Source organism: Haematobia irritans, chromosome 2, assembly GCF_050003625.1.
Source record: "Haematobia irritans isolate KBUSLIRL chromosome 2, ASM5000362v1, whole genome shotgun sequence".
Lineage (NCBI taxonomy): Eukaryota > Metazoa > Arthropoda > Insecta > Diptera > Muscidae > Haematobia > Haematobia irritans.
In genome coordinates, this window is record NC_134398.1 from 172,910,242 (window position 1) to 173,033,714 (window position 123,473).

Consider the following 123,473-nt stretch of genomic DNA (forward strand, 5'->3'; position numbering starts at 1 on the left):
AATATTTAGACTTAAGCATATCAAATTTTTAGCCTTATCATAAAACAGTTTTCCGAAACAACATACAAGCGGTTTCACAGAAATTGTTCTTTTTTCATTCTCTCGCTTTGTTGTGTTGATATCTTTCGTCAACCCTCCCGGTTTCCATCTCTATTTCTTTCTCTATACTCTCTTTTTGTCGCTCTCTGAATAAAATATCACAACATATATATGTTTACTCGAAATTTGTTAATTTATATATGTTTACATTCACACATATTATTTTTATGAAACATTCATGCCCCAAACATAATATATTCTAACATATTAACATAGATGTCCTAAACATTTAGTGTTAGTTTAGGAACATTACATGTTCGCACTTAAATATATTGTGGTTTAAAATCGTGCCCGAAACACATTTTGTTTATATCGGAACATATGAAAAACATATTTTTCTAACAGTGCAGTAGAAATTATGCTACGTTTCAAGTAAAAAACGCCTTTAAAATAAAGTGTTGAAAAACGTGTCCCATATTTGAACGATTTCTTGCTTTGTAGTCAAGATGCCAAACGACAACAAATTTAATGACAATTTCATTAAATTTAAAGATTTTTTGCTAAATTATTAAATTCAATTTTTTGTTGTTTTTTTATGTTATGATACGCCCAGAAAAAAGGGGCTCTAATGCCAACTGAACTTTATTTTAGTTCATGAAGATTACTTGATTTTAGTTAAATTTTGCACAATATGAGTAAATGTTTCTTATTTGAATAATTGTTTGCTAACTTTAATGAAGTGAACTAAAAATAACAAAAAAAAGTTGTATACAAATATAGTGCACAATTTTACTAAGAAATAAAATAGTTTATATTTTCCTAAAATGGCAGAAGTTTGTTTAAACTGAGTTCATAGGTCTCTCAAATGAGTAAGTTTTACTAGAATTGTACCTGTCTCGAACTTCGTACAGCGCTAAAGACATTTTAACAATTTTTAAATCCAGATTTTTCTTTCAACATATGAAATTTTCTTAAACAACAGAAAAAAATTAATTATTTTTAAAAAATTTTCTTCAATTTGACAAAAAGTATTAAGTTATTTGTAACATGTTGCAATTAGAAAACTATTTTAGTTAAAATTTTCTAAAATAAACCTACATTTTCTTCCACGGTGGGTTCACTTTTTTTTGGGTGTACCCATTTTTAAGTCAATCACTTAATTATAAGGACAATATAACTTCATTGAAAAGTTTATCGACTTTTGGACAAGGAAAAAACACTTTATATTAGAGAAATGCGTCATCTATGCTAAGCAAAATTTGCATTCGTATTTTAAAGACATGAAATCTTTGACCTCAGGACAATATTTTTTCAGTGTACAATTATGAACTTGATATGGACCAATTTTTTGTGTGATTGGGGATCGATTTATCTGAGGGCTATATATAACTATAGACCGATATGGACTTAGTTAGGCATGGTTGTTAACGGCCACATACTAGCACAATGTACCAAATTTCAACTGACTCGGATGAAATGTGTTCCTCCAAGAAGCTCCAAAACTAAATCTCTGGATCGGTTTATATGGGGCTATATATGATTATGGACTGATATGGACCACTTTAGGCATGGCTGTTAAATATCATATACTACCATCACGTACCAAATTTCAACCAGATCGGATGAATTTTGCTTCTCCAAAAGGCACCGGAGGTCAAATCTGGGGATCGGTTTATATGGGGGCTATATATAATTATGGACTGATATGAACCAATTCCTGCATGGTTGTTGGATACCATATACTAACATCACGTACCAAATTTCAACCGAATCGGATGAATTTTGCTCTTCCAAGGGGCTCCGGAGGTCAAATCAGGGGATCGGTTTATATGGGGGCTATATATAATTATGGACCAATTTCGACCAATTTTTGCTTGGGTGTTTGAGGCCATATATTAACACCACGTACCAATTTTCAACTGAATCAGATTAATTTTGGTCTTCCAAGATGCTCCGGAGGTCAAATCTGGTGATCGGTTTATATGGGGGCTATATATAATTATGGGCCGATTTCGACCAATTTCTGCATGGGTGTTTGAGGCCATATATTAACACCATGTACCAAATTTCAACTGAATCAGATGAATTTTGGTCTTCCAAGAGGCTCCGGTGGTCAAATCTGGTGATCGGTTTATATGGGGGCTATATATAATTATGGGCCGATTTCGACCAATTTCTGCATGGGTGTTTGAGGCCATATATTAACACCATGTACCAAATTTCAACTGAATCAGATGAATTTTGGTCTTCCAAGAGGCTCCGGTGGTCAAATCTGGTGATCGGTTTATATGGGGGCTATATATAATTATAGACCGCTGTGGACAATTTTTTGCATGTTCATTAGAGACCACATACTAACACCATGTACCAATATTCAGCCGGGTCGGATGAAATTTGCTTCTCTTAGATGCCCCGCAAGCCAAATCGGGGGATCGGTTTATATGGGGGCTATATATAATTATAGACCGATTTGGACCAATTTTTGTATGGTCGTTAGAGATCATATGCTGACACCATGTACCAAATTTCAGCTAGATCGGATGAAATTTGCTTCCCTTAGACGCTCTGCAAGCCAAATTTGGGGGTCCGTTTATATGTACCGTCCGACCTACATCAATAACAACTACTTGTGCCAAGGTTCAAGTCGATAGCTTGTTTCGTTCGGATGTTAGCTTGATTTCAACAGACGGACGGACGGAAGGACATGCTCGGATCGACTCAGAATTTTACCACGACCCAGAATATATATACTTTATGGGGTCTTCGAGCAATATTTCGATGTGTTACAAACGGAATGACAAAGTTAATATACCCCCATCCTATGGTGGAGGGTATAAAAATAACGGGACAGGGACCATGATAAACTCCCTGAAATAAATTGGAAAAAAATTGATTGAGAGAAAAATTTACATAGTATGAAAGATTATGTAACCTAAATTTTAGGACACTAAATTTACATAATATTAAATTCACTTTTTTTAAAACGTTTTTCATTAAATTTAGGACACGAATTTTAGAAATTTGATTCCCTCCATTAAAGTCGTATGTCTTCGAAGTAAGGCAAAGTTTTATTAAAGTAAACAAAACATAAAGTAAATAATCTTTAAATTAACTGAAATATCGAATCGTTGGATTAAGGATAAAAAAGCTGAAAACATAGACTAATACTTCGTTTGAGAATTTTGAAATTAAGAAAACGTTCCAATTTTAAGATAACTCCTACGAATTGGATTAATTTTCAAATGAACAGTTTTTTTTAATATATGTATCACAAAAAGAGAATGAAAATTCGAAGAATAAGATCTGAATCATAATTTTAATTCTACACAAAAAAAAACAGTGACCCCACTGGGAAGGAAATTTTAGTTAATTTTAGAAAAATTAGATTAATTTAGAAAATTATAACTAAACGCAAATGTCACCCCGATTTCACCAAAATAAATAAATATTTTTCGAGAAATTCAAGAAAATTTATGAGACATATTTTTTTTTCACTTGTAAAAGAAAATTTCGTATTCGTACCGAAAATATCGGGGTCCAAAATGATCACTAACAGGACATCGAAACAGCTGTTGAGCATAATATGAAACACCTCGCTTAACACAATATTCTCTACACAAATATCAATGAAAATTCTACATTTACAATTAAATGTTAGCTGTTCCAATGTATCAATATATTTCTTAATTGATTCAATTATTTTTTAACTGAAACCGATTGGGTGTGAACAGTGGAAAACAGGGCTGGTAAATATAGATTTTTGGATACAAAGGTCCTGAATTTCAAGAGACAAACTTAAGTCTCTCGAAATTAGCAAGATACTTGGGTGTTCTCTTGGACTCTAAACTGAACTGAATGGAAAATACCGCATGTGAGCCTGCCCTCTCGATTGGACAGTGAAACAAAAGACGAAACATGCGTCAGCTGTTTAAACAAGTGTTGCGAAAACGATAGGAGCTAAACAATCACACTTTACGCAGAGTGCAGAATAAAGTTTCTGTGGAATCATCTATGTCCTTGCCACATTTCAGATTTATATTTGAATTAAAATATCCATCGTAAACTGTTTTATTAGTCTTCTTCGTATATTTAGCAATTTTTCAATAACTGGAGCCAAACTGATTACACACAAAAACAAAAATTCTCTGATTCAATCACGAAATTAATTTATACAATTAATTTTTTAATTCAAATATCTTTAATCACAAAAATAATAGTATCAATTAAAAACTTAATTGAGAGTCAAACGATGAGTTGATCCTATCCATTTTTGTTTCTTTTAAAAAGTTTGTTGATTCAATTAAATTTCTAATTGAATATTTTTTAAAGCTCAATTAAGACTTTAAATTGAAAAATGTTCGTGAAATGTTTTTCTGTGTGAGTGTAAGAGAATTTCTCTTTCTATAATTCTCTTAAAAGCTTATTCGCATGGCTCGAATATAAAAATCACACTCAAACAAAGTTTACTTGGATCCAAAGATTTTGACCTTCCCTTAAGGATTTTGGTACACGAAACAAAACGTGAACGCACCATGAAAGATAATGCAGGTTTTTTTAAAGAAAATTTTAACTAAAATATTTTCTAATTGCAACATGTTAAAAATAAGTTAATACTTTTAGTCAAATTGAAGAAAATTTATAAAAATAACCCTACGGGAAATTGGTGCAAATTGCCACTGACGGACCTATCACAGAACTGATACTTGTGCTCCACTTAGTTGCAATTTTTAAATAGTCGTAATTTATTTATTTCCGTATTCGCTTGATATTAAAATCTTAGATCCATTATGGTTTTAATATCAAGCATTTTGACATTTACGAATTCGACATATTTCAAAATTTTTTTTCATTTCGGGTTCGATTGGGATGCCCAAATTGAAATGGATTTCGAAGAGTTCGTCCGAGACTGGTTCCTGCGTACCTGTCTATAGGGTGCTCCTGCTAAATTGTCCCACGATGTGTCCTTTGGGATGAGTCCAAGACGCGTCCTAAAATTTAAATTTACCCCGTCAATGACAAAACCATGTTAAAGTGACCGGCCCCTTCCATACGTTTTGACCAGAACTGGGACTGGTCCATACACACCCGGAACTAGTCCTGTACCGGTTAGGTTATTTGGCAGCCCGATGTATCAGGCTCACTTAGACTATTCGGTCCATTGTGATACCACAGTGGTGAACTTCTCTCTTATCACTGAGTGCTGTCCGATTCCATGTTAAGCTCAATGACAAGGGACCTCCTTTTTATAGCCGAGTCCGAACGGCGTTGAAAAACCGCTGAAAAACTTTTTGGTATTCGGTCGTAGCAGGAATCGAACCCACGACCTTGTGTATGCAAGGCGGGCATGCTAACCATTGCACCACGGTGGCTCCCCCTGTACCGGTTCTGTGGTTGATCCATTTCCCGTAGGGAATATTCAATGTCTTTGTTGATGAAGTTTCTTAATCTCCTTTGTCCATAAAAGCTCGAATTTTAGTAAAATTTACCCATTTGAGCGACTTATGAACTCTATTTAAACAAATTTCTCCCATCTTATGAAAATATGAACTATTTTATTATACCCTCCACCATAGGATGGGGGTATATTAACTTTGTCATTCCGTTTGTAACACATCGAAATATTGCTCTCAGACCCCATAAAGTATATATATTCTGGGTCGCGGTGAAATTCTGAGTCGATCTGAGCATGTTCGTCCGTCTGTTGAAATCACGCTAACTTCCGAACGAATCAAGCTATCGACTTGAAACTTGGCACAAGTAGTTGTTATTGATGTAGGTCGGATGGTATTGCAAATGGGCCATATCGGTCCACTTTTACGTATAGCCCCCATATAAACGGACCCCCAAATTTGGCTTGCGATTGCTCTAAGAGAAGCAAATTTCTTCCGATTCGGCTGAAATTTAGTACATGGTGTTAGTATATGGTCTCAACAACCATGCAAAAATTGGTCCACATCGGTCCATAATTATATATAGCCCCCATATAAACCGATACCCCGATTTGGTTTGCGGAGCCTCTAAGAGAAGCAAATTTCATCCGATTCCGCTGAAATTTGTCACATGGTGTTAGTATATGGTGTCCAACAATCGTGCAAAAATTGGTCCACACCAGTCGTTAATTACATATAGCCCCCATATAAACCGATCCCCAGATTTGGCTTACGGAACCTCTAAGAGAAGCAAATTTCATCCGATCCGGCTGAAATTTGGTACATGGTGTTAGTATATGGTCTCTAACAACCATGCCAAAAATTGGTCCATATCGGTCCATAATTATATGTAGCCCCCATATAAACCGATCGCCAGATTTGACCTCCGGAGCCCTTGGAAGAGCAAAATTCACCCGATCCTGATGAAATTTGGTACGCGGTGTTTGTATATTGTCTCTAACAACCATGCAGGAATTGGTCCATATCGGTCCATATTTATATGTAGCCCCCATATAAACCGATCCCCAGATTTGACCTCCGGAGCCCCTTGGTAGAGCAAAATTCACCCGACTCGGTTGAAATTTGGTACGTGGTGTTAGTATATGGTATCTAACAACCATGTAAAAATTGGTCCATACCGGTCTTAATTATATATAACCCCCATTTAAATCGATCCCCAGATTAGACCTCCGGAGCCCCTTGGAAGAGCAAAATTCATCCGATCCGTACGTGGTGAAATTTGGTACAGTGCGCTACTATATGGCCGCTAACAACCATGCCAAAAATTGGTCCATATCGGTCTATAGTTTTATGTAGCCGATCCCTAAAAATAATCTACCAAAATTTTATTTCTATAAAAAAATTTTGTCAATTTTTTTTCTATAGAACATTTTGTCAACATTTTTTTTCTATAGAAAATTTTGTCAAAATTTTTTTTCTATACAAAATTTTGTCAAAATTTTATTTCTATAGAAAATCTTATCAAAATTTTAGAAAATTTTGTCAAACTGAATTATATACGTATTTAATCGGGCTTTTTTATACCCACCACCATGGCAACACGGTGGCAATGGAATATTTTGAAAATCTACCAAAACACCAATCTAGAATTCATCACACATTTTTCGGCAACGATTTTATTTCCTCTCCATCCAAAAATAATATTTTGCTCCTTGGCCAGTTATTATACCTACCACCATAGAATGGTGACGGGGGTATAATAAGTTTGTCATTCCGTTTGTAACACATCGAAATATCGATTTCCGACTATATAAAGTATATATATTCTTGATCAGGGAGAAATTCTAAGACGATATAACGATGTCCGTCTGTCTGGCTGTCTGTCTGTCTGTTGTAATCACGCTACAGTCTTCAATAATGAAGCAATCGTGCTGAAATTTTGCACAAACTCGTCTTTTGTCTGCAGGCAGATCTAGTTCGAAGATGGGCTATATCGGTCCAGGTTTTGGTATAGTCCCCATATAAACCGACCTCTCGATTTGGGGTCTTGGGCTTATAGAAATCGTAGTTTTTATCTAATTTGCGTGAAATTTGAAATCTAGAGGTATTTTATGACCATAAAGAGGTGTGCCAAAAATGGTGAGTATCGGACCCTATTTTGGTATAGCCCCCATTTAGACCGATCTCCCGATTTTACTTCTTGGGCTTATGGAAACCGCAGTTTTTATTCAATTTACCTGAAATTGGAAATCTAGAGGTATTGTAGGACCACAAATATGTGTGCCAAAAATTGTGAGTATCGGTTCATATTTTGGTGTAGCCCCCATATAGACTGATCTCCCGATTTTACTTCTTGCGCTTATAGAAACCGCAGTTTTTATTGTAGGACCACAAATACGTGTGCCAAAAATTGTGGGTATCGGTCCAGGTTTTGGTATAGTCCCCATATAAACCGACCTCCCGATTTGGGGTCTTGGGCTTATAGAAAACGTAGTTTTTATCCAATTTGTCTGAAATTGGAAATCTAGAGGTATTTTAGGACCATAAAGAGGTGTGCCGAAAATGGTGAGTAACGTTCCATATTTTGGTGTAGCCCCCATATAGACCGATTTCCCGATTTTACTTCTTGGCCTTCTAGAATCCGAAGTTTTTATCCTATTTGCCTGAAATTGGAAATCTAGAGGTATTTTCGGGTCATAAAAAGGTGTGCCGAAAACGGTGAGTATCGGTCCATATTTTAGTATAGCCCCCATAAGAACGATCTCCCGATTTAACTCCTTGGGTTTCTAGAAACCGTAGTTTTTATCTGATTTGCCTGAAATTGTAAATATTCTGGTATTTTAGGCTCACAAAAACGTGTATAGGATTAAGTTTTTATCGGTCCATTTGGTAATGCCTCCATATAGACCGACTTCACTTCTTGAGGGTGTGATCAAAGTCTAGGTCGCAATTTAAGTCCAATCGCCTTCAAATTTGGCACATGTTCCTAATTTGGGTCAGAATAGAACACTATTGATTTTGGAATAAATCGGTTCAGATTTAGATATAGTTCCCATATATATCTTTCGCCCGATATGCACTAATATGGACCCAGCAGCCAGAGTTTTGTACCGCTTTGCTTGAAATTTTGTACAAACATAACACTTAGTCGTATAGTCAAGTGTGCAAAATTTGATTGAAATCGGTTCAGATTTAGATATAGGTCTCATATATATCTTTCGCCCGATATGGACTTATATGGCCCCAGAAGCCAGATTTTTGGCCGAATTTGGTTGAAATTTTGCACTAGGAGTACAATTAGTAGTATAGTCAAGTGTGCAAAATTTGATTGAAATCGGTTCTGATTTAGATATAGCTCCCATATATATCTTTCGCCCGATATGGACTAATATGGTCCTAAAAGCCAGAATTTTGGCCCAATTTGGTTGAAATTTTGCACAGGGAGTAGATTTAGCATTGTAGCTATGCGTGCCAAATTTGGACCCAGAAGCCAGAGTTTTATCCCGATTAGCTTGAAATTTTGCACAAGAAGTACAATTGGTAGTATAATCATGTGTGCCTAATTTGATTGAAATCGGTTCAGATTTAGATATAGCTTCCATATATATTTTTCGCCCGATATGGACTTATATGGCCCCAGAAGCCAGAGTTTGGGCCCAATTTGGTTGAAATTTTGCACTAGTAGTAATATAGTCATGTATGCCACATTTGATTGAAATCGGTTCAGATTTAGATATAGCTCCCATATATATGTTTTTCTGATTTCGACAAAAATGGTCAAAAAACAACATTTCCTTGTTAAATCGCCACTGCTTAGTCGAAAAGTTGTAAAAATGACTCTAATTTTCCTAAACTTTAATACATATATATCGAGCGATAAATCATAAATAAACTTTTGCGAAGTTTCCTTAAAATTGCTACAGATTTAAATGTTTCCCATATTTTTTTTTTTAATAAAATTGTGTTCCACCCTAGTGCATTAGCCAACTTAAATTTTGAGTCTATAGATTTTGTAAAAGTCTATCAAATTCTGTCCAAATCGAGTGATATTTCAAAGTATGTATTTGGGACAAACCTTTATATATAGCACCCAACACATTTGACGGATGTGATATGGTATCGGGTATAATATAGTCTGCCCCGCCCGACTTTAGACTTTCTTGTTGTTTCTTGTTTACTTATTTTTTTCTAATATTGTGTTCCACCCCAGGGGATTAGCCGACTGAAAATTTTAAGTCTACATTTTTTTTAGAAGTCCAGATGGAGTATGTATAGGAGAACAAAAACCTTTATATATACACGCAAAAAAATAATTCTTTCCTCCCAAACGAAATTTTATACAAACAAAGTTTGTTTCTCATTTGTTTTTCGTTGAAATGAAGTGTATTTGGAAGAAAAGTATATACTTCTTGTGATAAACGTTTATTCCTTTCCAGGATGTAATCACAATTTCATAAAGACTAACTCAAAAAAAATTTCTTCTGGCTAATTGCATTTTCCCTCACATCTTTCTCACTTACACGAAGTTTTTTATTTCTTACCACCTTTTTCTGTAATACAAACAATGTAGAAGAAATTATACGATTTTATAAATTTTTAATTTTTTTTTACCTTTCGCCTGGACGGAGAATTGAACCGCGGACCATGCAATTTGTAAGCCAACACACTATCCACTGAGCTATGTAGCCGTTATTGTCATCAATAGACAATTACCCATATAAGTTATATTTATATAGCATAGCTTGCGGCGCCCACGAGCCGATTAAACAAAGTTTATTTAACAGAAAAATACATTTAGTTGGGCACCGTGGAGCAGTGGTTGCTACGGCCGACTTGCAAATTTTTTTTTTTTTTACATATATTCCAGATATGGTCGGAAGATTCCGAAAAAATTTTCAACATTACATTCTACTATATTAAATTTTTACTATGAACTTTAAAATGTGTCTTATTAAAGACCTAAAGTCAGAAAAGAACAGTGTTTGAGATAAACGAAATGTACTGTGTTTTTGGTTCAAAAATAACTTTTTTTATTGAAAAAATAAAAATTTTGTACCAAACGAATTTTTTTGGTGATAAAAGTGTATATTTTTCGAAGCAATTCAAAAAACCCTAACAAAAGAAAAACGTTTTCGGTACACGTTTTCCAAACGTTTTTTTTTTCTTTGCGTGTAGCACCCAACACATTTGACGGATTTGATATGGTATCGAAAATGTGCATCTACAAAGTGGTGCAGGGTATAATATAGTCGGCCCCGCCTGACTTTAGACTTTCCTTACTTGTTTTTGTTTAACATTACATTGTGCCAAATTTGAGTAAGAACGTTTATTAAATAAAGTTTTTTTTGGCAACAATTAAGAAAATCGGGCGATACATATATATGGAAGCTATATCTGAGTCGATTTGGATGATTTTTTTACAGGTTAATAAATTAGGGTATTTTAGACAATTTGGGAAAATCGGACGATAAATACATATGTGAGCTATATCGAACCCAGAACCGAGTTCGATGAAATTTCGCATATTTGAAGGCTCTAAAAATGACTTTGTGTTGACATTGAAGATGATTGATTGGTAAATAAGGGAAGATGATTGGTTGGTAAATAAGCGCAATACGGCCCTATTTGTTTAAATCGTTAGGGCATAATAAATTGGCTTTGTTATATTCTTTATTGTTAAAAGTTTATATCGGGAAAATTGTATATTTATTATATAATAAGAATCCTGTACTAAAATTATGGGACATTGACTTGTGCTGCAAGTGTAAATTTAAAATAAATCCAACATTAAATTAAAGTTGAAAATTTTTATTAATAAATATTTATGAATTAAATTTGTTAGCTCAATTTAAACGACAATTTTCGCTAATTTTACGAAACCATTGGATTTATAAGATTCAATCAATTTCAATACAAAATATGCAATCATGCAGACCGAATATATGAACTCACACACACAGAGGTAGTCCACAATACACTTGCATTCATAAGTAATCTCCAAAGTGAATGATGGTCAAAAAAAGAAAAAGAAAACCCCGGAACTAACATATAGTTACGATAACATGGGTCTGTATGTGTAATATTTTTCTACAAGAATGAATATCCAAATCGAAAAAATCTTTACTTTCGGAATATTCTATTTCCGATCCTCAATATTTACTCATTAACTTCATTTCATGGACAATGATTATTTGAAATGCATACATGTATTTAAAAAAAGCAAACTTTCGCCTTTACATTTGCCATGAAGTTTATCGAGCAAATCATGTTACACCAACACATTGTCATAAAAGAGGAATTTGATGGCCGTACTCTATACATACGATAAACAAAAACAAATGATGTGGCTGAATGCGAAATACATTCTCATATGCATCACCACCACCATCAAATGGAATAAAGGAATGGCTAGCTGTTGCTACCACTGCTTCGGTGTTATTTGTGTTTATCATTCTCATCGAAAAAAATACTCTCGCATGCATGTAATAAATATTCAATACAAACAAACATGCTATCATGTCAGCGTCTCCACTATGGTTGTCGCACAGTGGTTAAAGATTGGATTGGCGAATACTGTAAAATTTTTATATCAAGATCAAATCTCTTTAAAATAATTAAAATTTCATCTAAAATAAAGTTTATAATCTTTGCTTCTAAAATAATTTGTATTAAATTTAGGACAAACATTTTGGAAATTTGCATCCCTCCGTTAAAGTCTTGTGTCTCTGAACTATCCAATTTTTTTCTTAAAGTAAAGAAACACATTTTTGATCTAATGAAATCGTCCTTAAATTAAATGAAATATTGAATTTTTAGATTTAAGATAAAATGCTTATGGATTTAGCATCTTTGGTTTAAAGTTTTGTTTGTTTGAAATTAACAAAACATTTTGTACACAGAAAAAAATATCACCAAGCTTCAACGCAATGTGAAACGCCGTTCGTACTCGGCAGCGATGGTCTGTATCAAACTTTTTTAGGTTTGGGACTGTCGCAAAGTTGTAAACGTAAAGTAACAAAAGTCGCAAACTCAAAATACTTTAGTCGCGTCAGCTAGGCAGCAAATTCGATGATATCCAAGACGATGGTATGTGCGAAGAGAAGGTTTTAGTCCCCACATTTTCCCTATTGCCTTTTGCATGAGTACAGGGTAACCGTGGATTTTCTCGTCCTTTCTTAGCTTTAAGTTCAGTCTCCTGTCCAATATAACCCCAAGGTATTTTGCACACTCACTAACGGGAATTTCGATAGCACCTAAGAAAATAGGCTTGACCGATGAAAAACTTTCCCAAATTTCTGCAGAAACTCACAGCGAATGCTGTCAAGCTAAATTAAAAAATGGTCAGGATTTCTTCTATTCAAAATTAGGTTTTCTACAGTAGGTTTACGACTTTTGCGACATACGTATTATACCGTCGCAAATGTATGTCGCAAAAGTCACAGTTTGTGATAGGCCAACCCTGGTACTCGGATCGCTTTATATTCAGTTAAACATGAAATCGGGTGGTATTCTGTGATGAAAGACAAGTTCACTACTGTAGTATGATAATAGCCCGAATAATCTAAGTTAGACTGAAATAATGGATTCCGATATACCTAACCAAACTTATAGTCTCCGTTTCAGTTTTATGCCCTCCATCATAGGATGGGGGGTGGTATATTGACTCTGTCATTTCCTTTGTAACACATCGAAATATTGGTCTTAGACACCATATATAGTAATATTATGGGTCGTGGTTAAATTTTGAGTCAATCTAGCTATGTCCGTCCATCCGTCTGTTGAAATGACGTAACTACTAAGAATTTATGGACCTGAAACTTGACACAAGTAGTTGTAATTGATGTAGGTTTGATAGTATTGCACATGGGCCATATCGGAGCCACTAGATATGGCGTACAGAGGCTCTTGGATGAAAAAATTTCATTAGATGCGGTTAAATTTGGTATGTGGCATTAGTCTATGGCAACCATGCAAAAATCGGTCGATTGTTATATGTACATAGCTCCCATATAAACTGAAGATTGGGCTTGCGGATCGTCTTGGAGGAGCAAATTTCATCCGATCCAAATTTGATACGTGGTGTTAGTATATGGCCTCTAACAATCATGCAAAAATTGGTCATTGGTTCATAATTATATATACCCTTCATATAATCTAGATTTAATTTCCGGAGCATCCTGGAGGTGCAACATTCATCCAATCCGGCTGAAATTTGGTACGTGGTGTTAGTATATGGTCTCTAACAAAGTGCAAAAACTGGTCCATAAATATATATGGCCGCCATATAAACCGATACCCAGATTTGTTTTCCTGCAGTTACAAATTTCATCTGATCCGGTTGAAATATGGCCCTTTAATTATTCTTTTCGGACAAGCGAAACAAAAATTTGTCTAATGAACGTTACCAAAGCAACCTACTCTGTTTTGTGTTCTAATTAAACTTACAGTGTTACATATCTTTACATGTCTTTCGTTATCTATGACCGTCGCCATCTTTATTTTTTTCCTCTATTCTCTCACGCTCCCCCACTCTCTGACGTGTCGCAACATATCTCTCCAGAGACATTACATTGAAGAAAATGTAATGTCACCAACATACTATGTTCTAACATATGTGTCTCAAACATGTTATACCAGTTTATGAACATTATATGTTTGCATTTAAAAAAATATGTGCTAATAATTTGAGTTCCAAACATATAATTTTTAAACCGAAACGTATGAAAACACAGTCGTTTTCGTACGTGTATATATTTGCAACAACGTCATGCAGTTCAAAATTCTTATACCACGAGCGGATAGTAGGGTATACAAAGGAATGATATTTTTACCACTTTTTGAAAACAAGGAGACACATAATAAGGACGCTTATGTATAATAAGGATGGATAGAAGGAAATTCTTTCTTATTGAAAAATATTTTAATATTTTAATATTTAATTTTATTAAAAGTAGTGCCCGATATCCTTACTTCGTTTTGCATTCTATTGTAGTCGTTGGAAAAGAACAATTAGTAGTGGCACATTTTCTTTTATGAATTATAATTTTAATAGGAATTTTATCTGGCGTGGTTGTCAAATTTTTTTACTAGCGTTTTTCTTATATTTCTCTATTAAAAATACCAAAAAGGAACGTTGTTTCGCTGAAATTTTTTATATGTGTTCTGTTTCGTATATGAGATGTGCTTATATCCGTTACTTACTCCATATGTAGTTTTGCCAAAATAATGGTGATGCCCATAAGTGACGTGAAATCTTTAAAATAGTAACAATGACTACTACCAATTTAAAAGAATGCTCCCCCTATTACGCTTCTAAAACTTGCTCCTGTAGATTTCTCTTATTTTTTTACCACTGTGCACTAACACTAAACGGAGAGTCGAGTCTGCCCAGCAAATACCCATACCAGAGAACCCCCTCGTCTCTATAGCTGACAAAACATTTGCACGAACACCGCACACACATTCTCCCATGCATTCTGATACGATGACAACAAATATTCATACATTCAGCAGTTGCATTGGTGTTAGTAAACAAACCATTGCTACGACATGGGCTACACTCGCCTGCTTTGCTAACACACGCCAACAGTTTTAATTTGATCTCTCAGCGTAAGGCAAGTGTGTGTTTCCCGTAGTGTGTTGACAGAAAGTGAAAAATATTTGTAGAAATAAAGCACAAACAAAGTCAAGAAACTACAAAGCAAAAAAGAATTCACCCAAAGTAATAACGTGGTAAATTTCAGTAGTGAGAAAGTGCCAAAACAAATTCAGTGCATTAAAGAAATTGTTAAATAAAGTGTGCGAAATTCTTGATTGCTTATGTTGTCAGTTTCTCACAAAATGTGCTTTAGTACAAGTCAATGTATTTAGGATGGCCAATGCCATCTGGCGGTGTTACCAAACATAACCTCGATCTTATAATGATTGTAATCCCGTATTATTTTTTATATTTTGTGGGATCAAATGAAATTAGTATGTGTTCTAAAGCAAGTTGATAGACCCCCACCCTCCCAAAAAAATGGAAAAATTATTCTAAAGGAACAACAACTACAACAATACATTAATACAGAGACAAAAAACGAAAAGAATTTATGACATAAAAAATAAGTCCATTAAACAGACGACGACGGCTACGTACCTTCACTTTTACATACGGACATTCATAATATTCACGCACACACACATCCATATACATACGCCCAAACAAATCTCCATACTTTTGAGCTGAAACGTCGCTATCCCCACAAATATAACTGGCAAGCCTAACAAATACGTTTCCATACCCACTCACAACGTTAAGAAGAAAATTTTCATTTCATTACAAAAAAACAAACAAGACGGGACGGGACGAAAAAATAAACCCTCATCGTGCTAGCAAAACACATGCATAGTAGCCTATCTTCTCATACATACAATACAAAATGTAAGACATCAAACACACATTCATACGTGTATGAACAACTACGAAGTCACTCAACATCGAAATCGACAACGGCACGGCATGGCAAGTAAAAAAAAGCCTATGCAAAAATTATAAACGAAAAAGGCAACTACACAACTCTAAAGGCAAACGCGCGACAAACAAAAACAAAAAACACTTCGACCATACACATGTGATGTGGGGATATATCCATTCAACAACAACAACTAACACAACATAATAATAAATAAATAAGTGAACAGTGAGAATTCTCAATAAGAATAACAAAATGAAAAGCAAATGAAGACAAAAAAAACGAAAAGAATAAAAACAAATCACACGCACACAACACTACACATTGTGTCCGTGTCAGTGTCTTCCAGTTGCCGTTGTTTGTAGTAGATTTTTTTGCTTTCTTTTATTGGCGTTATTCTCTCAATTAAATTTGTTGGTAGTAGAATGAAAGTAGAATAAGTAAAAAATTGTTAAAAAGAGAAATCAACTAACTCATGTGATAGTTTGTAGAAATTGAAAAACAAAACCACAACATGAAAATGATCTTATACTCTCCAACTCATGCCGTTATAAAATAGAGGCTGATCAATTTCTAGAGTTGCCACCTCTTGGACAGTATTAGAGTTAAGCTAATACAAGTTATAATTCATAATGGTATTTATGGAGCACAAAGCAAGGTGGCAATAATAAGGTGGTTTTATCGGAATGTTGACAGCAGAATTTTTCTTATTTGAAGAACAAAATTTAAGATAAACTGAGTTTTAACTCTAAAAAATATTCTTTAGGAACGAAATAAAAATATCGCAGTACCGTTTGTTACAAAAGTTTATTGTATTTGCTCTCAAAAAACAAAAACAAAAAAAAAAAATAATTTATGAGAAAATGTGATTTCGTTTGTCTAAAATGTCATTCCGGAGAAAAGTAATTTTTATCGTGCCACTAAAACACATCTAGGTTTAAGCTGAAATACCTTTTAAGAAATATAAGGAACAAATAATAACCCTTTTTGTATTTTCTGGAAGGTTTATCCAAATCGGAACAAATTTTCTCAATTAGAATTTTTTGTGGGACCCAAATATGACATTAGTAAAACATCATTACGATGGAGCTATAGATGCTACTGCGTACTTTTATTGCAAGAAAACACAAAATTTCCAACTTAATCATGAAATTAACTGACCCAAATTAATTTTTGTATTCAAATTTCTTCAATCACAAAAATTATTGTATCCATCACGGAATTAATTAGAAATAAAATATTTACTGACTAAAAATTTATTTTTTTCCGGCACTTTTAAACAATTTTTGATTTTTTTCGGCACTTTCAATTGATTTTTTAATTGAAAATTTTCAATTACAGAAATGATAGTATCCATCATAGAATTAATTAGAAAAAAGTATATAATTGACAAAACATTAATTAATTTTTTTCGGCAAAATATTTTTTTGTTTGTTCAAGTAAAAATTACTTTTGGTCGAAAAAAATCAATTAATTTTTAGATTGTGGATATCAATTATTTTATATACCTTTCATTATTTATTTATAATTATTTTTCCATTAGATGAAATAATTTTCTTGTATGTGTACATCTCTTGTATATACTTTCTTATGAATTTTCCGCTAAAAGTTGTTAGATTTTGTCAATCTGACAACGATAAAATGATACCAAGCGTTGTCAAAAAACAACCATCGTTCATGATCTGAAAATGTAATGGATGTAATTAAGAATTTATAAAATAAAAAATCCGCTACCGTGACTCGAACTTGGCTGCACCATAAGGTAAGTACTATGTTCGCTTTTCGAGTTGAAATTTTCGCGGTTACTTTAATAAAACAGTTCAATATGAAGCAGATAAATTAATTCAAGTGATGCGCAGTTTCTTGTTCCCCTATATTTCGGCAAGACTTTACAGGAATATTTTGGTTTTAATTTATAATTTTGATTATTTCAGGAAAAGTAATCGCGAAAATAAAGTGATTTTCAACTCGAAAACCGAACATAGTACCCACCTATACGCGGTAACATTCGCCTTAGCGCATTGTAGCGTCTACAGAGTTGCCATAACAACACCTAACGAATATTTTAACACTTTTCATTGCAAAGAAAAACGAAAACCATTTATGAAATCATGAACGCCCGTGGACGAAACCGTGAACATTCCATTTTGATGTTTCGTGAATGATTCCGTTTCATTTTGTTACCGTCCGTTCACGTAATTTTTTCTATTTGTGTAGATATTTCCAATTAAAAAAAATAAGTTTACTCAAATTAATTTAGTAAATGACTGGACATTTGTTAATTAAAATATTATTTAATATTTAAACAAAAAATGTTTCCAATAAAAATCATAATTAACAATTTGTTCGAAAGCAGTTAATTTGTATATGTGATAAATGCTATTACTAGGATAATTAAATTAAAATTTTTTAACTAAAGAAAAATTCAATATGACTATCATCGGAAAATACAAAAGAAAGTGCTAAATCGTATGGATTGCAAGAAAATTAATTCATCGTGGTGAAATAATTATAAACAAACAAAAGGGTAATACAAAAAATAATTGAATGACATTATTTAAAATTTAAACAAAAAATATTTTCAATAAAAAATACATATAAGAATTTTGTTCGAAAGTAGTTAGTGTGTATATATGTATGATGAATACTATTAATTAATTTAATTTAAATTTTCTATAAACGGGAAATACATAAGAAAGTGCTAAATCATATGAATTCTTATAAAATTACAAGAAAATTATTTCATCAAGGCGAAATAATTATAAACAAATAAATAATAATACAAAACAAAAAATGATTGCCATATTTAAAAAATTATTAAGAAAAAAGTATTACCTACGGCCGGTTTCATGTAGCTCCGTTAGGCTTTAACTGCCAGTTAACAGAAAGTAAATTGCAAATATTTTCTCTCCGGTTAATTTTAACTGAAAAATTTTCGTCAGTTAAGTTCCTAACTGGCCTATTGAATATAAATCCAAGATGACAGCTTCGTCTATAATACGGTTTAAAAGTTGGTTAGTTAACGGAACACTAACGGAGCTTTATGAAAATGGGGGCTAGACAATTATATCTTATGTCCCAAAAAGATTTCGTTTTCATAGATTCAAATAACTAAGAAATCTTTGCTGCAACATCTCAAAATTTATTTATAAATTTACTTTGGAATCCCTATATATTATAAAAGATTGCGTTGTTATGAGGCTATTGAAAATTCACTCACTAATATAGATGATATCTCTCTTTTTCCCATAGGAATTTGTTAAACAGGTGGCAACAATACAACTTACAAACTTGCAATATTCCTCCCAGTGCATCAGTGATAAGCAATTGTAAAAAAAAGAGTGTTGACTAAGTGGGAGTCGATGAGAACTAAAAGAGTATATATGTGTTAGTGAGAGTGCCCTTGTTCAAAAATGATAAATGGTAAAATCAACGAATCTATGAAACAAAGTGAAAATGAAAAAATAAGCAACACATCAATGTCATAAAGAGCGAGCGAGCTATACAAAAATAAACTACACACACTACCAGCGTAAACCAACAAATACATCCATCTTTTGCTGAATGAAGGCAACAAACCTATTAGAATGATGAAATAAACAGACAACAAAGTAGAAATGAGGAGGAAAGTAGAAATACAAAATTACTAACAGCTGAGAGCTGAACACAACGGTTAATATGTTTAGTGTAGAAAAAATCCATGTAAATAAACATCTCTCGCTTTAAAGATGAATAATAACAATATGAATGAAATTCAAAAAAAATATAACTCACTTGGAAATGCAACGTAGTTATTGAATATTGTTTCAAACAGTAAATCATTTGTACAAAAGCAAAATTGTGTGAAGAACAAACGAAAAAAGTGAATAAATAAAAATTAAATTTTTAGAAACTCACCGGCATATCGTCTTTACAACAAGTTCTTCGATTCCATCATTATGGATGTTCAATCAAATTTAGAATTTTTATGCCGGGTTTGCGCGGCCAATACCAAAGGCAAAAACTCAGTGGCTGAATGTGTTTACATTTTAAAAACTCCCGGTCTGCGAGATAAATTGGATAAATTTCTCTATTTAAAGGTGAGTTAAGTGCAATGTTTTTAATGCATTTCGTTTTACATTTACTTCTCTTATGATTGATAATGGTAGGAAGAGAGGTAAGAATTTGAAAGGCAAATATATTTACGTAACTATGTAATGCATACACATTGACATGAGTCAATTCGCAACCATCTTTGTTTTTGTGTCGATGAAATGAATTGACAAACATATACATGTACCCATTTATTCGCATGAAATCAATGCAAGTTGTTTTGGCTTTGTGTTTTCGCCCGCCGTTGGTATGAAACATTTTGCGCTTTTTTTTGTTTTGTTCGCTGTTCATGTACACTCACTACCACGTACGGAACGCATAAATTGCTTAGGGTTGCCATCAGACTGCATTGTTCAATCCAAGTATAGTATATTAAATGCAGCTTACACAGGCAGAAAAGGTATAAAATTGTCGTTGATCAAATTTTTTATTGACACTTCGAGTATAACGAACAAATAAAGGAACAATTTCACTTCAGCATTCGAGATTAATCATGGAAAGTCATCCTTTCGAGGCGCTTTAAATTGCATCATAAACAAAAATGAGAACCAACATTTAGTCAAATTTTTTATTCAGTTAATTTTCAATTAGTGTTCAACAAAAATTCATAAAATCTTTGAATAAAAATAACTTAAATTTGTCATTTACAAAACGACCAAAATGCCGTTTAGATCGAAAATAAAATTTAGCGTCGTCATTTTGACAAAGGACGACTGTCCAGGGTTAATCCCGTCCTGGGTGACAGCCCTAATGTTTACTTAAAATCTAGTTTCTCATACCGCGTTGTTTCAATTTCTTTGGAGGAGTATATCGCTATTCGTTTATAATTCATTGTGTTCACATACAGATGTCACTGAAACCAATATTCATATACCGGTATATATTCCCTCACACTATTATGTTTCTGTACGGATTAGAATTTCCGGACCTTGCGAGTTTGTTTTAACCGAGTTCAATGGTATTACCATCATAATAAAAACATGGGATTTTGACATGCTAACTAAAGCAAGCGTTTCGTCGGCTAAACTCTAGTTAAGCTATACCTCTCAAATTTCTTCTAAAACTTCATAGATGGTAGAACTCTAAGAGTAGATTACAACAACATTTTTTTTCCTGGCGGCTGTAACCGCGTAACCGGTTATTCGGTTCTAAAGTCTAAGTAAATAATCGTTAATAAAACCGGTTCTGATAAACCGATTACTGAAATATACATATCTAGCAAGCTAATGATAACCCCTTTTAAATTATGCATAAATCGACCTATTCGATATATCCGTTCCGGATATACAGATGAAAACGTGTTTTTTTGGAACCGGTTTTTATTACAAAACATCTCAAAACTCAAAAACTACTCGGTATAAAGGTGCTAATTAATTGATTCCATTTTGTAGCTAACATTTGTATCTATCCGTCATAGTTAAATTAAGGCGGATGTCACCACTAAAACCGTCGATATTAACCGGTTTATATTCATATCCGGTTTATAAAGAAAATTGAAAATTTTTTGTTTTCAAAAAAAATCGCGAGAAAAAAATTTTCGCCTGGGGCGCTGTGTACATCCAAATTGCAGTTAAAACCGGAAATATTTATTCATTTGCATCAATAGCCAGGTTAAAAAGATACATTCCGTCTGAGGCGCTTTTTACATATACATTCTTCTTACAACCGAATATATAAACTAGTTTATATCCATATCCGTTAACAAACAAGTTCGCCCGCGGCTCTTTTTATATCGAATTTTTTTTTTTTAGAACCGGAAATATGAACGGATTTATATCCGGTTTAAAAAGATTTTTTTTTTTTCAAAATTCGCGTGTTTTTGTTTTTGCAAAATGTGACTTTCCAAACAAACGATTCACTACAACCATTTTGCCATAACCGGTTTAAACCCCCTTCTGTTTTATTCTACACGAAAAACAAATTTACCAAATTTACATAAAAAAATTTCATGAAAATTTTTCCAATTAAAATTTTAATTGAGTTTTAAAAAATATTCAATTAAAAATTTAATTGATTCAAAAAATTTTTTAATTGAAACAAAAATCAATCACAAAAATAATAGTATCAATTAATTTTTTAATTGGATCAATTAACTTTTTAATTGACCTTCAATTAATTTTTTAATTGATACTATCATTTCTGTGATTGAAGACATTTCAATTAAAAATTAATTGGATCAGCTAATTTCGTGATTGAATCAGAAAAAAATTTTTTGTGTGTACTTACTATGCACGGATACAATTAAATTCAGTGGCGCATAACTCCGGTTCTGGCAGAGATATCTGCCTAAATGTGACTTTAGCGGATAGGTGGAAGTGTTGGCTAAATTTCAACCGGCTGCTTAGTACCTTTAAATCGAACACTTTTTGATTTATAACCAGTTTTGTAAAAAAAAACCGGTTCGAAAATTCACATTTATTAACGTAGAACCTAGACTGATAGCCGGAAAAATGGGGTCATACCTCATTTGATAGGTGATACCTTTACCCTTTTAGTGATGTACATATAAAAGTAATCGGTTCAGTGGAACCGGTTTTATTGACGATTATTTACATATATTTTAGGCTCGAATAACCGGTTATCCGGTTACGACCGCAAACCGGTTACTTGCTATTTCGACATAAAATTTAATTCTCTATCGACCCAAAAAAAAAAAACAAAAAAAAAAATTTGAGTGGTATAGCTAAATTAGAGTTGCTCCGTTTCGTCTTCCTAAATTAAATAACCGCAAAACAGTCTAGTTTTCGGCTCGGAAATTGTACATAGTAAACACCTCATGCAAGTCGATTTTGATAAAAATTTAGGTGGTAGGTAATTTTTGCTGAATATTTTTTTTTTCGATGTTGACCTTCCTAACTTGAAGAAAGTTGAAATGTCAAAATCAGGTTTTTTTTTTAAGAATCTCATAGTTTAGTATAATGCGTCCAATATATGGGATATGTTCGACACGAGCATTGTCGTCCGGATAAACTTATAGTCTTTACGGCACATAACAAGCTAATTATTTCTATAACAATTGCATTTTAATATGGCAACCCTACTATATTAACCTTGTTATTTTCTTACCATGTTCATATGCAGCCGTGTGCGAGAGGTTTAGTATTTGTTGTTTTGATTTGTATTTTTTTGTCTCATTTCTTTCTTCTTCTTGCCAATTACATTAGTGTGGTTATATGCGATTTTGTTGTTTGGTGTACATGTATTTGCCTCTTCGTATTGTTTAGTATTTTATTTTGCTCTAACAACAACTATGCTGTCATGTTGTGTTACATTGTTGTACAGAGTGGTGGCAATACAGCTTCCTTGATGTTTTTTTTTGTTATTTGTTGGAGGTGCAATTATTGTTGCAAAAAATGTTAGCATTTGGCATTTCTCGCTCTTCACATCTCTCAGTCTGAATGATTGTAAATAACCATGTCAAAGCCATACTATACGTTTTCTTATACACTCCACGGAAAACAAGTTTTATTCGTTACTCTCCATTGTTTTGTTTTTTGTTGCTTATACCTTTTTAATAGTTTACTATGTAAAATCTAAGCTTGCTGCTTTTGTAGTATTTAAGACAGAGAAAGAAAATCAATCTCAAATATTTATCTATAATGTTTAGTGTCTGATCACATCCATAGCGAATGTCGGTTGGTGACATTATATAGATTTCTTAAGATATCTGAACGACATCTGTTAACAAGCACAGAAGGTGGCGATGAAGTCACAATATAGTATGCATCCAATTGCTTGGTGTATAAAAATAAGTGTGTAAATATAACCATAGCGATAGGCGAACCTTTTTTACGTGTATTTCTTATGGGAAACCCAAAATCCGCGACGGAATACCGTGACGGCTAGCGGCGTGTAGCCAAATTAAAATCTATTCTAATTCCTTGATGGAAAATGGCACAGTGTTGACATCGCTTATCAATGTTTTGAACTCACCACTAGGCATTGTTGCCTGGCCACGTGGAGAATATTTTTTCGTGAAATAACTCAACAAATAAAAAGCCATTGCATATTTCTATGCAACTTCAATGTATAATATTGGAAAAGCCTGCTGTATTCAATTCTAAAAAAATCAATTCTAATTCCTTGGCGGAAAATGGTATAGTGTTGCTATCACTTATCAAATTTTTGAACTTGCCACTAGGCGTTTTTGTTATCTGGCCACGTGGACGTTCTTTTAAATTCAAATAACTTAACAAATAGAAATATATGTATTTCATGCTTTTATTCAACTTTAATATTAAATATTGAAATATCATGCTGTGTTGACATAAACAAACTCGGAAATAGAGAAAAAGGAAATTTCTGTCGACAATTGTCGTCGCGGAAAAAATGTTTCGCTTACTGATAGTTATATTCTGTTATATATAATCTTGGTTGTGGTGAAATTCTGAGTCGAGCTATATCTATTTCTATTGGGATATTAGCCTTGTATAGTAGGTTATGCAACGTTTACAATAGGGTTATCATTTGGGATCGATTTGTATAAATCCCGGGGATTTCAAAATACAGTGCACTCGCGGTAACGTGAACACCGCTTAACGTGAACACGCTGCTTCATACACGAACTACTCTGTAACGCTGATAAACATGAAATTTGACGTTAAAGGCAGATTCACAATGCCAAGTACAATTTCAAATACACATACGGAATTTTTTAGTGATCTAGTTGAGTTTTTTTTTTCGTGAATTTTAAGTATTAATTTAAATTGCTTTATAATTCCATACCCACTGATATTTTTCCGATCTCTTTTTTTATTTTTTAATAAAATTAAATTAAGTTTTTAATATTACTAATAACAACAATAATTTACTATCACGCTAGAACGTGTAAACCTCCCGAATATGGCTATGAATCCTAGGATCCCAGGATTTTTTCCAGGATCCCGAAATTTTCGGGATTCTTTAAATATTTTAAATTATAACCATACACACACGCAAATAATAATTCTTTCCTCCCAACCGAAATTTTAGACAAACAAAGTTCGTTTCTCATTTGCTTTTCGCTGTAAGGAAGTGTTTTTTGAAGAAAAGTATATACTTTTTGTGATAAACGTTTATTCTTTTCCAGGATGTAAAAACAATTTCATAAAGACAAACTAAAAAAAAATAGTTTTCTTGCTAATTGCATTTTCCCTCACATTTTTCTCACATCCACGAGGTTTTTTTAGTTCTTAACACCTTTTCCTGTAATACCAACAATGTAGCAGAAATTATACGATTTTATAAATTTTTAAAATTTTATTTGGACGGAGAATCGAACCGCGGACAATGCACTTTGTAAGCCAACACACTAACCACTGAGCTATGTACCTGTTATGGTCATCAATAGATAAATATTCATATAAGTTATATTTATATAGCATAGCTTGCGGCGCCCACGAACCGAATAAACAAAGTTTATTTAACAGAAACAAACAGTTTGGCACCGTGGAGCAATGGTTGCTACGTCCGACTTGCATGCCAAGGGTCGTGGGTTCGATCCCTGCTTCGACCAAAGTTTTTTTACATATATTCCAGATATATTCGGAAGATTCCGAAAAAATGTTCAACATTACATTGTAGTATGTTAAATTTTGAACTGTAAAATGTGTCTTATTAAAGACCTAAAGTCAGAAAAGAACAGTGTTTGATATAAACGTTTCAAAAATAACTTTTTATTGAAAAAATGAAAATTTTGTAACAATCGAATCTTTTGGTGATAAAAGTTTAAAAATTTCGAAGCATTTCAAAAAACTCTAACAAAAGAAACACGTTTTTTTTGTGCGTGCAGTATCAAAAATTGCTACCTAACAAAAAAAAAATGAACACAAAAGTAAATTAAAAACTATTTTATAGTGCTTTCATACTCAATAAAAGATTTTATGGATATTCTTTTATACTTTTATACACAGTTGACACTGATCTAAGGGTCGGGTATACTGAATGAAGACACCAATTTATTAATGAAAAATCATAATAATTTGGATTATTTTTCCGGGATCCCGAGATTTCTGGAAGCGATTCGGGATATAAAGTACAAACCAATGATCGATTTTTCGACTTTTCGATTCCGTTTAATCAAAAATCGATTTTCGATTATTTTTACCAATCAAAATTCGAATATTCGATTTTTCATAATGGAATTTCATAGAAATAATGATTCTACAAAATATTCGATTTTATGAAATCTATTTGTCTTTTTGTGAGTGTTATCAACAATAGTTGGTGAGAAATGCCAAAATTAGTGTTCCAGTCAAACATGTTAATTTTTTTAAATTTGTTTAATATATTTTTAAAATGTTCAAGGATATTAAAAACACAAATTATTCATTTCCACCAATTTGATATTTTATTGAATCAAAGCAGAATTTTTATTTTTAGTGGTAATAGAATTCTATAAATAAAAATTAAGAAATACGTGCTCGTTTCCTTACATCTAGGTACATTTCAAATGAACTCAATGAATAAAACATTAAGATCGATTTTTGATAGTCAAAATTAAAAATTAGTTAAAAATCTAAAATCCATTTTGCGATTAGTTTTAGGTTAATAATCGATTTCAACTTTTTTTGATTTTCATGCCAAAATTCGAATAATCGATTTATAGATCCCTAGAAGGGAATCCTGAATGATAGCCCAAGTTCACTCTCAGTTGACTCTTACGATAATGGCCTTGTCCATCTTTTCGAGACATATCCTGATGTTGGATACACCATAATATATGATCGACGACATAATCGATACTACAGGTTATTAATGTGATCGATATTATATATTTCGTTTTTTTACTTATCTTATGTAGGACAACCAACTACAATACACTTAGGAAGATGGGAAATTGTTGCATTTACCGTCGTAGGTCAATATATGTTTGTAATATTTTTATTTGTTTTTCGTTTTTATTTTTTAAATGAAAAACTTAATTTTCTTAATGAAACAATGTTAAATTTTAGGCGACAACAAAAAAAATATATTTTCTCGTTTATAGAAATTTATTTCCTGCACTTAATTCTTTTTAGTTGCCTTATGTTATAAAGCAAATCACTTATGTTATAAAGCAATTTATTTAAACCCAAAAAAACAATCCTTATTAAGCGTTGCAAAGCTTGACTCTAATATCTTCTATTTAATTTTGCTCAGCAAAGTAAACTCTACTCCTATTTGGACGGCTTCATTTCCTTGCTAAAATTCTCATACATTCTATTTGGCTCTGAACGCAACATAAACATTCATGCTTGAAATTAGTTTTTTGAATTAATTGTAAACCGTTATTTGACATTCTATTCAAGCAATACTAACACGCACATTTTCCATATTGACATTTCCACACATTTTCCATACATACAAGGAGAAAAGATCTGATCAACGTACATTGCGGGTAAATCATCAGCATAAAAATTGCTATTTATTACGACTATAATGCTCTCTAAAAATACTTATTCAGCAAATACAAAAACATTCAAGCTACTCACAATTGTATTCGTGAGAATGATGTGAATGTGTTCGTGTGTGTGAATTGTGGAGCACCCATGTGTAGTTTCATGGTGATAAAAGCAAAATGGAGTGGTCGATTTCAACGAAGAAACATATTCTTTTGCTTGAGTTTGTTGGGGGGTTGGGGTTATGGTGAGAGAAATCGTGGAGATGTACTTACTCATTTTTTTACTCTCTCGCCAGGTTTGAAAAACAATACACGGATTGTTATGTTTGTGTTGGAAAACTTAAGGAAGATGAGTACAAGCAAATTTCGTATATGATGCACAGTGACCAAAAGAATTGTAAAAAATTTAATTAAAGGACATAAACTGATCGACAATTTTGTTTTAATAATTTTCTTTCACGTAAGAATTATGTCTTTAAATTCCGATTTATAACTCTTCGTAGTAACACAAGTAAATGTGGAGATGAAAATGTGTTTTGCAACCTACGTTCTAGGAAAGTAAAACAACACAAAGCAATAGGTTCGGTTAGGTTAGGTATAGTGGCAGCCTGATATTTCAGGCTCATTTAGACTAATCAATCCATTGTGATACCACATTGGTTAACTTCTCTCTTATCACTGAGTGCTGCCCGATTCCATGTTAAGCTCAATGATAAGGGACCTCCTTTTTATAGCCGAGTACGAACGGCGTTCCACATTGCAGTGAAACCACTTAGAGAAGCTTTGAAACCCTCTGAAATGTCACCAGCATTACTGAGGTGGGATAATCCACCGCTGAAAAACTTTTTGGTGTTCGGTCGAAGCAGGAATCGAACCCACGACCTTATGTATGCAAGGCGGGCATGCTAACCATTGCACCACGGTGGCTCCCAACACAAAGCAATAACTACACGCTCACAAAAAATCGCTTCTGTAACATATACTCCCAAACATATTTTGCTTCAAGCATATACATTTTTGGGTATTGCCCAAACATTTATATGTTTGATCTCTTCCAATATATAATATGTTTGAAAGCATATTGGTCTAAACAATATATGTTTGGGTAGTCAATTTCCAAACATTTTGTATTTTTGCATCCAAATTCAATAATGTTGTCTTCCAAAAAACAATATGTTATTATGTGAACATATAATATGTTTGGAAGCATTTTGCACCCAAAAATATTATATGCTTAAAAAAATTCTCCCAAACAATATTGTGCTCAAAATTTTATTTATTTATTTATATATTTACAATCATAATGAATTATGAAAATAAACAGGTGCTATATATATAACAACATAGGTTTTCGACCTGAATGCTCAAAATTTTGTTTCTGCCTAATTGTATATTCCCCCACATCTTTCTCACTTCCACGAGATTTTTTAGTTCTTAGCACCTTTTTCTGTAATACAAACATTGTAGAAGAAATTATTCAATTTTATGATTTTTTTATTTTAATTTTACCTTTTGCCGGACGGGGATTCGAACAGCGGACCACACAGTTTGTAAGGATCAAAGAAGTAGCTGATCAATTGCCCAAGGAAAAATAAAATGTTAATTTTGTAATAACAAGCGACAACCACCAACTTAATTCAATATCGCTCTCTGTTAAATAGCGCTCCAAGCTACTAAACACATATATGTTTATAGGCTATTTCTAAATTAATATATGTTTGCATCCAAGCATATTATATTTACAAACATTTTATGTCCCAAACATAATATGTTCTAACATATTAACATATATGTCCCAAACATGTTATGCTAGTTTATGAACATTATATGCTTGCACTCAAAAATATTGTGTTTAAAAATTTGTGTTCCAAACATATAATGTTTATAGCCAAACATATGAAAAACAGTCTTTTTCATCCGTGTACATATTTACAACACGGACCACATTCCATATAATAAAGAAATCTTAATTAACAGAAGTTTCTGAAATTTGCATCCGTGAAGTAATGGAAAATTTCCTTAGTGTAATTTGGATTACTCTGAAAATAATAAACATAATCTTATGGACATTTTTTTTTTAATAATCAAATTTTGATTAACAGAAATATTATACTCTTTACTTAAACAAATTATACCCTTCATCATAGGATGGGAGGGCATATTAACTTTGTCATTCCTTTTGTAACACATCGCAATACTGGTCTAAGACCCCAGAAAGTTTATTTATTATATTCACGAGAGTTGCATCAGAATTTGTTCACGACTCACGTTATTCACGCGTGAATCGCCCGTGTCACGCGCACACCTCTAATTTCTATAGAAAATTTCGTCAAAATTTTATTTCTATGGAAATTTTTTTTATTTCTATAGAACATTTTGTCAAAATTTTATTTCTATAACAATTTTTGTCAAAATTTTATTTCTATAAAAAATTTTGTCAAAATTTTATTTCTATCGAAAATTTTGTGAAAATTTTATTTCTATAGAAAATTTTGTCAACATTTCATTTCTATAGAAAATTTTGTCAAAATTTTATTTCTATAGAAAATTTTATTTCTATAGAAAATTTTGTCAAAATTTTATTTCTATAGAAAATTTTGTAAAAATTTTATTTCTATAGAAAATTTTTAAAAATTTTATTTCTATAGAAATTTTTGTTAACATTTTATTTCTATAGACTATTTTGTCAAAGTTTTATTTCTATAGAAAATTTTGTCAAAATTTTTATTGCTATAGAAAATTTTGTCAACATTTTATTTATATAGAAAATTTTGTCAATATTTTATTTCTATAGAAAATTTTGTCAAAATTTTAGTTCTTAAAAATTTTAAATCTACCATTTTTGGTAGAATTCTACCAACTGTGGCAACGGTTGCAAATGGGCCATATCGTATCACTTTTACGTATATCGCTCCATATAAACCATTCCCCAAATTTTTTTTGCAGATCGTTTTGGAGGATGTGCAAATTTCATCCAATCCGGTTGAAATTTGGTACGTGGTCTAATAAAGTGCGCGTCCAGCAAAATAGGTAAGAAAAGTGACTGTTTCACTCAGGGCTTTGGAGTCGGAGTCTGAAGATTTTGCTGGAGTCGGAGCTGACTCCGGCGAAACAAACATTGAAAAAATCTTCCTATCTTTGTAATTAAAGAAATATTTCGACAAATTAGATTCCATTAGGGGTTTTAATCGAACAACGGAAAACGAAGTAATGGATTTCAGGCCATTCAAAGTATATTTATATGAGTGAAATTTCACGGTGATATAAAAAGTAGGTTTTACTAGAATATGGGCTGAATTGATCAATTGTATTGTCCATTTTTAACGTATTAAAATACCGATTTTTGACCTAATAACAGGTTGGCTGATAAGTCCTGATAATTCTAACAAAGAAAAATACATTTTTTTTTGTCAAAATTCGTTTTTATTATTCAACATAGTTCCCTTCAAGAGCGATACAACGATTATAACGACCTTCCAATTTTTTTATACCATTTTGGTAGTACTCCTTCGGTTTTGACTCAAAATAGGCCTCGATTTCGGCGATCACCTCTTCATTGCAGCCAAATGTTTTCCCTGCGAGCATCCTTTTGAGGTCTGAGAACAAGAAAAAGTCGCTGGGGGTCAGATCTGGAGAATACGGTGGGTGGGGAAGCAATTCGAAGCCCAATTCATGAATTTTTGCCATCGTTCTCAAGGACTTGTGGCATGGTGCGTTGTCTTGGTGGAACAACACTTGTTTCTTCTTCATATGGGGCCGTTTTGCCGCAATTTCGACCTTTAAACGCTCCAATAACGCCATATAATAGTCACTGTTGATGGTTTTTCCCTTCTCAAGATAATCGATAAAAATTATTCCATGCGCATCCCAAAAAACAGAGGCCATTACTTTGCCAGCGGGTTTTTGAGTCTTTCCACGCTTCGGAGACTGTTCACCGGTCGCTGTCCACTCAGCCGACTGTCGATTGGACTCAGGAGTGTAGTGATGGAGCCATGTTTCATCCATTGTGACATATCGACGGAAAATCTCGGGTGTATTACGAGTTAACAGCTGCAAACACCGCTCAGAATCATCAATACGTTGTTGTTTTTGGTCAAATGTGAGCTCGCGCGGCGCCCATTTTGCACAGAGCTTCCGCATATCCAAATATTGATGAATGATATGACCAACATGTTCCTTTGATATTTTTAAGGTCACTGCGTTCACCGTCCTCCGTGCTCATTTCACCACGCTTGAATTTTGCATACCAATCAATTATTGTTGATTTCCCTGGGGCAGAGTCCGGAAACTCATTATCAAGCTAAATTTTTGCTTCCACCGTATTTTTTCCCTTCAGAAAACAGTATTTTTTCAAAACACGAAATTCCTTTTTTCCATTTCTTCACAATAACAAAAGTTGCTTCACAAAAGACGCTCACAAACTAATTGACTTACAGACGTCAAAATTTGACACGAATCATTTGAAGGTTGGTACTATATAAAAATAATATGCATTTAATAAAGGGTGATTTGTTAAGAGCTTGATAACTTTTTTTTAAAAAAAAAACGCATAAAATTTGCAAAATCTCATCGGTTCTTTATTTGAAACGTTAGATTGGTCCATGACATTTACTTTTTGAAGATAATTTCATTTAAATGTTGACCGCGGCTGCGTCTTAGGTGGTCCATTCGGAAAGTCCAATTTTGGGCAACTTTTTCGAGCATTTCGGCCGGAATAGCCCGAATTTCTTCGGAAATGTTGTCTTCCAAAGCTGGAATAGTTGCTGGCTTATTTCTGTAGACTTTAGACTTGACGTAGCCCCACAAAAAATAGTCTAAAGGCGTCAAATCGCATGATCTTGGTGGCCAACTTACCGGTCCATTTCTTGAGATGAATTGTTCTCCGAAGTTTTCCCTCAAAATGGCCATAGAATCGCGAGCTGTGTGGCATGTAGCGCCATCTTGTTGAAACCACATGTCAACCAAGTTCAGTTCTTCCATTTTTGGCAACAAAAAGTTTGTTAGCATCGAACGATAGTGATCGCCATTCACCGTAACGTTGCGTCCAACAGCATCTTTGAAAAAATACGGTCCAATGATTCCACCAGCGTACAAACCACACCAAACAGTGCATTTTTCGGGATGCATGGGCAGTTCTTGAACGGCTTCTGGTTGCTCTTCACTCCAAATGCGGCAATTTTGCTTATTTACGTAGCCATTCAACCAGAAATGAGCCTCATCGCTGAACAAAATTTGTCGATAAAAAAGCGGATTTTCTGCCACTGATTTTGGTAATAAAATTCAATGATTTGCAAGCGTTGCTCGTTAGTAAGTCTATTCATGATGAAATGTCAAAGCATACTGAGCATCTTTCTCTTTGACACCATGTCTGAAATCCCACGTGATCTGTCAAATACTAATGCATGAAAATCCTAACCTCAAAAGAATCACCCTTTACTAGAGACGCCATGTATGTGTCATACCGAGGACTTATCAGACAACCTGATAATGCGAGTTCAAACAAGTGAATTTTTGACAACTCAAAACATCGATTTGATGGTTCATCCGCCGTATAGTCCTGATGCCCAATCAGAGTGGCAAAGTCCTTTGACAATTGGCAAAAACGTATGCAAAAATGTATATATCTTAGGTTGGTAGGTTGAAGAGAGGAGTCGACTTGTTGCGCGCTCTTGTTTATAACTACAAACCCATTCATATTTCAAGAATTCTGTGCTTCCGACGAATTCTTTAATTTGTTTCCTTTTTACTCCCTTCAATCGGTTTATATATGGAATGTTTTCGCCTCCCAAAATTTAGGACATAGATCTTGTAAATGCCAGGCAGTGACACAGATAATGTCCAAGTGTCTTTTCGTCCTCTCCACATGCCCTGCATAAACTATCACTGAGGTCCAAGTGTGCCTTGATGATTTCAATAGCCCTACTGATCGTACTCCTACTCTCCTTGTTTTATCTTCATCGGGATCTCCCCATATGATCTTCGTGGTCCTTCCGACGATGTCACTGTTCCACAGCTCTGCATGTGCTCGCTTTGCTTTTGATTCGGACCGGGTGGCCCCAAAGGGCTTTGGGTTATCCAAGTTTGCTTTCTGATCTACCCTGGATTTTATCGCTAGGTCATTGACATGCTCGTTCCCTCAAAGTGAGCCACACGATTCGAATGGTGCCATATTCTGAGTAGGAATTTATTATATTTTTGCATTCCTGATCGATATTGAAGGTCGTTTTGGTATTTATGACAAATAGGCGGTACGGAAAAGGCCTGCCGCTTAAAATAAAAAAACGAACATTCGTATTTTTATTGCGGGCTTATTGATGTTTGACAGATAGTGATTTTTCCTATCCTATGAAAATTGTTAACGTGGAAAATATTTGTGGGCTCAAGCGGTAATCTGTGTTTCTTATTATTAGTATTGGGGATCATTGTCTATTGGAAACTGAAAATTATAAATACCCAAACGCTTGAATACATAACGTTTAAATGAAAGGGAAAATACACATACCATACCAGGTAGCAATGATATTCAATAAGGGATGGAAGGAAGGGATAAAACCATATGGAACAAGGACATTCATTAGACATGTGTTAACTAATTTAGGGCAGGCTTGCAATTCCATATATATCCTTGTGAAAGGGAAACAAAGATCACTTATGAGTCTTCTACCTGCTTTTTTTGGAGTATACAGATTTATATTTCCATAGTAGTTTCATTTTGGGTATATAAGAAAAGATTCGATATCGAAATAAATTAGTTTGTTAAAATTATTCGCCTTGGAAGGTATTGCTCTCGTTAATACTTTATCTCTTAAAAATAGCAAAAAATTGAAAATGGTTTAAAAATGTGAAATATTGGTTACCAGAAATAAAAAGATTAACGTACTTAAATATGTAAAAAAAAAACAACAAAAGTTATTAAAAATTTGAAATATATAATTGTATATATTTGTATGTGCTTAATTCAATTACACTAAAACATGTTTCAGTTGAACTGATACAAAAAAAAAAAAAACAAAGAAAAATACCAAACTAGGAACTATGCTTGTGTTTCACTCAGAATTTTCTGTCCTGCGTTGTTCTAGTGGTATATGTCCAATTTTTCCGAAAAAAGACTATCATTTGCTTGGGCATGCTCCGTGCGCGAGTAATGCGCTTTACAGAGTTATTCCGGACGGAATGTCGGTGTTTGTAAAGAATCTTACAGTGTGTCGGATCGATACGACTTGTCGGCGATGACTAAATAATCGGTAAATATGTTATCGATCCCATAAACCTGCAGCAGTATCGATTATGCCTTCGGACTTAACTGATAATGTGCACAATATATGGGATATGTTCGACACGACCACTGTCGTCCGGAATAACTGATAGTCTGTAAAGGGCATAACTTTTGTTGGGTTGGGCTCATCTTGATACAGCCATACAGTTTACTGCTGTTTCCTTTCGGGCTCCTATGCGTAAATCGCGATTCCTCATCTGTCACAATGTCAATTCTTGGGGCAATTCTTTCGACCAATCGGCACGAGCCCTTTTTTGAGCGATTGAAAAATTTAGTGAGGTTCAATGCGAACAAATTTTTTATGGTCAAATGTTTATGTAATATTAAATATATGCTGGTCCCACTAATGTCTAAGGTTGTCTCAATCTCTCGAGAGGTCCCATGACGATCTTGCAATATCAAGGTGACGCCCAACATCAAGGGTTTTCGGAACAACAACTGATTTTGGATTACGTTCATGAAAATCGTCTTGGAGTGAACTACGACCTCAGTTGAATTCACCATACCATCGATAAACATGGGTCTTTCACGAAACTTCTTCGCTAAAAACTGTTGTTACGAAAATTTTAACGATTTTATTCCATTTTTTTGGGCAAGATAAATCTTTGAAGTCAATGTAAACAACAATAATATCGCTCTTATTTCAAAACGTTCTAACTACGTATAACCTAAAAATGTCAAGATTTACCATGGAGCTGTGAATTGGCATATTGCAATACTACGGTTGCCCAATCCCGCAATATAAAAGACAGCACTCGTATAATTTTTTTTTAGTTCTGGATAATACTAACATTAGAAAACCTAAAAAGTTTCCAAATTTTCAGCCTGTTTCTGTATGTCGATCGTGCTCTATCGATCGACTGAAATGGAAACAAACAGCTGAATTTACAACCAAAAATCAGCTGTTTCAGTCGATCGTTATAGCTCGACAGGCTGTGTATTTATTTCACTAGACCATGAATTGCAAAAATATAACAGATTTTTTCCCATGGCTAAAGATCCTAAATTTCTGTGAAATTTCGGTTGAAGTTGTGCACAAAATTATATTCACTTTTAGCCACTGTATTACATTAAATCTGTAAAATTCCAATTAAACCCTCTTTCTTTATTTCAGATATTTGAAAATGATGCCCTACCAAAAGTTCTATGCAAATCCTGCTTTCGTCAGGTGGAGGCTACCGCTTCTCTATCGAAAATTGCTAAACATACACAACAAGTATTTCGAGATTTCCTCTTCAGCAGTTTGGTAAGTTTACGAAAATTCAAGAAAATCATAGTAAAAATTCATAAATTCCTTTATATATATATTTTTTGTAGCCTAAAAATACAACCACAACAATCAACGCAGATACAAGCAATAATCCCGAATATACATCCTCCGATTTCCTTAGTAGAAAAGAAACTGAGAAATCTCAAAAATCCAGTGAGCAAACAATGGCGGCAGGAATTGCTGCCGCTTCTTCAATATCGCAAATGGTCTCACCACCACCCCCACCTCCGCCAACTTCAGCCATACAAGCAATGATAACTGCGGCCAATACAACACCACGCAAAGATGATGTTATTGTAAATGTATCCGTATCGGATCCGTTGACCAGAGAAAATCAACAAAAAGTTATATCACATTCGCAAAGACGTCACAGTATAATGATTGAAGCCTCCTCAGCTGCAGCATTTGCCAATTTAGCTCAGATGCAACAAAAGCCTACGGGATCAAACAACAGTGGACGTAAATCCTCCAGTCCCAGTCGTGTTATGAAATCGTTTTGTGCAATAGCTCCAAAGCCTTTGGCAAAACAAACGACATCACAACAACCCACCCAGGTAACAACGTTTACCAGTGGTGGCTATGTCATTGGACCAGTGAAACCACCCACGACCTCCACTACCACAACCATCACATCAGAACCAGATGTCGTTATAGCTCTTGACCAAGAGTTAGGTAATAAAACAACATCAATGCCTTTGGCTCCTGGCACAGCTATAACAGTCAAAGATAATACAATACTCCAACAGAAACGTAAAAATTTGGTTAAGGCTTTGAATAACATCAAAGCCAATAGTTCGGGCCAGGTTTCCTTATTGAAAAATGCCCAACCTAAACAGCAATCTCTATTGATAACCAATCAGTTACCAGTGCCACCAGCCAACACCACAATGCTTATGATGGATCAGAGTAAGCATGTTGTGACAGATGAATTACCCGATCGTATTATTATAGCTGCTCCCAAAAATAAACCGTCGGCTACAGCGGGTAATAAACTAAAGAAATCTGATGGAGATATAATGGCTCCTTCCACAAATCCGCCAGTTGTAATACCGGCAGCATCACTTAGTAAAGATACCACACCACAAACATCCAGCCAAGCTCAACCTGCAAAGCCTAGCTTCCCCGAGGACATTCTATTGGGTCGTGTCATACGAGATGTGGACTTGTTGAAATTGATTCTAAAGGCTTTGAAGTGGCCCGTCAATAAACAAAATATGGAATTGCAATTGCAACGTTTGAAGAATACCCGTTTTACCGATATAATGTCGGATCCAAATCTTCTACAAGATACAGATTTAACCCAACTTTTGGGCCCGTATTTAGCCCCTGTACTTATGGCGGCTCAAGCCTTACAGCAACAACATAACATAGCCATAGGGAAAAAGTCTCAACCAACAATAGCGAATAATACAAATGCCGCAACTCTAGGAGGCTCTACTATACCCCTAGCCGGTTCCTTCACTAATACCAAGACTGCAATTGTAATAGATCCCACTACTGAGGAAATCAATAAGGCCATACCATACAAATTACCCCCTGAAACATCGGTACAATTAGTACCTGCTCTACCAGAAGAATGTCCGGCCAAAGAAACAATTCCTCTGGCTGCCAGTACATCACTGAAAAGATCTCAATCTAAAGAGTCTGGAAACACTTCGAAAACTTCTTCGTCCTCGTTGTTAGCTAAGCGTTCCCGCAAATCCAATAGTCAAAAACATCGGGACTCTATTGTTATTTCCGATGAAGACGAAGATGAAACAATTGCCGAGTTATCACAAAAATTAGCTTCTAGGTCACGAAAACCTGTTAATAACTACGAAATTGATCTATCGAATCCCAGTTTTCTAGCTCAATTGAGCCTTTTAAATGGGGCTTCTAGTGAATTGGCCAATGAAGCTTTAATGTCTTTGCTACAGAAACAGAGGGTGACCATGTCTAGGCAACAGAAACCCCAGAAAAGGCGCCATAATAGTTTAACGGCGACATCGAATAATGCCAATGAATTTGATGCCTTAATCGACATTGACGATGATATCGTTCTAATGGAGCCGGTGACTACAACTACGACTACGGCCAATGGTACAAAACCGGCAAACAGTATTTCTTCAGTGGTGGGAGCAAATGAAATGGCCAAATCGCAAAATATAACTTTGCCCATTGATCTCAATACTTTTGTGATGCCTAGCCAATTGCAAAATACCCCGCCTGTTATAACACGTCCAATTATAAAGCATCGAAAAACCGTAATACAATCATCACGCAAGGAGCAAGCTTCAAGTGACACCAGCGGTAAAGACTTAGCGAATTGTGGTAAAATTGATGGCCTTGGTGGGGATAAAGATTTGCCCACAAATGCTAAGAACAATGCCAACGAATTGCTTTCAGGTACAAGTAGTACAGAAACTTCACCCTCCAAACAAGGCTCACGCAAGCAATTGAATAAGGCCGCTTTGGGTCAACAACTTCTGGAAGCTATAGGGCTACAGAAAAATCCAAATTCCCAGGATGAAATTGCGAATTCCTTATCCTTACATTACGTACCTACAACATCGACGACCAGTGCAACAAATTCCTCCAATGTAGTACAATCTCTAGCAGCAACAGCAGCTACTTCGAAACAATCTGTCCAGCAGATACGTTCAGCCTTGAAAAGGTCTCTAAAACAAGCTCAAGAGAAACAGGAAATGCGTAACAAAGAGATTTCATCTAGTGTCTCTACCACAGTAATACAGGATGCTGATTCTACAACCAAGCCAGCTATTAAGGAAATCGTTATCGAGCATAGAAGCAATAAAATGTCCACTAGTAATTCCTCCAACATTGATATAGAGGAACAAATCGATAAAATCACCTTGGTTAAGAGCCAAAATACTGGTAGTACTACCAATTTGGCCAGTGGAGGGACAATACAGCAAGCATTGATGCCAGAAAAACCTGAAATGAAGAAGGAACAACAGTCGGCCAAGAAAAAGACTACAACTCCAGCTCGTATAACAGAAAGACGTTGTACCCTACCATCTTCTGTTGGTAGGGTACGCTTCAGTGGAATCACTAAGGACGAGAAGGAAAAAGTGGTTAAAGAATCGGCTGAAACGAGTGTAACGAGCGAGAAGAAACAGCAGCAACATCAGGTGTCTGCAAAAGAGAAAACGTAAGTAAATAAAGAGGATTAGATCAACATAAAGGTAAATACTTAGGGGTCGTTTGAATTAACAATTTTTGAATTATTAGTGTTAAATTTATATGGGGAAGGGGTTTAGGAAGACACAATGGTCCAATGTGTAGCATGCCATCCTACTTTAGAGCGAAAACCAACAATTTTCATTGTCCTTTGTGAGTGTATTAAAGCTTCTATAAATGGTTTTACCACAATGTGAAACAGTATATAAGAAGGAAGTCAATGAGCTTAACATAGAACCGGGCAGCACTCGTTGATAAGCGAGAAGATCATCACCTGTGGTATCACATTGGACTGAATAGTCTAAGTGAGCGTGAGATATTGGGCTGCCACTTTGCGCGAAGCAAATTGGGTTGGGAAGCTCTGTTCTATAGAAATAAATTTTTGACAAGATCTTCAATAGAAATAAAATTTTGAAAAAAAATTCTATAGAAACAAAATTTTGAGGACATTTTCTATAGAAATAAAATTTTGACAAAAATTTCTAAAGAAATAAAATTTTTTACAAAACTTGCCATAGAAATAAAATTTTGACAAAATTTTCTATAGAAATAAAATGGCTTGCTATAGAAATAAAATTTTGAAAAAAATTTCTATAGAAATAAAATTTTTACAAAACTTGCCATAGAAATAAAATTTTGACAAAATTTTCAATAGAAATAAAATTTTGACAAAATTTTCTATAGAAATAAAATTTTGACAAAATTTTCTATAGAAATAAAATTTTGACAAAATTTTCTAGAGAAATAAAATTTTGATCAAATTTTCCATACAAATAAAATTTTGACAAAATTTTTTAAAGAAATAAAATTTTGACAAAATTTTCTATAGAAATAAAATCTCGACAAAATTTTCTAAAGAAATAAAATTTTGACACAATTTTCTATAGAAATAACATATTGACAAAATTTTCTATAGAAATAAAATTTTGACAAAATTTTTTATAGAAATAAAATTTTGAGAATATTTTCTATAGAAATAAAATTTTGACAAAATTTTCTATACAAATAAAATTTTGAAAAAATTTTCTATAGAAATAAAATTTTGACAAAATTTTCTATAGAAATAAAATTTTGACAAAATTTTCTATAGAAATAAAATTTTTACAAAATTTTCTATAGAAATAAAATTTTTACAAAATTTTAAATAGAAATAAAATTTTTACAAAATTTTCTATAGAAATAAAATTTTGACAAGATTTTCTATAGAAATAAAATTTTGACAAGATCTTCAATAGAAATAAAATTTTGAAAAAAAATTCTATAGAAACAAAATTTTGAGGACATTTTCTATAGAAATAACATATTGACAAAATTTTCTATAGAAATAAAATTTTGACAAAATTTTTTATAGAAATAAAATTTTGAGAATATTTTCTATAGAAATAAAATTTTGACAAAATTTTCTATACAAATAAAATTTTGAAAAAATTTTCTATAGAAATAAAATTTTGACAAAATTTTCTATAGAAATAAAATTTTGACAAAATTTTCTATAGAAATAAAATTTTGACAAAATTTTCTATAGAAATAAAATTTTGGCAAAATTTTCTATAGAAATAAAATTTTGACAAAATTTTCTATAGAAATAAAATTTTGACAAAATTTTCTATAGAAATAAAATTTTGACAAAATTTTCTATAGAAATAAAATTTTTACAAAATTTTCTATAGAAATAAAATTTTTACAAAATTTTCTATAGAAATAAAATTTTTACAAAATTTTAAATAGAAATAAAATTTTTACAAAATTTTCTATAGAAATAAAATTTTGACAAGATTTTCTATAGAAACGTTCACAAAAACTCAAAACGGAATGTTCACGATTTCGTCCACGGGCGTTCAGGATTTCATGAACGGCATTCGTTTTTCTTTGGCCATAAAAAGTTAAAATTATCGAGACGTTGTTATGGCAACTACGCCGGTTGTGAAATGTGATAAAGCGACTGTTAACGCGAATGGTGCAGATAACACAGGTTCGAGTCACGGCAGCGGAAATCTTTTTTTAATATTTCAATAGAAATAAAATTTTGAAAAAATTTTCTATAGAAACAAAATTTTGAGGACATTTTATATAGAAATAAAATGTTGACAAAATTTTCTATAGAAATAAAATGTTTACAAAACTTGCTTTTCTTTTCTAAAGAAATAAAATTTTGACAAAATTTTCTATAGAAATAACATCTTGACAAAATTTTCTATAGAAATAAAATTTTGACAAAATTTTCTATAGATATAAAATTTTGACAAAATTTACTATAGAAATAAAATCTCGACAAAATTGTCTATAGAAATAAAATTTTGACAAAATTTTCTATATAAATAACATCTTGACAATATTTTCTATAGAAATAAAATTTTGACAAAATTTTCTATAGAAATAAAATGTTTACAATACTTGCTATAGAAATAAAATTTTCCATAGAAATAAAATTTTGAAAAAATTCTCTATAGAAATCAAATGTCGACAAAATTTTCTATAGAAATAAAATGTCGACAAGATTTTCTATAGAAATAAAATTTTGACAAAATTTTCTATAGAAATAAAAATTTGATAAAATTTTCTATAGAAATAAAAATTTGATAAAATTTTCTATAGAAATAAAATTTCGACAAAATTTTCTATAAAAATAAAATTTTGACAAAATTTTCTATACAAATAAAATTTTGAGGACATTTTATATAGAAATAAAACTTTGACCAAATTTTCTATAGAAATAAAATTTTGAGGGCATTTTATATATAAATAAAATGTTGATTTTTTTCTATAGAAGTAAAATTTTGACAAAATTTTCTATAGAAATAAATTTTGAAAAAAATTCTATAGAAATAAAATTTTGACAAAATTTTATATAGAAATAAAATTTCGACATTTTCTAAAAATAAAATTTGCCCAAATTTTATATAGAAATCAAATTTTGAGGAAAGTTTCTTTAGAAATTCACTAATTCGCAACCTAAATAGTACCTCTAAAATAGAATCAGGTTGCCGTTCTTTTATTTGGTAGAAATTCATCATATGTGGTTATTTACTACATCAACCACTCTAACCATAGCCAATAACATTTCATGTTTGCCTGATACCGAAACAGGCAATTGACGTCCAAATGCATTATATCTAATTATACAAGTATAATTAGATATAGCCAATAACTATTAACTAACTATAACTATTTTCTTATTCTATAATTTTCTTTATGTTCTCTTATAAACAATTGTGTTTTTTAACCTTTTAATAGAAAATCTGAAAAACTTGAAGAAGACGCTGTCAATGTTAGTTCTTCGAATATAACATCAACGGAAGGCGGTAATGTTAAAGAAGAAGCCAATACTATACCTCGCCGTAGAGGTCGTAAGCGGGCCACAGAAGTTAATGATAACATTGAAACCGCAGAAACTGGTGAAAAGGATAAAGACAAAGAAAAAGAGAGTCCAAAACAGAAAGATAAAGAAAAGGATTCGAAAGAAAAAGATTCCAAGGAGAAAGACAAAGAAAATCACAAAGAAAAGGATAAAGACAACGATAAGGATAGCAAAACATCAACGGAGAAATCGAAGCAATTCGAAAAAATTAAAGAAGAATCAGATGAGACTTCTAGGTAAATCCACACTGTAAAAACATCATTAAATCTTTGTTTATTTCTATAAATATTTTTATATTTTCAGTAATTCGGGTCGTCCAACTAGACAAAGTAAAACACAATCAAAATATTACAAAGGTCCTGAAAAGGCCCCAACCGGTAGCAGAAGATCATTACCCGCAAGATCAACTAGAAATAGGTAATTTTAGTTTTTTATCATTATTGGCAACTTAATCCATATGCTTGGTTTTTTGTTTTAAGTATATTTTGTTCAAAAGTTTCTTTTAAGAGATTGGAAAGATTGCTGGTAGCTTCCAAAAAAATGTTTGAAAATTCCATTTGTTTGTGGATAAAATTATTCAAATTATATTATTGTTTGGAATTGGCTTAAACACGTTTTTTCAAACCCGACAGTATAGTAGGAAATCGTATTGGACCATTTACTGAAATTTACGATAGTCCCCTAAAATGTAGTTGCTTTTTAACCAAACTGGAAAACCAATTTAACTTTTATACAGGCTCAAAATGCAAATATAGTCATTACCATGGAATATTTTTATGAGAATCCTGATGTTGATACCCTATCCCTACGTATATGATCCCCTTTGGACCATTTATGATCCCCTTTGGACTATTTACGATACGATAGTCCCCTAAAATTTAAGAAATAAATAACAAACTTTTCTCTAGGTTCGCGCTCCATTTCTATTCATAGGGGTCAACATTCTAGAGATAGAAATATGTTTGAAAATTTATCACATTTCACTTTTGCCCTAAATCACTGATTTATATACGTAGGGATGATGCCTACTTTTTTTATGAAAATACAATGTCTTCGTGTAATTAATGTTAATGTTTATTGATATTGAATTCAGTTTATTTAATAAAACAATTCGTATGATCTTAACGATTTCATAAATGCCGAACGACACTGCATACGTCTATGCTCGATTTGTTCTAATATTTCTTATATTCCGTAAAGCTATACGGCGTATATGCTAGTTATATCGAATTCCAATTTTGGATATTTTAGTATTCGCAAATAAATTAAATACATCTAGGAGCACAACGTAATTTCCCCACTATTATAAAAAACAAAAATCTTTCACCGTCGTCTTAACCCTAGACAGTCATCCTTCGTCAAAATGACGACGCATAATTTCACTTTCAATATAAAATGAATTTTAGTAGATTAGGAAATTATTAATTTAAGTTATACTTATTCAACCATTTTATGAAATTTTTTATATTAATTAAAAACAAATTGAATAAGAAAATAAACTCAATTTTGGTTCTCATTTTTGCTCACGATGCATTATATCGTCTTCAAAAAAGCCGTAGTCAAAATGACGAAGGATGACGTTAGTGTACAAAAAATAAAGATGACTTTCCAGGGTTAATATAAAAAAGAATATGCGCATGAGTTTAAATTTTACGTCAAGTATAAAAAGAAATAAAAAAACTCACGGGGGCACGGCAATTCCGAAACCCCGGTTTTGAGAATGTTACCACAAGTCGATGTATAAACACGATTTGACAGTTTCTGTCTTTTTCCGGCTTAAACTAAATCCCCAGCAAAAACATTTGGAAATTCTTCCAAAGGCACAACTTTAAAAGCACTTCCAGAAGATGCACACCCAATGTTGTTCTTTACTTTAACTTTCCAGGAAGTACTTTTAATTCAATTTTTATTAACATATTTTTTTCATACTTTTTATGGGTAATTTTAACTTTTTTTGTTTCAAATAGATTGCAAACAGAGTAAGAATTCATAAAATGGTACAAATCATTTAAATTTTGTCGAAATAAATGCTAAATCCAATCTGAAAAAAATGTGAATTTTTAAAAATATTTGAAGTCAAACGTTTCCGACAAGCGTTAGAATCCATTAAAAATTATAAAAAATTATAAAAATTATTTATTTGACAAAATATCACAGAATTTTTTAATTTACATCCAAGACATTGACTTCAGATCACACCTAAAGAAGTGATGCAAATTCAGTGCAATGACTGTTGGAGGACTTCCGTCCTATGACAAGCCTATGTTAAATTCATCGCTTCTGCGTCAATTTTTCACCATTTCTGGATCCAAAAAGAAAATTTTCATCACTTTTTTGGCGACGCTTTTTTTACTGGGTCAGTACACATTGCGAAAAGGTTTTGAAGATATTTTACAATATCTTACACTAATAGAAAAAATCGCTTTCTTCAATCGTGAACGAACGGTGACAACATGAAACGGAAACGTTCACAACAACTCAAAACGGAATGTCCACGGGCGTTCACGATTTCATGAACGGCATTCGTTTTTCTTTGGTCATAAAAAGTCTAAAAATAATCGAGACGTTATTATGGCAACTCCGCCGGTGGTGAAATGTGCTAAAGCGACTGTTAACGCGTATGGTGCAGACAACACAGGTTCGAGTCACGGCATCGGAACTCTTTTTTTTTTAATTTTGTTTATAAATTCGTAACCATTGCGTTGTCAGATCATGAACGCTGGTTGTTGGTTTGACAACACATGTGTGTTGATTCACTTTCATGAACGGATCGTTTTGAAAAGACCACGCTGTTCATGATTTTTTCTACGGGTGTATTTTCTAATCCATAAGCAAATACAAATTATTATAGATCTTTTCTAAGTGATTTCATCTTTGACTTTGTCATCAAACTTAGATGTTTATGCCTCTCTGAGACGTCCATACATTATACTCTGGATAACACTAAATATAGCAACTATAAGCAACGAATACAATAAATAACCAAATTCAATAACTTCGCTATGATCACAATTGATTATATTTACTTAGTGTTAAGTATTCAATAGAGTGGGATACTCTCTTTATTTAGTAATTTAATATTTTAATGATGAAACGAACAATTCAGTATAAAATGAATTTCACAATGAATGAATAATATATAGAGTTGCCGTGTATGTTCATTTTCCTCCCAGAGTTGCCATTATCCATATATAACACTCTTCCCCTTACGGAGAGAACAAGACCCTAGGTCTCCGTACTCTTGTGGATCGCCTGACATCCTCAATTGGCACCGCTACCTCAAAGTTAGATCTCTGAAACGGCGATTCTGTCTCACTCTGCCTCGTTGATACCGCTGGGGTAAAACCTCTGAAGTTTTACCACCCCCAAATGCGAACCGTGCAGTTCATCCAAAATTTGCTGTCGATACTTGGGAGGGATGACAATACGGTGCTCAAAAGTTAAACATCCCGATGAACATTTGTAGTTTGACTCTGGAGCCTTATAGCCATAATTTGCCAAAAACTTCTAGCAATTGTAGTATCTTGCCCAGATGTTCGTCTCTTTTCGTCTCAATGGCCACATTCTTCGCCGTCAGTACTAGTTGGTTGATTTGCCTGATAACAAACTCGTCGAACGCATCCATCTCATCGTTTTCTTGCTTCTGAATGTTGTCATTTCCTGTTGAAACTTGGTTCTTTACGGCTGCTCGCGATAGAAAATCTGCATTTGCGTTTTCCTTTGAAGATCTGTATTTCACCTCATAATCGAAATTAGCTAGGAAATCTGCGTAGTTCGCCATACGTGAAATGCAAAGCACTGGAAGTGATTTATCAGGTTGAAGGATTTGCACTAACGGCTTGTGATCGGTGATAAGGGTCCAATGGCGAGCGTATAAGTACTTGAAAAATCGTTGAACGGCCCAGACTATGGCCAACGCCTCCTTATCTATCTGGGGGTACCTCTGTTCAGTAACGGTCATAGTGCGGCTCGCATATGCTATTGGCCTTTCTTGCTTATCGGGCATTCGGTGGGACAATACTGCTCCCAACCCCGTATTGCTTGCGTATGTTGCCAAAATCAGTGGCAGACTTGGGTCGTAAGGAATCAACACTTGTGGTGATATTAACATATCTCTTATTTTCTGGTAGGAAACCTCTGCCTCTTTTGACCAGCTAAATTTTCCTGCTTTCAGTATATCACGCAGTGGTCTTTCCAACGTTGACAATTCCGGGATGAAATTCGAATAAAAGGAGGCTTTTCCCAAGAATAACTGAATATCTTCAACCGATTGTGGTTTAGGTGCATATCGTATCGCATCGACGTGCTTACTAGCCTTGTGTATGCCATTCGCATCAATCTTGTGTCCAAGAAATTCTATCGATGATGCCACAAAAACGCATTTGGATTTGTTTAACTTAAATCCAAGCTCCTTAATTCTTTCCAATGTCGTCTCTAGTATTCGAAGCAGGTCATCAACGTTTTCTGCGTAAATGAGAATGTCATCATAAAAATTCAAAATATTGGTAATACCGTTCAAAGCCGTCTCCATTGTGTGTTGCTATATGGCGGGTATGTTGGCCGCTCCATATACTGCTCTTGTCGGCCGTATCAACCCATGAGTCGGCGTATTCAATGTTAACACATGAGCGAACTCCTCGTCCACTAACAAATGGCTATACGCATCTGTGACATCTAAATGCGCGAAAATTCTGGCGCCTTTCATTTTATTAAATATATCTTCCGCCTTCGGAATCGGATGTTCATCAATCACTATGTGCGGGTTGACCGTCGGCTTGTAATTTCCTGTGATACGAATGCCCCCATTCTTTTTTGTGATCACATGTGTCGTTGACGCCCATTCGGAAAAGTCAACCTTTTTGTACAGCCCCGAAGCAATTTTAGCGTCGATCTCCTTCGCGTAGGCATCTTTTAATGCAAACGGGATTTCCCTCGGCCGTGCAAAGATGGGTTTTGAACCTGGCTTTAGATGCACCTTAATAGCTGGCCCCTTAAAAGTTCCCGCTACTTTGTCGAACACGTGTTCATACCTGGATATCAATTGCTGCAATTTCATATTTTTTTCGACTGTCACTTCTGGTGCGTGTATTGAGATGGCACGCACCATCTCAATTGCATTGCATCTGTATTATCACACTCGCTTCTATTTATGCATCCATCGAACAAACTGGCGAAATCTATTTCCTTGTCAAAATGAGCTATCCATTCACGCCCACATAAAGTTTCTATAGCATCATTCACAATGTACAAATTCAATCTACGACTAGTGGTCCCAAATCTCACGTCGACTATTACTCTTCCCACACAATTCAACTTCTGCCCATTGCAACTGGAAAATTGTCTGGTTGTTCTCTTGAGTGGCAACTTCTTGCAGAGATCTATGAACCGTGTTCTGCTTACAACACTACAGGGGGCCCCGGTGTCCAATTCCATGTCGAGGTTCTTACCATTCACATTCACCGTAATTATCTTCTTAGCGGCTCCCCTGCAGTTCTTACAACACCCATCTGGTTTATTTGCTCAATCGACCCGTTGTCACTTACCGCTGTAGATTCTTTTATTTGGTTCGTAGATTATTTGCACATTCTTCCTATGTGGCCAGTCTTACCACATGAAAAACATCTCGCATTTTTAAACTTGCAATCTCTTCTGAAATGTTGACCACCACATCCGTAACACTCGACTCTATTTTGCTTCGAATCAGCTCTTGCCTTTGATTCGTTCCTCTTTTTCACCGGCATATACCCCAATTTACACGTTGGTTGGTCGATACGTTGTCATTTGCATTAACAACATCAGCTGATCGTTGAATCAATTCCTTTGCATAGGCTATCTCATAAGCCTCTGCAAAACTCTTCGGCTTACTGGCAATCACATCATCACATATTGACTTCGCCTCCAACCCCACCAACATTTGTTCGATTAACATTCGGTCTAAAGAAGATCCATAGTCGCAAAAGGCAGCAGCTTGTTTCAGTCGCAAAGCAAATAAGGACAATGATTCGCCACCCTCTTGGCGGACCTGGCGAAATATAAAACTCTCCGCGTACATATTTCTTTTGCCGTGGAAGTGGTCTGATAACACCCTCTTGATCTCCTCATAAGTCAGGTCCTCAGGCTGCCTCGGGCTGACTAAAATTCTCAATGCGGAATTCAATTCACCACTCATGTGCACACGGGCATATATATGCTGTTCGGTACTTGCTATTCTACTCAGTTGCAGTGCCCAATCGAATCCGACACCGATGTGCCATCCGAAACCTTGTATTCACCCATCGAAAACGGAGGCGGTCTCATCCCCTGTGTTTGGGATCCTCCCGGTTGTGCCGCAGCATTCTGTGCAGCTTGTGCCACTGCAGAGCGAATGGCCTCTGCCAAAGATCCAACAATTGAATTCAATTGTCCCTCTTCCATAGTGTTGGATCCCACTTCTGACACTGTTATGTATTCAATAGAGTGGGATGCTCTCTTTATTTAGTAATTTAATATTTTAATGATGAAACGAACAATTCAGTATAAAATGAATTTCACAATGAATGAATAATATATAGAGTTGCCATGTATGTTCATTTTCCTTCCAGAGTTGCCATTATCCATATATAACACTTAGGACAAGTTATGTTTGAATAATTCAAACAGTTTGAATGAATTGAATGACTACAAATACACATGTACTCGGTGCGTAGGTTCTTGGATGTAGTACTTCTATTTCAAGTGGGAAAAGGGAGAATCCTAAGATCCCTACCTACCCGGCGTTGGCCGGCGCCTAAGAGCGCCACCAGGACAGAAATTTATTGCAGGTACTATTCAGTACCACAGCAGCACTATTCATTGCCACAGCAGCACAGTTTATTTAAAGACTGGATCAAGTCTGTTTATTTCAGCCTCAAGGTCTCGCTTCTATAAAATTTTTAGTTTGCAGATTGAATGCAGCCTTGTTTGTAGCTATCTAACTGTATAATTTTATTTGAGTTATTCCACTTAATTTGTACATATGTGCTAACTCTTTCATGTAAATGGTGTTTTCATTGCCATGGCAATATTGGAAATTCATCACTTCGAAATTGCTTCATGTAAACAGTTCGTAAAGTATTTCTCCAGCACCGTTATTTGTTCCTACATTTGTAATAAAATAAAAGCAAATAACGAGAAAGTTCCTTTCAATAGCTGTGTACCCAACTTTTATGAGTTGATGACAGTTATACCACTTACGAAAATATAAATTAATTAATTCTTTTAAAAAGGGGGATCGCAGCCTTCACGTAGCCTTAGTTCTTCTTTCTGACAGATTCTTTGATTATAAAACGCACACCTTACATATTTACCACCGAAATAGTTTAAACCTATAAATCTATAACTATTATTCCACTAAATATTTCTATAGCACGCATTGACCGATCTGTTTGAGTAAATTGAACGACTACAAATATACATTTGTGTTTTATTTTAGATACGCACGCTTAGAAAGTTATACTGAGACTGATATTGTTTTATGTACTTGAATATTGTGTAATGTCTGCCGTGTGGAAGGCAGGCGTTTCAAACAAAATAAAAAAAATGTGTAGATTTAAGGTCCTAAATCCTTGCAAAACCCGAAAGATTATTATTTCTTTGCCTCAGACCGGTTAGTTCATTGAGTACCACATTGGCATTTCTTGACGGTTTATATGCCCTTTTTATCGAATTTATTAATTCATCAATTTTGGTAGGTATGGATTCCTGTCTAATTCTGTTCTGGACTTTTAAGTCCAATCGAGAATTAAGAATGAATTGGAAGAAAAATGCTTTCTTCTCATCTGGAATGGTCTGAGCCACAATTTCCAGATTAGCGACGAAATTGTGTACTTCCTCTTTCTTGCCACTGAAAATTGGCACCAATTTAGAAATTACGGATAATTCTGAGATATCCATGGCTGCAATTTCAGGTGAACTAATAGACTGATTTGACTGGTCAGAATTTGTAGAGTGGCCGCCTTTGGAATGAATTCCCAAAAGTTCCACCGCCTCGTTTCTCAATTTTTTGTATTTAGTTAACAAATCGCCTAACTCTGGGAGATCTTTTTGATCCACTAATTGCTTAAACTCTTCTTGGAGCAATTGCAATTCCCTAAATTTTGCGTCTATAATTTCCCTTGTATATGGCCTATTTATGGATTTCTTTGCGTTAGTAATAATGTTCTCTAATGTACCAAAAATACCATCCATGCTCCGTTTTAAATTTTTTTTTTTTTTTTGTTTTTACATCAACAAATCAACACAATGATTTTTGTGTTGATTTTATTTCTACAAATTATCCAAGTATATTTGTTCTTATTTGCCTTCTAATTTGTGTTTTTACATATTTTTTTAAATAACGAACAATTAATGCTATTATTACTGTAGTTATAATGATAATTATGATTTCAAAACTAATACATACTGCTTTAGGAGCGTTAGTATTAGCCTGAATTACTTCTGTAACTTTCGTTTGGGCGTTTCCCATAGTAATATTTTGTTTAGGTTTATGTGTTTATACTATAAGTATTAATAAGATATTATGAATATATTTTTGTTTGTTTTTATTTTATTGTGAGCAAAATGTTAAGGTGTTAAATAATTATTATTTTTACTATATTAAGGTAATTTGGCTAAGAGCAACAATGCCTTCTAGCCGCTAGGTTGCAAATTAAATGCAGCCTTGTGAAACTATTAGAGATTTTTTATTTTTTTTTTATTTTTTTTTTATTATTACGCGTTAGACGTTTTTCTTTTTGTTTTGCACATACTGTCGCAACAAGAAATCTATGTCGTCTATACGACACCAGTACTTTGTTGCTAAATCCCAAGGTGGTGGGGGATCCGTCTTCAAAATCCTTAGCAAAAGCGCCTTTTCTTTACGCAGTTTCCACGTGTAACCACCACGTGTTCTAGGCTTTTTTGTCTCGGGAATTTTCGGACTCTGTTCCCGTTGTCGTCCAGCGTTTCTTCTTCTGTACTCCTCGATGGTCAATGGTTTCGGCCCAGTAAGTGGTGCTTCCACAACCCTCGGAGTGGGTTGGACTGCTCGGACAGTTACAGCAGTATCTTCCATCCAAATTTGTTTTTCTATTTTTTTTTTAATGCCGATGTTGAAGCATTAATTAAATCCTATGCGGCTGTGTACGCATGAATAATTTTTATATATATTTTTCTTTTATTAAATGCGAATAGAGCGCATTAGTTTGGCAGGATCGCCATGTAAAGTTAAAATTTGATTGAGAATTTAAAAACACATTATTTGGTGTCTAAATTAATTCTGTTTATTGTGGGCTCAAGGTCCCTCTTTTATACTAATTTCTTCTTAAAACTATTTTACAATTCTTCAATCTTAAATTTACCAATACATATTTACATTATTGATTTGACCAATGATAAGTCATGGATTACACACATTCTTACACACATGTGTTTTACTTTTACTTTTACGTTACAATTGCATTTATGCTGACTGCGTAGCATTGCTCTGCTTTGAACCCATTTGCCCATATTCTTGCTTAGTTCAATGTTCTATATAAGAGTAACAAGAACGGCAATAATATAGGTCAGTTGGTTATATGTTGATGCAGTCATCGAATACCAAAGTATGTCGATGAACCAACATAGTAAGCAAAATAATGTTACGTGCAGTTGCAGCGTATGTTAAAAACATGTTATGAATGTTAACATGCAATCCTATATGCACAACAACAAAAATGAATGAGATGTGTGAATGATCACACTACAGTGTGTTAAACATTTTTCTTCTTGTTTTGAAGATATTGTCGCAACAAGAAGTCTATGTCGTCTACGTGACACCAGTATTTTGTTGCTAGATCCCAAGGAGGTGGAGGATCCGTCTTTAAGGTCCTTAGCAATACCGCCTTTTCTTTTCGTAGTTTCCACGTGTAACCACCACGCGTTCTAGGCTTTTTTTACATCGGGAATTTTCGGACTCTGGTCCCGTTGTCGTCCAGCCGTTCTTCTTTTGTATTCTTCAATGGTTAATGGTTTCGGCCCAGCCTGTGATACTTCCACAACCCTCGGATTGGGTTGGACTGCCCGGACAGTTACGGCAGTATCTTCCATCCAAATATTATTTATTTTTATATATATATTTTTTTCTTTGCGGCTTTTAACGCAATGTTCAAATGCGGATATGACGCATTAATTTGGCAGGATCGCCATGTAATGTTGGGGTGTGAGAAATAAAACACTTAGTTGTTCAGTGTCTATGTCAATTCTGTTTATTGTGGGCTCAAGGTCCCTCTTTTATACCATTTTCTTCTTAACTATTTTACAATTTTCCAATCTTAAATTTACTAATACATATTTACATTAATTGTATTGACCAATGATAAGTCATGGATTACACACATTCTTACACACATGTGTTTCTCATTCTTAATTTCACTTTTTACGTTGCAATTGCATTTATGCTGACTGCGCAGCATTGCTCTGCTTTAAACCTATTTGTCCATATTCTTGCTTAGTTCAATGTTCTATTTAAGAGTAACAAGAACGGCAATAATATAGGTCAGTTGGTTAATGCAGTCATCGAATACCAAAGTATGTCGATGAGCCAACATAGTAAGCAAAATAATGTTAGGTGCAGTTGCAGCGTATGTTAACAATATGTTATGAATGTTAACATGCAATCTTATATGCATAACAACAAAATGAATGAGATGTGTGAATGATCACATTACAGCATTGAGTTGAGTCACAACTAACAAATACATTTTACCAAGCCTGAATCTTCATCTATGGGATTCACTAATACGCCAAAAAAACGCATTGATTTGACAGGATCGCGATGTAATGAACAATGATTTATATTAAAACATTTTCTTTGTTCTGAGTCAAGATCAAAACATCTGCTTTATTGTGGGATCAGGGTTCCTCTTATACAAATTTTAGTATGCAACTATTGCACAATTATCTATTATGAAGTTTATAACAATTATTCCACTTACGAACATGTATTGTAATGGAATTGAACTAACTTCATAAATTAAACACAAGTGAATTACTTTGTGTCTAAGTCAATTCTGTTTTATTCTGGAATCAAGGTCCCTCTTTTATACAAATTTCAGCTTAAAACTATTTTACAATTCGTTAATCTTAATTTACTAATACATATTTACATTCATAATTTGACCCATGACAAATCATGGGTTTAGAGATCGCTCACACATTCTTACACACATGTGTTTCCCATTCTTATTTTTACTTTCTTTTACTATTGCATTTATGCTGACAGCGCTGCATTGATTTACTTTGAACCCATTGGCTCATATTCTTGCTTAGTTCAATGTTCTATTTAAGAGTAACAAGAACGGCAATAATATATAGGTCAGTTAGGTATATGCATGAGTTGGTGCAGTCACCGAATACCAAAGTACGTCGATGAACCAACATAGTAAACAAAACAATGTTAAGTACAGAGGCAGCATATGTTAATTGAATGTATAGAATGGTAACATACAATGCACACTACACTCTGCTTTGAACCCATTTTAATCTTAATCTATGGGGTTCTCTAATGCAGCTAAAACGCATTGATTTGGCATTGAGTTGAGTCACAATTAACAAATACATTTGACCAAACCTGAATCTTCATCTATGGGATTCACTAATACGCCAAAAAAACGCATTGATTTGACAGGATCGCTTTGTTCTGAGTCAAGATCAAATCTGCTTTATTGTAGGATCAGGGTTCCTCTTTTATACAAATTTTAGTGTACAACTATTGCACAATTCTTTATTATGAAGTTTATAACAATTATTCCACTTACGAAAATGTATATTTATTTCTAAACTCGTTATCTCCGGCTTCTCTAACTCTACTTGTGCTTCCTCCGCACTTATATCGCTCGCACTTATCTTTTCGCTGTTACTACTTACCCGAGGTTGACTGGCGCTTAAGAGCGCTACTAGACCACAAAATTTATTGCAGGTGTACTGAGATTCGATTTAATTGAAACTGTGGTAGAATTGAGTTGTTAATTAAAAACACAAGTTGGTTCTTTTGTGTCTAAGTCTTTCAAAAATCTACTCTTTTTAGAACAAAATTTGAGTTTTACAATTATTTGTGATGGAGTCACAACTAACAAATACATTTTACCAAGTCTAAATCTTCATCTATGGGATTTACTAATACTCCAAAAAACGCATTGATTTGACAGGATCGCGATGTAATGAGCAATGATTTATATTAAAACATTTTCTTTGTTCTGAGTCAAGATCAAAAAATCTGCTTTATTGTGGGATCAGGGTTCCTCTTTTATCCAAATTGTAGTATGCAACTATTGCACAATTATCTATTATGAAGTTTAAAACAATTATTCCACTTACGAAAATGTATATTTATTTTTAAACTCTTTATCTCCGGCTTCTCTAACTCTACTTGAGCTTCCTCCGCACTCATATCGCTCGCACTTATCTTTTCTCTGTCACTTGTAATGTATACTTGATATAAGTAATTAACGTAGCAGGATCACAACGTAAAGTATTCCTTTACTTGGGTACTTGTTGACAACTGTGTTCAAATTTAGAGTCCTGCCTACCCGATATTTGGGCGGCGCTTAAGAGCGCCACTAGACCAGCTAAGTTTTTGTCGCAGGCACTATACAGTGCCACCTCAACAGAGAGAGAAATGAAAGCCGCTTGTTTTTGGCTCTGTGTAAGATTTTTCTCTGACTTTATTTTCAAAAATACATTCTTTTTATACAAATTTTTGGATTTAGAATCATTGAATATTGAGTGGAAATACATACATTTCAATTGGAGTTTAATTATCTGCCTCCTAATTTGTTTTTTTACATATTTTTTTAAATAACGTATAATTAAGGTTATTATTATTGCAGTTATAATGACAATGATAATTTCAAAACTAATACATACTGCTTTAGGAGCGTTAGTATTTGCCTGAATTACTTCGGTGACTTTTGTTTGGGCGTTTCCCATGATACAAATATTTAGCAGTATTATAAATTATATATATATATATATATATATATATATATATATATATATATATATATATATATATATATATATATATATATATATATATATATATATATATATATATATATAAATATATATATATATAAATATATATATATATATATATATATATATATATATATATATATATATATATATATATATATATATATATATATATATATATATATATATATATATATATATATATATATATATATATATATATATATATATATATATATATATATATATATATATATATATATATATATATATATATATATATATATATATATATATATATATATATATATATATATATATATATATATATATATATATATATATATATATATATATATATATATATATATATATATATATATATATATATATATATATATATATATATATATATATATATATATATATATTTTTTTTTTTTTTTTTTTTTTTAAATTTCAGTTTCTATATTTGTTCCGCTTAACAAAGTAAATTCTGCTTGGTTTTAATTGTCATGCATATTATTATTTGTATACTGGATATTATTTTAAGCTAATTTGGCTAAGAGCAGCAATGCTTTCTAGCCTCTTGGTTGCAAATTGAATGCAGCCTTATTTGAATCTAATGTAATGATTGATGGGTTTGTGTTTGAGAATATTAAAACACTTTGATGATTTGGTGTCTAAATTGATTCTATCCTTAGTAATAGTGCCTTTTCTTTGCGTAATTTCCACGTATATCCGCCACGCGTTCTTGCCTTCTTTACTTCGGGAATTTTTAGATTCTGGTCTTGTTGTCGTCCAGCTGTTCTTCTCTTATATTCTTCAATAGTTAGCGGTCTAGGCCCAGCCTGTAATAATTCCACAACCCTCGGATTGGGTTGGACTGCCCGGACAGTTACGGCAGTATCTTCCATCAATATGATATACTATTATTTATTATTTTTTTTTTTGTTCTTTCTTTGCGGCTGTTTTACGCAAGAATTTGTTCATAGATATATTGCTTTTATTTAATGCGAATAGAACGCAATGTTGAAATGCGGATAAGACGCATTAATTTGGCAGGATCGCCATGTAATGATTTGATGGGTTTGTGTTTGAGAATATTAAAACACTTTGATGATTTGGTGTCTAAATTGATTCTCCTTATTGTGGGCTCAAGGTCCCTCTTTTATACTCATTTCTTCTTAAAACTATTTTACATTTTTCAGTCTTAAATTTACCAATACATATTTACATTTATGGATTGACCAATGATAAGTCATGGATTACACACATTCTTACACACATGTGTTTCTCATTCTTACTTTCACTTTTTACGTTACAATTGCATTTATGCTGACTGCGCAGCATTGCTCTGCTTTGAACCCATTTGCCCATATTCTTGCTTAGTTCAATGTTCTATTTAAGAGTAACAAGAACGGCAATAATATATAGGTCAGTTGGATATATGCATATGTTGATGCAGTCATCGAATATCAACAAAACAATGTTAAGTGCAGATGCAGCGTATGTTAAAAATGTTTAGAATGTTAACATGCAATTTTATGTACAACAACAAAATGAATGAGATGTGTGAATGATCACACTACAGTAATGAGCAATGATTTATATTAAAACATTTTCTTTGTTCTGAGTCAAGATCAAAAAATCTGCTTTATTGTGGGATCAGGGTTCCTCTTTTATACAAATTTTAGTATGCAACTATTGCACAATTAGCTATTATGAAGTTTATAACAATTATTCCACTTACGAAAATGTATATTTATTTTTAAACTCGTTATCTCCGGCTTCTCTAACTTGTAAAGTTAAAATTAGATTGAGAATTTAAAAACACTATTTTATTTGGTGTCTAAATTAATTCTGTTTATTGTGGGCTCAAGGTCCCTCTTTTATACCATTTTCTTCTTAAAACTATTTTACAATTTTCCAATCTTAAATTTACTAATACATATTTACATTAATTGTATTGACCAATGATAAGTCATGGATTACACACATTCTTACACACATGTGTTTCTCATTCTTAATTTCACTTTTTTACTTTGCAATTGCATTTATGCTGACTGCGCAGCATTGCTCTGCTTTAAACCCATTTGTCCATATTCTTGCTTAGTTCAATGTTCTATTTAAGAGTAACAAGAACGGCAATAATATAGGTCAGTTGGTTAATGCAGTCATCGAATACCAAAGTATGTCGATGAACCAACATAGTAAGCAAAATAATGTTAGGTGCAGTTGCAGCGTATGTTAACAATATGTTATGAATGTTAACATGCAATCTTATATGCATAACAACAAAATGAATGAGATGTGTGAATGATCACATTACACCCTCACCCTAAAGAGAATTGTTCACAATTTGTGTGGTCTATACGAAACAAATTGGGTACAAGAATGTGTCACATGATCTTTTCATATCGGTCTCTTTTATGTTGTTCATATTTATTTACAATATTTTTGGTTGAAATTTAATAGGTACAATTGTTTAAGTGGTATGTTTAGTGTTTTGGTATTTCAAGTGGTATAATTACAAGTTCCTTAGTATAATTGTTCTTATAGTAATTTGATACAATATATGTTTTGACTTATGAGATATTATTTTTGATATTTCTTTAATAAATTTTTGTGTAATATCTTTTCTTTGTTCTCTATTTTTATTTTTACATTAGGTTCTTTGATTTCAGTTATTTCATATGGACCATGGTACGGTGCTTGGTTTTTCTTTCTATTTTCTTTCCTTACCAAAACTAAGTCACCTATTTTTAAATCTATTCTATTTGTATTCAATAATGATCTTTGACTTCTTTTGATTTTTGTTTGTTCTATTAACTTTCTAGCATTTTCTAATGATATTTTTAATCTTAATTTTAATTCATTAGCATAATTGTCAATGCCGTAGATTTTTGTGTCATTCATCACACTCTCCCCTGGCAAGGTTGGTAGCTTGCCAAATATTAATTCAAAAGGTGAATACCCAGTATCAACATGTGGCGTTATGTTGTATGCGAATGCATAGTAAGGTATCCAATTACTCCAATTATCGTCATTTACGAAAGACAAAAAGTATTCATTTAAAACTCTATGGTTTCTTTCAATTGTGCCCAAAGTCTCGTGATGATATGGTGTGGAAAGCCTTTGTTCAATCTTTAATAGTTTGCACATTTCGTCCATTAATTCATTAACGAATTCAGTGCGTCTATCAGATTTCAAGGTCTTAAATATGCCATATCGCAAAATTAAATTTTCATTTAAAGTTTTTGCTATAGACTTGGCTTCTTTAGTCTCCATAGGTGCAGCTATTACGTACTTTGTCAATTCGCATTGCATAGTCAGAATGTAACGATAATTTTCTGATGGACGTAAGGGGCCTACGGTGTCAATGACAACTGTGCTAAAACTATCTATAGGTGAAAGGTTCCTTAGTATGTTTTGTTTGTTTATTTCTTTGACATAAATCGCATGTAGTAACATATTTTTTTATCATTTGAGACATGTTTTTCCATATGTATTTTTGTCTTAGTTTTGTTAATGTCTTTTTAACTCCAAAATGACCTCCGCATGGTGTATCGTGATATAATTTTATAAGTTTATATTGTTCTTCTTTGTTTGTTATATTTCGAGGATTTTCATATAGTAATATTTTGACGTCTTTATTTTTCAAATATATATTCATTTCTTTTTTAAATTTCCCATGGGTTATTATATTAAATATTTCGTCACCTTTTTCTAGTGCGAAAGTCTTAATACTCATTCTGCTTAACTCAGATGATAGCTTCTCCCAAAGATTACCTGAGTAATAGGGATTATCGCTACACCTTATGGCCAATTCGTTCACAGAAGGGTTATTAAGAATCATAAATTCATTAGTCGACTTACATAATTCAAATTTTATTTTTCTCGCGAGTTTAATATCTTTTATTGATGTACATTCCCAAACTTTGAGTTGATCAGGCTCACATTGAGAAGACATTCTATTTTTATTAGCATGCATATATTCATCATTTTTATAGTTTTCTTTTATGCGCATTTTATTTTTCATTCCTCGTGTTATCACCAGCGATTTTTTTATTCTTTCATCTATATTTTGAGGTATCATTGTTTTTAGAGTGTCGGAGTTTAATTGTATACGTGATAGTGCGTCAGCGTTAGTATTATTTATCCCTTTTTTGTAAATAATTTCAAAGTCATAATCAGATAATTCTAACCTTATTCGAGTTAATTTGGAACTTGGATTTTTGTGTGAAAATAATGCTATTAGTGGTCTATGGTCAGTTACTACTATAAATTTTCGACCGTACAAATAGGGGTGGAAAAATTGAATTCCCCAGTGTATAGCTAATAATTCTTTTTCGATTACAGGTTTATTTTTCTCGTGTTTGTTCAAAGATCTACTAGCGTAAGATATCGGCATATCGTTTCCTATCTCTCCTTGCGATAATACAGCACCGAGTGCAAAATCGGAAGCATCTGTTGTTAATATAAAAGGTTTATTGAAATCGGGATATTGTAGAATCGGTGGTGTTATTAATCTGTTCTTGAGAGTTTCAAAAGCTTTTTGGCATTCATCAGTCCAGACAAATTTAATATTCTTCTTCAATAAGGAGTTCAAACAACTTGTGATTTCGGCAAAATTTTTAATAAAGCGTCTGTAATAATTGCAAAAGGCTACAAATCTTCTTACATCGTCTGCATTTTTGGGTATTGGATAACTGGTAATAGCTTCAAATTTGGTAGGATCTGGTTTTATGCCATTAGGTGCTATTAAGTGTCCTAAGTAAACTACCTCTGGTTTTAGAAAACAACATTTATCTGGGTTAAGTTTTAAGTTATATTTGCTAAGTCTATCCAATACTTTTCTAAGATTAGCATTGTGATGTCTGAAGCTACATCCGAAAACAATAATATCGTCTACGTATAGAAAAGCTTCGGAATCTAAACCAGATAGTGCTATCGTCAGCATGCGTTGGAAACTATTGGAAGATATTTTAAGACCAAATGGTAATCTGGTGTATTGATAGTGTCCATTGGGGGTGGAAAAAGCAGTCAACGGTCTTGATTTATTGTCTAGTTCGATTTGATGAAAAGAACTAGTCATATCCAAGGTTGAAAAATATTTGGCTCTTCCTAATCTATCCAAAATATCGTCCAAACGTGTCAACGGAAATTTATCGTTTACGATTTTGTCGTTCAGTTTTCTAAAATCAACTACCAATCTCCATTTCTTTAGATCGGATTGTCCCTTTTTAGGAACAAGCAATAATGGTGCGTTATAAGGACTAATTGAAGGTTCTATTATTTTGTTATCCAGAAGTTTTTGAACTTGATTTTCTATTTCCTCTTTGTGGGTTTGTGGTAATCTGTAATTTTTTATGTATACAGGTGTTTTGTCATGTAAATTGATAGTCTGTTTGTAAAAATTGTTAGTGGTTAACTCCTCATTGTCAAGATGGAATATTGACTGATATTCTCTCAAGATAGACATAATTTCTTTTTGTTCTTCATCATTTAAATCTGTTAAATTAAATTTTTGTATTAATTTCTCAAAACGTTCTTCTCCCGTGCTTTTAAAATTCTGATGTACTGTTATTATCTCATAATTATTTAAAGGAATAGTTTCAATTGTTAGGTTTTCTATTAATTTATCTTTATCTGTGGCATTTAATAATTTAATATGCTGATTACCGTTTGCGGGGATGATAGAACTTGCTATGAATATGCCTTGTCTTATTTCGCGGTTTAGAACAACTGCATCATGATTTATATTTATTCTGATGGGAATTATTATTTCACTTCGACTAGGGATAGTTATCTGATTAATTTTTAAAGAATTGTCATGTATAGGGATAGTAATAGTCTCATTATTAATGTCAAAGGTCAAAACATACTTATCATAATCTATATTACACCTATGTTTTAATAAAAAATCTCTTCATAATATACCGTCTGTACTAATGGGTATGTCATTCGTAACTAATTGTATGTTATGTTCCAGAATGACGCCATTAATGTTTATGCTAATAGTGGTTGAACCAAATGATTTAATTACTTCTCTTGTTATTCCTGTTAAATTACAATAATCCTCTGTGTTCGCTTGATAATTTTGTAAAAATTGCTCTTTGCATAGGGAGATGTCAGCTCCTGTATCTATTAGAAAAGTAAGTGGTTTGTCTGTATTAGCGATATGTAATCTTACGTAGTTTCGTAAGTTAGAGGATAAGCAATATATTTGTTTTTCATTTATTGGAATATCCCCGAAGATGCAGGTGGATTCATCTCCGGTGTATGGAAGTTTCCCTGTTCCTGTACATAATTGACATTTTGGTTCCTTCTACTAAAACTTCTATTATTGTAGTTATTATTACTATTACTATTTCTATTGTTATTATTACTATATCTGTTGTTACTCCTATTGTTATGGTTATTATACGTATTATTATTGCCTCTATTTCTATTGCTATTATTGTTGCCATTAAATCTATAATTATTATTGTTGTTATTATTACTGTAATTATTAAAATTGTTATGTTTTCTAAATGTATTGTTATTCTTATTTATGTGGGTATGATGAGCTTTCTGATGAAAAATCATATTCTGCCTCACACGAGATATAGATTTTTCCGCTAATTGTAGGGCTTCGTAAAAAGTTGATACCTGACTTGCCTCAATCGTCTGAATCAGAGCTGGATCTTGTAATCCATTCAAGAAGGTGTTGAAAGCTATGGCATTATTGGAGACAATAATACCTGCTCTCCTATCCTCGCCCTGCTGTGAAATTTGAATTTCATTGAGTTCCGAGACGAGGTTCTCGATTTTCGTAGCAAAACCCGAAAGATTATTATTCCTTTGCCTCAGACCGGTTAGTTCATTGAGTACCACATTGGCATTTCTTGACGGTTTATATGCCCTTCTTACCGAGTTGATTAATTCATCAATTGTGGTAGGTACGGACTCCTGTCTTATTCTGTTTTGGACTTTTAGGTCCAATCGAGAATTAAAGATGAATTGGAAGAAAAATGCTTTCTTCTCGTCTGGAATGGTCTGAGCCACAATTTCCAGATTAGCGACGAAATTGTGTAATTCCTCTTTCTTGCCACTGAAAATTGGCACCAATTTAGAAATTGCGGATAACTCTGAGATATCCATGGCTGTAATTTCAAGTGAACTAGCAGACTGATTTGACCGGTCAGAAATTGTTGATTGACCTGAGACTGTTGAGTGGGCGCCTTTGGAATGAATTCCCAAAAGTTCTACCGCCTCGTTTCTTAATTTTTTATATCTAATCAACGAATCGCCTAACTCAGTGAGATCTTTTCGATCCACTAATTGCCTAAACTCTTCTTGGAGTAATTGCAAATCCCTAAATTTTGCGTCTATAGTTTCCCTTGTATATGGCCTATTTATAGATTTCTTTGCATTTGTAATAATGTTCTCTAATGCGCTAAAAATACCATCCATGCTCCGTATATGTATATAAAGAAGAAATTTTACATTAATGTTTTAATTTTGATTTTAAAATGCAATTTAATTGTATACAGAGATTTTTTTTTTTTTTTTTGATTTTATTGTTACAAGTTATCCAAGTACATTTGTTCGTATTTGTCTTCTAATTTGTGCTTTTACATACTTTTTTAAATAACGTACAATTAATGTTATTATTATTGCAGTTATAATTACAATTATGATTTCAAAACTAATACACACTGCTTTAGGAGCGTTAGTATTAGCCTGAATTACCTCTGTTACTTTTGTTTGGGCGTTTCCCATAGTAATATTTACGTATTTAAACTATAAGTATTGTTATATATATATATATATATATATATATATATATATATATATATATATATATATATATATATATATATATATATATATATATATATATATATATATATATATATATATATATATATATATATATATATATATATATATATATATATATATATATATATATTTTTTTTTTTTTTTTTTTTAATAGATTTTTTTTTGTTTTTGTTCTCCAGATATTGACGTAATAAAAAGTCGATATCGTCAATGCGACACCAATGCTTTGTTGCCACGTCCCACGGTGGTGGGGGGTCTGCGTTTAATACTCTTACTAATAGCGCCTTTTCCTTGCGCAATTTCCAAGTATATCCGCCACGAGTCTTCTTTTTTGGTACCGCTGGAATTTCTGGTTCTTCGGGCTTTGGAGTCTGCCTTGTTGTCCTCCTCTTATACTCTTCGATGGTTAGAGCTTTCGGTCCAATCTTTGATTCAACAACCCTCGGCTTGGGTTGGACTGCCCGGACTGTTATGGCAGTGTCTTCCATCAATTATAGTTATTATTATTTGTTATATATTTTTTTTTTTTTTTGTAGATGCGGATTACAACGCAAAAATAAATAATTATATTTTTTTTCTTTTTATTTACTTATATTATTTTAACAGAACGCATATATATATTTTTAAATGCGGATGAACGCATTAATTTGGCAGGATCGCCATGTGGTGTTATTCGTAACTGAGAAAGAAAATAGACTTTATTGTTTTGTGTCTAAATTGAATCTGTTTTATTGTGGGCTCAAGGTCCCTCTTTTATATTAATTTCTTCTTAAAATTATTTTACAATTTTTCATTCTTAAATTTACTAATACATATTTACATTAGTGCATTGACCAATCATGGAATTACACATTCTTACACACATGTGTTTTACTTTTACTTTCGCGTTACAATTGCATTTATGCTGACTGCGCAGCATTGCTCTGCTTTGAACCCATTTGTCCATATTCTTGCTTAGTTCAATGTTCTATTTAAGAGTAACAAGAATGGCAATAATATAGGTCAGTTGGTTAATGCAGTCATCGAATTCCAAAGTATGTCGATGAACCAACATAGTAAGCAAAATAATGTTAGGTGCAGTTGCAGCGTATGTTAACAATATGTTATGAATGTTAACATGCAATCTTATATGCATAACAACAAAATGAATGAGATGTGTGAATGATCACATTACACTGTTACTACTTAACCGAGGTTGACCGGCGCTTAACAGCGCTACTAGACCACAAAATTTATTGCAGGTGTGCTGAGATTCGATTTAATTGAAACTGTGGTAGAATTGAGTTGTTAATTAAAAACACAAGTTCTTTCTTTTGTGTCTAAGTCTTTCAAAAATCAAAAATCTTGTCTTGTTAGAACAAATTGTGAGTTCTTCAATTATTTGCGATTGAGTCACAACTAACAAATACATTTTAACAAACCTCAATCTTAATCTATGAGGTTCTCTAATGCGGCTAAAAACGCATTGATTTGGCATTGAGTTGAGTCACAACTAACAAATACATTTGACCAAACCTGAATCTTCATCTATGGGATTCACTAATACGCCAAAAAACGCATTGATTTGGCAGGATCGCGATGTAATGAGCAATGATTTATATTAAAACATTGTCTTTGTTCTGAGTCAATATCAAATCTACTTTATTGTAGGATCAGGGTTCCTCTTTTATACAAATTTTAGTGTACAACTATTGCACAATTCTTTATTATGAAGTTTATAACAATTATTCCACTTACGAAAATGTATATTTATTTTTAAACTCGTTATCTCCGGCGTCTCTAACTCTACTTGTGCTTTCTCCGCACTTATATCGCTCGCACTTATCTTTTCGCTGTTACTACTTAACCGAGGTTGACCGGTGCTTAAGAGCGCTACTAGACCACAAAATTTATTGCGGGTGTGCTGAGATTCGATTTAATTGAAACTGTGGTAGAATTGAGTTGTTAATTAAAAACACAAGGTGGTTCTTTTGTGTCTAAGTCTTTCAAAAAATCAAAAATCTTGTCTTTTTAGAACAAATTGTGAGTTCTACAATTATTTGCGATTGAGTCACAACTAACAAATACATTTTAACAAACCTCAATCTTAATCTATGAGGTTCTCTAATGCGGCTAAAATCGCATTGATTTGGCATTGAGTTGAGTCACAACTAACAAATACATTTGACCAAACCTGAATCTTCATCTATGGGATTCACTAATACGCCAAAAAACGCATTGATTTGGCAGGATCGCGATGTAATGAGCAATGATTTATATTAAAATATTGTCTTTGTTCTGAGTCAAGATCAAATCTACTTTATTGTAGGATCAGGGTTCCTCTTTTATACAAATTTTAGTGTACAACTATTGCACAATTCTTTATTATGAAGTTTATAACAATTATTCCACTGTAATGTTTGCCGCGTGGTAGGCAAACGGTCACCAGACAAAACGATACTTGCAAACAAAATTGGCAAGCGTTCTCCAAAAGGACAAAATAAAGGATGCTTGCCGTGAAGTACAGGCAAGTGTCCACTCAGAAACAAATTTTAAAGATTACAAGGAGAAGATCCTATCTCTACGTGCCCGATTTTTGGCCGGCGCTTAAGAGCGCCACTAGACCAGCTAATTTTTGTTGCAGGCACTCTACAGTGCCACTTCAACTCAGAGAAAAATAAAAAGCCAGTTGTTTAGGCTCTGTGTGATATCTTTCTGATTTTATTTTCGAAAATGTAATGAATTTATACAAAATTTGGAACTTAGAATTATTGACTACTGAGTGAAAAATGTACTAATACTATTTCAATAAATGGAGTATAGAACTATGGAGCTCACTTATACATGCATATATTTCTATGAAAAATTGATCTACATTTTACCAATACTTTTACTTTCTTTGAGATGCAGGCCTTTCTTAATTCCTATTGGTGGTCATTTGACTCAATTCTGAGTTCATGCAGTTGGTCTACTTACAAAACAATGTATGCAATCCCAACTGGAAACTCTAAACCAATGAAAAGTGTCACATGCCACCAACATCTAATTGGAACTCCACTGAGTGCATTCAACTCAGTCACTACCAAGTGTGTGACTGACCTGCGTCAACAAAAACAAAATATGAATGCACCGAGAATGCAAGTGGATCAAAAATAGAGTACTGTATGTTAATGGGAATGCATGTGTAAGTGAAGAATAAGGGGGAAGAAGTGGAGAGTGTGTTTGGTCACACTACACCACTTACGAAAATGTATATTTATTTTTAAACTCGTTATCTCCGGCGTCTCTAACTCTACTTGTGCTTCCTCCGCACTTATATCGCTCGCACTTATCTTTTCGCTGTTACTACTTAACCGAGGTTGACCGGCGCTTAAGAGCGCTACTAGACCACAAAATTTATTGCAGGTGTGCTGAGATTCGATTTAATTGAAACTGTGGTAGAATTGAGTTGTTAATTAAAAACACAAGTTGGTTCTTTTGTGTCTAAGTCTTTCAAAAATCAAAAATCTTTTCTTTTTAGAACAAATTGTGAGTTCTACAATTATTTGCGATTGAGTCACAACTAACAAATACATTTTAACAAACCTCAATCTTAATCTATGAGGTTCTCTAATGCGGCTAAAAACGCATTGATTGGGCATTGAGTTGAGTCACAACTAACAAATACATTTGACCAAACCTGAATCTTCATCTATGGGATTCACTAATACGCCAAAAAAACGCATTCATTTGACAGGATCCCGATGTAATGAGTAATGATTTATATTAAAACATTGTCTTTATTCTGCGTCAAGATCAAATCTACTTTATTGTAGGATCAGGGTTCCTCTTTTATACAAATTTTAGTATACAACTATTGCACAATTCTTTATTATGAAGTTTATAACAATTATTCCACTTACAAAAATTTATATTTATTTTTAAACTCGTTATCTCCGGCTTCTCTAACTGTACTTGTGCTTCCTCCGCACTCATATCGCTCGCACTTATCTTTTCACTGTTACTACTTACCCGAGGTTGACCGGCGCTTAAGAGCGCTACTAGACCACAAAATTTATTGCTGGTGTGCTGAGATTCGCTTTAATAGAAACTGTGGTAGAATTGAGTTGTTAATTAAAAACACAAGTTGGTTCTTTTGTGTCTAAGTCAATTCTGACATATGGGATCAAGAGACCCTCTTTTATACAAATTGGCATCTTAAAACTATTTTACAATTTCTTAGTCTTCATTCACTAATACATATTTACTGTTATAATCTGACCAATGAAGAATCATGGGTTTAAAGAAGATTATTACACATTCTTATATTTACTTCCCTTTACAATTGCATTTATGCTGATTGCGCTGCATTGCTTTACTTTCAGCCTATTGGCCTATATTCTTGCTTGGTTCAATGTTCTATTTAAGAGTAACAAGAACGGCAATACTATGTAGGTCAGTTGTGTTTCCTCCGCACTCATAAAAGTCAATGTTGTCTATGCGCGTCCAATACCGTGTTGCTAAATCCCACGGGGATGGTGGGTTATAATTTATTGTCCTGACCATTAGCGCTTTCTCCTTGCGCAGTCTCCAGGTGTAGACGCCACGTGTCCTATTCTTTTTTTATTCTGGAATTTCCGGCTCCTGACTTCTTGCCTGGTCTCCTCCCCTCTGTTTGTATTCCTCAATCGTCAGAGGTTTCGGTCCAATGTTTAACTCCACAACCCTCGGATCGGGCTGGACTGCCCGGACAGTTGTGGCAGTATCTTCCATCAATTATTGATTTTTTTTTAATTTTTTCTTTTGCGGATCTTTAGGCAATGCTTTAATGTGATTAGTAACGCATTAAATTATATTTTATATTTTTTTATTATATTTTTATTTTAATTGACTGAAACGCATTGATTTGGCAGGATCGCCATATAATGGGATTAGATTATATGGCAATCCTGCCAAAATGGATTTACACACATTCTTACACACATGTGTTTCTCATTCTCATTCTTACTCTTACTTTCTTTTACGTTATAACTGCATTTATGCTGACTGCGCTTGCTTAGTTCAATGTTCAATATGTTGATGCTGTCACCGAATACTAAAGTATGTCGATGAACCAACATAGTAAACAAAACAATGTTAAGTGCAGATGCAGACGAGAGTTTAAGATTGCAGACAGAGTGTTACTGAGTGTGGAAACAGCAGTGTCAGCATAAGTGAATTGCCATTGGTTCGATGGTTTTAAATTATATACTCAATTTCAATTTATATGTAGTTTAACGTACTTTATACCTGCGTAGATTTTCTTTTAAGAAAACATTTCTGATTTAAATAACCAGAATATAGGTTTGGTTGCAGCTACCGAATTTGTCATTAACTTAATTCTCCTTGCTGATGCATGGCATTTGCTTGTAATTTGCTAAAGTTGAAATCGAAAGGTTTTTTGAATATATAACCTATGAAAACACACAGAAATATTCTATTCGATAGACACAATTGACAGATTTCGCTTGCTACAACTAATATTATTTTTCGGAGAATAAATTATATACGGTTCTGTGCGATGGTCTTATTTATAGTTGTAATATAGGATAAATTACCTCCCGCATAGGGTCTAAAGTATATTCTATTTATATTATACTCTATGGAAACTACAATATATTGCAATCTCTAAACTCCAATAAAACTTAACACCTTTTTATCATTTCATTTCGATTTTATATATTAACACTAAACTATCAGTTTTCTAATATTTTTTCAAACCCCTCAAAAAAAAAATCTAAAGAAATTTTTACTTAACTTATATCTTCCCTTTTCCTTCTTTCTTTTATTTCTATTTCTTCACAGAAAATATACTTAAATTTGAGACCAAAAGCAAAGACGTTTTCAAATTTTGGTATGGGTATACATATACAAACTGTTCATAGGAATAATAAAAAACATAATGAATATGTGCAAATAATTTACATAATTTAGACAACTAAGAGAATTAATTTCAAAATATTGAGTATTTTATTTTTAAAGAAAAATTATTAATTGAAAATTTATGTTTTTCCTTGTAGCTAGAGATTTTTATAGTTTGCGTTTATTTGTTGTATTATTTCACCAGTGATAAATTATATATTAATTACAACACAGATACCTAACCTAACCTATATTAGATTGTTGATAATATGTTTTCAATCACCTAAAAAGAATTCAGAGTAAATTGCAAATCATTGAAGAAATAATATATCTATCAAATAAATGTAAAGATTAAAGAATTAAGTGAATTTTAATTTAAAACAAACAAGAACAAGGGAAATTATTATTTATTAAACAAAATACATAAGATTACTTTCACAAGATACATACTTTATAATATAATCGTAATGTTCATAACTTTAATTTTGGATTATCATTTTAGAAACTTATATTTTGAATATTATCATTAGTTTCATAAGTAAAAGAACCAAGTTTTATATTATAGAATTAGTGCATTATACACAGAAAAAAGTCGACACGTATAATTGTTTTTTTTTGGAGTTATCGCAATCACTATAGTGAAAATACCAATAATTGTATGAACCCCATATATTTACATTGATTAATAAGTTAATTAAATAAACAGAAATTTGGCAACCAATTTTTTTATTGATTCCTCTAGAAATGAAATAATAAATTCGTAATTATAATTGTTTTAGAAAATCACAAAAAAAAAAACAATATTATTTAATTCCCATTATTATAATTCCATTAAATTTTCTTAATTTGAACAAATTCAGGATTATTCAGGATTATAATTAAAAATTAAAATGAAACAGCATTGTGCTGTAAAATTAAATCAATTATTTTTTTTTTTGCTTCATTTAACCAATAATTGATTATGACTTCATTGTAATAATGATTGAAAATAATACAGTGAAACCTCTCAAACGTTGACACTCCGAAAAACGGCCCTTCTCAAAAGTGGAAAATTTCCATGAGACACCTTTCAAATGTGGGCAAAACTTGGGCAACCATGGGTTTCCTCTGTTTTAATTCATTTTAATTGAATTCATATTGCTGCGATTAAAGTCTGTATTAAGATTTGTTGTCTAAAAGTTATTTGCGTGAAAAGAAATATTTTTACAAGTTTTAACCATTTTACCAACGAAATGTATTAAATTTTTTATTTTTAAATGTTGATTTAAACGGTTAATCAATGTATTTATTTAATTTACATTTCGATTGCACACAAATTTTTTTTCTTCTGATTCAGTCACGAAATTAATTGATCTAATTAATTTTTTTAATTGAAATGTCTTCAATCACCGAAATGATAGTGTTAATTAAAATATTAATTGATCCAATTAAAAAATTAATTGATACTATTAATTTTTGTGATTGATTTTTGTTTCAATTAAAAAATTTGTTGAATCAATTAAATTTTTAATTGTGAATATTTTATAAAACTCAATTAAAATTTTAATTGGAATTTTTTCGTGAAATTTGTTTCTGTGTGTATACACACAAAAAAATTTCACGAAAATTTTTCCAATTAAAATTTTAATTGAGTTTTAAAAAATATTCAATTAAAAATTTAATTGATTCAACAAATTTTTTAATTGAAACAAAAAGCAATCATAAAATTAATAGTATCAATTAATTTTTTAATTGGATCAATTAACTTTTTAATTGACCTTCATTTATTTTTTTAATTGATACTATCATTTCTGTTATTGAAGACATTTCAATTAAAAATTAATTGGATCAATTAATTTCGTGATTGAATCAGAAAAAAAATTTTTTGTGTGTAAGCTTTTAATTCACAAAATGTTGCCATTAATATTTCTGTGTAGATATGCTTGTTAGAGTATATAAAATAAATATAATATATGATATCCTAAAATGTTTAAAAATATCTTCAACATCGAACAAATAAACACAATATCCTTAGATTAGTGCTAAGGAAATTCTTATAAAATATAAATAAGTAGGTTTCGAATATTTTCTTTAATATTTGTAAATATTTTCTAAAATATCCATTGTAAGGTTCCATGTGAAATGTATTGTTTTTTTTTTAATAAAATCATGTACAATGATTAAAAACTTCTGATTTAACAAAATAAGGCCTTAAAAAGATAAATTATTTAATGAATGCAAAGTTAAGTAAGTTAAAAAGTGTAGATATTATTTCTAATAAAAAATCAATCTTTGAAAAAGTAACTTCCATATTTAAAACTGCTTCATCCTTAATTATTTAATTTAAATTTTTGATATTTAATTCATCATCACTCTAAATGTATCTAATGATTATATTTTGAATTTTTATGAATATTAAAGCCTTCGTATTATGATTTAAATTTTGTAATATGTTATTTTTTCAAAGAAATAAGAGCCATACAATTATCAATGGGATTTTTTTTTGTACAAAAGCATTATTCGTATTTCGAAAAAAAAAAAAAAATACTAATAATAATAATAATAAAAAGTTTACATATCATAACAATAATATATTTTTATTAATTAATTTATAAATTACATACACGTAGATCGTATATAGTTATAAATATTAACCACATGAAAATTTATCATAAAGTTTGAAAAATATTTATATGACAATGAATGGAAAAATGAATTCAATAAAAAACAGATATAAAAAATCCAAAAAATCGATTATTTTTAGCTAACAGGTCAATTGAAAAAGATTCCGATGTGATACAAAGATAGCGTTACAAGCATTATATCCATAATCTTCAAGCGGGATGTGTTAATTTGGTAGCTAAAAAATGTATTATTGTGGTAACATGAATAAAACGAAATTTTGCATGTTGATAATATTTTGATTATACAACGAAAGAAAAAATAGATGACGAGTTTCCCGACAGTTTTCTAATTATAAATGTGTCCTTTGAAGGTTATAGCTATCTAAAAAAATAATACGGAGTGCCATCTATGCATCAGTTCGGCGATTTTTCAAATGGTGTGTTATTAACATGTTCTTTTTTTATGGATTGAAATTCTCTAAGTATTGATCAGGTTTGAATACATATGTAATTTTGCATTAGTTTGCAAGTACATCTAAAAATCTTATTAGATTCTTTAAGCTGAATCCAAATCGTTCTTATATTATTGCCATTTTAAACTATCGTAATAAATAGCCTTTTACCATAGTTCATAATTTTTACTTATTAGGCTCATACTTGAAGAATGTCAGCACTACTTAAGGATTGTTTACTTTTGTTTTGGTTTTTAGTTATTTTTTATATGGTTTTATTCGTAGTCCTTTTCATATAAACTTGTAAAGTTTTTAGCTCTATTTGATGATTATCTTTACATTAAGGTGGCTGGGTAGTGTGGTACGTCTGACCAAATTTAATTAGGCGCCTGAAAATGAAAACCTGAAATTTGTGATAGTTTGACTACACACAGAAAATAATATTATAATTTTGAGCTAATAATAAATTGTTGTTACAGAACATTTTTAAGTTCAACAAAGTTCAAATGTTTGTTGATATAACAAAATTGGTTGCTAAAGTGACTAAAATCGTAATTGTATTTACAAATAACGTTGTTAACTCAAATTTAAACATAATTTTAATTGTATTGACAATCAAATTAATTGATATTTTTTTTGTGTGCAACTATAATGCAAATCGTATAATTGGTAATCAGTACCTGAGGTTGATTTTTTCCAGACATATCGTCATCAATGTTTAGGTGGAAAATAAAATCATTTGAATTCCGCGAGTTTATACGGAAAATTGTTATTCAACATTTTTTTGTGAAGTCTTGATTTTTGTAGGTTGTTTCTGGGGTTTTCGTTGTTCTTTAACCCTCCGATGGGCGACAAGGTTCCTGTAGACTTTTTGAACTTTTATTAATGCATTTTTATGGTCGAAATTCCTTGGTAAATCACATCGAATTTCATTGTCAGTCTATATAGAATAATACATAAATTTAGGATATTAGTTTACTAGTATTCCACTTTAATATCTATTAAGGTTTATTGACCACGAAATACTTATAAATTAATTGAATAAAAAGTACTAAAATTTGACAATTCTTTAGCTTATATCCTTTCGCTTAGAGCGTATCCAATCCACTAAATCTCTTTCACTTGGCTAATTCCAAATACAAGATGATGTCTTCTCATTGTTTAGAGAACTTACTAATTTGTATTTAGCAGAATAAGGTTCTATTGAATTAATTCCAAAGCCCAATACTATGTATATTGGGTTTTACAATTTCAAATTGTCATCCGTATCCATTCCTATAGGCTATTTCTATTTTGACAACAATAGAGCTTGACTGAAGGGGATTTATTTGGCCTAAACTAATAAAAGTGACAATGACTTTTCGAGAAAATGAAAAAGACTATCTAAAGATGGCACAGATATAATAATATGAATAATTTTTTTTTAAATATTGCCAGCAGCACTAGCTATATGGTAATCGTTGGTATTGAATAAAATCCAAGTGAAGGATTAATTACCATTATCTGCTTCGATATATCGTCTAACTCATTTTGTATACATCTTTTAAGTCTAATTTTTGAAATAGTCTCTCTCATAGGAATGGAATATTCTTCTATAAAAAGTGACCGCAAGTTTGAAGTCACCAAATTATCGAATACAATTGCGGAAGCGATTTTTTAAAGGGTGAAGAATGGTAGAAGAAATCTTATGGCGATTTCGATTGGGAAGAAAGGGGCAACATTCTCGAAATTGATTGCCAAATATAAAAGACACTGTCATAGATTTTGGATCCTGTATCCCTCACAATATTATGAGTTAACAATAACTTTGGAATGACACTATTATTTGAGCGAAAATACAATGAGGGAAAAAGTAGTGTAACACCAGGGCAACATATTTTTTGCGAAACGAAAACGCCCTTAATTTTCTACTATATAGCTAAAAGCGTGGCACCAAAGATCTCTTGAAGGATAGAATTATTTATCCCAAAATGATATATGACAATAGGTAGACTTCTATGATGGTTTGCTTTCAATTTGATTGTATGCAAACGTCTAGTTGGTTTACTTCAATATCAATACTCAGGGTTTAAGATAATAATTCTATCATCTATTAAGAGCTGGGTGGTACAATAATATTATATAAATTAATAAAATTTGAGTTTCTCTTCAATCAATTAATAACACTGTTCCTTCATCGGTGGACCTTCTTTATTTGGAGTTGGCAAAGGAACTGAAAATTGAAATAAGTATTTAAGGATTGCTGATTCATTTGGTATTGCAGATGGCAGCGACGCTAATACGATCCCCTAGTGGAGGGTCGTCACATATAGGGTCTGCCTCTTGAGTCGATGTTGCACTTTGTTGAACGGCTGTTTAGAAACTGTAAAGAAATGAAAACTCTTTACTTGTTGAGTGGTTGTGTGATATTCAAACCTCCAATAATTGATCGTGTAATTTGAATATATTTTCCGCTCTTACATACATAGATCATTTCGCAATATGAAGAATGACTCCTTTATACAAAATAAACACTTAATATTAATATTGTTATTCCATTTCACTATGACTGGTGTAAGATGCACTTCATTGGACAGGTATTTAGCGACTGTAAATAATTTAAAACTCTTTACTTTATAGTATTAAATAATAAGAACGAGTGATCTGGTTCCGTTCTCTTGAACGATTGTCACTTTATTGAATTGAAATTGCCTAAATTATAGTTAGGTGTACCTGTGTCTTATCACATTATTCAGCCGGTTGCACGTAGCGAGTTATGTTTGTTGATCGATCTCTCGGAATAAAACAAAAATATTTTTTTTTATGGACGACTGTCCATTTAGCTGGTTTTATTCTTACTGAATAACAATTTTTGGGAGGTAATATTTTTATAGCTAATTTTTGTAGTAGTTGGCTTAAAGAAATGTGCTGTGTATGCGACATGTGCCTGTGTGGTTAATTTGTAAAAATGCTGCATTTGCAATATGTGGTGTCTGATCGTATGAACCTGTCTGGTTCATCGGTCGTGTCGAATGGCATCGCAAATTGGTGGGTATATGTTTCATCAGCATGTTTGAGTTGGCGTTTGCGGTGTGGACGACGTAATTCCTCTCCCTTGGAATAGAGTGACGGCCATAAGGAACTGCAGGTGGATGTGGCTGGAACGATGATATTTGGTGCTATGTTTTTGCGATTTATCTTTATGGTAACACAAAACGTTGTAATCATTAAGACGGTCAGAACTGTAATGGCGAAGTGAGTTTTATGTTGTTGTCAGCTTCATTTTCTACTATGATGACTGCTTCCTTGTTATCGAAGTAAAAGTCTGCTAATTTCTTCAAATTCAGTGTCTCGATGGTTGCCTCCTCCTCGAAAGGCTGGTGGGGTGATGTGTATATGTTCCCAGAACATAGTGCGGTTGTCTGAGTATCGTATTCCATCGATGAAGACATCGCAAGACTTATAACGTAAAAACGCTGTCCCTTCCACGTCATGGAGTTGTTTACTGCAAGTAGAATTTATTAGAATATGTTTGACATTGATAAAAATTATGTAATTTTCTTAAATCGGAATAATGGCCTCTGTGGAGCCAACGTCATTGAATACACATTTAAAGGGTTTGTGGTTGATCAGATTTCCCAAACAGATCGAGTTACAACTACAATCGTCTGGCATATTAACACTACAACTTGTTAAGTGGTTGTACACAGAAAAAAATTTCACGAAAATTTTTCCAATTAAAATTTTAATTGAGTTTTAAAAAATATTCAATTAAACATTTAATTGATTCAACAAATTTTTTAATTGAAACAAAAATCAATCACAAAAATTAATAGTATCAGTTAATTTTTTAATTGGATCAATTCATTTTTTAATTGGACTTCAATTAATTTTTTAATTGATACTATCATTTCTGTGATTGAAGACATTTCAATTAAAAAATTAATTGGATCAATTAATTTCGTGATTGAACCAGAAAAAAAAATTTTTGTGTATAAGACACTCAAACCTCCAAACCAAATTTTTTGTTCTTTACCCCTTAGTAAAGTTAAACTGTTAATTAATAGCTAAAATGTTGTTTAATTAGTTTTGTTATATATGTCAGGACGATACCCTATATTCGATATTTATTTTTGTAATATCACTGAATTAATAATCATGATTTGGTATTTCTTTGAATTCAATGATAATTTTTTTTTAATTACTTAATATTGTTATTCCATTTCACTATGAATGCTGTAAGATGCACTTCTATAGACAGTTGCTTAGCGACTGAAAGAATTTAAAAACCCTATACATTGTAAAATAATAAAGTTTCAAAAAATATATTTAACCTGCCCACCCGGATGTTGCCGGCGCTTAAAAACGCCAATGCCAAAAAATAATTGTTCAGGCGGCACTAAAGAAGCGCCTTGGCAAAAATTATGAGATTCGCGGCACTCAAAAGCGCCAATGCGAAAAAGATGTAAACACTCCAAATTAGTGTAGAACACTGATTGATTTTTATTTTAATCTTTGCCTTTTTATACAAATTTTTTTAATCTACGATTTGAGTTGGACCTAGAGTCCACTCCATAACTTACCACTATTAATCTAAATACTATGTTTACATTTGCTTGGCAGCATATGATTGTGATTGTTCTGTTGCAACAATGTAACTCGAATTTATTGAGCTACTAAAAAAACGGAATCAAATGTCGATCAAGAATTCAGTCATAAAATTATGTCACTGACCAGCGTAGTATTAAATAATAAGAGCGTTCTCTTGAACGACTGCCACTTTATTGAATCCTTGAGTTAAAAAAATAATATGTTAGAGTCGCCTGGACTCTTTCAACCAAAAGTGAAAAAAAAACTTTAACTTTAGTTATCGACGCGCCGAGCGCCGGACTACTTCTTTATAGAATGGTTAAAAAGACTTAAGACTTAATTTTAATAATAAAAATGCTTACTTGCTAGTTTCTATTAAATCAGACCATGCATTTCAATAATTAGAAAAACCGACAAAAAAATTTAGCTATTGATACGTTTGCATTTATTCATGAATTCTACTCGGATTAATGACACTTGCTGCAATTTTGGTTTAAAAACGGAAATAGGTGAAAAATATATGATAACGGAATGAGATTATTATTTTAAATATTAACAATAACGAAGTTGTAATTAGACCAATATTATATTTGGTAATTATCGATGAGGTTTCTGTTTATAAATATCTGCATGGATCCCCTTTTAGGGATATCATAGCATATGGATAGGAGGTATTATCCTCTAAGTATACCATCCATAGCTCATAAAGAGCTTGATGGCAAGTCCAACGGCTTCAGAATTATATTTGCTTCATTCACCCTGCAGGATCTGTTTAAATATTGTTTTATCAACTTCGGTATAACTTTTTTGATGAGGCATTCTATCCTCTCACTGAAAAATATAACCTCCGTCCACTGTAAGATCATGTTTTCATAATGCTCGAAAGCATTATTTCGACTATTATCCTTAAAATAGATAATACCGTTTTCGAAAAACAATTTAAATTGCTATTAAAATTACCTTGAAATAGATAACTGAATCTGCTTTTATGGGTTTAGTTTTTGAGATATTTTTTATCTATTATTGTTACGCGCCGGCTACACGCTGAGCAAAACTCAAACTTGAAACAATAGGTCGAAATCAATTCGTGAGAAATACAAAGTCAATCTGGCATGGATCGATGGAAAAGTCCCTGGCTAGATCTATCAGGTTGGTAAGTTCTTGACCCGGTAATCATCAGTGCGCGAACATATTAAAAAAACCTTTCCATGCCACGGAGACCGAAAGTTCTTTAAAAAAATCATTGGGAAGAAGACAAATTTCCATGTCGATGTTTAAAGATATTTTGTTATGGTTTCTGAGTCATTGCAATATTTTACCTTAATGGTTTGGGGTATGACTGGATGTTATGTCATACCAAGGTACATTTGTCCTACTCTGTCGCCTATGACATTGCTTGTACCTAGGAATTGACAATGTCCCTTATGTGACCCATTTCTGCCTTTAAAGCGTTTTATTATTCAACATCCCTCAAAAACAAAAGTCTAGTGATTCATGTTTTTAAATTCACAAAATCGAAAAAATTCATTTAATGTAAAATCTTTTATAAGTACAAAAGCATGTCTTAAAATTAACATGGACAATTATTTAGGTCTAAAGTCTATGTGTAAATTACATAAATTTATACATAAAAGTAAATGTAGTAATCCTATGAATAAAGAAAGATATTATTATAACATTTTCTTGAGAATACAAAATTTCATTGATAAGGAAGAATTCCGAAATTAAAAAAAAAATTCAAATATTTGTAAATGTCACTACATGTTTAAAAGTAGTCCCGGTAGTACACCAGAACTTTTCCTTTAAAGGGGTTTAAGATTCTTTACTACGTGGTACACCAAGAAAAGAAAATAATCACATTAATTAAAACGCTAAGGTTTTTAAGTGTAGTGATCGACTTTATTAAATTTGTTTTGCCTTATACACTAATAGTAAATACAAAGAAAGTAATAATAACAACAAAATAAAAAAAATGAAAATAAAATAGTTGAATTATTTTTTGGCCGGAATTGCTTATGCTGCAGTTGAACTCTTTTTCCATAAATTTTCTTGCGCATGCCATTCAATACCTGACGTATGAATTACCACCTTTGATTGGCTGAAATATGGGAATGAAGTGGGAAGAAGATTTGAAATTTAATTTTTGTTCTATTTGAGATTTATTTAATTTTGCCAAACAAAATAAATAAATCATGGCGAATAAACATATTGCGGCCCCTATAGCGGGGAGGGTCGTGAGTAATTTTGAAAGGCTCGCATAAGCTAATTCTTGTTATGTATAATGTCGTAGATGTTTCGGATTAGGATGGGTCCACTGAAATGTCCCATGTTGATCTTGGAGCAGGCTGTGGTGCTATACACATGTTGGCTTTTTTCTTTAAAAAGGACTTAAATAAGTGCTAATCCAACTTACCATGCTGTCAGGCTATGAACTACATGGTAAGTTGAGGTTGGTACGTTTTGGTGGTGGTGAACCATTGTCTTTGTCGCTGGATGCGGCGCTTTGGTTGAGCGGAAACTAGAGAGAGAATAGCGAGTAGGTGGATGGCTCGCTTAATGATACAGGTTGATGTTTTTACCGAAGCTGCCCTGGCGAAACCATTTTACCCTGGAAAAGTTTCAATGACTTTACCAAGTCGCCAGTTCATGACAGGCAAGCTATCTTTAATTACGACTATAGTGCCCAATTGCAGATTTTGAGACTTAGTTTGCCACTTATTAGGCTGATGGAGTTCATTGAGATAAAGTATGCGATTTTGACTTATATCTACATAAAAAGCTGCAACACTAATTTAAACAAAAATTATCCTCTCGATTCTGAATATTGAGATAAACGTGTTTATTAGTTTTTGGCGTCTCAATCAAATGCGATCCACGGATTAGACAGACTTTGTTTATGTTAATTTCTAGCTTTATCAGTTTCTTTCATCAAAAGCTTTTTCGACGTCATAAGCTAGTGTAAGCAATTTTATTTAATAATTGCTGGTTTGCTTACACCTTAATTTTTGATGTGTCTGGATGACGGACCTTCGGAAATAGCCACCAGCACTGGTTTCACATATTCCGCTGTAAGGTCTATGTTAAATTTTAAACAGATGTGTTCATTTTAAGAGTCTAATAGTTAAGTTTTTAGGATTGTATGTACTTTAAAAAAAATTGTATAAACACCTTTTTTGGGTCGCTTTATTCGTAGCTTCTGCTACTGCATAAATCACATATACCTTTTATTTTTTGTAGCTTCTGCTACTCGAATAAAAAAACAAAGATTTTCGTTTGTAGCTTCTACTACCAAAACAAAAATAGATGTTTATTGTTTTAATTGAGTTTTCTAACTGACTTAATTTACTTGATACAATTCTATAAGTAAACTTATACAAAAAAATAAGAAAACTCCTAAAAACTGCTTCTTATTTCAGCTTCCACTGAAACCCCAATCATTGTATAAGTTGGTTGTAATGAAACTACCATTTCGAGTACTTGACTACGACTGAAATTTATTAATGACATTGAGCTTATAAATTAACTATTGTGCTTGCGTTAACATTTCCTAAAATTTATTTTATTCTAGTTGACAATACTAAAACAACAAAATGCCAATAAGTGGAAATGGTTTCCACTAATTGTTTATATAATTTATTGTTTGGTTTATCTGGTATTAAAAGGCTTTTTATAGTTAACTCTTTTTATAAGTTTCTGGGCCTGGCAGTGTAAGAAACAGTGCCACTTTATTTGTTTCTTCAATAGCATTAATGGTAAACAGTTGTTCTATTTTTTTGAGGCATTCCTCGAAATCATTTCAGACCGAAAATTGTTCTATAGATTCGATTAAAGCCATTTCCACAAAATGCCAATTTTATTTTATTTTTTCCACTTAACTTTTTTGTTAAACAAGATGGGGTTTCTTATATACATAAAACAATACGGGTTCTTCTTTGTTTTTGTTTTATTTATTTTCCCTCGTCGCCAAATTGTCGTGTATGCTTGTATGGGATTCCTTTTTATTCAGTCTGACCGGTTTGCCGGTATCACAATGAATAATAATCTTCATCATAAAAATATTAAGCTAACATATATGCATTAGTATTGGTGTACTAAATGGATACATATAAGTACATTAACACAAGGATGTTACCAAATCTTAGGGAATGTATCTACGTTTGATAGTATACATCTACACATTAGCTAATTTTTCATATATATTTCTTTATTTTTGTTTTTATGATAAATATGGAGAAAAAAATGAATCTTTATGAACCATTTGTCTTAACTCTAGCTTAAACAAAATATTATCGCTTCCTTCACGGAGGGGCGTTTTAACCACATCACAAAATGCTCTCATCCAATTGCAATACAATGTTTTCTCCATATCTCGTAGTCGTCTAGGCTCTTTGATAGCTTATTTAGAATATGGGATCATATCCTATGTACTTAATACATTTTTATAACTCAATGGGTTAGATGTTTCCACCAAATTGTTGTTGGACGTCATTATTCAAAATTTAAACTGATGTATCCACCAAATTCAAACAACTATTTATAGCAAATAAACTACTTGGTATGAGTGATTATGGTAATAACGGTTCAAAAAGTTCTATGTTATCTCTATTGTCACAATTATTTACTGTATCAGTGTTCTGAGACAAAGGATTTTGCAAGCTCTGTTGGTCGATGGTTGAGGTTTGGTTTGATTACTCCATCTCTCCTGTGGGCCGGTATTTTCTTTGACTTTCCATTCTCCGATGAGGATTTCGCCGTTCTGGCTTATGAGTTGTTAATTTGCATGTTTCTCAAATGTTGAATGTTGGTGCATGTTTTTTTCAACGCTTTTTAGGGGTGGGGATATACTGCGACCCTTTTAACACCGCACATTTGTTTATATGTATCTCCAATTTTTCAATGCGGGTGAGGGTCCACCCAGAATACCTTTCCTGAAACTCACTCATTTTGGCTTTAATTTCTTCACACTGTGCCTCCAAAACATCGTTGACGTTGTCTGTGAGAGTTACTTTTACCATGTTTGATGTGTGATATATGGATTGCATGTGGAGCTCTTCTTCCGTAAATTTAATATATTCCCCTATTAATGTAATCATGCGTAGCCAGTGAGTTCAGTACTAATTGTTTCATACTTATCCCCAAATTCGTGAAAATCATATTTACATCTAAACAATCCTCAGGCATATGAATTACCTCATATGTAGCCATTCGGTTCCTAAATCCACTATTTATTTTTTAAAAACAGACTTTGGGTTTTCTTGTTGATGTTGACCCTGTTGATTTTGGCCGGAACCACCGCTTTGCATCATGTGCTGCTGATGTACTGTAATGTTTGCCGTGTGGGAGGCAAACGGTCACCAAGAACAAAAAGGATATTTGCCGTGAGGTAGGCAAGTGTTCACACAAAAAAACAAAAAAAGGATTTATGCAGAGATTCCTAAATCCCTACCTTCCCGAATTTTGGCCGACGCTTAAGAGCGCCACTAGACCAGCTAATTTTTGTTGCAGGCACTCTACAGTGCCACTTCAACGAAGAGAAAAATAAAAGCCAGTTGTTTAGGCTCTGTGTAATATCTTTCTGATTTTATTTTCGAAAATGCAATGAATTTATACAAAATTTGGAACTTAGAATTATTGACTATTGAGTGAAAAATGTACTAATACTATTTCAATAAATGGAGTATAGAACTATGGAGCTCACTTATACATGCATATATTTCTATGAAAAATTGATCTACATTTTACCAATACTTTTACTTTCTTTGAGATGCAGGCCTTTCTTAATTCCTATTGGTGGTCATTTGACTCAATTCTGAGTTCATGCAGTTGGTCTACTTACAAAACAATGTATGCAATCCCAACTGGAAACTCTAAACCAATGAAAAGTGTCACATGCCACCAACATCTAATTGGAACTCCACTGAGTGCATTCAACTCAGTCACTACCAAGTGTGTGACTGACCTGCGTCAACAAAAACAAAATATGAATGCACCGAGAATGCAAGTGGATCAAAAATAGAGTACTGTATGCTAATGGGAATGCATGTGTGCATGAGGTTGATTAAGTGTTTCCGATGAGCAGCTTGGTTTCAACTTAGGGTTTTCTTGTTGATGTTGTGAATGTTGAAGATCTTCATTCAGTAACCCATGTCCTCCGTTAGCTGAATGCAGTTCCATATGAAAATATAACGCACGCTTATTCAAAAGCATCCTTCCACACACACCACATCTTCTATGATGCTTTACATGTCTTCGATAAGATGTGAAGGATGCGAAAATGTCCATACAAACCGAACAGGAGAATATTTTTGAACCTATATCGCTTACACTTAAATTCAGATTAACGCAGAAATCAAACCAAAGATCTGTGGCAAGCGCTTAAACCATTTACGTAAAATCAATGAAGCTACTTTGAATTATTCCTTAGCATTCATTTGTTTATTTTATTCATTGTTGTAATGCATTTGTTTATCGTATTAATTTTTTTGTATAGTTTTATTATTCCTCTTGTGATTTTCCCCATCCCATCCTTATACCCAAATGAAAAGACGATAAAATTATTTTTTTTCTTTATATTAATAATTTTATTTTAAAATAATATTTTTAAAAATTACGACATAAAAATATTCATGTAAAATGAGTATTCTTCCGGAGAAAAATTTTGTATTATGCTATCTAATACTTCAGGGTATAGTACATCATACCCCGATATAATTCTAAGTAATATATTCTCACGTGGAGAAAATGGTGGTGGTGGTTGAATGATTTGTACTGACTGCACCACTGGTCGGTTGTGAAATCCTATGACCATTTTGTATTGAATCGATGCTTTCGTCGCTTTCCACAGGAAATAACGGTTGTGAACTTTCGCTGGGGCTGAACTCCATCACCTCTTCAATATCGTCGATATATATGTCCTCATGTCCTGAATCCTTCGGTACATAATTTATGTCGGGTTTGCCAGGCTCTTAATTCTCAACAAGGTTTTTGTTTATAAATATCCGCATGGTATCCACTTTTAGGGATATCATAGCATATGGATAGGAGGTATTGTCCTGTAAGTATACCATCCTTAGTTTTGTTATTCCTCTTGTGATTTCCAGTAAAACCGTTCCCTTATTGCTTCGATATTTCGAAGATAATAAGAAAGCGCAATAAATAAAAACGATGTAGTTCGTTTGAGGTTGAGATATGATCTGATCTTTATTTTTCAAATTTGTTTATAATATATTTCTTATTGCTATTACAAAGTGCATTATGTTAACATAATTTACCAAAAACAAATGGTGGTCTTTAATTGGGTCATGTGAATAAACGGTGATTTTGTAATGACAGAAGCTCGAGTTGCAATTATAGGTTCAAAGAATCAGAATTAGAAAATGAACAAAAGGTAAGTGAGAAAAGGTGTTTTGCAATTGGCAGCAGTTGGGATTGCATTTTTAGATTCAATGTACCAGAATTACAAAATAAACAGAAGATAAGTATGAGAAAAGGTATTTTGCAATTGGAAAAAGATTGGATTGCAGTTTAAGATTTTATATTGCAAAATGAACAAAAAGGTAGGTGTGAGGAAATTTGTTGTGCAATTAGCAGAAAAAGGTAATTTTGCATTGGCAAAATTACTTGTAAACTCAACTTATGTTGCAATTCTATTACAGTTAAATGATTTCAATTTTAGCTGTCATAACAATTTCCCCCATCCCTCCTTATACCCAATTGAAAAGACAATATAATTTTTGTTTCTTTATATTAATAATCTTATTTTAAAATAATATTTTTAAAAATTACGACATAATAATATTCATATAAAATGAGTATTCTTCCGGAGAAAATTTTTGTATTATGGTATCTAATACTTCAGGGTATAGTTCATCATACCCCGATATAATTCTAAGTAATATATTCGCACGTGAAGAAAATGGTGGTGATCGGTCAGACAAAGAGTTCAGCCACGATTGTGGAATCCTCTGACCATTTTGTATTGAATCGATGCTTTCGTCGCTTTCCACAGGATATAACGGTTGTGAACTTTCACTGGGGCTGAACTCCATCACCTGTTCAATATCGTCGATATATTTGTCCTCATGCCCTGAATCCTTTGGTACATAATTTATGTCGGATTTGCCAGGCTCATAGTCAGTATAATTTAATATTCTTATTATCCTTTTCGTTTCATAAAGTTCCACCTTGGTCATCCTTTGACGATTGGTTGTTGCTTCCATTTTCTTACGTTGTTTCTTTTACAGCAGTTTTATGAACACTATTTCCATTTTAGTGTTACTATACCTCAATGACTTTCATATCTCAAAAAAAAAGACATTCCCTCTAATTGACCATGACTTCTCATTGAAGTCAAGCCTCGATTAATATCGATTGTAATGTAATATAAACAAATTCCTTTCTGTGCGCTAATTAATACTACCATCAAATAAAACATTAATTTTTACTTAAACCAAAATTTTTACACTATTGGGTATGGTTAGTATCTTTTTTCTCATTGGATGAATGGAGTCATCGCTCAAGGTGTTGAGCCTCTTCGGCAAATAAAACATCTGATCATCCTCCTTCAGATTGAGAACCACCGATTCGCCATACTTTGTAGAAGTTCTATAGCTTCCAATGATCTCATAGTCCTTGTTCGCCTCCATATCCTTCAAGTGAAAAATGTTCTTCAAATTTTTCTTGTTAAAATCAGCAATCAAATCTGCGTTATCCGCCATCTCTCAATAATTTCAATACATAATATATTCTGATTAGCATAAAATATAGCGACGAACTTTTATACTTTATCAACCATACTCTTTCTGCATTGAACTTCCATATCACGCCGTGGGAATGTTCACTTAACATCCTCAAACACACTAAAGTTCTCCAACCCATTAAATTTTCATAAACAAACACACCGTGGGAATGTTAACTCAATGTCCTCAAACCGATTAAAAGTCCAGAAAACATACTACATTTTTACATCCCACCCACTCTGAGATTGTTTACCTAACGGACTCAAACCCATTAAAATTTCATAAACAAACCACATATTTTTACACCCCCAACCACACTGAGATTGTTTACCTAAACCTCAAACCCATTAAAGTCCACTAACCAATTAAATTTCATAAAAAAAGAACCGATCATATTTACTTAACGTCCTCAAACCCATTAAAACATAATTAGTTCTTTAATCTAGAAGCAGCATTACCGATCAAGTGTTTACTTTACGTCTTCAAACCCAAAGACAATAAACTCTAGGAAGATAGGAAATTGGCTACTGAGGAGATCAAACCATTTACCGTGTTAGTTTCATACTCGAACCAAACGCGTATACGACAAGTATTGTCATAGCATTAAAATGCAAATAAAAATAAATTAAGTGCGCGAAATAAATTTCCATAAAGGGGAAAATGTAATTTTTTTGTTGTAGCCTAAAATTTAACATTGTTTCATTAAGAAAATTAAGTTTTTCATTTAAAACATAAAAACGAAAAATAAATAAAAAAATTACAAACATGTATGGAACTAACATGGTAAATGGAACATTTGGTATGACGCAAGCCAATTTCCTATCTTCCTCAAGTTTATTGTCTTTGCTCAAACCCATTAAATTCTCCACAACAATTTAATTTCGCAAATTAAACAACCCACCCCACTGTGTAATTGTTTACATTACGGACTTAAACCCATTAAAATTGAATTAGAATCGACATTAACCTACTACTTAAGAGCAACAATGCCTTCTAGCCGGTGAGGTTGCAGATCAATGCAGCCTTTTTTTAACTTTATCAATATTCTTTCATTATTACTGTGTTTTCTGCTTTTTATTTTCGTCAAGGTACTGACGAAGTAAAAAGTCTATGGCGTCTATGCGTTCCCAGTAACGCGTTGCTAAGTCCCACGCAGGTGGTGAATCGGCCTTTACTGTTCTGATAAGAAGCGCCTTCTCCTTGCGGAGTCTCCACGTGTAGCCGCCACGTGTCCTTATTTTACCTCTGGTATTTTCGGCTACTGATTTTTCGCTTGGATTCCTCTCCTTTTTTATACTCCTCTATCATCAGTGGTTTTGGTCCAACTTTGGAATCCACAACCCTCGGCTTGGGTTGGACTGCCCGGCAGTATCTTCCATCAATTGAATATTTTTTATTTTATATTATTTTTTTTTTTTTCAATACGAGTTATAAAGTATTAATTATTGTTTATGTTTCTTTCTTTATTTTAATTTAAATGCGAATGGGACGCATCAATTTGGCAGGATCGCCATGTAATGTGAAGATTGAACTGAATGAAACACACAAGTGATTCTTTTGGTTTCTAAATCAATCTCTGTTTATTGTGGGCTCAAGGTCTTTTATACCAATTTCTTCTTAAAACTATTTTACAATTTTACAGTCCTAAATTTACAAATATATATTTACATTTATGAATTGACCAATGAAAAGTCATGGATTTTACACACATTCTTACACACAAATGTTTCTCTTTCTTTCTCTTACTTTCACTTTTTACGTTATAATTGCATTTATGCTGTCTGCGCAGCATTGCTCTGATTTGAACTCATTTGTCCATATTCTTGCTTAGTTCAATGTTCTATTAAGAGTAACAAGAACGGCAATAATATATAGGTCAGTTGGACATATGCATATGTTGATGCAGTCATCGAATGCCAAAGTATGTCGATGAACCAACATAACAATGTTAAACAAAACAATGTTAAGTGCAGATACAGCGTATGTTAAAATGTTGAGAATGTTAACATGCAATTTCATGTACAACAACAAAATGAATGGAATGTGTGAATGATCACACTAAAATATGAATTAGCTCATATGTAACAACACGATTCTTGAACATACTATTTATTTTCCTAAAAACATGATTCTTGAACATACTATTTATTTTCCTAAAAACATGACTAACCACTTCATTACTATTTTTTAAGTGACTGGCACTTTTGTGGTGTCCAAACCAATCACATTGATATGGCATACGTCGCACATATTCCGGCGTGTTACTCCATATGACGTTGTCACATCAACTCTTATGTGGGAGTACCCCATTTGCACACTTTGACTTCATTGATTAAAAAAAATGTTTTTAAAAATATATATAATTTACATATATTTTTCTTATACTCATATTTTTTTGAAGATTATTTTTTGAATGTATTTCGTATATACTTTCTTCACAATACCATCAGTATTCCCCTTATTATACCTATTGCATAAGTAATGCCTCTGCTTTGGTTAAGGTTAATGACTTTGACTGAGTTCCATATCCGCTATTTTTTCTTTATTACTTCAATAACTTACTAACTATATATATTTATATCTATATTTTATTATTTAAAAATTTTCAAGAGAACTTAATAAACAACTAAGGATTAAAAAAAATCCATAATGTCCATATCAAATATTATTGCCGCATTCACCGTCGCTGGATATTGGCGATCATACTCTATACAAGTGTTCATTAGATTTCCCCATCCTTTGTCTCTCTCTATTTCATTGTTCCAAGGCGGTAGAATAGTTACATTGGTAACTACCGCCCTTTCGGGTAATTCCTCCCTAACACTTTCGAACCAGGATTCTGTGAAACGTTGTCCACATTCCAAAAGGCTTGAATCTTCATCCATTTCCATGTCCACTTCCTGTGACATGGACACATCGTACCTTCCACTTTCTTCAGCATTGTCCTCCTCCATGGATGTTTCCACGCTAATGGAATTGACATTTGGAGTTTCTTCCAACTCCAAATACTGCCAAAATCCTGGTGAATTCAGGGCGGTATTGATGGTTCCATCAATTTCACTTTGCAATTGGGAATTTTGCATTTTTGTTCTTAACTGGAGCGAGATTTCTTGAGTATTGTCCTCCATCGATGTCTCCACGCTATGGGAGTTGTCATTTGGAGTTTCTTCCAACTCCAAATACTGCCAAAATCCTGGTGAATTCAGGGCATCATTGTTGGCGCCATCAATTTCTCTTTGCTATTGGAAATTTTTCATTTTTGTTCCTAACTTCACTGAGTAAATCTCGTGCGAGTGAATTAAGAAAAATATTTTCCTCACATGAAACGTTTTTCAATAACCCTTACATTCGGGATATGTATGACACTTTTTCAATATTTGTTTAGAAAACACTCTTAATTTAATTGCATTGAAAGTGAATTGTTTGTTCTTACTCCGGTTACAATAGCAAGCATAAACAAATTTTTTGAATCCAAACAAACTAAACATTTTAGTTTTTAATTACTTTAAGATGAAGTGAGTGGAAGCCCTTCCCTCAATCAATTCTCGTGAACCAAACAAAACAAAACAAATACGAATTTTAATTTTTTATGTTTATTTCTTTATTTTTGTTTTTTTTTATGATAAATATGGGGAAAAAATTAATCTTTATGAACAATTTGTCTTAACTCTAGCTTAAACAAATTCTTATCGCTTTCTTCACGGAGGGGCGTTTTAACCACAGCAAACGCTTCATCGCTGAGGAGTTTCATGGTATCGTTACCAAGGGAAAGAAATCTCGCTGGTAGATACAAAATGCTGTCATCCAATTGTAATACAATTTTTTCGATATATATCATTTTTTCAAACTTTTTAATCTCCGCAAGCGCCAAAGGAAACTGTAGGCCGTCAAATATAAGCTCTATATCGGATGAAAGTTGTATTCGATTTTGACTTATATCTCATCTATAGGATGTTGTCCGAGTAGCGTCGTTAAGAGGCTCTACATATAAAGCTGCAACCAGACACCATTTGAAACAGAAGTTATCCTCTCGATTTTGAATATTGAGACAAGCGCGTTTATTAGGCAATTTTTTTTGGCGTTTCAATAAAGTGTGATCCACGGGTTAGACAGGCTTTGTTTATGTTAATTTGTAACTTTATGAGTTTCTGCAACGCCCACCCAGAATCTCTTTTCTGAAATTCTGATAGCTTGGTCATTATGCGATCTAACTGCTCATCACAAGTTTTTTCGACGTCATCAGCCTGTGTAAGCAATTTCATTTTCGCAGAATGGTTAATAATTGCTGGTTCGCTTACACCGTCATTTTTGCTGTGGCTGGATAACGGACCTTCGGAAATAGCCTCCAGCACTGGTTTCACATATTCCGCAGTTAGATCTATGTTGAATTTCAAACAGATGTGTTCATCTAGTTTGGATTTTAGGAGTCTAATCAGTGGAGTTTTTGCCTCTCTCAAGAATTCACAATAATGATTTTTCTTTACCACTTCATCATTTATTGCAACAAATGTGTTATTCCCACCTTGAACACTATTTTTAATACCGTGTTCACTTTTTAAATGATGGCGTAAGTATTTAGTTTTATTATTTAAAAATTTTCAAGAGAACTTAATAAACAACTAAGGATTAAAAAAAATCCATAATCTTCATATAAAATATTATTGCCGCATCCACCGTCGCTAGATATTGGCGATCATACTCTATAATAGTGTTCATTAGATTTCCCCATTCTTTGTCTCTCTCTATTTCATTGTTCCACGGCGGTAGAATGGTTACATTGGTAACTACCGCCCTTTCGGGTAATTCCTCCCTAAGACTTTCGAACCAGGATTTTGTGAAAATTTGTCCACATTCCAAAAGGCTTGAATCTTCATCCATTTCCATGTCCACTTCCTGTGACATGGACACATCGTACCTTCCACTTTCTTCAGCATTGTCCTCCTCCATGGATGTTTCCACGCTAATGGAATTGACATTTGGAGTTTCTTCCAACTCCAAATACTGCCAAAATCCTGGTGAATTCAGGGCGGTATTGATGGTTCCATCAATTTCACTTTGCAATTGGGAATTTTGCATTTTTGTTCTTAACTGGAGCGAGATTTCTTGAGTATTGTCCTCCATCGATGTCTCCACGCTATGGGAGTTGTCATATGGAGTTTCTTCCAACTCCAAATACTGCCAAAATCCTGGTGAATTCAGGGCATCATTGTTGGCGCCATCAATTTCTCTTTGCTATTGGAAATTTTTCATTTTTGTTCCTAACTTCACTGAGTAAATCTCGTGCGAGTGAATTAAGAAAAATATTTTCCTCACATGAAACGTTTTTCAATAACCCTTACATTCGGGATATGTATGACACTTTTTCAATATTTGTTTAGAAAACACTCTTAATTTAATTGCATTGAAAGTGAATTGTTTCTTCTTACTCCGGTTACAATAGCAAGCATAAACAAATTTTTTGAATCCAAACAAACTAAACATTTTAGTTTTTAATTACTTTAAGATGAAGTGAGTGGAAGCCCTTCCCTCAATCAATTCTCGTGAACCAAACAAAACAAAACAAAACAAATACGCATTTTAATTTTTTATGTTTATTTCTTTATTTTTGTTTTTTTTTTATGATAAATATGGGGAAAAAATTAATCTTTATGAACAATTTGTCTTAACTCTAGCTTAAACAAATTCTTATCGCTTTCTTCACGGAGGGGCGTTTTAACCACAGCAAACGCTTCATCGCTGAAGAGTTTCATGGCATCGTCACCAAGGGAAAGAAATCTCGCCGGTAGGTACAAAATGCTGTCATCCAATTGTAATACAATTTTTTCTCCATATCTCATTTTTTCAAACTTTTTAATCTCCGCAAGCGCCAAAGGAAACTGTAGGCCGTCAAATATAAGCTCTATATCGGATGAAAGTTGTATTCGATTTTGTCTTATATCTCATCTATAGGATGTTGTCCGAGTAGCGTCGTTAAGAGGCTCTACATATAAAGCTGCAACCAGACACCATTTGAAACAGAAGTTATCCTCTCGATTTTGAATATTGAGACAAGCGCGTTTATTAGGCTATTTTTTTTTTTGGCGTTTCAATAAAGTGTGATCCACGGGTTAGACAGGCTTTGTTTATGTTAATTTCTAACTTTATGAGTTTCTGCAACGCCCACCCAGAATCTCTTTCCTGAAATTCTGATAGCTTGGTCATTATGCGATCTAACTGCTCATCAAAAGTTTTTTTCGACGTCATCAGCCTGTGTAAGCAATTTCATTTTCGCAGAATGGTTAATAATTGCTGGTTCGCTTACACCGTCATTTTTGCTGTGGCTGGATAACGGACCTTCGGAAATAGCCTCCAGCACTGGTTTCACATATTCCGCTGTTAGGTCTATGTTGAATTTCAAACAGATGTGTTCATCTAGTTTGGATTTTAGGAGTCTAATCAGTGGAGTTTTTGCCTCTCTCAAGAACTCCTCCGGTAGGAGAATAGATGTCCTGTTGTTATATTCGTAGGACGTAATTCTCGCATTGAAAAAGGAAAATATTTCGTTCACGTTTTCTTCAATTTTTTTGGTAAAATTTTTTATGTTAATTTGTCCTTTCATGTACTTTTTTCATGGGAACATATACATTACAGTCTTCACAATAATGATTTTTCTTTACCACTTCATCATTTATTGCAACAAATGTGTTATTCCCATCTTGAACACTATTTTTAATACCGTGTTCACTTTTTAAATGATGGCGTAATGCGTAAAAGTTATTAAATAATGCTTTACACACAAAGCAATGGTTTTTGCTATGCCGTAAGTAATCCCTTTTCACAAAAGTACACGGACAAAAATGACAGTTATAACGCACCATTGTTTCTTTTTTATAATCTTTTTAACTGTAAAATTGAAAATCTCGAGAAAATCAAAAGTCGTGTTTACTGACCGACGTTGAAATCACAAGTAAAAAATAAAGAAAACTCCTTCTTTAATTTCTTCTTACTTCAGCCATGGTACATAGTTTTTTTCTTTTTTTGTTAATTTTTAAGTATTTTGTTCAAAGAAGTTCTATCGAAAGTGAAGCAAGACCTCACTCAAGGAAAAATGTATGTTATAAATATTTTGTTTTTTTTTGTGCTTTATTTTTTCTTTATTACTTCAATAACTTACTAACTAGATATATTTATATTTATATCTATATTTTATTCTTTAAAAATTTTCAAGAGAACTTAATAAACAACTAAGGATTAAAAAAATCCATAATCTTCATATAAAATATTATTGCCGCATCCACCGTCGCTGGATATTGGCGATCATACTCTATAAAAGTGTTCATTAGATTTCCCCATTCTTTGTCTCTCTCTATTTCATTGTTCCAAGGCGGTAGAATGGTTACATTGGTAACTACCGCCCTTTCGGGTAATTCCTCCCTAAGACTTTCGAACCAGGATTTTGTGAAACGTTGTCCACATTCCAAAAGGCTTGCATCTTCATCCATTTCCATGTCCACCTTTTGTGACATGGACACATCGCACCTTCCACTTTCTTCAGCATTGTCCTCCTCCATGGATGTTTCCACGCTAATGGAATTGGCATTTGGAGTTTCTTCCAACTCCAAATACTGACAAAATCCTGGTGAATTCAGGGCGGCATTGATGGTTCCATCAATTTCACTTTGCAATTGGGAATTTTACATGTTTGTTCTTAACTGGAGCGAGATTTCTTGAGTATTGTCCTCCATGGATGTCTCCACGCTATGGGAGTTGTCGTTTGGAGTTTCTTCCAACTCCAAATACTGCCAAAATCCTGGTGAATTCAGGGCATCATTGATGGCGCCATCAATTTCTCTTTGCAATTGGGAATTTTGCATTTTTGTTCTTAACTTCACTGAGATTTAAATGCGAGTGAATTAAGAAAAATATTTTCCTCATATGAAACGTTTTTCAACAACCCTTACATTCGGGATATGTATGACACTTTTTCAATATTTGTTTAGAAAACACTCTGGACTTAATTGCATTGAAAGTGAATTGTTTCTTCTTACTCCGGTTACAATAGCAAGCATAAACAAATTTTTTGAATCCAAACAAACTAAAAATTTTAATTTTTAATTACTTTAAGATGAAGTGAGTGGAAGCCCTTCCCTCAATCAATTCTCGTGAACCAAACAAAACAAATACGCATTTTAATTTTTCATATTTATTTCTTTATTTTTGTTTTTTTCTTTTATGATAAATATGGGGAAAAATTAATCTTTATGAACAATTTGTCTTAACTCTAGCTTAAACAAATTCTTATCACTTCAATTTGTTCTCCATATCTCGTAGTCGTCTTATAGGCTCCTTTGATAGCACATTCAGAATATGGGATCATATCCTTTATGCTTAATACATTTTTGTAACTCTATGAGTTAAATGTTTCCACCAAATTGTTGTTGGACGTCATCTTTCAAAATTTAAACTGATGACTTCACAAAATTCAAGCAACTATTTATAGCAAATAAATTAGTTGGTATGAGTGATTAAGATGATCACAGTAACTAATTTTCAGTACATTTATTATAACCACTCATTTGGTTCTTTAGTATGGACTCAATTATAGTTAGTGTCCCAAGCACACACATTCTTTATTTCCCAAATATTTCATTTTCGCAGAATGGTTAATAATTGCTGGTTCGCTTACACCGTCATCTTTGCTGTGGCTGGATAACGGACCTTCGGAAATAGCCTCCAGCACTGGTTTCACATATTCCGCTGTTAGGTCTATGTTGAATTTCAAACAGATGTGTTCATCTAGTTTGGATTTTAGGAGTCTAATCTGTGGAGTTTTTGCCTCTCTCAAGAACTCCTTCGGTAGGAGAATAGATGTCCTGTTGATATATTCGTAGGACGTAATTCTCGCATTGAAAAAGGAAAATATTTCGTTCACGTTTTCTTCAATTTTTTTGGTAAAATTTTTTTTTTAGGTTCATTTGTCCTTTCATGTACTTTTTTCATGGGAACATATACATTAAAGCCTTCACAATAATGATTTTTCTTTACCACTTCATCATTTATTGCAACAAATGTGTTATTCCCATCTTGAACACTATTTTTAACACCGTGTTCACTTTTTAAATGATGTCGTAATGCGTAAAAGTTATTAAATAATGCTTTACACACAATTTTTTGGCGTTTCAATAAAGTGTGATCCACGGGGTAGATAGGCTTTGTTTATGTTAATTTCTAACTTTATGAGTTTCTGCAACGCCCACCCAGAATCCCTTTCCTGAAATTCTGATAGCTTGGTCATTATGCGATCTAACTGCTCATCAAAAGTTTTTTTCGACGTCATCAGCCTGTGTAAGCAATTTCATTTTCGCAGAATGGTTAATAATTGCTGGTTCGCTTACACCGTCATTTTTGCTGTGGCTGGATAACGGACCTTCGGAAATAGCCTCCAGCACTGGTTTCACATATTCCGCTGTTAGGTCTATGTTGAATTTCAAACAGATGTGTTCATCTAGTTTGGATTTTAGGAGTCTAATCTGTGGAGTTTTTGCCTCTCTCAAGAACTCCTTCGGTAGGAGAATAGATGTCCTGTTGATATATTCGTAGGACGTAATTCTCGCATTGAAAAAGGAAAATATTTCGTTCACGTTTTCTTCAATTTTTTTGGTAAAATTTTTTTTTAGGTTCATTTGTCCTTTCATAATGATTTTTCTTTACCACTTCATCATTTATTGCAACAAATGTGTTATTCCCATCTTGAAGACTATTTTTAACACCGTGTTCACTTTTTAAATTATGGCGTAATGCGTGAAAGTTATTAAATAATGCTTTACACACAAAGCAATGCTTTTTGCTATGCCGTAAGTAATCTCTTTTCACGTTAAAAGTACACGGACAAAAATGACCATTTGCTGCAATAAAGACCTCTCCCTCTTCTCGCAGCGGTAACACCTGAAGCTAGTCTTGGCGATTCTAAAAAATGACTGTTGTGAATGAAGAAATCTTGCAGAATCACTTATATTACTTTTAAGCACAATTATGGTTTTATGATTCGTTTTCTTAGGTAGCGATGGAAAACTCTGTTCGATTTCTTCATCGAGCATGTAAAAACGATTCGAAAATATTGTTGGGTATTTGATTTTGGTCTCACGGTAACACCTGAAGCATTGTGAAAAAGGGATATGTGGCATAACTTTTATTCTCGCATAATCGTACGCCAAAACATATTCGGGCAATACAAGCTCCTTAAACAATATCTTCATTCTTTTTGTGGGGAAAAATCATCCCCCTCCTTTCTCTTCACTCTAAAGATCTGTTTTAAGCTTTGTTGTAAGGTGTGCCTGCTGTTGTAAACTTTGGCTCTAGCTGGGTAATCTTTATCCGTTGGACTGTGGTTTCCTTTGTATTTCGTGCAAGTGACGTTTTTAGATGGACAATTTTCTACCAACGTGTGTTGGGTAAATCATACGCTATATAGTGCAGCTGATTGCTTGCAGTGTTTGGCAAAATGATTAAAGCGGTAACACCTGAAGCATTGTGAAAAAGGGATATGTGGCATAACTTTTATTCTCGCATAATCGTATGCCAAAACATATTCGGGCAATACAAGCGTCTTAAATGATATCTTCACTGTTTTTGTGGGGGAAAAAATCATCCCTCTCTTTTCTCTTCACTCTAAAGACCTTCAAAATATCTGCTCCTTCGCTTCTAAACATTTTGACTATCTCCTCTTCTGATATGTCGGTATCCACAGGGTATACCACCCCCATTTTGGAGACAAAGTGTGAAAAAATTTTCGGATGGTATCCATTTGTTCGCATTCGTGAATGTAACATTCCCTCTACCAATCCAATTTTGGTCACCCCTTCAACGTCCGGTATTTCTAATTTTTCTGGCCAAACCAACTAAACTTAATGGTTGTCTAATGTCACTCGAAGAGATCACATCTACGTACACCATGTATGGGCGGGGTAGCCGTCGTCATAGAAATAATTGTCATTATTGACGGTGGCGTTCACATCAGTTTTTGGTATCGCGTCTACAATATCATTTCTGATAGCCGTACTGCTCTCAATTCGCCGCTCCTTCATTTTGCCTGTGGTCCTTTCCAAACTTGAATCTCTTTTGCCTATAGACCTGTCACCAGGGCTTCCAGTCGGCCTATTGGGTAGTGGAGGATCCCCTGGATCCTCCGCGGACACTGCAGAAATATAACAACAAAACCAACAATGAACAGACTATCAGCTAGCACGTAAAAATAAAAAATGTCTTTCTCCTTTCTTTTTTTTCAAATCCTTCACTGTGAAGGGATATAAAAACTCGGTAAATAAATGTCCGTAGTAGAAATGGAAAAATTCTAGAAATTTCCGCCAAAAACGCCCGAGTTACTAACAAACAACTTTACGTGCGAAACTGAAACTCGAATGTCATCAACGACTGTCCTCTCATCTTTTTCTGTCCATTCGTCAATGTCAATTTGATGTCTTGCATCAGTCTGTATCGTAGCGTATCGTGTTGTAGCATAACGTACATTTAGTATGGGACGTTAATACGTTGGACCTACAGGACGACATCCTACATAAGTAAATCGAAAACCATTACAGATTTTTTCAAGTGGTTTTGTCTTTGCGGGTGTAATAAAAATTACATGTTTATATCTAATCTGCATCTTCTCTCTAGGGTTACACTCACTTAATTGGTATTATAGTATATATTTAATTATACTATCAGCCTAAAAAGGTTGCTATCTTAATATACTGTCAGGGATCCTAAATTCGAAAGATACATACTGTCGTTTATATTTTGCAAACAATTTCGTAAATGTTGCACTTTGTATTACAATCGAAATCACCAAATCCTTTTTCTACGACTGAAAGGTCTGGGATTTGGATGCGAGCGAATTATTTCTATTGTAGAATAATTCAGAATAATTACTTTTGTTTAATCTCTTTGAGTATTTAACGTACCTGGTGTTAATTTAAATACATGTTTTTTTTTAACTATTGCATTGATTAATAAACAATATTTTGAAAAGTACATATAATTTACATATATAATTTTCTTATTATGAAATTATTCTTTTATTTATGAAGATTTTTCTTTCAAATTACTTCGTATATACTTACATCACCCTACTATCAGTAATCCCCTCAATATTTTCTACGTTATAGCAGAAATCCCTCATCCAACATTTTAGAATATTACAAGAGATATATCAATTACTTATGTATCCAATCGAAAGTTATAAAATTAATTGGCAGACAATGAAGATATACCGAATTTTAAAATCCCACATGGGATTTTCTTCCTATGTGTTCTTCAAGAGTTCAAGTCCCAAAATCAAGTATCAATATACCGTACTGGAATAGTAAAAATGAAATCTTTTCGGCAATACGAAATTGTATAAAGAAAATTTGTTCCAATAGTGGACGAGCTGAATATATTCGATCAAATCAATTAATAACAAAAATTCCATGAATTTTTGGAAACTGAACAATTCACACGGCGAAAGAAGTTTTCTGTCTAGATTTACAATTGGAATTTCAAGTGGAATTACGGTATACACTATTAAAGGGCGATTCAAATGTTCAAAATTATTGAATTAAGGATAATATCAAGGAAGATGATAACTGTCAATTTTAAGGAAGCACCAAAATAAACATCAAGAATTATCAAGAAAGATGGATTAAAATAAAATTTCAATCGTTGTTTATCCAGGAATCTTATACATATTGCAATATAAGAAGCTGGTTATTTTCCTCTTTTTCATAAATCTTGGTGGAATCATTTGAAAATTTTTGGATTTTTTAAGGATTTAATTTTTAATCCGCTCAACTTTTCTTATTTCATGTATATATTGGACTAAATTACCAAGCTTTTATATATTGTTAATGTAATATTGCTAATGTAAAATATTTATGTATCAATGCTTACATTGTTTATCGATTAACTTATAAATTCGTCTATATAATCAATGGAAGTCAGTATTTGAAGAGTTTTTTAAGACTGAATTCTAAACCTACATTGAAGGTAGAAGAAGCTGGTTATTTTCCTCTTTTTCATAAATCTTGGTGGAATCATTTGAAAACTTTTGGATTTTTTAAGGATTTAGTTTTTAATCCGCCCAACTTTTCTTATTTCATGTATATATTGGACTATTATTAAATTGCCAAGCCTTTATACTACTAATCGTCTATAATATTGCTAATGTAAAATATTTATGTATCAATGCCCACATTGTTTATCGATCAACTTATAAATTCGTCAATAACTATAATCTATGGAGGTCAGTATTTGAAGAGTTCTTTAAGACTGATTTCTAAACCTACATTGAAAGTTACCGAATGAAAGCAATCTGTCTCTTTTTTTAAATATATGTAGTATTATTGATGCCAAGCCGATCCCATTATTTGATAATAGATATCAATTAATTTTAAACAAAAATACTTTTCTTAAAATTAGAAAAAAATATACGTTTACAACACGTCCCTGCTCGGGCGCCATTTTTAAATTTAGTACTTTTAGTTGTTTCTGAAATACTTTTCTTCTTCCTTTCGTGGAATTGGAATATTTGATAAGTTCTGTAAGACTGATCAATATTCTAAGATATCAATCTAATTCTCTTAAATTGTTTTATCTAAGAACAAAATATTTTTCTAAAATTAAAAAAAAAAAATATGGAAAAAATATAACAAAAATATACTTTGTTTTCATAATTACAAGAAAATCATTAATTTGCTGGCCATGTTGACCGTTTAATAAAAAAAAACATTTTGTGTAAATAAATTCGTTTAAAAGAAACAAAATGAGATACACATTTTTTTTTTTAGAATAATATATTAAAAGGAACATATTATCCACTTAAACGAATGAGATAATAGTTGGATATTTTATTAAATTTAATTTAACACAGTAATTGTTGCTCGGTCACCATTTTTTATATACTATTTAAAATTTTTTTCCTCTTTCTTTTTTATGGAATTTGAATATTTGATAAATTCTGTGAGACTAATTCTAAAATCATTTTTAAAGATATGCTTCTTTTAAATATTTAAAATTAGTTTTTGTAATTGAATCATAATTTAATCATAAATATTTTCTTAATCTTAGAAAAAAAGGTATTTTTCTAAAATTTTAGAAAAAATATTACAATCAATGTACTTCATTTTCCTAATGTATCTTTTCATAATCACAAGAAATTCATTAAAAAAAAATTAGAAAAATATTAAAGACAATGTACTCCGTAATGTATCGTTTTATAATCACAAGAAATTGATAAAAATGCTGGCCATATTTATATTTATAATTAGAATTAACAAACAAACAAAAAAAAACTATATAATAAATTCAAATATTATTTTTTTCAATTCTAAGAAACATATAAAACTAAAAAAATTACATTAAGCATTTTTAATCTACAATATTTGTTTTTTTTTTATTATTAGAAAATAAAAAATATTTTTGTATATATTATAAAATGGAGAATACAAACTATATAAAATTAAACAAATGAAATAAATATTGGAAATATATTAAAATTTAATTTAAAATAGTTATTGTTAAAGTAGTTATTAGGAAAACATATATCTCTTTTATAACAACAAAAGAAGTACCATTAACTAATTTATAAATATTATAAATAATTTATAAAAATTTATTTTTAATGTTGAAATAATTGTATTTAAAAACAACAACAAAATCAAAATTTTTTGTACACATAAATTTCATTACTTTTTCTGTTTTCAATAGAATTACCGAATTACACACATTATCGAAATACTAAAATTAGTTATAATAATTAATTTTAGTATTATAATGATTTTCACAAATGGCACTAAACCAGTAAATTTTGTATACATTGATATAATATAATATATAATATTAAAAAAAACACATCAAATGAATTATATTAATGAGAAATATATTAAAAATTTACAATAATGGGTTTTTAATGTTATGTAATATTCTTACATAAAATAAAAAAAACACATAAAATTCAATTATTTTCATAAAAAATATATGTAAAAAATTAAAAATGAAAAAAAAAAAATATAAAAAACACATTGAAAAATTTTAATATGTTCATAAGAAATATATGTAAAAAATTAATTTGTAGTTTTAGTTGTAAAATTAATTTCCTCAATTGGTTTTTAAGATTGCAATATTTTACGTAATAAAAATATAATATTTTATTCAAAATATATGTATGTAATATGTAACACAAATATTATAATAAGAATTATTAGTTTTTGTTTTTTTTTTGTAAAATGAATTACCCTTTTTAATATTTATTTTCGTACGCATTACTTTAATAAAAAATATGTAAAAACGAATTGGTCTTACCACATGTAAAACATGAAGAAATTGTTTTTATCAAAAGTTTACAAAATATACTGAAATAATAAAAGCAAAAAATAAATAAATAAATAAATATACGAGTTTTTATTTCAATGAAATTGGTACAATTGGAATTATAGGAGTGAAAAAGGTTTGTTATGAACTAAGATCATTTTTTTTAGAAAACGTCTAGAATTCTAGTTTAGCTTGAATAGCATACACTAGTAGAGAATACCTCGTAATATCAACGACTTTTTTATTAAAATTGAGCCAATTATGAAAATTTTCGTTTCGATAACGAAAACTTTCATAATATAAAAGAACATTTTCGTAGTCTAGATGAAAAAAATTCATTGTGTCTGCAAAAGGATTTGATTGGCTTACTTTTAAAGAAATTTTCTTTGTGTTTAACTCCACTAGAAGTTCAGAAATGTCATTATCTAAAATGTTATCCATGTTTAAGTTTTTCTACCAAAAATGGTAGATTTTTTACTCTTTGGTAGATTGGTAGAATTCTTAATGCAAGATGGTTGGATGGACGCACGTTTCGGAATTGCCACATTCCTCATCAGCATCCTCTCCTTGCAGCAAAACTATCTACCAATTGTCAGAATAAAATCAGGCAGTTCCCTAAACCCAAAAGTGAACCACCCTTGAACCTTCCGAAAAAAAGAGGAAGCATGCTCAAAATAACCCCAGCCAACTGCACTCAAATCGATGGAAAAAAGATGGCAATGGAAAAGAGATATAAATAAACATAAATTCTTACATGTCGGCATAAGACGGCTATCATGTAAAACCTTTTTTTGGAAGGTTCAAGTGTGGTTCACTTTTGGGTTTAGGGAACTGCCTGCATTTATTCTGATAATTGGTTGATAGTTTTGCTGCAAGTAGAGGATGTTGATGACGAATGTGGTAATTCCGAAACGTGCGTCCATCCAACCATATTGCAGTCTATAGGGCTTTGCCCAAATAAATTTGACAAACATTATTTTCCTCTGTTGTCAAAATTTTCTATAGAAATAAAAGTTTGACAAAATTTTTTATAGAAGCAAAATTTTGACAAAATTTTCTATAGAAATAAAATTTTGACAAAATTTCGATAGAAATAAAAATTTGACAACATTTTCCATAGAAATCAAATGTTGAATAAATTTTCTATAGAAATAAAATGTTGATTTTCTAAAGAAATAACATTTTGACAAAATTTTCTATAGAAATAAAATTTTGTCAACATTTTCTACAGAAATAAAATTTTGACAAAATTTTCTATAGAAATAAAATTCTGGCAAAATTTTTTATAGAAATAAAAGTTTGACAAAATAGTTTATAGAAGCAAAATTTTGACAAAATTTTCTATGGAAATAAAATTTTGACAATATTTTCTATAGCAATTCAGTTTTGACAAAATTTTTTATAGGAATACAATTTTGACAAAATTTTTTATAGGAATAACATTTTGACAAAATTTCCTATAGGAACAAAATTTTTAAAAATTTTCTATAGGAATAAAATTTTGACAAATTTTTCTATAACAATAAAATTTTGACAAAATTTTCTTAGAAATAAAATTTTGACAAAATTTTCTTAGAAATAAAATTATAACAAAATTTTCTATAGAAATAAAATTTTGACAAAATTTTCTATAGAAATAAAATTTTCACAAAATTTTCTTAGAAATAAAATTATAACAAAATTTTCTATAGAAATAAAATTTTGACAAATTTTTCTATAGCAATAAAATTTTGATAAAATTTTCTTAGAAATAAAAATTTGACAACATTTTCTTAGAAATAAAATTTTAAAAAAAATTTTCTATAGTAATAAAATTTTGACAAAATTTTCTATAGAAATAAAAATTTGACAAAATTTTCTTAGAAATAAAATTTTAACAAAATTTTCTATAGGAATAAAATTTTGACAAAATTTTCTATAGGAACAAACTTTTGAAAAATTTTTCATAGGAATAAAATTTTGACAAATTTTCTATAGAAATACAATTTTGACAAATTTTCTATAGAAATAAAATTTTGACAAAATTTTCTTAGAAATAAAATTTTAACAAAATTTTCTATAGAAATAAAATTTTAACAAATTTTTTTACAGATATAAAATTTTGACAAAATTTTCTATAGAAATAAAATTTTGACAACATTTTCCATAGAAATAAATTTTTTATTGTTGTTGCTTAAAACCATGCATTGACTAAACTACAAATGTAGCTTAACCAAGCACGCTGAAAATAAACCCAGCCAACAGCACTCAAATCGATAATTTGACGGTGGCAAGGGAAAAGAGATATGTTTGTACGAATTTATTTCGGCATAAGCCGGCTATCATGTAAAACCTTTTTTCTGAAGGTTCAAGTGTCGTTCATTGTTGTGTTTAATGAACTGCCTGAATTTATTCTGATAATTGATTCATAGTTTTGCTGCAAGTAGAGGATGCTGATGAGGAATGTGGCAATTCCGAAACGTGCGCCCATCCAACCATCTTGCAGTCTATAAGGCTTTGCCCAAATAAATTTGACAAACATTATTTTCCTCTGTTGTCAAAATTTTCTATAGAAATAAAATTTTGGCAAAATTTTTTATAGAAATAAAAGTTTGACAAAATATTTTATAGAAGCAAAATTTTGACAAAACTTTCTATAGAAATAAAATTTTGACAAAATTTTCTATAGGAATAAAATTTTGACAAAATTTTCTATAGGAATAAAATTTTGACAAAATTTTCTATAGGAATAAAATTTTGACAAAATTTTCTATAGAAATAAAATTTTAACAAAATTGTTTAAAGAAATAACATTTTGATAACATTTTCTATAGAAATAAAAGTCAAATAAAATTTTTTACAGGAATAAAATTTTGATAAAATTTTCTAAAGAAATAAAATTTTGACAAAATTTTCTATAGAAATAAAAGTTTGACAAAATTTTCTATAGAAATAAAATATTGACAACATTTTCTATAGAAATGAAATTTTGACAAAATTTTCTATACAAATAAAAGTTTGACAAAATTTTCTATAGAAATAAATTTCTGACAACATTTTCTATAGAAATAAAATTTCTACAAAATTTTCGTTAGAAACATTTTTTGACAAATTTTTTTTAGAAATAAAATTATTATTGTTGTTTTTGATTTCAGCTTAAAACCATGCATTGACTAAACTACAAGTGTAGCTTAACCAACAGAGGAAAAGTATGATTGTCAAATTTATTTGGGCAAAGCCCTATAGACTGCAAGATGGTTGGATGTACAGCTGTTTCGGAATTACCACATTCTTCATCAGCATCCTTTACTTGCAGCAAAACTATCAACCAAATATCGGAATAAATTCGGGTAATTCACGCAACCCAAAGTGAACTACACTTGAACCTTCCGAAAAAAAGGTTTGATAGTCGACTACTGCCTAAACAAATTTGCAAGCATACAAAATATAGAAATAAAATTTTGACAAAATTTTCTATAGAAATAAAATTCTGACAAATTTTTTTATAGAAATAAAATTTTGACAAATTTTTTTATAGAAATAAAATTTTGAGAAAATTTTCTATTTGACAAAATTTACTATAGAAATAAAATTTTGAGAAATTTTTCTATAGAAATAAAATTTTGACAAAATTTTCGAAAGAAATAAAATTTTAACAAAATTTTCTATAGAAATACAATTTTGACAAAATTTTTTTATGGTAATAAAATTTTGACCAAATTTTCTATAGAAATAACATGTTGACAATATTTTTTTTAAATTTATAAAATTTCGACAAAATTTTCTATAGTAATAAAATATTGACAACTTATTGGCCCTCTCTCGTAGGTGTAGATAATAAACAGTTCTCAGCAATTGAGTATGATTAATGTTCTTTAGCTCATTTCACATCCATGACTCTATGAAGTCGTTGAAACAAAAGCTTTATTGTTTGTTTATTAAACCTGTTCCTTGAATTGTGAGCTAAATCGATAATGGAAATCGTGCCCATTAAAAACAAATTCGAAGGAGCTGCTTGCAAAAAATAAGCAAAATATTATAGGAATTGTAACAGGAACTAAAAAGGTGATTTTCGAGTTTTTCAGAAATAAGAAAAATCGTTTTTTTCGGGATTTGTAAAAATTTCAGTTTCGATTTTGCAAAATTTTTAAAAAGAAGACTTTCGACTTTTGTGCAACTTACAACTATTTGATTAGATGAGATAAAAAGGGGTTTTGCCGGAAATGCAATGAAAGAATCGTTCCGATGATTTTAACCGCCACCGATTTCTTTGGCAGAGGAAACCGTTGTCGATTATGTCGACTCTTTTCGATTCAAATATTGTCGTTAGGCCGAAGAAGTCGTATTGTCTCTATAAATAAGTGATTCGACTTAAAAATGGGTATCTTTTCATGAAATAAACATTTTTTTACTAAAGTCAGCTTGGCTTTAATAATTGAGAAAAAATCTTCAATGGTTTTTATTTTATACTTTTAATTATCTGCTATAATTTAGATTTTTTAACTAACATTTATCTAAAGGTGTATAACCTTGTTCATACATAGCAAATAGAGAATGGAAATTCGATAAAAAAAGATATCTATCCTAATTTTTAAAAGATTCTGTATTTAAATAAGCCGCATCTCGGAATCTATACCAAAAAACTTAAGGGAAGGCTAAAATCTTTGAATTCAAATAATTTTGTTGAGAGCATAATTTTTTAAAGTTGAAATGGAAAGTGAACAATTTTTGTACTGGTACGATACCCAGTTCCCTAGGGGCAACATTAAATTATCTCAAGGCAGAATATGTTACGTTAATGATATAAACATGTGAAAATAAAAATGGTAAATCGACTTGGGTTTTTTTCTCAATTAGGGCAAGGTAATGCATTAAACTACGTGAGAAAGTTACACTTACCTGAAGACACCCGTAAACAATGGCATACATATACCAATTGTCTGTCTTCTAAGTTGCACTGGGGGAGTTGTTTTTTTTTTTTTTTTTTTTTTTTTAAATTAGCAAAATGTTGAAAATTTAAGCTTTACAAAAAGCTATAGAGAGAATTTTTACATTGCCCGAAATACAATACATTGGAGAACAAGATAGTTTGAAGTATTCATTCATTTTAGCTAGAGTTTTTTTTTATCTTTTAATATCAACATGAGTACATTTTATGTCAATTTAAATGGGGTAAGTACCATGTTTTGTTTATTGTAAATATATGCAGAGTGTTATGAAATTGGTTCCATATATACATACATCGCCTGATAAATGCCGCCAAGCATTGTAGTTCATAATGTTGAAATTTAAGCCAGATCGTATTTGAATTTCTTTGGAAGCAGGAACGTTTACAGAAATTAGAAAACATAAATATCGGTTGTTAATTCGATTCTTGTGTTTGTGAAAAATAAATCGAACAACCATTTGATAAGATTTAGTTCGGTTTACAAAAAAAAAAAAAAAATAAAAATATAAAAATAAATAAAATAACTTTAGTGATTATTATACTTTGATAGTTTCCGTCAAAAAGTAGCTTAACGTGTTCCAACGTAATTGGAAGGAAGATGAGCCATTTCCGGTTCTCGAAATCTGCTATCATCAGGGCTGCCAATAAAATTTCAAGAAAAATCGTTACTTTTTTCCCAAGAAATCATCATAATCGTCACCTCTATTTTACAAATCGTCAAAAAATCTGCAATGTAAACAATATTAAAACCAAACTAATTTTTTGCTTAAAAACAAAAGTATTTATTCATATAAAGAACAGAAAATTAACATACCCAACTATGAAATTTCAACAACAAAAGCGATCAATTTCGTATATAAAAAAAAATAATTTTTATGATTAGATTTAATTTTTTATTTAAAAATAAGAATAAATATCTTTAATATTTACGTAAAGGGTGATACGGTCAAAATTTGGTCAAGGGAAAACGCGTGTAAATCGGTGAAATCGTTTATTTAAAAAATCAAATTAAATTTCTTTTTCAAGTTCAATTAGTATAAAATTCAGGAAAAATATTCAGTTAGGCTTTCGCTTTTCCAAATCCGAATTGCCGGGCCTCACGCTTGACACCTGCCATCAGATTTTGTACAGCCACCTTGTCCACCTTCTTCGCCGCAGAAAGCCAGTTTGCCTTGAACTGCTGCTCGTCTTAGCAGTTTTTTTTTGTCTTTTTAGGTTCCGCTTGACAATAGCCCAGTATTTCTCAATTGGGCGGAGCTCTGGCGTGTTGGGAGGGTTCTTGTCCTTGGGAACCACCTGCACGTTGTTGGCGGCGTACCACTCCATGGCCTTTTTACCGTAATGGCAAGATGCCAAATCCGGCCAAAACAGTACGGAACAACCGTGTTTCTTCAGGAAAGGCAGCAGACGTTTATTCAAACACTCTTTCACGTAAATTTCTTGGTTGACAGTCCCGGAAGCTATGAAAATGCTGCCTTTCAAGCCACAGGTACAGATGGCTTGCCAAGCCAGATATTTCTTTGCGAACTTTGACAGTTTTATGTGCTTGAAAATATCTGCTACCTTTCCCCTTCCTTTTGCCGTATAAAACTCCTGTCCCGGAAGCTGCTTGTAGTCGGCTTTGACGTAGGTTTCGTCGTCCATTACCACGCAGTCAAACTTCGTCAGCATCGTCGTGTACAGCCTCCGGGATCGCGCTTTGGCCGTTGTATTTTGTTTATCATCGCGATTTGGAGTCACTACCTTCTTGTAAGTCGATAGTCCGGCTCGTTTTTTTGCTCGATGCACGGTTGTAGACGATACACCCAGCTTATTTGCGGCATCTCGGAGAGAGAGGTTAGGGTTTCGCTTGAAACTACCGGCAACTCTCTTTGTCGTCTCAGCGGCTTCCGGTTTTCGATTTGCCCCCGATCCAGACTTCCTGGCTGTCGACAAACGTTCCCCAAACACTTTAATTACATTTGTAACGGTTGATTTGGCAACTTTTAGCGATTTTGCCAGCTTTGCGTGCGAGTAGCTCGGATTTTCGCGATGCGCGAGCAAAATTTTGATACGCTGCTCTTCTTGCTTGGACGGCATTTTGACAACTGAAGAGTGAATTCCAAAATCAAAATAGGAGCAACATTCTACACACACACACCTTCAAAATGAGGGGTGTTCAGGTTTTTTAAATTTGAAAGAAATACGTCAAGTTTATATTGACCAAATTTTGACCGTATCACCCTTTATATATTGTTGAAACGATTTTCCAAAATTTGACCATAAAACTTTAATTGATTGACTCTCTAATTAAGAGTTACAATTTTCTATAGAACTAAAATTTTGACGAAATTTTCTATAGAAATTAAATTTTGCAAAAATTTTCTTTCTTTCTATCTTTTTTTTCTACCGAAATAAAATTTTGACGGAATTTTCTATATAAATAAAATTTTGACGAAATTTTCTAGAGAAATAAAATTTTGACGAAATTTTTTTTAGAAATAAAATTTTGACAAAATTTTTTATAGAAATAATGTATTGACAAGATTTTCTATAGAAATAAAGTTTAGACGAAATTTTCTATAGCAATAAAATTTTGACAAAATTTTCTATAGAAATAAAATTTAGAAAAAATTTTCTATAGAAATAAAATTTTGACAAAATTATCCATAGAAATAAAGTTAAGACAAAATTTTCTATAATAAAATTTTGACAAAATTTTCTATAGAAATAAAATTTTGACAAAATTATCTAAAATTGCTGCAAGTAGAGGATGCTGATGAGGAATGTGGTAATTCCGAAACGTGCGTCCATCCAACCATCTTGCAGTCTATAGGGCTTTGCCCAAATAAATTTGACAAACATTCTTTTCCTCTGTTGGTTAAGCTACTCTTGTAGTTTAGTCAATGTATGGTTTTAAGCTGAAATGAAAAGACAACAACAATGCTTAAAGAACAAAACCAACAATAACAAAACAAAACAAATGGAAAAAGAAGAGGAGGCACGCTCAAAATAAACCCAGCCATGTGAATTCAAATCGATGATTTGACAGTGGCATAGGAAAAGAGATATGTTTGTTTCGAGTTTATTTCGGCATAAGCCGGCTATCAATGTAAAACCTTTTTTCGGAGGGTTCAAGTGTGGTTTTTGTTGGGTTTAATAAACTGCCTGAATTTATTCTGATAATTGGTTGATAGTTTTGCTGCAAGTAGAGGATGCTGATGAGGAATGTGGTAATTCCGAAACGTGCGTCCATCCAACCATCTTGCAGTCTATAGGGCTTTGCCCAAATAAATTTGACAAACATTCTTTTCCTCTGTTGGTTAAGCTACTCTTGTAGTTTAGTCAATGTATGGTTTTAAGCTGAAATGAAAAGACAACAACAATGCTTAAAGAACAAAACCAACAATAACAAAACAAAACAAATGGAAAAAGAAGAGGAGGCACGCTCAAAATAAACCCAGCCATGTGAATTCAAATCGATGATTTGACAGTGGCATAGGAAAAGAGATATGTTTGTTTCGAGTTTATTTCGGCATAAGCCGGCTATCAATGTAAAACCTTTTTTCGGAGGGTTCAAGTGTGGTTTTTGTTGGGTTTAATAAACTGCCTGAATTTATTCTGATAATTGGTTGATAGTTTTGCTGCAAGTAGAGGATGCTGATGAGGAATGTGGTAATTCCGAAACGTGCGTCCATCCAACCATCTTGCAGTCTATAGGGCTTTGCCCAAATAAATTTGACAAACATTCTTTTCCTCTGTTGGTTAAGCTACTCTTGTAGTTTAGTCAATGTATGGTTTTAAGCTGAAATGAAAAGACAACAACAATGCTTAAAGAACAAAACCAACAATAACAAAACAAAACAAATGGAAAAAGAAGAGGAGGCACGCTCAAAATAAACCCAGCCATGTGAATTCAAATCGATGATTTGACAGTGGCATAGGAAAAGAGATATGTTTGTTTCGAGTTTATTTCGGCATAAGCCGGCTATCAATGTAAAACCTTTTTTCGGAGGGTTCAAGTGTGGTTTTTGTTGGGTTTAATAAACTGCCTGAATTTATTCTGATAATTGGTTGATAGTTTTGCTGCAAGTAGAGGATGCTGATGAGGAATGTGGTAATTCCGAAACGTGCGTCCATCCAACCATCTTGCAGTCTATAGGGCTTTGCCCAAATAAATTTGACAAACATTCTTTTCCTCTGTTGGTTAAGCTACTCTTGTAGTTTAGTCAATGTATGGTTTTAAGCTGAAATGAAGAGACAACAACAAAATTATCTAAAGATATAAAATTTTGACAAAATTTTCTATGGAAATAAAATTTTGAAAAAATTTTCTATAGAAATAAAATTTGACCAAATTGTCTATAGAAATAAAGTTTAGACGAAATTTTCTATAATAATAAAATTTTTACAAATTTTTCTATAAAAATAAAATTTTGACAAATTTTTCTATAGAAATAAAATTTTGACAAAATTTGCTACACAAATAAAATTTTGACAAAATTTTCTACACAAATAAAATTTAGAAAAAATTTTCTATAGAAATAAAATTTTATTATGAAGTGAAGATCGAAGTCTTTAGACCCAAGTAAATTTTGCTGTAGAAGTAATGACTTGGAGGTTCATTTGAACGAAGAATTTAAAAAACAAAATGTTCTCCTATTTTACTGTTTATCCCCAGTTACAGGCAATTAGGATGATAACAGGTTGGCTGATAAGTCCCCGTTCTGACACATAGATGGCGTCGCTAGTATGAAATGCATATTATTTTTATATAGTACCAACCTTCAAATTATTCGTGTCAAAATTTGACGTCTGTAAGTCAATTAGTTTGTGAGATAGAGCGTCCTTTGTGAAACAACTTTTGCTATTGTGAAAAAAATGGAAAAAAGGAATTTCGTGTTTTGATAAAATACTGTTTTCTGAAGGGAAAAAATACGGTGGAAGCAAAAACTTGGCTTGATAGAGAGTTTCCGGACTCTGCCCCAGGGAAATCAACAATAATTGATTGGTATGCAAACTTCAAGCGTGGTGAAATGAGCACGGAGGACGGTGAACGCAGTGGACGCCCGAAAGAGGTGGTTACCGACGAAAACATAAAAAAAAATCCACAAAATGATTTTGAATGACCGTAAAATGAAGTTGATCAAGATAGCAGAGGCCTTAAAGATATCAAAGGAACGTGTTGGTCATATCATTCATCAATATTTGGATATGCGGAAGCTCTGTGCAAAATGGGTGCCGCGCGAGCTCACATTTGACCACAAACAACATCATGTTGATGATTCGGAGCGGTGTTTGCAGCTGTTAACTCGTAATACACCCGGATTTTTCCGTCGATATGTGACAATGGATGAAACATGGCTCCATCACTACACTCCTGAGTCCAATCGACAGTCGGCTGAGTGGACAGCGACCGGTGAACCGTCTCCGAAGCGTGGAAAGACCCAAAAGTCCGCTGGCAAAGTAATGGCCTCTGCGCATGGAATAATTTTTATCGATTATCTTGAGAAGGGAAAAACCATCAACAGTGACTATTATATGGCGTTATTGGAGCGTTTGAAGTTCGAAATCGCAGCAAAACGGCCCCATATGAAGAAGAAAAAAGTGTTGTTCCACCAAGACAACGCACCGTGCCACAAGTCATTGAGAAGATGGCAAAAATTTATGAATTGGACTTCGAATTGCTTCCCCACCCACCGTATTCTCCAGATCTGGCCCCAGCGACTTTTTCTTTTTCTCAGACCTTAAAAGGATGCTCGCAGGGAAAAAATTTGGCTGAAGAGGTGATCGCCGAAACTGAGGCCTATTTTGAGGCAAAACCGAAGGAGTACTACACAGAAAAAAATATCACCAAAATATTTCCAATTAAAAAGTTAATTGAAGTTGAAATTTTTTTCAATTAATAAATTAATTGGTACAATTAACTTTTTAATCAAGATAGAAACATTAAGTTAATTTAGTCAATGATTGAAAATTTAAAAATTTTTAATTAAAAATTTAATTGATACAATTAACTTTTATTCAAATTCGGAAGACTAAGTCAGTTAAAAAAGTGATGAACATTTTTTTAAATTTTTAATTAATTTTTTTTTCAAACAATCAATTGTTAATTCAAATAAAAATTCTGAGCCAATTCAGAATGTAATTGAAAATAGTTACCTTTTTTAATTACAAAATTAATTGAGTTTTGCAATCAACATCAATTAAATTTTTAATTGAATCAATTAAAAAATTAATTGAAATTTGGTAATGAAATCAATTAATTTTTTAATCAAGAATTTTTTCTATGCCCAATTAAAACTGTGATTGATACTATCATTTTCGTGATTGAAGACATTTCAATTAAAAAATTAATTGGATCAATTAATTTCGTGATTGAATCAGAAAAAAAATTTTTTGTGTGTACCAAAATGGTATCAAAAAATTGGAAGGTCGTTATAATCGTTGTATCGCTCTTGAGGGGACTATGTTGAATAATAAAAACGAATTTTGACAAAAAAAATGTGTTTTTCTTTGTTAGACCGGGGACTTATCAGCCAATCTGTTAAGTTTGCCTTCTGTCTCTTCAAGAAGTTAAATCGAGGAACCCTTTTTTATAGAGGCTATATCAAATACATACCGATATAAACTATATAACTCTTTATGGACCAATAATACCTCTATATATCAGCCAAATCGGGTATTAATCGGGTATAATTGTGATGTCTTCATGACAAAGAAATCAAATCGGGAGATCGATCTATATGGCTGAACCATATACAGCAGTCCTATTTGTGAACATAAAATATCTCTAGATTTCGAAAATCAAACAAATCACATAACAAGTATATACAGAAATAAGCTAGACCGAGCCGAATCTTAAATACCCACCACCATGAATCAAATACAATAGTTTCCTTTGAAAACTCTTCGTCGTAAAATTTGGAAATTTTACATTCAGTTTCAAGCAATTTTCATGATCAGTGCCCCTTCTATACCCTCAAGAAGTGAAATCGATCTATATGGAGGTTCTAGAATCTAGACCTCAAATTGGAGGACCGGTTTATTAGGGAGCTATATCAAAACCTGTACCGATACACAATATATTCAGCACACCCATTTGTAGCCCTACAAAATTTCCAGATATGCAATTTCAGGCAAATTATATAAAAACTACGGATGCTAGAAGACCAAGAAGTAAAATCAGGATATCGGTCTATATGGGGGCTATACCAAAACATGGACCGATACACACCATGTTCGACACACATGGTTCTAAAATACCTCTAGATTTCCAATTTCAGGCAAATTTGATAAAAACTACCAAATTTAGAAGCCCAAGACCCCAAATCGGCAGGTCGGTTTTATGGGGGCTATATCAAAATCTGGACCAAAATAGCCCATCGTGAACTTGACCTGCCTGCAGACAGAAGACGAGTTTTTGCTAAATTTCAGCACGATAGCTTCCTTATTGAAGACTATAGCTTGATTATAACAGACAGAAGGACATGGTTATATCGTCTTAGAATTTCTCTCTGATCAAGAATATATATACTTTATATAGTCGGAAATATATATTTCGATTTGTTACAAACGGAATGACAAGCTTATATCGGTGTCTGCAATCCCCAGGAAGCTAAATGGGTACAATATTCATCACCTCTTTATGAACCTTTTACTTTCAAGCAAGTCAGATAAAAAGTTAAAGTTAAATCAGAACATCAGTCTAAATATATGGGGCCAATACCTAAGTATGACCCAATACACACCATATTCGGCAAAACCATTTATGGACCTAAAGTATATCTAGATTTCGAATTTCAAATACATTGGCTAAAATTACGGTGCATGTTCGAAGTATTCGATGTTCTAGTGAAGGCAATTCACTTTACAAACATTTCGAATTATTCGAGTAATGAATAACATACAACAGAAACATTGAAAAGCGATTACAATCCCAGCTAAAAATGGAAGTTGTTCCACAAACATTTCTTTCAAAGCGCATGGAGAGATTTGAACCAGCGTTCTTTAGTTTTTCATTCATAATAATAAAGAACATCTCAGGAAGTAGTTGGAATGTCATATCGTGGTGTCATATTAGATTCATATCACAAACATTTGAATAGACGTTGTGATGCATTGTGTCCAATGGCGTTTGTAGGTCATTGTGCTGAGCCGTTCTGTTATGGTGCCAACAGACCCAGGTTCAACACCCGGTGGAAGCGACGAAAGCAATGCAAAGGATCCAAAAATGGAGTACTTCCGTCCTATGGCCCATAAGCCCATGTAAAATTCATTGTAGACGATCCAGGTTTGCACTACTTCCGGATCACAAATTGGGGATGTCAAACATTGCAGGTCCCTCACATTCAAAAGTGATCGTTGTCCAATTCTTTCCAATTTTTTTTGGTTTTGTTGTCATTGATACGCCACGAGTAAAACAGAAGATTTTCAGTATTATATCTACTTTGTAGATATAATACTTTGCTTACAGACAGTATAAAAAGCTGTCAATAAAACAAAAAGCACGTACCTGTAATTTATAGTTCGACAGATGTGTCTTGGTAACACTTCGTGTCATCTACGCTGTAATGCGGGTCCATGCTCAAATTTACTAGTACTGACACATTTTCATATAATATAAACAAGTAAGGAAAGTCTAAGGTCGGGCGGGACCGACTATATTATACCCTGCACCACTTTGTAGATCTAAATTTTCGATACCATATCACATCCGTCAAATATATTGGGGGCTACATATAAAGGTTTGTCCCAAATACATACATTTGGACAGAATTTGATAGACTTTTACAAAATCTATAGACTCAATATTTAAGTTGACTAATGTACTAGGGTGGAACACAATTTTAGTAAAAAAAATATGGGAAACATTTAAATCTGAAGCAATTTTAAGGAAACTTCGCAAAAGTTTATTTATGATTTATCGCTCGATATATATGTATTAGAAGTTTAGGAAAATTAGAGTCATTTTTACAACTTTTCGACTATGCAGTGCCGATTTAAAAAGGAAAATGTTGGTATTTTGACCATTTTTGTCGAAATCAGAAAAACATATATATGGGAGTTATATCTAAATATGCATCGATTTCAATCAAATTTGGCGCACATGACTATATTACTAATTGTACTCCTAGTGCCAAATTTTAACCAAATTGGGCCAAAACTCTGGCTTCTGGGGCCATATAAGTTCATGTCGGGCGAAAAATATATATGGAAGCTATATCTAAATCTGAACCGATTTTAATCAAATTTGGCACACATGACTATACTAACAATTGTACTCCTTGCGCAAAATTTCAAGCTAATCGGGATAAAACTCTGGCTTCTGGGTCCATATAAGTGCATATCGGGCGAAAGATATATATGGGAGCTATATCTAAATCTGAATCGATTTCAACCAAATTTGGCACGCATAGCTACAATGCTAAATCTACTCCCTGTGCAAAATTTCAACCAAATTTGGCCAAAACTCTGGCTTTTAGGACCATATTAGTCCATATCGGGCGAAAGATATATATGGGAGCTATATCTAAATCTGAACCGATTTCAATCAAATTTTGCACACTTGACTATACTACTAATTGTACTCTCCTAGTGCAAAATTTCAACCAAATTCGGCCAAAAATCTGGCTTCTGGGGCCATATAATTCCATATCGGGCGAAAGATATATATGGGAGCTATATCTAAATCTGAACCGATTTCAATTAAATTTTGCACACTAGACTATTCGACTAAGTGTTATGTTTGTACAAAATTTCAAGCAAATAGGTGTAAAACTCTAGCTGCTGGGTCCATATTAGTGCATATCGGGCGAAAGATATATATGGGAGCTATATCTAAATCTGAACCGATTTCTTCCAAAATCAATAGGATTCTATTCTGACCCAAATTAGGAACATGTGCCAATTTTGAAGACGATTGGACTTAAATTGCGACCTAGACTTTGATCACAAAAATACCACACTCCACAGCAAACGTAGAAATTTTTAAAAACTAAAATTAGATGATAGCTGGAGAATAATTCATTAGATGGAATATTCTGTTCAAAAAATAACCTAAAACGAAATAACTCAAGCTGTTTTAATACCAAAATTGATAATGATTTACTCAGAATGTGCAGTTGTCATTTACCATCTGTGATAACACAAGTTTGACTGTGATATTAGATTAAGTTAATTATTCTTGCAATTAGTAAATATGTGTTCTATGTCGTGCTGTAATAGTGTCGTATTAATAGACGTATATATTTTTTTGCATAAGTAATGGACGAAAATTGAATATCCAATAAATAAATCATCCCTGATGAAGCTGGAAATAATCCCAGCGAAACGTTGGATGGAAATAATGGAATAATTCAATTCTTGCTTTATTCGCATTTTAAAGTGACCTTGAAAGCCCATTAAAAAACAAAAGTTAATAATTAAGGAAAAAAGGTCGATAAACTAAATAAACTTAGAGACTTTTACTAATTATGATAAAAACAGTATAAAAAATAACCACTCAATACTCCATTAATAACAATATTTTAGAAAAAAAAAATTATAAAAAAATTACGAAATATATTTGTGTATATATATATATATATATATATATATATATATATATATATATATATATATATATATATATATATATATATATATATATATATATATATATATATATATATATATATATATATATATATATATATATATATATATATATATATATATATATATATATATATATATATATATATATATATATATATATATATATATATATATATATATATATATATATATATATATATATATATATATATATATATATATATATATATATATATATATATATATATATATATATATATATATATATATATATATATATATATATATATATATATATATATATATATATATATATATATATATATATATATATATATATTTTATTGAAATGCATAGTTGTGTACATTAATTTTCTGTTTTTTATATGAAATAAATACTTTTGTTTTGTGTTTACCCAAAAAAAAATATGTTTAATTTAAATATTATTTATATTGCCGATTTTTTTTAACGATTTTTAAAATGCAAGTGCCGTTAATGATGATTTTTATCGAAAAAAGTGACAATTTTTCTTAAAATTTTATTGGCAGCCCTGGTCATACACATATGTCATCCCTAACCACAACAATATAGGTTGAGCAACAGATGTGCGTGATTCCACTGCATTGACTACAAGCGCTCTCAATTAATTTTTTTTTGTATGATTAAAGGGGGAAATAAACACGAAACAAAGAGAATGCCACCGAGAAGAGTATAAAAACCATACAATAAACAAATGTGAGAAAAATGTTTATTTTTCTACAATTTGAAGTAAGAAAATAATCACAAATACCAATGGAATTAACACACATGAATGAATGCTTTAGTGTAAAATGTTGGATAGCAAAGCGAAATTATTAGTGGCAGTAGCAAAACAAACATCGGGACGAGTAAAACCAAAAAATATTATGTTTGAATCGAATCGCATCGCTGACGAAACATATGTTCAAAACGGAAAGTGAAAAATTCATTAAAAAAATAAATTGAGGTGAAATAAATACAAAACATATAAAAAATTAAATAAAATTGACGAAGCTTAAAGCCAATGACCTTGTGCGTTAGAATATCAATATAAAAAAATTAAACAAATACTAATTTACATACAATAAATTTTTATGAGTACATACATGTACTCACAATTAAATAATTAAAAAAAAGAAAAGAAACAACAAACGAAAAAATTCATATAACATACATACCTAAATATGTACATACATATGTTATGAATATTTTATTGGAAAATACTTTAAATAATTATTTATTTTAAAAGTATTTTCATATAGATTTTATTTATAGTTTGAAAAAAAAATAGAAATTTATGATATAAAGATCTCTTGTGCCAAAAATAAAATCAGTGATGTGAATTACTAAGGTCAACAACGAAACATATTTATAAATATTTAATATATATTTATGGCAAAGAAAAATTCGAACACTTGTTGAATTAGCTAACTTAACGAAAACCTTTACCATTTTAGGTGCCTATACGACCCTACACAAAAAAAAATCAGATTCAACCGACTTCGATTATTTCGACATTTGAAAATTTGACTTTTAGTCAACTTTCGACTTTTCGGGTATTGAGTTTTCGACCTTTCAACCTTTTCAAAACTTCGAAATTTTGTAAAAGATGAGTTTCCCATTATTTTAAAATGTAAAAAAATTAATTTCAATTATCTAACTTATCTAAAAGAAACACTGAAAAATATCAATAAAATTTCTTCAATTAAAACTTTAATTGGATTTTGAAAAATAAATTCAATCAAAAGATTAAATGTTTTCATTAACACTAGTTTACAAAATAAAATTTTTTTCATGTACATTTGATGAGATGTGACTTTTTTTGTGTATTTTGATATGCTGAATTCGAAAAAAAAAAAATATTTTTTTTATTGAACAGTTTTTGAGGTATCGCGTTATTTTTGGTTGTTCGCTCTTTTTTCACTAAACAAATTATATCTCTAGTTAGAAATGTCCAATTATGTTTAAGTTAAGTGGTTCAAAAAACATCGATGCAAAAACGGCACATTTTCAAAAAAAAAATCATGTTTTCCAGTGATCCTTCTTTGAATTTTTACACACACCCAGAAAAAAGTGCCTACGGAACTAAAGGAAAAAATGTTCATCAATTTAGTTTAGCCAATTTATCTCCATTAAGTTAAATTTTTGTTTAAAATAATAAAATTTACTTGCTTCAGTACAAAATTCTAAACTGAAAGCAGTTAGGAATAGTTCATTAACTAGAATAAGGCATGGAATTTTACTAATACGGTTTTCTTCGCTGGGTATAAGAATTTACTACTGAACAAGAAAATTTTATTCACTGATAACAAAGCATTCGTAAAAATAAAACCAAGATTCCTCAAATCTAGTAAAATTTCTTATAAAATGATAATTCTGGCATGGTTATTAACGGCCACACAGAAAAAAATATAACCAAAATATTTCCAATTAAAAACTTGATTGAAGTTGGAAATTTTTTCAATTAATAAATTAATTGATACAATTAACTTTTTAATCAAGATAGAAACATTAAGCTAATTAATTCAATCATTGAAAATTTAAAATTTTTTAATTAAAAAATTAATTGATCCATTTAACTTTTTAATAAAACACGGAAGACTAAGTCACTTACAACATAGTGTTCGATTTTTTTTAATTTTTAACTAAAAATTTATTTCAAACAGTCAATTTTTTAATCAAACTAAAAACACTAAGTCAGTTAAATTGAGGTTTGCATTCAACATCAATTAAATTATTAATTGAATCAATTAAAAAATTAATTGAAAATTGCTAATAAAATCAATTAATTTTTTAATCAATTATTTTTTTATTTTCCAATTAAAACTGTGATTGATACTATCACTTTCGTGATTGAAGCCATTGCAATTAAAAAATTAATTGGATCAATTAATTCCGTGATTGAATCCAAAAAAAAAAAAGTTGTGCATATACTAGCACAATGTACCAAATTTCAACTGACTCGGATGAAATTTGCTCTTCCAAGAGGCTTCAAAACCAAATCTCGCGATCGGTTTATATGGGGGCTATATGTGATTATGGACTGATATGGACCACTTTTGGCATGGTTGTTGGATACCATATACTGACATCACGTACCAAATTTCAACCGAATTGGATAAATTTTGCTCTTCCAAGGGGCTCCGGAGGTCAAATGTGGGGATAGATTTATATGGGAGCTATATATAATTATGGACCGATTTCGACCAATTTTTTGCATGAGTGTTTGAGGCCATATATTAACACCACGTACCAAATTTCAACCGAATCGGATAAATTTTGCTCTTTCAAGGGGCTCCGGAGGTCAAATGTGGGGATAGGTTTATATGGGGGCTATATATAATTATGGACCGATTTCGACCAATTTTTGCATGGATGTTTGAGGCCATATATTAACACCACGTACCAAATTTCACCACGATGGGATGAAATTTGCTTCTCTTAGAGGCTCCGCAAGCCAAATCTGGGGATCGTTTTATATGGGGGCTATATATAATTATTGACCGATGTGGACCAATTTTTGCATGGTTGTTAGAGATCATATGCTGACACCATGTACCAAATATCAGCCGGACCGGATGAAATTTGCTTCTCGTAGAGGCTCCGCAAGCCAAATCGTGGTGCAATGGTTAGCATGCCCGCCTTGCATACACAAGGTCGTGGGTTCGATTCCTGCTTCGACCGAACACCAAAAAGTTTGTCAGCAGTGGATTATCCCACCTCAGTAATGCTGGTAACATTTCTGAGGGTTTCAAAACTTCACTGCAATCTGGACTCGGCTATAAAAAGGAGGTCCCTTGTCATTGAGCTTAACATGGAATCGGGCAGCACTCAGTGATAAGAGAGAAGTTCAGTAATGTGGTATCACAATGGACTGAATAGTCTAAGTGAGCCTGATACATCGGGCTGCCACCAAACGTAACCTAACCTAATATACCCCCATCCTATGGTGGAGGGTATAAAAATGTCTTTGGAAGTTCAACTTTCTTCACAATGAGTTTATTTTAACTTAAAGAAGGGGTCACTTTTTTCTGGGTGCAAGGTGTCATTGCCGACCAAGGGCTCCGACATCAACTGACAGCATAAGGGCTAATATAAGGTCATTATTTTAAGGCCTCAAATAAGTTCTTTATAATGTGTGATAAAATAAGGCCTTTTAGAATGTATACATGACATTTTTTTTGAAAATTTGTCCTTTTTGAATCGATCGAACAACTTAACTTAGTTCAGATCCAATTATACACGATTATTCGTTATCTCAATACCTTTCATTTAAGTACCAAGTACTAACTCGAGATATAATTTGTTGGGTGAAAAAAGAGCGAAAAAAAACTAAAAATAACGGGATATCTCGAAAGCTGTTCCATAAATTTTTGTTTACCTTGTTTTTCGAATTCAGCAGACCAAAATACATAAGAAAAGTCACCTCTCATCAAATGTACATTTTCAGTGTAAACTAGTGTAATTATACCCTACGCCACACTGTGGAACATGGTATTATAAGTTAGAGCATATGTTGGCAACATCCAGAAGTAGATGAGATAGACATATGCACACAACACATTTGTTTTCGGATTCAATCACGAAATTAATTGATCCAATTAATTTTTTAATTGAAATGTCTTCAATCACAGAAATGATAGTATCAATTAAAAAATTAATTGAAGGTCAATTAAAAATTTAATTGATCCAATTAAAAAATTAATTGATACTATTAATTTTTGTAATTGATTTTTGTTTCAATTAAAAAATTTGTTGAATCAATAAAATTTTTAATTGAATATTTTTTAAAACTCAATTAAAATTTTAATTGGAAAAATTTTCGTGAATTTTTTTCTGTGTCATGTCTTTGGCAATAATGCTCAAGAACGACCGCTTAGTCGATCTAGTAATGTTCGTCTGTCTTTTTTGTGATCAAAGTCAAAATAAAAAAAATAAATTTAAATACAAACAAATACTGGTTTTGCAATAAACATAAGTTAAATTTAGCTTTAGTTTGACTACGGATTTTTTTTCAGTGTGTGTACACTGAAGTTAAGCCTCCACTTTCTATAAATATCGCCCGATTTGGCCAAATATTGCCCAAAAACCCCAACAATTCACCACCATCGTGGCGAGATCCAGCCCATTTCTTTGTAAAATCGCTACTGCTAAACCGGAAAAGTGGTAAAAATACCTCAAATTTCCTATACCTCTATTTCATATGTTTCTCCCGATAAATCCAATATTACATAAAAACGGCTTTAGATTCAAATATTTCCCATATTTATTTTGCATGATCCCATGCCATTAGCCGGATTCAATTTTAAGTCTAGAGATTTTGTTGAAGTGTAAAATTTTTGTAGAAATCGGTTCAGATTTAAATGTATATATATGGAAATATAATGCTTTCTTATATAGCACCCAACAAATTTTGAGGATTTTAGATGCTATCGAAAATGTAGATCATCAAAGTAAGGCAGGGTATAATATAGTCGGCCCCTCCCGTCTTTAGACTTTCCTTACTTGATATATTTTGTCGTTAATCAATCGATAGTTTTTTTTTTAATTTACATCTATGCAACATCACATTATTAGCGACGACAAAGGTTATCAATTACTAATGTTAGATATTTTTTTTCCAACATATATAAATGTTCATTAATATTTTTTTTTTTTTGGTTGAGTCAGAGACTCTTATCTAAACGAAAGACACCCCAAAAAAAATGAATAAAAACCAATTGTCTTCATTTTCGTATAAAGCGTTTGTAAGTGCATAGGAAAACCAAAATTCATTAAATCATATTTAATAATAAATTGTCAAAGTGAAGATATTCGATCGTCTTCAATAGCTAGACAACGGCAATTGTGGAATTATTTGCTGGCAGTTATTATTGTAACCGCGACAATTGTAGTTGAAATTTAATTGAAAATATTGAAGAAACAACAAAATTACAAAAACAAATCATGCCGTGCTGTTGTTCTAAGAAGAATAAATTCGAACCACTACCAACTAAGGATGATTACTATGGCAAACCAGAATCGGATAATGAAGAGGTAAGTGTCTAATGAGAACTAACTACACCTAATGAAATATTTAATTATGAAAACGGCAATACTTTAATTCAAGAGTGTGGACCTCGATACTATGTAGCTTCCCTGCAAATTTCAAGAAAATCGGAAAACATTCACATAAAAAAAGAAACAAGGTTAAGCAAAGGGTGCTCCCTCCCAATCAAAAAAAAAAAAATACGAATATAGGACAATATTCATTCCATAACCTCCAACGCATTCCCTACAAATTCCAGGTAAAACTAAGGAATTTAAAAATTTCAGTATTCGCAACCGTATATCAAAAAATCATGGAGAAGTTTAAAATCAATCGAATCAATCGAAACCGATCAAATATCAAAAAATTATGTAGGGACCAATTTTGGTATGGTTTCCTAGAGACCACTCTCAACCTTCCATGAAAAATGCATGAAACTCAGGCAACCTTACTCCAAGTTTCAAAATATCGTGCAAATGGAGGCCCACCTCCTCCCATATTAATAACATTACCTCCCCCTACGTCCTCTGTAAATTTCAAGTAAATCAAAGAAGTTTAGTGTTGTCACTGTACTTAAAAAAAAGTCGGGCAAATGGGAGGTTCTCCTCCCCGCTATTTGTCCAGATGCCAACCCTAACCTTCCCTGGAAATTTCAAGCAAATCGGAAAACTTTGATCCAATTTTCAAAAGGTTGGGCAAGGGGGATATCATCTTCCCACTTGCTCTTATCGTCATCAACATCAAAAACATCGATGTAGTCATCAGCACATAAATAACGAATACCGCCAAGCGAATGTTTTTATAGAAAATTTTGTAATGCTCACAAGATCATTTAAAGAAATTTGGTCCATATCGGTTCATAATCCCAGCAAAAAAGCGGCGCCAAAAAAGTAGCTTCCGCAAATGGTGTAAAATTGGCGCAGAAGCGATGACTTTAACATGAACAGAATTTCAACAGAATTATAAAATGCTGTGATATTTTACCAAACAAATAATTGTAAAATTATTTTTTATGATTTCTATAGAAAATTTTATCAACAATTTATTTCAATAGAAAATTTTGTCAAAATTTTATTTCTATAGAAAATTTTGTCAAAATTGTATTTTTATTGAAAATT

At 32.2% G+C, this 123,473-nt stretch overlaps 1 protein-coding gene across 4 annotated transcripts; it reads left to right on the plus strand.

Moving 5' to 3' along the window:
• Window positions 1–15,027: 15,027 nt before the first annotated feature.
• Window positions 15,028–98,967, plus strand: dbr (debra). 4 transcript variants are annotated; one of them, XM_075296835.1, is made up of 7 exons: window positions 15,028–15,161; window positions 19,136–19,962; window positions 35,726–35,857; window positions 35,929–39,032; window positions 42,296–42,655; window positions 42,723–42,836; window positions 97,624–98,967. In XM_075296835.1, the coding sequence occupies exons 2-7, from the start codon at window positions 19,822–19,824 to the stop codon at window positions 97,718–97,720; spliced, it is 3,948 nt and encodes a 1,315-aa protein (XP_075152950.1). In that variant the 5' UTR covers window positions 15,028–15,161; window positions 19,136–19,821; the 3' UTR covers window positions 97,721–98,967. The 4 variants fall into 4 exon arrangements, with proteins under 4 accessions (XP_075152950.1, XP_075152952.1, XP_075152953.1 ...); XM_075296837.1 differs by having other exon boundaries at window positions 97,627–98,967; XM_075296838.1 differs by lacking the exon at window positions 97,624–98,967 and adding an exon at window positions 69,062–70,504.
• The last annotated feature ends 24,506 nt before the right edge of the window (window positions 98,968–123,473 follow it).

Excerpts from the sequence above, each read along its gene's own strand:
- dbr (XM_075296835.1), top strand. The coding sequence starts at position 19,822 with ATGGATGTTCAATCAAATTTAGAATTTTTATGCCGGGTTTGCGCGGCC. Across the intron at positions 19,963-35,725 it reads ATAAATTTCTCTATTTAAAG|ATATTTGAAAATGATGCCCT; the intron begins GTGAGTTAAGTG and ends TCTTTATTTCAG. Across the intron at positions 35,858-35,928 it reads ATTTCCTCTTCAGCAGTTTG|CCTAAAAATACAACCACAAC; the intron begins GTAAGTTTACGA and ends TATTTTTTGTAG.